This window comes from Phodopus roborovskii, unplaced genomic scaffold (genome assembly GCF_943737965.1).
Source record: "Phodopus roborovskii unplaced genomic scaffold, PHOROB, whole genome shotgun sequence".
NCBI classification, from domain to species: Eukaryota; Metazoa; Chordata; class Mammalia; order Rodentia; family Cricetidae; genus Phodopus; species Phodopus roborovskii.
This window is the reverse complement of record NW_026126082.1, coordinates 1546-145724: the sequence shown is the minus strand read 5'-3', so window position 1 is coordinate 145724 and position 144179 is coordinate 1546. Positions and strand designations below refer to the sequence as shown.

Here is a 144179-nt window from a genome sequence, read left to right as displayed (position 1 = left end):
TCTTTATATTACTTTTCCTCCTTCCCTTTTTTCCAGAGACAAGTTCTTACACAAAGAACCCAACTGTTTGGGAATTATATAGCTCAGGCTGGCTCTAAACTTGTGGTAAGTCTCCTGCCTCAATCTCCTGATCTCTGGAATTACAGGCATGTTCCTTACACATGGCTCATCAGTCAGTCTTATTTCATAAAATGGAACCTTACTTCCTATTATTTAAACCTATAAATTTGTATTTTGCAATAATTATAGACTTATCAGAAATTGTAAAAATAGTTCAAAATCCCATGTACCCTTTACCCAGTTTGTCTTAGTTGTAAGATCTTTTACAACTTTAGAATTTCAAAACCAACATTATTGTAATGGTATAATACTGCTAAGTAGGCTACAGACTTTATTTGCTTCTATTAGATTTTCTATTAGATTTTACATACATTGATTTTTATGTATATAAATCTATAAAATACTAACACAGAAATACATTTATGTACTAAACACTAAATTTAAGATACAAAACTGTTTCATAAGCCTAAATGAACTCTTATGTCACACTGTAATAACATTACATATGCTATACAAAGCCTAGTCCCTGACTCATTAACCTGTTCTTCCTTTCCATTAATTCTGACATTTCAGCAATGCTCTAGAAATGCAACCACATAGTTAGTGACTTTTTTCCTTTACTATATGCCTCAAAGCTCATCTAAATTATATAGGTATTAGCAACATGATCCTTTGCACTACAGAGTAGTAGTCCACAGTAAGAATGGTTTATTTAGCCATTTATCCACTGCAGAACATTTAGGTTGTTTCTAATTTGCAGCTATCACAGATAAAGCTGCCAAGAAAAATTTTGTAGAAGTTTTTGTGCCAAGATAGTGTGATTGTAGGTCATGTTAACTGTATGCTTAATTTTATAAGAATATCCAAACTCTTCTACCCAGAAGCTATACTTTACATTCCTATCATTGTATGAGAAATCTATCTTGCATCCTCAACATACTCTCTCTTCAGCAATTCTGATAAGTATATACCATGCTACATTGTAGGTTTAATTTGCATTCCCCAATGACATAATTACTTCTATTTGCCTTCTTTAGTGACAATGTTTACATATATTTTCATTTTCTACTAGGATTGTTTATTTTTGAGTTTTGAGCATTATTATCTTTTCTATTGATCAGATATTATGACATAGTTTACAAGTTATTTCTTGCCTTTCCTATTCTTAATATTTTGCAGAACAAAAAGTTTTAATTTCGATGAAATCTAAATATCTACTCTTTTTTCTTTTAGATTGTTGTGGGTTTGAGTTTAAAATTAAATACCTGACTCCTGAAAACTTTTCTTGAATATTTTTTTTTCTAAGTTTTCTACCTTACGTTTAAATCCATGACACATTTTGAGGTACTTTTAGAATATATTTTGTTGGCTTATGGAAATTCAACTTGTTGAAATGACTGTCCTTTCTTCTTGATCAATTTGTACTTTTTCAAAATTAGTTAAGCATATTGTGTTGTTATTTCTGAATTTTCTTTCCTGATCCATTGATTTACAGATCTATTCTGCAAATATCATAGTATCTTGGTTACTGCAGCTTTATAGTAAGTCTTGAAGTTATATTATGTGGGCTCTCCAACTTCATATTTTTCAAAGTTGATTTAGTATTTTCATCTGCCCTAAAAAAAAATTAATGAAGAATAATTATAGTAGAAGAAAATTAGAGGAAATATAGCATTTATATTCCATTTGCCCTAAGAATATTTGTTTTTAACTATAAGTATGTTTCAGAATCAGGTAAGTAGATCATGTAGATTTCTTGGTTTTAGCTTGTACGATTTTAAAAAACAACAATCTAGGAGAAAATAAGGAGAAAAACCAAAACCCCCAGTTATCACTGTAGTGATATTATCTGTTTTCCTTCTTTTTACTCTTTTTCCAATTCCCACTTTAGTTTCCAGTATTCAACAGGCTCAGGCTCAACTTTTTTCTGAGGACACATATATAATTAGTAGCTACATATGAATGAATAATAAAATACAATCATCAAATTTTTTAAGTATGATTCTATTATAACATAAATCCTAAAAAAAGTAATGGTTATATTATAATTGAATTCTTATACAGGATCAGTAAGAATTTGCTTAGGCTCAAATAAACTAGAGCGCAGTTGTTTGTTTAAAAGAGCATCCCCACAGATACAAATTAGTTATCTCATAATATGTATTCAGAAACCAAGAAGGAAGTCCTGATACATGATTCTAAGTGAAAATAATCAACAGATATAGGTGCCAACGAGCCACCTGCATGTATTTCCATTAACCCTACAGTACTTAGGATTTACTTGCCTAGCAAAATCATCAAAGTATAAAATAGAAGGTGTTCTTCCTTTATATTATTATATAAGATGTATATATCTGAAAATAAAAACAAGACTTCAAATTCTAAAATGTTTATGCTGCTGGTGCACATCTTTAATCATACCATATAGGAAGAAGAGGTAAGTGGATTTCTGTGAGTTTTCAGACCAGCCACTGCTATATAATAAGACATTGTTTCAAAAAAATTATGCCAGGTATTTTCATTGAGAATAAATATTTAATGTCAAGCATGGTAGGTGACACATTCCCTTAATCCAAGAACTACAGAGGCAGAGGTCGGTGGATCTCAGGGTTTGAGGACAGCTTAGTAAGTATGCATAGGGAGTTCCCAGGGCAGCTAGGGAAACACATTAACACTTTGGCTCAACAAAACAGAATACCTTTAAAATTTAAAATAAACTCATCAGACATTTTATTCCTAGATATTCCTTGTTAATTTGCCTCCTATACTTCTTACAAAATAACTTTCACATTCTGCTTAAATCATCCTGAATGTTTTCTTTTACTGTAACTACAAGAAAGAGAATTCTATAAGCTCTGGGGAAATTTTAGGAAGACATCTTGTGCTTTTATATACATAAAACTGTTCATTGGGATATAAAAAGTGCTCCTGAATTATCTGCCTACATAGGAGTTGTATATAGTTTTGGGCCATATTCAGCACACAAACTAAAAAAAAATTACCACATTTTTTTCCTCTTGCTTTATTCTAGGGAAGACAGCTCCTCCATAAGCTCTTCCTTTTCTTGTTGCAACTCCTGCAAATGCTGCTGGTTTTGCTCCAATCTGTCCTCCAACCACTGTAGTAGAGGCCCACTGACTGCTGACATCTGACTGCATAAATTCTTGGTAAACACTTCAATATGAAGAGAAAAAAACAAACAACTATGAAAAGTTCACTGGCATGTTCCTACTATATTACCAACAGTATCTAAGTTCTGGGCACAGGAAAAAGTGCATGGAGGAAAAATTTCTAAAGTACAATAAGTAGGACTGGTAAGTGATTTTCAGTAGTGAACTAGGGGGAAAAGAACTGAGCAAAGCAGATACATTTTCTGAAGTCCTAGCCAAATAAAAATCTAACTATGCAAAAAATAAATACAAAGGAGAAAGAGGATTAGCTCTTCATTTCTTCAAGTGAAAGGACTAAGAACGCACATAAGGGTTCTTTTCTCCAGTAGGACTCTATTGTCTACTGTTTATTGTGGTACATGCCTATAAGTCTAGTACTTGAGAGGCAGAGGCAGGCAGATCTTTGTGAATTTGAGAACAGGGTGGTCTATTATATTGAGTATTTTTGCTCCTTAAATTTAACCCAGGAATTCTTCCAACTATTACTACAATAGGTTGGTGGTAATGCAATAAAACCAGGTCATGATGGCATAATGCTAAAATTTCTGGAAGTTATTGAGCATCCATGCTAAATAATACTAGGGAAACTGGGATTCCCCAAAAGGTAGTGTTTAAAGATATATCAGCAAGCCAGTGAGCTAGTTTATGAAAAAGCTTTTCCAGTTTTCCTTCTGTCTTATCAAAGCCACATTTATAGTATTTAAGGCTCTGTAGGGTTCCAAGGAAATGTAAGGAGCAAGATTAGTTAAATTTCTTGAGAAGGTAACTTCAAGATAAACTAAAATTGTTTCTAATAAAATGAGTATGTCAGAGATCACTTCATATATTCCAGAGGGTGAAAAATATCTTACCTGAGCCATTATGGATCTTGGTTACTGAGTCCAGATGTGTAAGGCTAATGGGGAAAGGTACTTTAGGTTAGCAAAAAAGCAGAAACAAAATGGTCAGTTGTTTAACAAAATCATAAGCTGCATCAAACCTTTGCCAACTGGATTAGATTTGAATTCCCACCATTGTTCATTTTAAATTTATTTGGAGTTTATGGTTTTATTTAATAATTCAAAGATGTAATTATGAAACTACTATCTTTTATTGAATGAAGCTCTTGATATACTAGTAGACAAGGCCCAGCACTACACAATGGGACCACTAGGATATTGTGGTTTATTTTCACAACCAGAAAAGGAAACATGTTTTGTTTTAAAGGATATTTAAAAATATATGAGGCAAGATAGTAATGTAAAGAGATCATTATAATATGGTGTGAGAAACATGATTTGAGGCTGGTCTGACATTCACTCCCACACTGGTAGAAAAAAAGGGAACTCAGGAGCTGAGCTGCTAAAAAGAGAAAAGGTCTTCACTGAAGTTAACAAGAAAAACACTATGAGTTGTTACCTGTGAATCCTTCTATATGCATCCTGTTCTTCCTGACACAGGATCTTTGGCAGCTCTACTGCTGACTCAAGGCATACTTTCCCTATAGTAATATGAGGTACAATATGGATTGGGATTTCAATTCTCTCATACCTGAAAAACAACCAATTTAGGTCACATTTTGTCCCTTAGTTAAAGTAAGTTCTTTACACTTTAACTGAGACTTTGGGATATGGAGCTTCAAAGATTACATATTACTATAATTTCTTAAGTCACTCAATTTGAAAGTAGACAGAGTTCAAATTAGGCTTTTCTGGAGAGCAAATTAGAAGTCTATTTGTACATTCATTATTCTCTAATACCTTGGAGAAATCAAATCCATTTTTGAAAATTTCACAGAAACCTTTAGGAATTCAAAATCAACATGGCCAGCTGCCCAAATAAAAGAAACAACTAATAATGCTGTTAGTCAATAAGTTGCCATGAAGCTGATAAACTGACTCCAATGCAGATACTCCAGTGACACTATCAGATTCATTTTGTAGATGGAATTATCACACAAATAACTAGCATCCCTCAATTTTTATTCTCTTCTATGAATAAAACTAGGTTAGATGTTTACACATACTTCCATTCCAGAATAGAACGGATGGTACAGACAGGCTTGCTCTAAATTCAGTCAAGCTACCTGTATTTATTTCTCACTCCCAATATGTATGACTAAATTCTACGTTAACAGTGGAGTCACCTGGTCTTCTCTTCTCCATCTGCATCTGGGTTCTACTTGGACTCAGTGTTTATGTATGGGTGTTTGCTCCTGCTTCCAACAGGTATTAGATGAGGGCTCCAAGGAAAAGTTAGTTGTTGATGTTACTATCCAGGATGGGCATTTATGGTAGCCTTTCCACAGAAGCTCAAATTGTTAGTTGGCGGCAGTCTTGTAGGTCTCTAGAGGTTTCTTTGGTTTCAATTTTATATTCAAACCAATATTGGCTCCCACTTTTATGTTCTCTCTCTCTCTCTCTCTCTCTCTCTCTCTCTCTCTCTCTCTCTCTCTCTCTCTCCTGTCTTCTATTCCTAACCAGGTTCAATCTTCCTGGTCGCATGGGTTTTCCTTTCCTTCCCCTCGTGTTCTCCTACTTCTCTCTCCATTCGCTGCCCCACACCCACTTCCCCTGTGCACTGGGGGACTTGTCCCTTCCCGGTTCTGTGAGGGACTTTATATGAATCTCTTAGAATACACCTTGTATCCTAGTTCCTCTGGTGGTGTGAATTATAGGCTGGTGATCCTTTGATCTAAGTCTAAAATCCATATATGAGTGAGTACATACTATGCTCCTCTTTTTGTGACTGGGTTACCTCCTTCAGGATGGTTTCTTCAAGTGCCATCCATCAGGCCCCCCTGAATATGGGTCTTAGCCAGAAGGACTGAGCAGACTAAGGGACCTCAGACAGTGAAACCAGGATGTATCCCTGGTGCACAAAAGGACCTTGTGAACACATCCCCCATGGAGGGATAACTGCCTTAACCTAGAGACAGGAGAAAAGCCCTAGTCCTTACTTCACATGACCTGTCAGATCTACATGACCCCAACTGGATGGCAGTCCCCTACATATGGAATTGGGGTGGGGGGATGGGAGGGGAGAGTCATTAGGGTGCATGTGAGAGGGCAGAGAGGGTAAAAGGGAGGGAGGGAGAGGAAACTGGGATTGACATGTAAAATAATAAATTAAATTAAAAAAATGCTTTGACTCCAAAATTTAAGTTCAAGGACAAGTTACTGGGGAAAAGGATTTCTATTTTTGTTTCCACAGAAAATGAAAAACGGTAGATTCCTTCCAGACTAATGTGGTTTGATCAAGCCAGACCGCCTGAAACAGAGTACCAGGTGATCCTACATTCAAAACAGCTGGACAAAGCAGCCTGACAGACTACAGCCAGGATTTCTGCATCTTCTTAGAATCCCCCAAGACAGCGCCCCTTACCAGCAGGAAGTAGTTTGGAAAGAACGACGCCCAAATTCCCAAATATTGTCTATAAATGTTTGTTTTCATTTAAATGGACTTGGTTATATAAACTAAAAAAAAAAAAAAAAAACAGTGGAGTCAGTGTAGGATCTAGTCTTGGAGCCCTCTACATTATGAAATCCATAGGTACATGATAGTAAAATAGAATAATATCTAGTTCTGTTTTTTCTTCATACCCACCAAAGTGACTTTGGATCCTATATCATCACTTAGATGAAATATACCTGACAGGAAATTATAACTATCCTTCATTTATCCATATTCACATAATCAGGGGAGAGCTAATGAAACAATATACAATAGTAGCGTTTGAGAAAATGCCACTTTTGGGAGTAAAACACAGTGGTTATTATTAATGATGGATCCAGAAACACTGAAGAAGTCAAGTCTGCTACTCTTAGTTCTCTTAACAAGTTTGCCAACTCAGTTTTCTGGGTGCATAAGCAGAAATGGTCCCAACACTATACCATATTTGGACATACATTTCCATAAATTCACAGAAGAAACTTCAGAGTTTCTTTCAGCTGACAAAAACTCAAATCCTAGAACCAAGATAAAACCATGGATATCTAAACCTTAAGACAGAGATTCTGCCTCTGATAATGAACTAGCTATTATAACCAGCCTTCCTGCTAAAAACAATTAAAATTTACTTAAAGAAAAAATTGCCTAGTGCACAAATGGACTTTGGGAGACCATTCCACATTGAGTGATACTCCCTCAGCCTAGACACATGGGGGAGGGCCTAGGCCCTGCTCTAAATGATGTGACAGACTTTGAAGATCTCCATGGAAGACCTCACCCTCCCTGGGGAGCAGAAAGGTGATGAGATAGGGGGTGGGAGGTTAGTGGAAGAGGAGAGGGAACTGGGATTGACATGTAAAACAAGACTGTAAAAAAAAAAAAAAAAAAAAAAAAAAAAAGAAAGAAAGAACTCATTGGAGAGCTACCAAGACAATAAGTAATGGCAGGGCCAACAACTAAAGAGAGAGAAAATTTCAGAGATGAGCCTTACAGATCCACTTTTCCTAGAAATTATGGTTCTAAATGAGGAAAATTTAGGATAAGAAATTGCAAAGAGTTCAAAATACTGATGAGTTCTGGATGACAAAATTATAACTGAGGACATGAAAGGGTAGAGAATCCCTGTGAAGTATTCTCAGGTATATGATGGTAAACATACTAGTAACAAAAATAGAACCAAATTATTGTACTGGCTGGTTTTGTGTGTTAACTTCACACAAACCAAAGTTATCAGAGAAAAAGGAGCCTCAGTTGAAGAAATGCCTCCATGAGATCCATCTTTAAGACATTTTATCAATTAGTGATCAATGGGAGAAGGTCTAGCTCATGGTGGGTGGTACTATCCCCAGGCTGGTGGTCCTGGGTTCTATTGGAAAGCAGACTAAGCAAGCCATATGTTACAAGCCAGTAAGCAGCTTCCCATCATGGCCTCTGCATCAGTCAGCTCCTGGTTCCAGGTTCCAGCCCTGCTTGAGTTCCTGGCCTGATTTCCTTCAATGATAGACTAAAATGTAGAAGTGCAAGCCAAATAAACCCTTTTCTCCCCAACTTGCTTTTAGGTCATGGTGTTTCATCACAGCAATAGAAACCCTAACTAAGACAATTATATAGGAACTAGAAGCCTAAGTTTTAATACAAAGTGATCTGGTAGTTCTACTAGTTAGACTATAGAAAACCACCAAAACCCTTTCTGTCACTATAAGCAAGAAAATATCAGATAAAATATAAAGGAAAATATCTGTTAAATATGAATACAAAAGTAATTTCAAATAAATTATGTCCTAGAGAAAAACAATTTATTAATTGAGCAGAGATTAGTGACCATTCTTCTCATTTGAGACAGAGAAAAGTACATGATAGGGCTTTGCCTGAAGCTTAACTCTGCTAGTAGAAGTGAATAGGGCTTATAATAATAATTATGTGGGTATATGAGATAGGTTGAAACATGTAGAAGTCTTAAACAGAATTGATTCAACTCCACTATCAAATGTAAGCCACAAGTTTTGCTAAGAACATGGAGAATGAGATTTGAGCTGAAAAGCAAAGAGAGCTTCAGCATTTCATATTTCTTAAATCTAAAATTCATGATAACATGGGAAATGTGATGACCATTGGGCAGCCGTCACCTTGTGCTCATACCCCAACGAGAGAAAAAGAGTAAATAAAAAGGCAAAGAAGGAATTTTAAAAATAAAGTAGGAATATAGTTCTGACCCAGGTAACTTCTGAATGGATGGATATGTCAAGCCTTAAAATTTATATGAAATACTTCATTGAATAATGAACTAATTCTCTTTTTAAAAATTTTAGGCAGGGCTTCTTGATATAGCTCAAGCAGACTTGGAACTCACTCCATATCTCAGCCTGGTCTCACACTTGTGATTTTTCTACCTCAGTCTTCCTACTACTGGGATTACAGGCCTGGATTATCATATCTGACTCTTATCTATTCTCAAATGCACATGGAACTCTCTCCCCAAGATAGACCACATGTTAGGCCATACAACATCTTATCAAAATTTAAAAGTATTTTTTCTGATTACAGCATAAGGAAACAAGTAATGAATGGTATGAGGAAAAGTAGAAAATCCACAGATTAATAAATTAAACCAGATGCTCTAAAACAACAAATGGGTTAAAGAACTCATAAGAGAAATTGGAAGAACCCTGAGACAATGAAAACACATTTAATCTATTATGAGATGAAACAAAAATAATATGATGAAGAAAGTGAACACTGATTACTTTTTTTATAACCATGAACATGTACATTGAAAAAGAATTAATAGTAAAAGCTCAGTGGGCAAAGGTATTTGTTGCACAAGAATAATGACCTGAATCAGATTTCCACAACCCAAACAGTAGAAGAACTCCAGAAATTTGTTCTCTGACCTTGATAAGTGTACCATGGCATAGTACATCATGAGACATCATACACATGTGCATACAAAAACACATATGCATACACATGTAATAAATATTTTTTAAAGTTGGGTGTGATGGTGCATGCCTATAATCTCAGCACACAGGAAGCACAGGCAGGATGAGCTTTGAGTTCAAAGCCAGCCTAGCCTAAAGAGCAAGTTCTAAGACAGGGCTACTCGGAGAAATCCCATACCAAAAAAAAAAAAAACAAAATAAATACATTTAAAGAAATCTACTTTGCTACAGATAAAGAGTTCCAGAAAATTATCTATTTAAGACCCTGTCTGAAAATGAAACAAAAATCCAAGCACATTAAAATAGAGATTAGGGCTGTTAAGATGGTTTGGAGCATAAAAGACTTTGTCATGAAATTCTGACAACTTCAATTTAATGAAATGAAAATTACAGTAGAACAAGAGAACTGACCCCCAAAACTTGGTCTCTGACTTGCACGCCGTGTGTGCCATGCCATGTGTGTATGTACACACCATACATAAACACAGTAATAATAAATGAAAAATAAGCCAACAACCCAATTTCATACACCAAAGAGAAAAATTTGACTCAACCTAAACCAAGGAGAAAGAAATGGATAATAAATAATAGATAAAATAGAACAGAGAACACAAAATCAACAGAGGGAAACAAAAATTTGCTTTTAAAAAGATGAACCAACAAACTTTAACAAAATAAACTAAGGGGGAAAGGAAGGAAATGAAATGAAAATTAGGGTTGGAAAGGATAAGTAAAACCTATGACAATTATGGGGCTGGGGAGATGGTTCAGAAGTTAAGAGTTCTGATGCTCTTGTAGGGGACTATCTAATTTAGGATTTCTATTACTATAACAAAACACTATGACAAAAAGCAAGTTGGGGAGGAAAGGGTTTGTTTGGTTTATACTTCCATATCATGTTTATCATAAAAGGAAGTCAGGAGAGGAACTCACACAGGGCAGGAACCCAGAGGCAGTTGATGATGCGGAGGACATGGAGAGGTGCTGCTTACTGGCTTGCTCCCCATGGCTTGCTCTGCCTGCTTTCTTGTACAACTCAGCACCACCAACCCAGGCATGGCACCACCCACAATGGGCTGGACCCTTTCCCACTGATCGCTAATTAAAAGATCTTACAGGTCTGCCCTACAACTTGATTTTATGGAAACATTTTTTTTTAATTGAGGCCCCCTCCCCTAAAATGACTTTAGCTTGTGTCAAGTTGATATGTTTTAAAAATGGTAGATACCAGGTGCAGTACATCATTTCTGTAATCTTAATTACTTGAGAAGCAAAGACAGGAGGCTCTTAAATTCAAGTTCCTTCTGGGCAACTTAACAAAACCCTGTCTCAAAGTAAAATTTCAAAAGAGGAATGGAGATGTGGCTCAGTTGACAGAGTGCTTGCTTAACTGTATGAAGCCCCAGATTTCATTCCCAGCACTACATAAACTATCAGTGGGAGCAGATGCCTGTTACCCTAGCACTTTGGAAAGTTTATGTGAAAGGATGAATGAAAGAATGAATTATCTGTTAATCCTATAAAAAATGATATTCACACCTCACACCTCTGTAATGTAAAGACAGACATATTTAACTTCCATATTATCTAATTCATTTATATGCTTTCTCATGTAGTTCTCAATGCCTTAAATTTGACAAACAGGTGGCTATGTCACACATCACCTGAGTATACATACAAACATCTAATTACTTAACCAATGAGTACCACAAGTGGCTATTTCTCTGAACATGAACTTTAATGGTAACTCAGTTGCACTAGCATTAAAAATCTAAATTGCATGCATTACTGAAACTGAATTTTAATATAGTAGGAGAAAAATGACTACACAATTGTCAGCTCACCAGTGCCAACTAAGAAGGGGGTATCAGAGTTCTCTAGAGCAGTGGTTGTCAACCTTCTTATTGCTGGAACCCTATAAAACAGTTCCACGTGTGGTGATCTCTAACCATAAACTTATTTTTGTTACTACTTCATAACTTTAATTTTGCTACTGTTATGAATAATAATGTAAATATTTTGGGAAATAGAGGTTTGCAGAGGGGTTTGCCACATAGGTTGAGGACCACCACACTAGAGGAATAGAACTGATAATATATAATACCATAAAGGGACTGTATTAGATTGGCTTACACAATATAGGCTGGTTAGTCCAACAATGGCTGTCTTCATACCAGAGAGACTAAGAACCTGGTGGCTGTTTGAATCATGGAGCTAGATGCCTCAGCATTCCCAATCTGATGCTGAAGACCTAAAGGATTTCTGAAGAGTTTCTGGTCTTCAGTCCATGACAAAAGTCCGAAAAAACTGGATTCCAATGGCAGCAAAGAATGGTAACATAGAAGCAGTAGGAGCAACAGAGTAGGTATACTCCTGGGCTGGAAGTAAAGGTAGGCAGACAGAAGCAGCACCAGTTCTCCCTCAGGTCTTTTTACACCTAGGCTGTAGTCAGAAGGTATTACCTACTTCCTTTGGAGGACATTCCCTATTTACAAAAGATCATGAAGTATGTCTCACAGTTGATTCCAGATTCAAGCAAAATTAACCATGGCAGAGAGCAATTAAAACATTTAAGAAAAGTGGTGTGGGACCTGACTTTGGGATAATCTTACTTTACACTTATCCCTGCTTTATAAAGTTTTTAATTTCACCCAAGGTCTCTGTACTTAGAAAGGGCTTTTAGTTAGTAGCAGTTCTAGATGATGCCTCCAAAAGTCTTTGCACTGTGTGGAAACATTTGATGTACTATTTCTTTCAAAAAAGTCTTTACTTGCTTTCTTACAGTGTAGCATTCACATATGGAAAAATATAAGCTATCTCTAAATGTTCAAATCATTCCCTGTTATTGAGCATGCTGCACTGTATTAATTAAGTTGGGGACTATAAAACAAGGCAGATTCTGGTTACTTAACATAATTTTGAAACCACATCACCAACTCTCTGAGTATGCATAGTGTGAAGGAGACTTCTCTTGCAATAGAAATTTTTGTGGGTGACTATTTCCTTACCTTTGAGGAAATTATTAATGACACTACCCCAACTTCCAAAACCCAACAGGCAAGCATCAACTCCTTCATTGTGCTGCCTAGTTTTTATGTCAAGTTAGGGTCATCTGAGAAGAGGGTAGCTCAATTGAGAAAATGTATCCTTAAGATTGGCTTGTGGGCAAACCTGTGGGGCATTTTACTGCTTGATAATTGATGCAGAAGGGCCTAACCCACTGCAGGAGGTGCCATCTTGGGCGGGCAGTCCTGAGTTGTATAAGAAAGCAGGCTGAGCAACTGTCTTAATTAGGGTTTACTATTGCTATGAAGAGACACCATAACCATGGCAACTCTTATAAATGAAAACACTTAAATGAGGTGGCTCACTTAACAGTTTCAGAGGTTCAGTCCACTATGATCAAGAAGGGGAGCATGGCAGTGCGCATGCAGATATGGTGCTGGAGCTGAGGGTGCTACATCTTGATTCACAGGCAACAGAAATCCACTGTCACACTGTTGGAAACTTGAGGAAGAGACCTCAAAGCCCATCTCCACAATAACACTTCCTCCAACAAGGCCACACGTCCTAATAGTGCCACTCCCTTTGGGGGAGGCATTTTCTTTCAAACTACCTCATTCCACTCCCTGGCCCTCAAAGGCTTATAGCTATATCATAATGCAAAATAAATAAATAAATACAATGCATTCAGTCCCACTTCAAAAGTACCCAGTCTCAGAGCCTATCACAGTCTCAACACTGTTTAGAAGTTCAAAGTCTCTTCTGAGACATGGAAATCTCTTAGCTGTAATCCCCCTGTAAAAATCAAAATCAAAAAGCATAGCACACACTTCCAACATATAATGGCACAGGATATACACTACCATTCCAAAACACAGGGAAGGGAGCATAATGAGGAAATGCTAGACCAAAGGAAGAATGAAACCAGCTGGGCAAACTCCAAACTCTGCATCTCCACATCTGATGTCAAAGTGTTCAGATATCCAACTCCTTCCAGTTTTGTTGACAGAAACACACTTTTTTCTCTTGGGCTAGTTCCACTTCCTGCTAGCAACTCTCTTCAGCAGGTATCCCATGACTCAGGCATCTCTAACATCTTGGGTTCTCCAAGGCAATCCAGGCTGCAACTTCATAGCTTCACACAATGGCCTCTCTACTAGGCCTTCCTTCAGGGACACCCCTGACACATGCCTGGCCTCAGTGGCTGTCCTTAAACAAGGAGGCAACTTCTATACCCTGTTTCTTCTAAAGCCATAACTACGTGGCCAAAGCTGCCAAGTTCTGCTGCTTACTGGAGCTAGAACATAGCCCCTTTATTTAATTACATCTTTACCAGCTTTCTATTTTCCTTTACTGCCTAAGCTTGGTTGTCCTTGAACTTGATCTTTAGACCAGACTAACCTCAAATTCAGAGATCCACCAGCCTCTCTGCCTTCCCAGTGCTGGGATTAAAGGCATGTACCACCACACCTGGCTCTAAGCTTTTCTTTAATTCTTTTCCACAAATTGGAAATTTAGCTGGGTGGGATCCTGTCCTGAGGTCACTGCTCCCTTTATTCAATTACTTAGTCTGTTTATCTCCTTGAACACAGGATTTAGGTTCATTCCACTCCCTAGTGCTCTTTTTTTCTGCAACCTTACTTTTTTTGTAATTTACCATGTTCAGCTTGCTAGTTTCATTATAAGTCTTCATTAGCATTAACACTAATGTCTACACAACAGTCCATACTAGGCTGTTTTGAGATTTCTTCTGCCAATGAAAGTAATCCAATTTCTTCATTTTAGCCTCAAGCAAACTCTTTGGACAAGGGCAAAAGGCCGCCACTTTCCTCACTAAAATATCACAACAGAAATCTCTAGGCAGCACACTAAATTTTTTCTCTGAAATCTGAGTGAGTCCTGACAGTTCAAATAACTCTTAGTACCTCTGTTTTCCATGATTAAAACATCCCACTGCTTTTACAACCCAAAGTACCAAAGTCCAAATTTCTCCAAACAAAAACACATGGTCCAGCCTATCACACCAACATTCCATCCAGTCCCTGGTACTAACTTCTTGTAGCAATACCACACTGAGTTCAGCATGGTTAATTTCTAATTACAAAAGTATCAATAACAAAAATAAATAAGACAACAAAAAAGCGCTCACTTTTGGCTGCACACTAATGTTTTGGCTGCATACTAAAAGATGTAGAGAAGATCAGCTGGCCCTGCACAAGAGTGTTCCATATTTACAAATAAAAAAGTAAATAAATTACCCATAGTAAATAATTATCCATATGCTCATAATTATGGGGTATTGGAGTTACTACCATATATGGAACACTGCTATGTGCCAAATACAAATATGATAAATATTTGATCTGCATTACCTCCATTAATTCTGACAATAGGCATGCAATACCACCTCTGTTTTATTTACTTATCTCTTATTTTTTTACTATGAAAGATTTTTTTTATGTTACTGAGTGTTCTGCCTCCATGTATGTCTATTCACCACAGTGTACTTGTTACCCAAGGAGGTAATAAGAGGCATCAGATACCCTGGGACTTGGGTAGCAGATGATTGTGAATCATTGCATAAGTTTTGGGAATATACACGAGTAGCAAGTGATCTTAACCACTGATCCACTTCTCCAGCACATTACCTCTCTCTTTTACAAATACAAAAATCAGACATTTAGCTGTGCATGACAGCACATGCCTTTTATCCCAGCACTTGGGAGGCAGATGCAGATGGAGCCAGCGTAGTCTACATTTTGAGTTCTTAGACAGCTAAGGATCACATAGTGAGATACTGCCTCAAGAAAAAAAATCATATGTTTAGAAAACTGCACTAACTTTGCTAGACCATGACCACAGGGCTAAGTAGACAGTATATTTGGCCTTCAAAGTCGGGTTGTTGAACTCCAAAGTGTGAGTTATAACTGCCACAATACATTCATAAATTGTTGTTTCCATTCTGTCTTGTATCCAACACAAATAAAACTGTTACAATCTTAGGTCAGGCTTGTATATGTAATTTCAACATTCAGGAGGCAGGATCAGGAGGATTGCTACAAGTTCGAGGCCAGCCTGGTCTATACAGTGAGACCTGGTTTTATATAACAATAAAATACATTGCTCTTCAGAAAGACTGGAGCAGCTGGGAGTCCCATTTACCACCACCAATACAGAACAACAGCCACATCCAAATTGAGCATTACTTAAAGCAAAACTAAAACAAATTTGATAATCTGACAGGGAAAGCAACATGTTATCACTAATTTACAGCTTATCTACTGTCATCCATGTTTTCATTGTTTGTAGAGTTTTGAATTTTTATATGGTCAAGCCTGTCAATCTTCCACCATGCCCCATTCCCTTAATGTTATATACTTAGAAAACCTACCAGTAATTCAAATGTTCTTCAGTTCTTCACTCACAGCCATCTAAACTTCTTGTTGGAACACAGCCAGTTAAAATTGAAACTCATCACAGATCACTTTCAAAAGACTATGAACAGATGAACACTTCTACCTTATTTCTTTCTAATATTTTATAAAAAGAACACAATGGGAAAAAACAAATTTTCTATGAAATGTTTGAAGAGTTTGTCTGTGGTGATACACTATTTATGATTCATTAAAGCTTGTCTGAGGTTTCAGCATGCAAAGCTAGCTAGCCACAAGCCATAGAGGTCTGGCAGTGTTGATACAGACCTTTAATCCCAGCAGCCACAGTAGCTAGCCATAAAGCTAGGCAGTGGTGGCATACACCTTTAATCCCAGAACTCAGGAGACAGGCAGATGGATCTCTGCTAGTTCAAGGCCACAGTGAGCTGTATGAAAGTGATCCAGTACTAAAGAGAAACAGCTCACACAAAGGTGATCTCAGCACTTGGGACCACACGCCTTTAATCCCATCACTAGGAACGTATAAAAGGAAGAAGCAAAGGGTTTGATATGAATATTTCGTTTCCAGAGAGGGAGTGTTATTTTCTCTAAGGATTTGTGGAGAGAGCATTGCATTCTGAGGATTCACGGAGCCAGTCTGAGGTAGAGGTAAGAGCTAGTGGATGGTTGCTTTGCTTGTCTGACCATCAGCTAGAACCCCCGTATCCATCTCTGGGTTTTTATCTTTTGTGTTACATTTTTCTATTGACCTAAAATAGAAATAGTCATCAGATTGAATGAATAGAATAAAATTCCAGTAGTTCTTGATCTTATGTCAATGCCTTCTTGATTGGGTCAATTTCCTACAATATATTGTTACCTATCTGAAATATGTCAAAGATGTGTTTAAGATTCCCTGTAGCATTCTCTGACTGGAAGAGTCTCCAGGTATCTTTCATCAAACTCCCGTGTTCTAAATCAACTGCATTTACCTCCTCTGTCTTTACAACTAGAGTCAGACTAGGGGCACAGGAAAAACTGAGAAAGCCTGTCCACTGGAAACATTAAAGTAGTAATTGGTATGCTCTCCACTAGAAAAGACATTTTTAGTTCCATCATGTTCAGGATATTTACCAAACAGCATATGTTCAAATAAGTGACTTGAGCCAGGACTATTTGGAGAGTCTGACAATGAATCTATGTTCACAAGTACTGCTGCTGACTTGTCTAGAGTGGGATCACTGATCAGAAGCACTATGATACCACTGATCAGTTCTAGTCCATAATATTCTTAGTAATCTTGGTCTTCTATGCTCTGTATAAGAATACTACCCATTTTGCTATAAAGGCATCTCCCCAGTCCATTAGTATATATTATATTATATTAGTATATTAGTAATTTATGTCTCTCTTTTCCAAGACAGAATCCTATTGTTTAGCCCTGTCTGGCCTAGAACTCAATATGTAGTCCACGTGGCCTTGAATTCACAGAGATCCACCTAACTCTGCCTTCTCAGTGCTGGGATTAAAGGTGTATACTACCATGCATGTCTTTATTGATTTTGACTTTTTGAGACAGGATCCCATGTAGCACAGGTTGGCATTGAACTTGCTTTGTAACCAGGGTAATCTTGAAGTTCTGATTCTCCTGCCTCCACCTGCCAAATACTAGATTATAGTCATTTACCACCTAATCCAATATTAAGACTTGTTTGAGACAGGGTTTTGCAATGATCTCAAGATTTGTCCTAGGCTGGACGGTAACTCATTATGTAACTGAGATTTTCTTTGAACTCATGGCAATCCTCCATACTCAGCCTCCTAAGTGTTTGGATTACAGCAATGAACTATCATGTCTAATCCTAAAAATTTTTCATAATATCTCAGACAGTTATAAAATTCAATCATATAGGCTATCCTTTCACACACACAAGTTTTATGTTTTACAAACGTTATCTACTGTTATTCATGTTTTGTTGTCACATCTATGAAAACTCAATGTCATGAAGATTTAACCTACGTTTTCTTCTAAGTGCTCATGGCTTTAGCTTGCACATTTAGTTCACAGTTTATCTGTAGCTAATTTCTATATATGCTGTCAAAGCACCACTCATAGAAGAAAATGTTCACTTCTCATTCAATGACATTGGCACATGTGCTGAAAGATAATTTGGTTTTTATTTTGAGTCTCTGAATTCATTCCATTGGTCTATATCTATATTGATTCTAGTTTCACACCATGCAAGCCAAAACTTATTTCTCTGATTTCATCTTCTTTTTATCAATATTGGTTATTCCATGCCTCTTAGATTTTATAATTATCTTTTCCATGTCTGCAACAAAAAGGACCTTTGGAATTACATAAGTATTTCATTGACTTGATATCTTTGGGTAGTATTATCATTTAACAATATTAAGTCTTTTAGTATATCATTGTATTGGTTAGTTTTTTGTTAACTTGACACAAACTAGAATAACCTGAGACAAGGGAATTTTAATCAAGAATTGCATTCATCAGATTGGCCTGTGGGACTATTCAAAACATGCAAAGCAAAGCAAAAAAGAAAACAAAACAAAATCTATGCAAAAAGCAGAATCATTATAGCACTCTAGTTCACATTAGTTAGTTAAAGAGGGAATAACATTTACCTAGTCATAATAATAAAATGTATTTTCTATTTTTTTTTTTTTTTTTTTTTTTTTTTTTGGTTTTTTGAGACAGTGTTTCTCTGTATTGCTTTGGAGCCTGTCTTAGAACTCACTCTGTAGACCAGGCTGGCTTCAGACTCACAGAGATCTGCTTGCCTCTGCCTCCCGAGTGCTGGAATTAAAGGTGTGTGCCACCAATGCCACACTGAAATTTAGTTTCTATTATAATCAATAAATACACAAAATATACACAATGAAATTATGGTCCCAATCTTGAGCAAAGACGTTTGTAACTATGAAAATTTAGTAATCATGAAGAGCCAAATCAATATTGTCTAATGTCAATTGTTAATACAATACAAAGGCAATCTTTAGGTGGGTGTGGTAGCCCATGTCAGAAAGATCAACACAGAGGAAGCACAAGCAGGATGATTGTGAGTTCAGACTGGAATACATAAGACCATGTCTCAAAACACAAAAATAAAAATAAGTAAACTTTATTAAAGATTAGAAAAGTAACCCTCCAAAATGAAAAAATAGTTAACTACATTGTAGAAAATGGAAATGGAATGGTATTAGTGACCATCACCTTTATTTGTGACAGAAAAATAAAACAAAAACAGTAACAGAGTTTGGGTTGCTTGTTTTGTTTGTTTTTTTAAGATAGGATCTTGCTATGTAGCCCTAGTTGGCCTGAGATCCACCAACCTCTTCTTCCTCTGTACTAGGTGGGAGGGTGAGATTAAAAGTGCCCACCATCATGCCCAGCAATAGATTACAATGTTTTGGATTTGTTTGTTTAGCACACTGGTGTTTTGCCTGCATGTATGCCTGTGTGAGGGTGTCAGATCCACTGGAACTGGTGAAACAGACAGCTGTGAGCTGCAATGTAGGTGCTAGGAATTGAACCCGGATCCTCTGGAAGAGTAGTCAGTGCTCTTAACCACTGAGCCATCTCCTCAACCCCTGATTACTATGTTTTAAAGAGAAAATTAATCTATACAAACATTTTAATGAAATATTACAATTCTGAAAAGACTTTTATGACAAGAAGGCAAGAGTTTCATCTCTATGGTAAACGTTTGCCTAGTATTAATTGAACACTGAGAGTTTATATAGTAATAGAGAAGTATCTATAAAAAAATAAAACTCTAAATTTCTTCTCATCTGCTCTTTGTTTTAGAACACCCCAGTGAAAGGGAACTAGCAGCACAATACAATTTGGGAAATGTGGAACAAGAATATGGTGATATAGCTATAACAAAGAGACTATTTATTTGATTCCAGCTTCCTAGACTTTCACAACTGATAAAGAAATTCTAATTTTTCTTAGAACTGTTAGTAAGAGTAGAAATATAGTACTATTAGTGTCTTACTTGAGAAAAATTAAATAAAACAGAACAATCACTTCCATGACTAGGCATTAGTCCATCAAAAATAACATCTCTGTCTGTCATACTTACTCTGAGCTTTTTTGGGCTTGTATGGATTGGAAGCAAGTGTAGAGTACCCGACCAGTCTGTTTAAAAAACAAACAAACAAACAAACAAACAGAAAGGCAATGTCAAATGCAAAAGGATTCATTTTTGTTATTTTTTTCTTGAGATATACTAACTGGGTATCTTTACTCTGTATGTCTCAAGAAAAGATACCCAGTTAGTATTATACATTGTATATGTATTAAATATACAATGTATAATAATTGACTCAGTATAACAAGCATTTCTATCTTCAATAATTAATCATTTTTTGTTTATTTTTTGACACAAAAAGTTATCGCCTCGGCTGTCCTGGAGCTCAATCTTTAGAACAGGCTGGCCTGGAATTAGAAGACATCCACCCTCCCCCCTCTGGCTCCCAAGTGCTGGAAGTAAAGGCATGAGCCACCACGCCCAGCGGACCATTGTTCCTTTTTGTATTGGAAATTTCATAGCAATTCAGTGGATTCTAACTTAAAACTTAAAGGCTTTTATGGACATATTAGGCTAAAAGAGGTTCTAAAGGCTATAGAATATGCCATAAATCACTTTCTGTGAGAAGGATCATATACATAATTAGTATGAGTTACAGGCAAACATCTTCTCATGAGATAGAATTATTAACAAATATGAGAACCAGGAAAGTGATTAATCTCATTTATTTATGATGACAATAAGCAAATTAAATGGTGACAAATCCAAAAGTATTCCAAAAAATTATAAAGTTCCAGATATGGAACTGTAGTGTTTCTGGAAGACAATGAATTTATGGAAAATATCCATTATTAGAACACTTATCTTCTCCACACCAAGGTCAAGGCTTAATTATCTTTTGCCTAGATTACTGACAATATCTTCCTAACTACTTTCTCTGATGCCATTAATTTCAACCTTCCCACTCCAAACCTAGAGTGATTCTATTAATACATAATACATAATAAAGTCACCCTATAATGGCTTCCCATCTCAGAGGCTAAGTAAAGGCTTTATAAGAACTAGTTCCCATTACATTTTGGGCATCTTTAAGGATGACCAAACCAGAATACTTCCAAGAGATAAAAAGGCTGGTTAAATGGGACATTGCAACATAACTATAAAAATTAAGACTGAGGCAAACTGGAATACATTGTCATGGTCTTCCTCTCTTTACTACAGCCACACGAACTTCCTCAAAGTTCCCTCAAAATGCTACACTCACCATAGAGTACTTGCACTTGCTATTTCCTCTGCCAGGCATAATCTTCTGCCAAGAAATACTCCCTTACCTTCTTCCAATCTAGACTCAAAAACCCTTCCCCCTGAAAACTGTCCTGGCCTAACCCTAACCCTGAAAACTGCCCTGGCCATCCTATTGAAATTGCAAAGAAATTTTTCTCTATTCTGTATCTACTCTGTGTACAAACACACACACACACACACAAACACACACACACACACACAAATGTGTATGTACACATACACACTTACACATACAATACCTTTGTGTTTTTGTCTTCTATGAAACAGGAAAAAATAAGACCTACAAAGCCTTGATCCATCATTTGGTACATTGCTTGTGTACGAACATCTGAAATAGTAATAAAAATATTCTGTTAATAACCTGTAGTTAACAGATTTTATTTAGAGATAACAGTAATGATTATTAGTTAGTTATCTTGTTAACATTCACATTCTACAGGCAAAATAGGGATATATTGTAATGATAATATAAATGTCTGATGGGACATGTCCTTCTGTATATATGTTTCTCTTACTGGTTGATGAATAAAACACTGATTGGCTGATTGGCCAGACAGAAGTGTAGGCAGGGCTAGGAGATGAGAATTCTGGGAAATGTAGGCAGATGGAGTCGTCATGTAGAGCCCAGGAAGAGAGGAGGCGCCAGGCATTCTCTGGTAAGCCAAGACCACGTGGATATACTTACATTAAAGGAAATGGGTTAATAATTAAGACAGAGCTAGCCAATAAGAAGCCCAAAACACCAGCCAATAATTTTATAATTAATATAATTATTTGTTCATTTGGGGCTGAGGGTGACTGCAGGACTCAGGCTAGATAGGAGAACCACCCGCAACAAATGTCAGAACATATTTTGCCAAGTTAAATAAATATTATGGAAAGTTTGCTATTAACTAGTAACTCTAGGCTACTTAGCCCAAGAATGGCCCTACTACAAAATGTAGCATAGATTAAACAAACAAACAAAAAAAATCTGAAAGCTTCAGCTATCCCCAAAACTTGATAATTTCCTGTGAACTACAAGACAGGCTTTGGTAGTAACAAAAATATTGCTTAGAAGGAAAAGCCTTTTGATAACCATGCTATGAAACTGGGGAAATAAGCCAACACTGCAACCTTATATATAACACTTACCAACATGGGAAGGCCAAACAGTTATATGAGGGTGGGAATGATACCAGCCAACAACTCTCATGGGACGGCCTGTTAGTTCAGCCAACCTGTATGTTTGTCAAGGCATTTTTGAAAGAAGAAAATCCCTGCTTATAATAAAGGCTCAAAATACATAACTAAGGGTGAAATAAGGTTGATGCTCAGAACTTCAAATGTTATACACTTAAAGTCAGTTTTTTCTTTACATATATCTCATATTTATATTACATTGTCTTACTGCAATTATTCAAATATTTGGTCATTCAAATCTTAATATTCTTTGCAAAAACAGCTTGTTTAAATCTTCATAATTTATTTATATTTTCAATTTGAGAATTCTGTCTTCTTTGTCTACTCCTACTTTCAGTAAGGAAATATAAAAAATAAATGTGTGTGTGCAAGTGCACATGCACATACATGTCCAGTGGTTCACAACCTTCCTAATGCTGCAACCTTTTAATACAGTTTCTCATGTTATGGTGACCCCCAAACATAAAATTATTTTCATTGCTACATTATAACTATAATTTTGTTGCTGATATAAATCATAATGTAAATATTTGTAGAGACAGAGGTTTGCCAAAAAGGGTCAAGACCCACATATATGTATATATATATATATATATATGTATATATATATATATATATGTAGTGTGTATATATACATAATTTTTTAATTTATTTGATTTCTCTAAAGTAAACTGTCAAATGTTAAAAACAGCAAAGTAAAGTGGTTGCAGGCCATACAAAGTCCATAGTTCATTTTCCCATGTCCTATAAAATACTTCTTATTTTTCGTACAAATTACCCATATTAAAACACAACCAATGATTGCCATTTTGGCTGAAGTGAAATGGGATCACAACATAATTTTGATTTACATATCTTTGATGACTGGATGTTAAACACTTTTAAAATATTTATTGGATGGTCATGCTTCTTCTTCTAAAAAGATCTATTTATTTTTATTTCATTTGTGTGTTTTACTTGCATGTACGTATGTGTACCATGTGCATGCCAGGTACCCAGAGGTTTATTCTTTTGAGAACATGAATCTATGAAAGAGAATGTAATGCTATTTTTTCCTAGTTTCAACTCTGTTAAAGTTTCTTCTTTTTGTATAGATAAGTGAATAAAAATGCAATTGAGGAACTGAAGAGGTTCACTGGCTGCTCTTCCAGAAGACCTGGGTTCAATTCCCAGCACCCACATGGCAGCTCACAACTCGTGTTTCTCTGTGCCCAGTGAATTACTCAAGACATGTCCAGTGGATCCCACTTGAGTAATCCACTGGGTACAGAGAAACACAAGTGTGTGAGGGAAGAACTTGAGGTGTAAGAAAAAGTAACTGCCCCTAACAAGGGTGATGGTAAGTAATTACTGAGCCCTGGGAAGCAGAATGGATACCAGCAGCTATTTCCCCTTACATCTACCCTGCCAAGGTAGAGAGACAATCTTTTAGTAGATAGGGAGCAAAGTGCTTAGAAGGGCCCTATCTTAGTAGTGAAGAAAACCTCCTGTACTCAAGTAGCTCTGCTCTACACAGTTATTCCTGAAAAGTCTCAGATGCTCTCCAAGTTGCTCAACAACATCCTAGAAGCCAGTTCATGGTTCTGTATAGCGATACAGAAATATTCAGGAGATAAGAAAAGGTAGACTGTGACATCAAACCCCATGTGGCCAGGAATACAAAGCAGCAGGAAATGTAAGGTAAGGAGGAGAAGAACACATTTGTCATTATAAGGGGTTAGGTGTAACAGGGAAACATTGGGTGTGAATATGAAAAGGTAGCATGAGAAAATTGTTTTATATCTTTAAAACTTTTACTATTATTGTGTGTATGGTTTCTACAGATGCATGTGCCACACTGAACATGTGGAAACCAAAGAACAACTTTTTGTAGCCAATACTCTACCATTAAGTGGATTTCAGGGATAGAACTTAGGTCACTAGGCTTTTGTGAAAAGCACCATTACCCATGAAACTATCTCACTGGCCCCCAGTTTTGAAAGTTGGCTATTTTGGTGCCTATACATATCATATGCCAAAGTAGCATAAAACTATAAATATTCTAACATTGTTAATATCTTAGTTTCTTTTTATGCTATAGTTTTGTAATATATAGCCTATAGGCAAACTGGGTCTAGGTTTCCATATTAATTTTTAAATTCTAATGGATTTATAAATTTTTCAGAAACAGAATTTTTAAAAATTTAAATGGTAAACAGGTTTAATAATTAAATATGAAAATATAAAAATAACTATAATTATATTAAGGAGCACATAACAGTAAACATTTACATTCCCATGTAAACAGGAATAATATCACTACCCTTCTTACAAAGATAATTTTCATAATTTATAAAAAATCTATTGAAAAATTATAAAATCTATAGAAAAACAAAGGAAATAACCAGATAATTTTGTAAACATATCAACTACTAAAAATGAAAACCTAATTTTAAGCTGCATGTAATTGAACACATCTTTTATCACAGCACTCAAGAGGCAGATGGATCTCTGTAAGTTTGAGGCCAGCCTGGTCTACATAGTGAGTTTCAGGCCAACTGAGTTACATAATGAGACCTTTTCTCAAAAAAAAAAAAAAAAAAAAAAAAAAAAAAAAAGAAGAAGAAGAAAGAAACAAACAAAACATAATCAAAAAAACATCTATCAGTGTGGCAGTTCCTCAGGAAAATGGGAATTGGTTTACCACAGGACCCGGCAATCCCCCTCTTAGGCATACACCCAAAGGATTCACATCCATGCAACAAGGACATCTGTTCAACTATGTTCATAGCAGCATTATTTGTAATAGCAAGAACCTGGAAGCAACCTAGATGCCCCTCAATTGAAGAATGGTTAATGAAGATGTGGCACATCTACACAATGGAATACTACTCTGCAGAAAAAAATAATGGTTATCTTGAAATTCCCAGGCAAGTGGATGGCACTTGAAGAAACCATCCTGAATGAGGTAACCCAGTCACAAAAAGAGGAACACAGTATGTACTCACTCATATATGGATTTTAGACCTAGATCAAAGGATCACCAGCCCAAAATTCACACCACCAGAGGAACTAGGATACAAGGTGTATTCTAAGAGATTCATATAAAGTCCCTCACAGAACTGGGAAGGGACAAGTCCCCCAGAGCTCAGGTGAAGTGGGAGGGGCAGCGAATGGAGAGAGAAGTAGGAGAAAATGAGGGGGAGGAAAGGAAAACATGTGCGACCAGGAAGATTGAGCCTGGTTAGGAATAGAAGATAGGAAAGAGAGAGACAGAGACAGAGATCATAAAAGAGGGAGCCAATATTGGTTTGAAGATAAAATTGAACACAAAGAAAGGTCTAGAGAACTACAAGACTGCTGCCAAATAACAATTTGAGCTTCCGTGGAAAGGCTATCATAAATGCCCTTCCCGGAGAGTGAGATCAACAACTAACTTATCCATGGAGCCCTCAACTAATGCCTGTTGAAAACAGGATCAAACACCCATACATAAACACTGAATCGAACTAGAACCCAGATGCAGATGGAGAGGACAAGACCATGCGGCAGAAACACTTACAGACAGCTTACCTGAACAAGGAGGAGCTAACAGCCACTAGACTGATAGCTGGGAAGCCAGCATGGGACTGACTCAGGCCCCCCTGAATATGGGTCTCAGTTAGAAGGACTGAGCAGTCTAACGGACCTCAGATAGTGGAACCAGGATGTATCCCTGGTGCACAAAAGGACCTTGCGAACACATCCCCCATGGAGAGATAACTGCCTTAACCTAGAGACAGGAGAGAAGCCCTAATCCCTACTTCACATGACCTGTCTGACCTATATGACCCCAACTGGATGGCATTTCCCTACATATGGAATTGGGATGGGGGGATGGGAGGGGAGGGTGGCTAGAGTGCATGTGAGAGGACAGAGAGGGTAAAAGGCAGGGAGGGAGGGAGGGAGGGAGAGGGAACTGGGATCGACATGTAAAATAATAAATTAAATTAAAAAAATGCTTTGACTCCAAAATTTAAGTTCAAGGACAAGTTACTGGGGAAAAGGATTTCTATTTTTGTTTCCACAGAAAATGAAAAGATGTGGATTCCTTCCAGACTAATGTGGTTTGATCACGCCAGACCGCCTGAAACAGAGTAAAAGGTGATCCTACATTCAAAACAGCTGGACAAAGCAGGCCTACAGACTACAGCCAGGATTTCTGAATCTTCTTCAAATCCCCCATGACAGCGCCCCTTACCAGCAGGAAGTAGTTTGGAAAGAACGACGCCCAAATTCCCAAATATTGTGTATAAATGTTTGTTTTCATTTAATTGGACTTTGTTATATAAAATAAAATAAAATAAATTTCCTAAATTTACTCATAAGTAAAACATAAGTGAGTTCCAGGACAGCTAGAGCTACATAGTAAGACCCTGTCTCCAAAAAAAAAAAAAAAAAAAAAAAAAAAAAAAAAAAGGAAAACAGTAGTTGAAAAAATAAAACTATTTTATTTTTGAATCAGAGTCTCATTACATACCCTAGGCTGGCTTCCATCTTGTAAGTACTGGGATAACAAACATGTACCATCATACCCTAGCTGACAATTTTTTTCCTGGGCAGATTAGATAGTGAAACACAGAAGAAACATTAGATGAGACATCACATTTGGGGGCCTGTTGTGTCACTAACATTCCAGTTTCACATAGAGATGGAATGCTGTAGTAGTTCTACAAGCTGACAACCAGCTTGCTCTGTAATCCTTCATGAAGTAATTAATAGCATTTGTGTTCAGGCTTATATTCTCTATAGAGATTATTACACTGGGACTCAACAGAATGAGTGCACATGTGCATATTCTAGAAAATGCTAGAAAAATTTCCAAAGCTTTGGTTGGAAAAATGTACCTGATAAAGTATGTCAACAATTTAAATTCTTAAATTTGTTCAATAAATAACCATGCAAAGGTTGAAAGGTAGGAAAGATGAAATCAAGTAGGTCATGTTAGGAGAATCTGTTGATAATTCTTCCATACCAATATAGGATTTTGATTGGAAGTTAAGGCTTGCACTTTTTTGTGACAAGGTTGGTACATTAGGAGCTGGAGAGATGGCTTAGTGGTTAAGAATCTATACTGTACTTGAAGAAGATATGCGTTTAGTTCCCAGAATCCATTATCAGGCAATTCACAACTGCCTGTAACTCCAGCTCCAAGGGATCCAATGTCCTCTTCTGGACTTTTCAGGTAACTGCATTCACATGTGGTATACATATAAAATAATAAAACATATATTTAAGATTGCTGAATTACAAATGTTGTCATGATATACAATGAAGTAAACTATCCTTTGTTGACATAAGTAAAGGTGTTTTAGACTCTAACAAATTCTTCAGAAGTGGCAAATAAGATAGCCTGTAGTTTAAATATTCTGAAATTATGAATACTAATGCTATCAGATTTCAGTTCTCCAACTGATACAGCAGAGTGACTACTCTGTGTTCAGAAACTCTGTAATGATTGTGACACCAGGCTAAAAAAGCAGCACTGATGATATTGCCAAGATTAAAAAAAAAAAAAAAAAAAAAAAACAAAAAAAAAAAAACCTATCAATGTCCAACAGGAACAAAAGATTTCATTATGGACAGAAAATGCATAAAACGTAAGAAAAAAAGCTATAGGAGGGACTGAAGAGATATTTAAGTGGTTAAGAGCTCTTGCTGCTTTTCCAAAGGACCCACATTCATAAACTCCAGTTCCAGGGGATCTGACACCCTGACACCCTCTTCTGACCTTAGGTACCAGGCACACATAGGCAAAATGTATATATTTGTTGTAAATAACAAATACAACTTTTCTAAGAAACTATAGTGGCAATTTTCATTTCTGTTTTATCTAATTTCTCAAATACTTAAGAAATTTGTACAGATAGTTCTACAAGCTACAAATTGGTTCAAAAGTAATGTAAATGCACAAAGCATAAATATACTTGAATATGAAATATTATGTGACTAGTAAGAGAATTTATTTTTATATACAATCAATCCATGATCTCTGAAAAGAGTATTTTAGAAGGTTGTATATAAACTAGAATATTCTGTATCTTACTTACATTTCAAAGTATTATAAAATATAAAATTTAATAGAGAAAAACTTGATGAGATGTCAACAAAATACTCTAAATGCATAAAAAAAAAACCCTTCAAATCCTAAAACCTAGACACAGGAAAAAGGAAGTAACATTATTGCTTTTGTATTTCCTGCCTGACTGGAACACTATACTCCAAGTAATAAGAACATATTGATGGACCAGCCAGTGGTGGCACACATTTTTTTAAACCCAGCACTTGGAAGGCAGAGGCAGGTAGATCTCTGAGTTCAAGGCCAGCCTGGTCTACAGAGTAAGTTCCAAAGACAGCAGGGCTATACAGAGAAACTATTGTATTGAAAAACCAAAAACAAAGAATTGTTAACATAGAAATATGTTAAATTCAAATTAACAATTTATTAGAAAATGGACCTATAAACTGGGAGGTGGTGGTACACATCTTTAATCCCAGAACTCAGGAGGAAGAGGTAGGCTGATCTTTGTGAGTTCAAGGCTAGCCTGGTCTACAAAGTGAGTTCTAGGACTGCCAGAATTATTATAGAGGGCCTGTCTCAAAAAACAAAAAACAATCAAACAAAAACACCCAAAACCAAAATGGACCTATAGATAACAAAAATTGTAAAATTTAAATATAAGTAGTATACATGCATAGTGTATGTATGTATACTACTCTGAAAAGTATACAAAGGACCCAGATATGATGGCAGTTGATATCTGCAATCCCAGCACTCAGGAAGCAGAGGCCAGACCAGCCTAGGCTACAGAATAAGTCCTTGTTTTAAAAACGCCAAAATAAAAAAGTACAAGAAGTATTTTAAAATTAATTTTCTCCAGTCTATGCACAGATAGAACCAGGACAAGGTTAACTTAGTCCAGGAAAACAATAAACCACTAGAAGCACTGATAAAGTTAACATGCCATAGATAAGGCATGGAATTCAAACTACAGAAAACAAATCATTCTTTGGTTATCTTTAACAAGGAATAATGTGTTCAACTCTCTTCATTGCATTTTCTGAGGGAAAGTTTCACAAACTAATCTTTTCAGGGATAGTGAACAACCTAGAAATTAGAAAAACTGGAAGGGCAGGAAGGAATAGAGTCAATGTGTAGAAGGTAGGGGAAAGGGACTACCTATACATCTCACCATTGTGGTATTTTACCCTGGGTCCTGTGGACATTTACAAGCATGACTGTCCAAAATTTTTATCTCTTCTGATAAAAGAAATAAGAAAGGAAATTCCGATTAACCTGGGATGAGGAGATGACTCAGTTCACAAAGGTACTTGTTTTTTAAGTGCATGGCCTTTTATTTCATCCTCAGGACTCATAACCTAGTCAAAATGGCTATTATCAAGTAAACAAGTAACAGGCCTGGATAGATGGCTCAGTGGTTAAGATTACTTGTTGCTCTTGCAGAGCATAGAAGTTCTGTTCCTAGCACCTAAATGGTGGCTTACAGCCATTTATCTACAACTCTCATTCCAATGGATCTAATGCCTTTTGACTTGTGCCGGCACCAGGCACACACATGGTACACATGCATATATGCAAACAAAACATTCATATACATAAAATAAAACTTAATTTAAATGAGAAAAAATTACAACAAATGCTGGCAAGGTTGTAGGAGAAAAGGAATTATTGGTGGGAGTGTCAACTTGTACCATGACGATGGAAATCAGTATGAAGGCTCTTCAAATATATTATTCAAATATAACTACCATGTGACACAGCTATACCACTCCCAGGCATATATTCCTAAAACTATATAGCCTACTACTTAGATACTTGCACACTCATGCTCATTGTTGCACTATTTACAACAGCAAGGAAATGGAAGCAGCCTAGATGTCATCAACTAATGAATGGATAAATAAAATTTAGTTAGAGGTAACCAAGACCCAGAAAGACAAATGATATGCATTCTTTTTCATATGTGGATCCTAGCTTTTAAATTTACATATGCATATTTTGTGGGACTAAATGTGTGTAGATGTGAGGAAACCAGAAAGAGGCCCTAAGGTGCAGGAATAGGGCTTTAAGCAAGCATAACAGGCTGGGTAATAGAATACATGTGTAAGCAGAAAGAAAATATTGAAGACAGATTTAAGTAGGGGTGGGGAGCAGGGAGATGGTAGAACAGAGGGAGTGGAGGGAGGATCAACTGAACATGAGCATGTAGGAAAATATCATATGGAAACTAATTTGTAAAGTAAAAATTTTAAAGGTAGCAAGTATTTAAGAAACAATATCTGAATACAGAGAGGGGGGAGAGAGTAGGAGAGAGATATAGATAGATAGATAGATAGATAGATAGATAGATAGATAGATAGATAGATAGACAGACAGACAGATAGATAGTTAGATAGATAGATAGAGTTAACCAAATAATTAGATCTAAAGGGTCAATATGAAAACTAGGGAACATTCACCAAGAAGAAAATTTATAAAAGTACCTAATTTAAGATGACTAAAGCAAAGCATCTAATGTATTAGTAAGGATATTTCTGCCTCTGTTGAGGCTGCAGACAGCTGCTCTGGAGAAATTTCTACACGGTCCTTTCTCTTGTCAGAACGTCGCAAGATGATGACAGAATGGATGTGAACAATTCTGACTGTATCCACCTAAAGGAAAATCCAAAGAAATAGTTATTTCTCTCTCTAGCCAATACTTCTCTCTCCAATTTCCTGTAAATATAGGATTATATTTTATTAAAGTGGCAGTAGAGAATTTCAGATTCAAAACTAATACTTTTCTTATTGAGATGCACACACACACACACACACACACACACACACACACACACACACAGTTTCATGTAGTCCAAGTTGGCCTCCAAATTACTGTGTACCTGGGTAGCTGGGCTGGGCTTGAACTCCTTCCTGATCCTCATACCTGTACCTCCCAAGTGCTGGAGTTACAAGCATACATCACTATTCCTAGGTAATAAATGTTTTCAATGCCCCATATTCCAATCAAGATATATATATCAGAGTATTTAGGTTAATCATCTAATATGTGAATAATCATCTAATATGTGCAAAATGCATTTTCATATGAAAATATAAAACAGTGTTCTAATAATATGGTTAAGGAGAAAGTATAATACATCAAAACTACATTAAAATTGTGGAGAAAATCAATGTTTAGAGCAAATCAGAAAAGTAACTAATATTAGCAAAAGTGTTCATATAGAAGGCAGGCAAATATATGTATTTGTTGATGGCTGCCTGTGGGCATATAGAATTTCTACAGTTGCCAAGTGGATATATGAGTGACAGAAGAGGTAAAGTGTGAGGAAAATGTTTGGGAGACAGGTTGTTTAAGTGATGTAATTGTAGAGCTAGACATAGAATAGAAGAAAGTAAGTCTAAGAAAAGACAGAATGAAAGGATCTACAAAGTTTCTTATATCGTGTAGGTGATTTCAGGATGAACTGGAAGGAAATTAAATATGGCAATGTTTTTCTGGTAGTACTTAAGCTTAGGCTCAAACAGAATCATTTTGGAAATCATCAACAAAATTTTCATGAGGCAACAAAAAAATGTATGGAGAGTGAAGCAAGAGGTCTGGGCCTATATCAAGAGGGGTGCCGACATTTAGAATAGTGTAGAGTAAAAGAGAGAAGAAAGACAAAGAAGACATAAGGAGCAGTAAAACAGTTTGAGTTTGGGATCGGGTAGGGCAGTTGGCTTTCAATGAAAGAAGTAGCAAGACAAAGATGAAATCTGAAAAACAAGATGAAATCTGAAAGGAAGTTTTTGTCATAAGCTATGATCTCTCTACTATACAATATAAAATCCATTAGGCACAGCTCTTAAAATATGTCAATTCTGATTTTAAATAAGCCATAAATATACCCACTGTAATTAAAAGGCTTAATAAAAAAAGTGAGGGGAAGAATGTGAAATATCTCAACATTTCATAAATATTGACTATGTATTGAAATACTTTAGATATTAGAGCTAAATAAAATGTACCCTTATATTAACATTATTTTTACCCTTTTGCTTTAGTTATTTATTTTAAAAATGTGAATATAGTTAAAAGAATAGTCAGCACTTCAATATGAAAAACTATCCTGAATAAACAAAAATCAAGACAAGGTATCATTTGCATAGTAAATACTCACTATTCTTTCAATAAATAAAATGTTCTTTATGTTCTTGTTGTTTGACAAGGTCTTACTCTATAGACCAAGATGACCTGCAACTCACTATGTAGCTTAGGTTAGCCTGAAATTCACAATAATCCTTGCATGGTCTCATCAGTGCTGAGATTACAGGTGTGAGCCACCTGGCTTTATAATTTGTTGAAAACACAACACAGCTCTAAAGAGTTTTTATCTCAGAAGGTTGTTATACTTTTGTATGATTCAGTTACTAAGAGTTTCCATAAATTATGTGTTCCTATTTTTGGGGTCAGTGGTTTTTTACAGTCTCCCTTCTGTATAAATATCTTTACTTGGTAAGTTCTTTCATTTTAAGTTCCTGATCATATTATAAATATCTAATCATTTTCCCCTCACAAGTATTCTTTCATGATAGATATGCACTTATTTCCACTAGAACACACATTGTGTTCTATTTATTTTTACGCTTTTCTCCTGTACTAGATTACAAGGTTCTCAAAAGCAGGGACCATATTTCATTTATGATTTTCTTCCCAGCAACTAGTACAATGTGTGGCAGGCATAGAGTAAAAGAAAAATAAAATTAATAGCAGAGACAGATGCAACCCCTCTCAGAAAATAATGAGACAAACAACTGAATTTCCAACAGAAACTATGAAATCCCAAAGATTACATCTTAGAGAACTAAAATAAAATACATGCAAATTAAGAATTCTATATTCAAAGAATGTATCCTTTAAACTGCAATCAAAATAAAGATATCTTCAGATGCCTAATGGAGGGAATATAGTATCAGGCAGAAATGTTACAGTTCTTCAAACAGAAAGATAATTCCAAAAAATGAAAGAATGATTAAGTGTCATAAATATACTTATAACACAACTTGTAAACACAATGAATACAGGGCATATGAAAATGTAATACCAATGTTAAACCTTAAAATACTATAGAATTAAAATACATGACAATAATCCAAAAGGTGGTAGGTTATGAATTAAAATTAAAAAATGTTCTAAAATTTTAGTACAAATACTTCCCAACTTATGATTGTTCAACCAAGGATTTTTCAACTTTACATTGATAGGGATATGGTATACATACAGCAGAAACTGTACTTTAAACTTAGATTTTTCTCCTGGGCTATTGGAAAACACATAACATAAGAGACTTTTGTAATGCTGAACTGCAGTTTTCAATAAGCTATACAATCATGAAGATGTATGGATACTGCACAGTGAGCTAGGGTGTTTGGTACTCTAGGTGTATTATACTTGGGGTCTAGGATATTTTCAACTTTTAGTGAGTTTATTAAGATATAACAAAATTGCATTATTGGAGAGATGGTAGAAGTAGTTGCATTAAATTATAACAAATGAAGACTACATATTGTAATATGTAGGAGAACCACTAAAACAAAAAAATTATAATAGGTGGAGGGTCAAATAGAGTAACAAAATATAGTTTATTAACAGAAAAGAAGGAAAAAGAAATTTAAAATAAAAAGTGGATTACGTAGGAAGCAAAAGAATAGTAACTGTAATTCATATACATTAGTAACTACTAAAAATAAGAAACCTCAAAAAGATCATCAGACTGGATTTTTATATGCTGCTAATAAGAGCTATAAATATGGTTATACAGATATGTTAAACTCAAGAAAAAACTTCACAAAAGAGTAGTGATAAAAGAAGATATAGAATAGGTAGGTTTTCTTTCCTTTTTGAAAATAAGAGTGACTTAAGTATAGCATTTGTAGTCTAATGTGATTTTTTCTAAAATATTTATTTATTTATGTACTTTATGTATATGGGTGTTTTGTCTGTATGTACATTTACACACCAGAAAAAGCATGAGATCCCATGGGACTACAGTTATAGATGGTTATGAGCCACCATGTGGTTGCTGGGAATTGAACTCAGGACCTCTGGAAGAACAGCCAGTGCTCTGAACCTATGAGTCATCTCTCCAGCCCCTGCAACATTTTTTAAATAGAAGTGTAATAGTTAATCTGGGTTGTCAACTTGGCTGGATTGACAGATGCCTAGTGTAAGATTAGGGAAGTTCACGTCTGGTGTGCCTGTCCCAGCATCATTTTCAGAGAGGATTCTCCATGTAGTAGTCTGGGAGCCCAGACAAAATTAAAGAAAAAGAGAAAGCCTGCCAGAGTAGTCTAGTTCCATCCTTCATGAGGTAATGCATGTAGCACTGTCACAATCACCCATGACCACTAGAATCCAGAGCCTTCAGCAGTCCAGTGAGGATGCACAGCAGCTACACTCCAGGGAGCATCCAGGCCTGGATTGGGGCTGCATCATGTGTCCTCCTTGACCAGAGGCTTCCAGCTTGTCAGTTTAGCTAATATGAATTATCCCACTCTCTAGCATGCAGAAAGCCAATTTTGGGCCACCAGCCCCCAATTGGGTAAGGCATCCTATAAATTGCCTTTTATAACAAATATAGAGAAGGAAAGAAAGAGATCAATTCTATTGCTTCTGATCCTCTAGAAAATTTTAACAGAGGAAGAAAGGTGGCTTAAGTGGTTATGGTGAAGAAGTTTGTATATAAAGATAATAAGTAGATGTTTTGCCTAATAGCTTGGAGAAAGGATAAGAAACAATTATTTTTATTGTATTTTACAGAATCACTAGGCTCTGATACATTGAAAAAAAAACCTAACTGTTTTTTGTATAATTAGCTTAGAGAATGGCAGGAAAAGTGGGGTGGAGTGCACACTCAGAAGAAAAGACATTGGACTAAAAATCATGACACCAACAATAGACTGCATATGAGAAGTATGAATAGACCATTTGGGACTGGGTAAAAAGAATATGAACTAATCCTCAAAGTCTTAAGGAAAGTGGGAGAAAGGCTATAAAAACAGGCAGAGAGCAAGGAGAGGAACAGGGTAATGTTGATCACATTATTCCTGTTGATCAAGTGAAGTTCCTACAAAGAACAGAAACTAACTAAGTCCCATTCTAGTGAGATTTTTCACCTGATTTTAGCAGGAAATAAATAAATAAATAAATAAATAAATAAATAAATAAATAAATAAACCATGCTGCACAATTACAAAGTAGATTAAAATCCTGGCTGAAGCCATCAAACAGATTGCAGAAATTCCTCCCCAACTGCAAATTTCCATCATGCAAAATTTTATCATACATACCTTTTCTGCAACTGTGCGCATTTCAGTCCCAGTGTATGTAAATTTGGAGTCACTCCTATTGGAGATAGATTAGAAAAGGGGGAACTGGGATTTGGAATAGAAAAGGGAGTTAAGGAAAAATAAGATGAACAGTTTTTGAAATGCAACCATAGCTGAAATAAAAGAGGGGGGAAAGGGAACAGAGCAGACTCCAGGTATTAAGGAGGAGGCTGGATAAACAATTAGCTATGCTTTTCAGTTTAAAGAAAGGGGACCCAAAGGTTTTATCATCTCTCAATCTTTCAAGTTACTAGGAACCTCTAGTATCACTATAGGATTCACAGGGGATGGGTGGGTGGGGACAGAAATCCACTAACGAATTAGATGGAAGAATGGATCGACAAGGGAAAAGCCTCTCAATGTATGGACATTATCTGCCACAATGAAAGTTACTGGCATATCCCTGACATTTCAGGGAAGAGAGAATGTAAAACGCAAAGAAAGAAAATGGAAAGCAATATAATGATAGTCATTTTTAATAAGGTGTGTTTATTTCAGTCAACAAAGTTTTACTCCTGTGCCTATCATTCAGTAACCAATTGGGCTCCTGGAGCCCCAACAAAATTCTATTTATAAGACCTTTTACAGGTTCATATATGATGTTGGTTCCTTCAGCCACATTTTTCCACATGGGAGCTTAAATATCTCAAATAAAAATCATGCTATGATATAAGGTTAAAATGAAACTTTAGGATTGTGGTGGAACTCAGATTGTATTGTTGAGGGAGCTCTGTTCTGTTAATGTTAACATACAAAGAGTACACGTTGTTACCAAAGTTGTTACAATTGCTCACTAAAAATCAGTTTAGAGATTCTAATATGATGTAAGTAAACAAATATAGTCTTACCTTATGTCATCATTCAACTGGAGTAGGAGAGAGCAGAAAACATTACTGACACATTGTTATAGGGATGCAAATTTACATGAAAATTAGGTCATATGTTCACACACATGCATGAAAGACTGGAGAATTCAACCTAAGCACTGTACTACACTCAGTGTATTTCCTTATCTTTCACACCTCTGTAACATTTAGCCACAACAGAGACTTTGAAGTCCACAAAACCCTTCTGACCTGAGTACTTTAAAATGCTTTAGTGATGGCCCTGCTTCCCACAGGGAAAACTGGTGGCGGTGAGGAGACGAAAAGCTGTAACCGTGGGTTGCTTGTTGTCGCTACCCTCCTTTTACCAGAAAGTGTTTCTCGCTTGATTTGCTGCTTTGGTCATTGGTGTCATAACCCCCACCCCAGTGGACCGCTGAGGGTTTGCAGGATCAGAGGACCAGAGGCAAAGGAACCCGAGACAGTATTAGAGAACGCAAAGGACCTAAATCGCATTCTTGTGACCTCCCAGCCTCTTCAGGGACCACTGGGTACTGTTTCATCCTGGTTGGCGGACCTACTCACCTCCCCTATACATAGACCCATCACCTCCTCCTTTTCAGTGCTCAGAGCGTGGTTGAGACAAACTAGGAAAGCGTCAGACTCAAGATGAACCGCTTGCACAGCTTGCACCACCTGCACCGCCATCTTTGTCGGTTCCAGTCACGTCCGCCTAGGGCCCACAGCAGCCTGGCCAACCCGGTGCTCAGACGCAGCCTTCCCAGCCCCTGTGCACTATGCTCCGCCCAGGCCTGGCCTAGTCGCGCGGGTTCCACGGGGGCGGAGCCGGGGGTACGGAGGCGGTGCCCATTTAGGTGTACCTGGGAGACTCTGGGCTGGCGAAAGAGTGGGACACTGGGTGTTGGCTAGCAAAGGTCTTTTGCGCAGCAGTCGGGCCGCTTGGCGGCCAGGGAGGCGGTGTTAATTCCGCCGAGGCGGACGTGGGCTGTGAGCAGCTCCCGGGATTAAGGGAAGACACCTCCCTAGTGCTGGCGCCCATTTTGCCCGCCCGCTGAGAACCCTGCGCGGCCTACACGCATCAGGGACAGCTCTTTGGGGCGACATCACCGCGAACAACGGCCTCTTTTGAAAGTCGGTCCTAAAACAGTTAAGGTTTTATTTTATTTTATTTCCAAGTCACAACCCTTGAATCTCTCTGGACCACTTCCGGCTGTTGGCCTGACTTCCTAACTTCGGTTCTAGTGACCTCGGCCCGGGATGCCCCTTGATTCGCCCTGGGCTCAAGTCGCGATCTCTGCTTGAGTGTTCCGGGGTGGGGGACCTGGAAGTTTTAGCCTAGCTGTTCTGGAGGAGGAGTAATTAGTCCAAGAAACATTATATTCATGTGAGTAACCTTTTACAGAAACAGTGTTTTACTGTGTCTGAAAAAGTAACTCCAGTTTGCTTGTTGTTTTTACAAAAGCTTTTAGATGTATATTTGTACAGGAAAAGAAAGATTGAGGGAGGGACTCACTTTATATTCAAGTTTGAATGTATCACATCAAGTAACCTCTTTTCTCTTTCCTGGTATCAGACATGATTAACTTATATCCAAAATTAATTTTATTTTACAATATGCCAACGAACTAAGGGATAAATGTACAAATCTTCCTTCCATTTCATAAGTTTATCAATTACACGAGGGATTTAGTATTGATTATAAATGAGAACAAAATATATTCCATGCAGCCTACACAGATCATACGCTTTTGTTTGCATTTGTCTTTTAAAATTCCTTTTGTAGTTCTGAAGTCAGACAGATATGGCAGTACTGAAAAAGGAACTTATTCGAGGCACTACTTGAAGAGATGCTGATGCTTTGCTCTTCTCTCCCAAGTCATTTCCAACCCAAATCTTCCCACAAATACTGTCCCAAATCCAGGGCACTCTGGTGAAATATATATGCAAACAACCTCTCTTTTTACCTTATGCTTTTGCCACATCTTTCTATGATTAAGTTTCATAATTATAAAGATTGGAGAAACAGCAGGGGTGTAATTGGACCTATCTGCATTTTCTCTTTAAGTTTCAATTTTATGTCATATGTTATTTTCAGTTATTGTTCATAATTAACATGTTCTGCCTTGGTGGGGTAGCAAGGACTGCTCATCTTATTACATTTGCTTAATGGATATTTTTGAATTTATCAATTTGTTTAGCCGCCTTCAAGAAAAAAGATTCTTTTACTTGTTTTTAGTCAGTCATATTCTAGAATGTTCATGCTACCTTTTATAGCTCGAAACGTTTGACCAGAAAGGGAAATAATTAACATTTATAGCAAGCTTATTATGTGCTAAAGACTCTACTAAGAATTTACATATATAGTGTGTATAAACTACCTCTACTGGAATTAGGCTCTGCAACCTCTAGCTATGTGAACTAGTGTATGGGTTATCTAATTTCTGTGTCTTACTTTCATTACATATACTTGGGAATAATACCAATACCCATCTCATAGCATCCCATGAAGATCAAATGAGTCAATGTACATAAACATATGTTTTGTTTCTGTTTTTTGTTTGTTTTGTCATGTGTTTTTCAAGACAGGGTTTCTCTGTGTATTCCTGACTGTCCTAGAACTCTCTCTGTGAACCAAGTTGGCCTTGAACTCAGAGGTCAGCCTGCCACTTCGTCCAAATGCTGGGATTAAAGATGTGCACCACCACCACCACCCAGGACCTAAATATATGTTAAACATATGAGAAGTGTTTAGTAAGTACCATTACAGTCAATATGCTCATAATTTTACACCTCAGGGAAACTGAAGTAAAGAAAGATTAGGTTGCCTGAGGGTCAAAAAAGCTTCTAAATGGCACAAGCAGGATTCATTTATCAGGCAAGCTGATACCTGGGCCTGTGTTCTTTGGCAACTGAAATTATAATTGGATATTGTAATTCCATGTATAATACAAGGATATTAAATTTCTTCAAATAATTAACATATTCAACTTATTGCTCCTATTTAAAAGCTCAAATACCTCAAACTAAAGCAAATTATACTCTTGTAAAGAAAAAAATACAAGCTACATGGTGGTGGTGCACACCTATAATCCCAGCATTCAGGAGGCAGAGGTAGGCGGATCTTTGAGTTTGAGGCCAGCATGGTCTACAAAGCTACACAGAGAAACCCTGTCTCAGAAAAAGAAAGAAAAACCATACAAAACCATTCTTTCTGTAAATGACAAAAAAGATGGTTTATTTAAATTATAACCAAAGAAAGCTCTTCTGTATTCTGTCGTTCATTTAGAACCTCATTTACAAAGTGTCTAAAAATAATGTATCTAGGTCAATATGGCTTTTAGAATCAAGGCAACTTCTATGGAGGCCATCTCTTTTAGTACATATTATAGCTATAAAGTTATACAAACATATTTTGAGATGCATTTGTGTCTAAAACTGGTAGTATTTTAACTTAAATTACATAGGTTTGTATTTCATGTATTGTATTGTACCTTGTAACTAAATTCATCTTGCATTTTTAAGATATTCCTTAGTTTCGAGAATCCTCAATTTTGTGAACAAATACCATATGCTAAAAATGTTCCTCTAGTCAAATAAATTTGGGAAATGTTAAACTATACAAAATCTTTGTTAAGTATAACTTAGTTGGAGTTTTTACTATACTAATATGATTTTATGATCTCCAATATTCCCAAACTTATCTGACCAAGGAAAAATATTGGGATCAAGTGTTCTAAAGAATCACATTTATGGAAATGATGTTCCATTCATCCAACATGTTATTTTTATAGACTTTGATCTAAATGCCTTTTGCTTAACCTTTGCATCTATATACTGAAGGTGTTGATGTTTTCATAGTTATGTGGTAGCTTATCAGTTCCTTGATCACTGCAGCTGGCTTTCTCTGGGCAATTATGCTCTGAATGATAGGACACAGAAATCCAGGCTAATGTGCTGAGTGTTGTCCCAAGGCTCATCTTGTCAATGCCTAGCCTGTTCACCTTTGGAGGTCACAGCAGCACATTATATGGCCTTTCTTCTGAGAATATTTTGTAGTACCTTAGTAATTCAGAATATCACATGCTATCTGCCTTCTCTTCCACTGGAATTATTTCCTTCCAATGTCAGTATAACCAATAAAGTTTTGTTTTTATTCAAAAGAAATTTAAATGTCAACATGTTGGTTGTTGCTAGGACCTATCTATGAAGTTGAGATTGTCTTGAAACTCTTAACAGTTGGTTCCTGATTTTTTAAGAAAGTGTGTGTGTGTGTGTGTGTGTGTGTGTGTGTGTGTTTGCTCATTTTTATTTTTATATTGGAATTTACTGGGGGGTGTTATATATTTCTAAAGCTCTACAATAGAGGCAGAATACTTGTATTTGCTAAATGAAAAAAGTGGCTTTCAAAATGTATAGCTGGAGACTCATGTGTTTTAGGCAGATAGAAAGGTTGAGCAAGGGTATGCAGCTTGAAACAACCCTAGTATTTGAAAGAAATTTTGGTTTGAATACAGTGGTAATGGTGATATTTGCTGGAATTGATGACATTGGGTGTAGCAAATGAGAAGAAGAAATTCAAGATAACTCATAATTTTTGAGTCTACACAAGAGGTGATATTGCCATACAGAAAGTAGGATTTGGCTGAGGAGGTAGGATGCTATCATAAATAAATTGGAAATGACATAGTACATCCAGGTGAAAAGGGGAACATGAATGAGGAAATAAATGGATAATTGTCATACCTATTTATTTGTCACAAAAATGTGACCATTCTCTCTTTGTTTTTGTTTTTGCTTTGAGAGAGGGTCTCCTTATGTAGTTAACCTAAAGCTTAGCTATGTATACTAGTTGGCCTCAAACTTACTACATGTATATAGCCCAGACTGGCCTGAACCTTGCTCAGCCTCTGGGATGCTCAGATTTCAGGCATGCACCAACATACCTGTTTTGAAGCAATAGTTTTTATTTCTACTTTCCTTTTTGGGAGTAGGCAGAAAAACATCATTAAGGGGGAAGAATCAAAATCAGAATGGTATCCTTGAAAAAAAAAACTAGATTTAGCTTCATTCCTTTATTTCTGGCTTCTTCTCATTCCACATCATGATTGACATCTGGTTTGCTCTGGACAGTATCACTTTGAAGACTGTAACAATCTTCCAAGCTATGCTTCATTTCCTTTCCCACTAATAGCTACTTATTGGGAATGGGGGGGCTCTCTTTTGTGGAAAGATACCCACTGATTTATTTGTGCTCTATAAAAGATAGAAATACGGTGAATCTGCATTATGATGGTATGAGTGGTTTCTACAAGATTCTAAAATGCATGTGAAGTTTTGAGACCCAAAGCTGGGCATAGGACTATTATGGAGAGTTTCCTTGCCACCCGAAACTCTAAGAACTGTAATTTATTTACATATTTTAAATAGCAGAGAGATATTTTTGACCTCCTAGTTTCTAGAATAAAATGTACAACTATGCCTCTGGAAAACCAAGCTTTTGTGACATCCTGCTTAAGTGAAACAGGGAGCCTTGATAGATAGATGGCTATTATTTGCTTTCAGAAAATAATAAAACTACACTAAATATTTTTCCTAAAATGAAAATCTCTCTTTAGATAAGCCTTGCTAGTATAAATAACTTTTTAAATAAAATGACGGGTATTTCCTTTGCCCTTATAACAAACTTAGTCTCATTTTAGAAACTTTTAAAAAATGTGAACTGCTCGGGAGTGACTTTTATCTGAAGAATATGGCATGCATGTGTCTGTTTCACTACTTTTCTGCCAAAGTCATGTGTCCTTAGGTACACTTTTGTACCCAGCCTCCCGCAGTTCTCATCTCCCCACAGAATGATCTTAGAATTCTTGAGTGTTTTGCCATAGAAAGTTAACATTACCTAGGATTTGCCTTAGTGTCGCTTCAGTTTCATTTTCAGAAAGCTTAAGATGCCATTTGATATGTTTAGGTTGTACAAATAGGTATATATGAGGCTTGGTTTTGGTTGGTGGTTGCTAGTCCCTGGTCACCTTGCTCACTAGTGAGTTCATCCAAACCTCAAAAGTCACACCTGTGTCCTGTGCGCGGATGCTGCAGGCTTAGGTGGAGAAAAGCAGGGCTAGAATTGGAACCCAAAGCCCAGAATGGCAAGAGAGGATGTGGGGGCTCCACCCGATCATCTCTGGGTTCACCAAGAAGGTGTCTACCGCGACGAATATCAGCGCACATGGGTAGCTGTGGTGGAAGAGGTAACTGCTTTCATTTAATTTTTTTTGTCTTTGCTTTTGCATTCAAGTAACTTGGTTTCTATCTGGTCTCAATATTCTGATATTCTTGGTTTTTGTTTTGATCATTCCTATTAGGAGACAAGTTTCCTAAAGGCTCGAGTCCAGCAAGTTCAGGTTCCCTTAGGTGATGCAACTAAGCCAAGTCACCTTCTTACTTCCCAACTACCTCTCATGTGGCAACTCTACCCAGAGGAGCGCTACATGGATAACAACTCTCGCTTGTGGCAGATTCAGCATCACTTAATGGTACACATTTTGCTCAATCATTTTCCCTTATACTTGTGATCTTACAACAGTACTTTATAAACTTTGCTTTTTTCTGACAGGTCAGGGGAGTACAGGAACTACTGCTTAAACTTTTGCCTGATGATTAACCTGGTATGTGATTCTATTTATTTTCTACTTCCTCTTCTTTGTTTTCACTCTATTCAGTTGTAGTAATTTGAATGATTTTTTTTTTCAGGTGCTGGAATTCTAGGAAGTTATGCTCTTCTGTTCTATTCATTATGTGACAATCTCATCATTCAACACTGCAGTGCTGCCACCCTTGGCACAGGGTGGGAAGGGAATAGTTTGAAAAACTACAGATGTTTAGGAAGAGTCATGAAGAACACTGCCAGTGACAGTACAGAAACAGGGTTAAACAGGACAGAAATCAAGCCAACAAAAGCATTTAGTCAGGAAATGTAACTTGAAATTGACTCCTTTGGAAATTGCCATAGAACCTTTAATGGACTTCATCGTATGAACATGGGATCTGGTGAATCTCACAAAAAAATCAGCACATGCTACAGAACAGATGCCCTCATCACCAAGGACTTGGTACTGATTCAGAAAGAAGAGAGCAGCTCCTATGAGCATCATCATGTGTTTGTCGCTTATTTCCCCTGCAGCAAATTCACGTGCATTTCCTTCTTCCATCCTGTAAATATCTGAGGTTTTGTTCTCATGTTTCCCATCTCAATACTGACCTAATTTGAATCTACTGAGAACCTAAAGTGTTCTGGTAGAAAAGGGTTATTTGTACTGATGAAATTAGCTTCAAAGGCTCCTATGCCTTTCTTCTTTCTGAAACTGTGTCTTTGAATTATTTTTGCAAGTTTCTCATCAAAAGCTTGTGAATCTAAAATCTTTGATTACAAATATTTCACATATTTGGCTTCCATTTCAGCTCAAAGGATGGTATTAACTTTAATTGGCACTTTTTTCAAGAGGTAGTAGCAGCTAACATTGCCAATTCCTGGGAAAGTGTTTATATTACTTGTAAAGAATTTCCTGAATTAAAGCAGTCATAACAATTTATGTATATTAAAATAAGGTTTTTCTTTTAAAAATAAGTCTTGGGCCCAGAGCAATTGTGCATGCCTATAACCCCAGCTATTTGGAAGACTGAGGCAGGATGATCACTTGACCTCAGGAGTTTGATAATAGCCTAAGAAACATAATGAGACCCTGTCTTAAAACAGACAAAAAAAAAAAAACACTTCGGTATAATAGCTACTGTGTATTGAGCTCTTATTGCTTCCCAGTTACTGTTCTGTGCATTTTATATATTTTATGTTTAGCCTTCCATCAGTTCTTAGAGGTATGTATAATTCCTATTGAAATGAATAGTGAAAGAAAAAAAATTGTTTAAGAAAGAAGTTAATCATTTAGCAAGGGTTTCTTTTGTGAATCATTGAACCAAGTATTGGGCCAAGCCTTTAAAACTGTGGTGTGATTTCAACATTTGTTTACAATATTCAAGATAACTACACTTAATTTTTCATACTATATCTTCCATCATACTTAAAGAGATGGAGATATAAAACATAATTGATTCATCCTATTAATTAAGAAAGAGTATTTTTTTAGAACAATTATTTTTCCAGCAATTACAAGGTCATTCTAGTTTCCCTGGAAGAAAATTCCAAGTAAATAGTCATCAAAGTCTTTATAACTAAAAAAGCAAAATTGTAATAATGTTTTTTTGTTTTAGTTTTCTGGATATGCCACAAAAGGATCCATGCCAGAAACAAGCCTGTGAAATACAGAAATGTTTACAAGGTAGTATATAGATTTTTTAAAATGATATTTTGAAATTTTACCTGTAAACTAACTATAAGAAATTAATTATGTTATCAGCAACTTTCATTGTAACATTTCTATAATTAACTGATCATGAATATTTTCTTCATTGTATCATGAAATGTTTAGAATATTGAAAGTGTTGTTATGTAGGGAATGGGAAGCTGCAGTGGTAGAGCACTTCCCTAACATGCTCAAAGCCCAAGGGTTCTATCCACTACACATACAGAAGAAAAGTGATTTCATTTAAGCTATGGGTTCTTGATTCCCATTGTACATTAGAATTACCTAACTTTTTGTTGTTTTCTTATTTTTTTTTTTTTTTTTTTGAGACAGGGTTTCTGTGTGTGGCTGCCCTGGAACATATTTTGTAGACTGGGCCAGCCACAAACTCAGAGTTCCACACCTGCATCTGCCTCCCAACTGTACCTAAAGAATGTTAAAAATTTGTCTAGCTCACTTAAAGCAGACATCCTGAGGGTAGGATGGGGCAGAAATCATTTTACAAAGCTAATCATGTGATTTTAATGCACAATCACAGTTAAGAATTACAGAGCTAAGCAAAGTCCTTCCATAAAAAAACTGGTTTGGAGTTGAGGTTATAGCTCAGGGATAGAGCATTTACCCAGAATGTACTAGGCCCTGGTTTTCATCATGGAACACTGTTTGTATACACAAACAGAAAGAACAAAGCATGACAGTGCAAAATTATAACCGCAATACCTTGGAAACAGAAGCAAAAGGAAAACAAGTTCAAGGCTAGCCTGGGCGACAAAGTGATAACCTATCTCAAAAACTCAAAATTACATAAATACACACCACAGATAAGTTTTAATACTAGACCTCAGGGACTAGGAATTAGCTCAGTGGAAGAAGACTAATTACCTTGTATTCATGTAGTTCTCAGTGTGATCCCCAGCCATACCTATTCCAACAAATTGAGGCATATGTGTCAAAACTCATGTGGCTGTAGCTGTGTGGTTTACTAATGCGTGAACTCAAAATGGTATGAAAATGGATTTATTAAGAATTGTACTGAAAAGGACAAACTCACAAAATACATTGAAGGGCTGAAGCTGCGGCTGATCCCACACCGCCTCTCTGACATTTGGGTCTTCCTCATGCCAAAAGCCTAAGGCCCCTCAGCTTTTAAGTTGTAGGCTTGCTGCCCCAAAAGTCATTGGCTAAATGGATCAAAATCCCACAACAGTTTACTTCTGGGCCCTCTGTTGTATTCCATGAATTTTTCTCAAGACTGATTTGGCTACTTGAGGTCTTTTTCACCTCCATATGAGTTTTAATATTTTTTCTAGTTTTCTGAAGAACATTATTGACATTTTAGTGCGGATTACATTGAGTTGGTAGATCACCTTCAGCAGTATTGCCATTCTATCAGTATTCTACAGATCTATGAACATGGGCACTCTTTCTATTTCCCAATATCTTAAATTTCTTCAGTATGTCATAATTTTCATTGAAAAGTCTTTTTTTTTTCACTTTAGTTAGGAATATTCATAGGCATTCTATTTTCTCTTGCCTGATTTCTCTGCTTTAAACTTCAAGTACTATATCAAGTTAACATAGAGAGAATGGAAACCCTTTTCTAGAAGAAAAGGTTGCTTTGAGTTTTCCCCTGTTTAGTATGATATTTGCTATAGATTATATTTACCATTTGTTATGTGAGGATATAACCTTATTATACCTAGTTTCTTCAGAGTTATTTTACATGAATGATGTTGAATTTTATTGAATCCTTTTTTTCTACATCTACTAAGGTTTAGTGTGTTTATTTTGACTATTTATATATTGTATTTATTGATTTCTGTATGTTGAACCATATTTGCATCCTTCAAATGAAACCAACTCTTTTCGTTGGTGTCACTGAATTAAGTTTTAAAATACTTAACTTAGGCTTCTTACATGTATGCTCATTAAAGGATATTGGTTTTGCAGAAAAAATTTGGAAGAATTCTTTCCCTTTATTTTATTGTATATGATATTTTGCCTGCACATATGTCTGTGTGTCATATGTATGTCTGGTCCCTACAGAGGCCAATGAGGTTTTTTAGATCTCCTAGAACTGGAGCTACAGATAATTGTGAGCCATCATATGGATGCTATGAATCAAACCTAAGTCCTCTAGAATAGCAGCCAGTGCTCTTAACTGCTGAGCTACCTCTCCAGCTCCATTCTTTCCCTTTCTATTTTATTGTCTAGTCTGAGGACCATTGGTGTTAATTTTTTGGTTTTATTTTTAAATTAATAGTTGTAAAGCATATGTATGTCATGTGCAAAACCCTAAATTCAATCCACACTACCAAATATGTCATGGTCTATGCTTTTCTTTGATGGGAGATTTTTTTTCTATTATTATACTTTCAGTCTCATTTTTTGTAGACTTTCAAATTTATTGATATATCAATTTTCAAAATATTCATTATTTCAGTTGTTTCTAGTGTAATAGTCATTGTCTCCTATTATTATTATTATTAATTATTACTGCTGCTGCTATTGTACTGGAAATTGAACCTGAGGCCTTTTATAAACATTCTAACAATGAGTTATACTTGCATGTTTCATGTTACTTTTTAAACTTTGAAATTATCCTGTCTAGCCTTGAACTCACTCCACAGCCCAGGTAGATCTTGAACTTGATCTCAGCCTCCTTAGTAGTTTAGGACTATAGCTCCATTCGACTGGGATTGGATTTCAATTTTATTAATTTGAGACTGAGTCTTCTTTCTTTTGATAAGTTTAGCTTGTCAATTTTGTTTATCTTTTTTAAAAGTCAACTGTTTCATTGTTTTTTGTTTTGTTTTGTTTTGTATTTTTTTGTGCTCTCCATTAATTTTCTACTTAGTTTTTATTTTTTTTCAATATATTATTCAGTTATTCAATATATTACTTTTGGCTTGCTTTTGTTTTTTCTAAAATCTTGAGATTCATTCATAGATATTTATATGAGATCTTATTTTTTAATATGGGCAGTTACTTATAAAGTATGAATTAATATGCACTATAGAACAAATAGACTTAATAGGCTTGTACAGAATATACTGTCCAACAGTAGAAGAATATATATTATCTTCATCAGCCTATGGAACTTTCCCTAAGCTAGATCAGGCTGACTGGCTAAAGGGTATGTTGTTCCCCATTCCAATAGCTTTTGGTATATACAGCAAACCTGAGCCACCAGTAGCCCATGTACATTTGTAGCCACATGAGAACTCATTCGAGGCCCTCAGTCTGCATAGCTGGAAAACTGGCAAATGCCCTATCCACATACTATATCCCTAGTGACTCAAGAATGAGCATTAGGTAGGGGTGGAGGAATGCAGGAACTAAGCAATCCACAGGTGTTGGTCTTAGCACTCTCAGCCTTAGAACCCATAGTACAACATACATCATGGTCACCTTACCTTTGTTTTATAACCCCTTCAAAACTGAAAACAAACACAAAAACATTGTTAGCTCCCAGTTTTATTTTATAAGAGGGGCATTAAATTTGATATTCAAGCTGCAGTTTGCTATGAAACTGAAAATGTGGGTTGTGTGCATTTTTCTAATGTATCAAATTACAAAATGGGACTAGTGGATACTAATCATATCAAAAACTACTGCCAAAGGTACTGGACTGAAACATAACTTATATATTAAAATAACTTTCAGCCACTTCTAAATTGTGATTTTTCTTCTTATTACACTTTTAGATAGATTTTAATAAATCCTCCTTTTACTTCTTGGCCTGTTGACAGATTTCTAAATCAGAAAGAATTCAATAGAGTTGGGTATATTCCTTCTATGTGCTAAGTGAAAAGGGTTGGAAATGCTTAATTACCTTGTACCTTCTTCATTCTATGAGATCATTACTAAGAGTTGCCTGTTTTTCAGCCAACAACTATATGGAATCAAAGTGTCAGGCTGTCATCCATGAACTTCGTAAGTGTTGTGCTCGATATCCCAAGGGAAGATCTCTTGTCTGCTCAGGATTTGAGAAAGAAGAAGAAGAAAACCTGACACTGAAGTCTGGATCTAAGTAAAGTTGTGTTGAGAAGTTAAATTCTGCTTCATGTTTCCTTCAAGTATATTTTATTTATTACCCCTTCTTCAAGCCAGGCAACAGCAAACAACAAATGAAAAAGTTAATTGTAAGAGTTAGGAAATATGTCATCTATGTAAAATATGCCCAAATAATCTATGTTAGAAAATAAATATGTATAATGTAAAAGGGAGCTGCTAAAATAAACCCGCTTTACATGAAAATTTTGATTTGTTACTGAATGTATTTTAAGAGACTATTACATACAGATATTAGTGAATTATCCTTTAATCCTCTAATTCAGACTTGTTATCTGTATCTTGACCTTGCTTGCCAAATTTTGGATTTCTGTTGAATATAGATGAGATACACAGAGCATTGGATAGAAAACAGAGTTTATTACAGAATAACATGAAATGAAAAGTGAACAATGGCCAGAGACCATTATGCCAACATACTATACTACTTTCTTCTTTTATGTTTTTTAAACTTTATTTTTATTTTATGTGAATAGGTATTCTGCCTACATATGTGTTTGTATAGCATGTGTGTCTTGACCTCCTGGGAGTGGAGTTACAAACAGTTGACATGTAGGTGCTTGGAAATGAACTCAGGTTCTCTGAACAGCATCCAGTACTTTGACCTCTGAGCAGTCTCTCCAGCCCTGAATGTATACTATTTTCTAAGTTTCTAGAACATGTAGCTTTCCTAGGGGTATTTTCCTGTCCTGGTGATTGGTAGGCTCATTTGGATTAACTTGCAAGAATGAGGGAACAAGGTTATTATGACTTTGTTCTTTACCAGAAAGCCCCTGACTAGATAGTAATCTTATGATCTTCCCAATGTTTCAGAATATAATCTACCCACAGCCAAAGGTACACAGATCCCATTATTTGGATCAGTAAAGTCCCATAGTTTCAGTTCCTGGTTTTACAAACTGCTGATTAGGGAAGAAGCTAACCTCATAATAACCTTCAAGCTTGATAATATATGATCAGCTATATAAGACCAGTAGTGTCAGTGATAAAACCTAACTCACATGAGGCCCACCAGCATTAAAATCGTAATACCCTTCCTAGATTGCATGCTACATTAAAGTTTCTTTTAACCTAACTCAATACCAATAATTCAGTTTTCTTCCAAATGCCAGTAGGGACATTGGGGCAGGGTGAATTTCTACCGGTCTGTTACTGTAAGTGTTATACCTCTGAGGGGAAACTTTGCCCAATACAAGTGTTGCAGCTCTGAGGGAAAATGTTTCTCCAATTCAAGTATTACAGCTCTGAAAGAAAAGGTATCTTGGTTGGGAATCAAGGAATACCACAAAGTCAGTCCATACCACAAACTTCACATGAGATTTATTGGGAAATACAAAAGGCTGGCACCCTCTGCTTAGGAGGGAAGCAATGAGGAACTAAAAAGAAGGCAGGATTTATATAGGGTTTCTTGTGGGGCAGAGTTTTAGGTTTCCAAGAAGGGACTTAAAGTCCTGAGCTTGGAGCAAGCCCAAGGATTGTTGGGATTTTGAGTTTAGGGATTGGCAGGTCTTCAAAACTCAGATGTGGGCTCAGAATTTTTACCCTACAGTTACCCTACACATACAGCCTTCTAATGTGCAGTGATCCCTAATTCATCATGAAGGAATGGAAAAAATACTTTTATTGCAAGTTAGTGTGAGGCCTATACTCAGCTGCACTGAGGCTGAAAGGTTTTTATTCAAGGCATGAACTGCCAAGTTGTCTCCAAGTGGAGGGAGAGAGAGCAATCTCCTGAAATGGCCTTAGCAGGGAGAGAGAGCATCATGTGAATAGAAACTGCTGTAAGCAAAACAAAACTCATAGGGGAACTTCTGGTCATTAGGATAGCAGGATATGGACAAGGGGACTTTTGTTAGGAAAATCAAATGTTGTAGTTAAGCTGCTCTTCTGAGATAAGGGTCAGATGACTTCGAGATGTACAGGACATTCTGTTTCCATTTCTCCTGAAGAGGACAGGATCCACCAGGTCATCCATTTTGATGTGTTCAACAAGCCCATCTTGGACCAGCCTTATAGTCAGCATTGTGACAAAACTTTTCCTGGTGAGATGCAACAAACATATCTACTCAACCCAGAGAGGGTCTGCATGACAGACCAAAGTACAGATACCACCAAAGTTCAACTTGGAGAACCAATGAGTTTTATTGGAGTTACTTATAAGTAAGGAGTCAAAATGACTCAGGCAGCTGCATTTCCAAATCCCAACCCAGCACAGGTTACAGCTCACAAAAGCTGGAAATCTGGAAAAGCATGCTGAACAGCCTGTAGCAATTCAACAGGTTTGTACCTCAAGTGATTCATTTGGTCTAAACCTCCATATAGTTCAGGTGGTTTCTGATTCTTCCAGGCAGGTGGTCTGGCCTTAGGATCTTCTTTGTAGCCTGGCTGCTCTGAGCAAGTCTTCTTGAGAGCTGTTTATTGCTTACTCTGGGAGGGAGAAGCCTAGTGAATCTAGTCAATTTCAGGGACTTCCCAATTTTAAGTTATTTACCTTCCTGTTTAAGGAGCTTCCCTGAAGGATAGACTGTTTCAATCCAGTCAGGCAGGCAGCAACAGAATTAAAAATTTAAGGTGGTTTATCTATTCATTATTTCCTTATAGCCAAAACTTATAGTAGTAGATCCAGATTCTATTAAAACAAAACTGCTAAAGGGAACCTGTTGATATCTGAGAACTATATTATACCCATTTGCTTTCCTCAACAGCCCCCCACCAATGAAAATGTCTTTGGGGGCTGGGGATGTAGCTCAATTGGTAGAGTACAAGGCTCTGCGTTTTACCCCCAGCACTACATAAACCAAAGGTAATGATACAAACCTGTAATCCCAGCAGTCTGGTGAAGTCAGGAGGGTTAGAAGTTCAAGGCCATCCTCAGCTACATAGGTAGTAGCCTAGATTCTGTGTGACCTATCTCAAAATAAATAAATAAATGAAAAAAATGTCTTTATAAGAATATGAGTGAGACCAGACCTGCCTATCCACGTGGGACCACCTGTAATTTCACCTGCCTGGTCTCTGACCCCCCACCTCTGGTCCTCTACTAGAGTTCAGGGACCCTCCCAGAGATCCACCTATCTTGCAGGGCAACTCCGAGTTCCTGCAGGATGGATCCTTGACCCCCATCACCAGGCCTCTGCTAAAGAGGCCTCGGCTGGAAAAAGCCAGGACCCAGCTAGCTCCGCCTATCGGTGCAGAAACATCCTGAGTATCAGCCCAGTCTGTGACCCCCATCGTCTTTGACCCCCATTGCCAGGCCTAGGCTAGAGGTGAGTCTGGGACCAATTCGGATGGAATCCCCTCCACACAACCTTCCCTGGGAACTGCCTGGGTTGGATCTTGTTGTCCTTGTGTCCTGTCCCCATAGAGAGCACTCCTAGTACTCTGATACACACTCACCCACCCCAACCAAGAGCCTGCTCTCCCCCTACCCTGTGCCCTTCCCTGCCTACTGCCCCACCACTCTATTTGAGCACTGGGACAGAGGGTGGTGCCAACAATCCTGCCACCTTCGGGGAACTTCCTGGAGCTGCTCTGAGCACACTAAACTGACTATCCACACAGGACCACCCGTAATTTCCACCTGCCTGGTCTCTGTCCCCCACCACCAGTCCTCTACTGGAGTTCTGGGCTCCTCCCAGAGATCCTCCTATCCCTGCGGGGCCACTCTGAGTTCCTGCAGCCTGGATCCTTCAACCCTAATGCTGGGCCTCTGCCAAAGAGGCTTCAGCTGGAGAGTGCCAGGCCCAGGTTAGATCTGCCTATAGGTAAAAGGAACATCCTGAATCCCAGCCTTTGGGATCTTTGACCCCCATCGCCAGTCTTTTGCTGGAGCCTGATCACTGACCCCCATCGCCAGGCCCCTACATGTGGAGAGACCTCATAGAGAGCTTGGAACACTCAGAGCTACAGACATCGAACCTCTGACCCACATAATCCCACCAGGGAAGTACAATAGAGAGAGGGAAAGACCCCATTAACACCTACTGGAAGAAGATATGGGAAGACAAGAACAACAGAAAGACAAGCATAATACCACCAGAATCTAAGGACTCTACACCAACTAGACCTGAACACCCCAAAGCAGATGAAGCAGAGGGAACGACTTAAAAATTATTGTCATAAAAATGACAGAGGCCCTCAAAGACGATGTGAGAAAATTCCATAAAGAAATGAAAGAAAAAACAAACAAAAAATTGGTAAAATGAACAAATTTCTTAAAGGAAGTAAAGAAAGCCAAGAAAAAACAATTAAGCAGGTGAAGGAAACTATTCAAGACTTGAAAACTGAAATAGAGACAATAAAACACAAACCAAAGGAATGCTAGAAACAGAAAAACTGGGCAAACGATCGGGAACTACAGACACAAGCATAACCAACAGAATACAAGAGATGGAAGAGAATCTCAGGCACGGAAGGTAAATTAGAAGAAATAGATTCATCAATCAAAGAAAATCGTAAATCCAACAATTCTTTAACACAAAACATCCAGGAAATGTAGACCACTGTGAAAAGGCCAAACTGAGGAATAATTGGCATAAAAGAAGGCGAAGAAGCCCAGCTCAAAAGGTGCAGAAAACATATTCAACAAAATCATTGAGGAAAACTTTCCTAATCTGAAGAAGGACATGCCCATGAAAGTACAATAAGTGTACCGAACACCAAATAGACTGGACCAAAGAAAAAAGACACCTCGACACTTAATAATCAAAACACCTAACATACAGAATAAAGAAAGAATATTAAGAGCAACAAAGGAAGAAGGCCAGGTAACATATAAAGGCAGACTTATCAAAATTACACCTGACTTCTCCATGGAAACTCTCAAAGCCAGAAGGTCCTGGATAGATGTTCTACAGGTACTAAGAATCAACGGATGCCAGCCCAGGCTACTATACCCAGCAAAACTCTCAATCACTATAGATGGAGAAAACAAGGTATTTAATGACAATGCCAGATTTTCACAATACGTATCTACAAATCCAGCCCTACAAAAGTTCTGGAAGGAAAACTCTAACTGAAAGAAGTTAACTATGCTCACAAAGACATAGGCAACAGATAATACCACTTCACCAGAACCCAAGGGTAAAGCAGGACAAATATATTCACAATACCACTGCCAACAACAAATCTAAAACAAACAAGCATTAACAATCAATGGTCCTTAAGCTCCCTCAGTATTAATGGTCTTAACTCGCCTATAAAAAGACACAGGATAACAGAATGAATATGAAGACAGAATTCATCCTTCTGCTGCATAAAAAAAAAAAAAAACACATCTAAGCTTCAAAGATAGACATTACCTCAGGGTAAAGGGCTGGGAAAAGATCTTCCACTCAAATGGACCCAAGAAGCAAGCAGGTGTGGCTATCCTAATATTAACAAGTTAGAATTCAAACCATAATTAATCAAAAGAGATGAAGATGGTCATTTCATATTCATCGCAGGAGAAATCCATCAACACAAAGTCTCAATTCTGAACATCTATGCCCCAAATACAAAGGCAACCACATTTGTAAGAGAAATGCTACTAAAACTCACACACTTATACTGGAAGACTTCAACACGCCACTTTCACCACTAGACAGGACCACCAGTCAGAAACTTATCAAAGAAACAAAAGAACTAACAAAAGTTATGTCTCAATTGGTTTTAACAGACATCTATAGAACATTCCATCCAAACACAAAAAAATATACCTTCTTTTCTGCTGTACATGGAACCTTCTCTAAAATCAACCACATACTAGGAGGCATAACAAACCTCAACAGTTATAAAAAAAATTGGAATAGTCCCCTGTATCTTATCAGACCACCATGCTTTAAAATTGGAATTCAACAACAACATAAATTGCAGAAAAACTAAAAACTCACAGGAACTGAACAATGTGCAATCGCACTACCACATCTGAGTCAAAAAAGAAATAAGAAAGAAATTAAGGACTTTCTAAAATTCACTGAGAATGAGGTCACAACATACCTGAACTTATGGGACACCCTGAAAGCAGTGCTATGAGGGAAGTTCATTGCACTAAGTGCCCACATGAAGAAAACAGAGGATAGTTGATGGGATATGTCATTCTGTAAATAATTTTCTCTTATTGGTTAATGAATAAAACACTGTTGGTCAATAGGAAAGCAAGATAAGCAGGACTAGGAGACAAGGAAGAAAGAGGAAGTAGTAAGGAGGGGTCAGCATGGGGAGACTGGATAGGGCAGAACCACCAGCCTGCGCTCAGGTAAGATAAGACCTCATGGAAACACTTAGATGAATAGAAATGGGTTAATAATTAAGACAGAGCTAGCGGATAAGAAACTAGTACCTGGCCAACAGCGTTATATCAAATACAGAGTTTCTGTGCGTTATTTGGTGCTGGCGCGGCAGCAGGACAAGACCAGCTGTGGGCGGAAAAACCTACTCCTTACAGATAGTCACACTAGAGAATTAACAGCACAACTGAAAGGCTTAGAACAAAACTAAGCAAACTCACCCTGGAGGAGTAGACGCCAGGAAATAATCAATTCGAGGGCTGAAATCAATAAAATAGAAACCAGGAAAATAATACAAAAAAATCAATGCAGCAACGAGTTGGTTTTTCGAGAAAATCAACAAGATAGACAAACCTTTATCCAAACTAACGAAAACGAAGAGAGACAACATGCAAATTAACAAAGTCAGAAACAAAAAGGGGGACATACCAATGGACACAGGAAATCCAGACAATTTTCAGGTCATACTTTGAAAACCTGTACTCCACAAAATTTGAAAATTCAAAGGAAATGGACAAATTTCTGGATAACTATCACTTACAAAAATTAAATCAAGAACAGACAAGCAACTTAAATAAACCTATAAACCCCAACTAAATAGAAGCAGTCATTGAAAGCCTTCCAACCAAAAAAAGCCCAGGGCCAGATGGCTTCAGTGCAGAATTCTACTAGAAATTTAAGGAAGAGCTAATAGCAATACTCCTCAAACTGTTCCACACAATAGAAACAGAAGGTTCATTACCAAACTCTTTTTACGAGGCCAAAATCACCTTGGTACCCAACCCTCACAAAGATACAACTAAGAAAGAAAACTACAGATCAGTATCCCTGATGAACATCGATGCAAAAATACTCAATAAAATACAGGCAAACCAAATCCAAGAATACATCAGAGAAATCATCCACCGTGATTAAGTAGGCTTCATCCCTAGGTTGCAGGGATGGTTTAACATACGAAAATCTATTAACGTGATCCACCATATAAACAAATTGAAAAAGAAAAAAACATATGATCATCTCCCTAGATGCTGAAAAAGCCTTTGACAAAACTGAACACCCTTTCATGATAAAGGTCTTGGAGAGATCAGGGATAACAGGAACAACCTAAACATAATAACAGCAATATACAGCAAACCAACAGCCAACATCAAACTGAATGGAGAGAAGCTAAGGCAATTCCTCTAAAATCAGGAACAAGACAAGGCTTTCCTCTCTCTCCATATCTCTTCAATATCGTACTAGAAGTTCTAGCTAATGCTATAAGACAACAAAAGGAGATCAAGGAGATCCAAATTGGAAAGGAAGAAGTCAAACTGTTTCACTTTGCAGATGATATGATAGTTTACATAAGCGACCCAGTAAACTCTACCAGGGAACTCCTACAGCTGATAAACACCTTCAGCAAACTAGCAGGATACAAGATAAACTCAAAAAACATCAGTAGCCCTACTTTATTCAGACGACTGTGAGGCTGAGAAAGAAATCAGAGAAGCATCACCCTTTACAATAGCCACAAACAACATAAAGTATCTTGGGTTAACACTTAGCAAACAAGTGAAAGACCTATGTAATAAGAACTTTGTGACTTTAAAGAAAGAAATTAAAGAAGATACCAGAAAATGGAAAGATCTCCCATGCTCTTGGATAGGTAGGATAAACATAGTAAAAATGGCAAATGCCAAAATCTATCTACAAGATTCAATGCAATCCCCATTAAAATTCCAGCACAATTCTTCAGTGACCTGAAAGGATAATAATCAACTTTATATGGGAAAAAAAGACCCAGGATAGCCAAAACCACCCTATACAATAAAAGAACTTCAGGAGATATCACCATCCCTGACTTTAAGTTCTACTAGAGTGCTATAGTCCTGAAAACAGCCTGGTATTGGCACAAAAATAGACAAGTAGACCTATGGAATCGAATTGAAAATCCTGACATTAACCCACACACCTACAAACACCTCATTTTTTTTTTTTTACAAAACTGCTAAAAGTATACAATGAGAAGGGGAAGGCAATGGTGCTGGCACAATTGGATGATGGTGTGTAGAAGACTGCAGATAGACCCACGTCTATCGCCATGTACAAAACTCAAATCCAAATGGATCAAAGACCTCAACATCAATCCAGCCACACTGAACCTCCTAGAAGAGAAAGCAGGAGGTACCCTTGAACAAATTGGTATAGGAGACCACTTCCTGAACATAACTCCAGGGGCACAGACACTGAGCTCGACAATTAATAAATGAGGTCTCCTCAAACAGAGAATCTTCTGTAAGGCAAAGGACACACTTGACAATACCAAACGGCAGCCTACAGACTGGGGAAAGATTTTCACCAATCCTACACGTGACAAAGGGCTGATCTCCAAAATATACAAAGAACTCAAGAAAGTAGTCAACAAAACATAAAATAACCTTATTTTAAAAATGGGGTACAGAACGGAAGAAAGAATTCTCAATAGAGGGAATCAAAGAGGCTGAAAGACACTTAAGGAAGTACTCAGCATCCTTAGCCATCAGGGAAATGCAAATCAAAACGTCTCTGAGATACCATCTTACCCCTGCCAGAATGGCTAAAATTAGAAACACCAATGACAGCTTATGCTGGAGAGGATGTGGAGAAAGGGGAATACTCCTCCACTGCTGGTGTGTTGCGCCCGTCCTGCCAGCGGGAAGAACGACAACAACAGGATTCTTCTCAAGCACACTTTATTGGGAGCTCCAAGCTGAAAGACAGAAAGACTGAAAAAGAGAAGAAGGACCCCGACCCTACGGAGCGCCAAGCTTATATACTCGTGATGATGTGGACGTGCAGCGTCGTCTGATTGGGTTAGGTCTCATTGGACGTTTGTGCATCACCCAATCGGGATAGGTGAGCAGCCATCTTAGGATAACGTCATATGTTCATGCGCAGACGATTAGGCATGCACAGACGATTAGGATACAAGAGCAATAAACAAGCTGACGTGGCAAAGCCTGACGAAGCCAACATGGCCAGCGTGGCTTCCCACACTGGTGGGAGTGCAAACTCGTACAGCCATGTTGGAGATCAGTATGGCGGTTCCTCTGGAAAATGGGAATTAGTTTACCACAGGACCTGGCAATCCCCCTCTTAGGCATATACCCAAATGATCCACATCCATGCAACAAAGGCATGTGCTCAACTATGTTTATAGCAGCATTATTTGTAATAGCAAGAACGTGGAAGCAACCTAGATACTCCTGAACTGAAGAATGGATAAAGAAGATTGGCACATCTACACAATGGAATACTACTCTGCGGGGGAAAAAAACAAAAAACAAACAAACAAAAAATACAATGGAATCTTTTAATTTGCAGGCAAGTGGCTGGAACTTGAAGAAACCATCCTGAATGAGGTAACCCATTCACAAAAAGAGGAATATTGTATGTGTGTGCTCATATTTGGATTTTAGTCCTAAAGCAAAAGATCACCAGAATATAATTCACACCACCAGAGGAACTAGGATACAAGGTGGATTCTAAGAGATTCATATAAGGTCCCTCACAGAAGGGGAAAGGAACAAGTCCCCCAGAGCACAGGGGAAGTGGGGGGCAGTGAGGGCAGAGGAAAGAGAAAGGGAGGACAGGAAAGCACATGGGACTAGGAAGATTGAGTCAGGGGAGGAATAGAAGAGAGACAGAGAGAGAGAGAGAGAGAGAGAGAGAGAGAGAGAGAGAGAGAGAGAGAATATAAAAGAGGGAGCCATTATTGGTTTGAAGAGAAAACTGAACCTAAAGAAATGTCTAGAGACCTACAAGACTGACTCCAACTAACAATTTCAGTAACAGTGTAAAGGCTACCATAAATGCCCTTCCCTTATAATGACACTAATGACTAACATATCCACCACCATAGAGCCCTCATCTAGTAGCTGTTGGAAACAGAAGCAGACACCCACAACTAAACACTGAGTCTAGAACTAAACACTGGAATCCAGGTGCAGAGAGAGGGAGGACAAGACCAGGCTACAGAAACACGTAGAGACAGCAGACCTGAACAAGGAGGAGCTAACTGGCCCCCCAAACTGATAGCTGGGAAACCAGCATGGGACTGACTCAGGCCCCCTGAACATGGGTCTCAGTTAGAAGGCCTGGGCAGTCTAAGGGACCTCAGACAGTGGAGCCAGGATGTATACTTGGTGCACAAAAGGACCTTGAGGGCACATCCCCATGGAGGGATACTTCCTTGGCCTAGAGACAGGAGGGAGGGCCTATTCCCTACTTCAAATGACTTGACAGATTTAGATGACCCCTCTTGGATGGCATCACCCTATATGTGGAGTCGGGGGATGGGAAGGGAGCGTGGGAGGGGTACATGTGAGAACCTGGAAGCAACCTAGATGGCCCTCAAGTGAAGAATGGATAATGATGATGTGGTAAATTTACACAATAGAATACTACTCAGTGGGGGGATAAAACAAAGTAAAACAATGGAATGTTGAAATTTGCAAATAGATGGAACTTGAAGAAACCATCCTGAGTGAGGTAGCCCAGTCATAAAAAGAGGAACATGAGCCCTCATCTAGTAGCTGAAGGAAACAGTAGCAGACACCCATAGCTTTTCTTTTAAGTGTGTGTGTGTGTGTGTGTGTGTGTTACATGTGAGTGCTGGCATATGTATACCATTGATACAATCTAGGAGTCCTGAATGAGTTCATTTTCTCTGCTATTTAAAGAACTAAAAGGCAGGAAAAGTCTGGAGGGCAACAGGTGGCACTGGGGAAATCTCAACCCACACAGACAGAATCAGCAGTTGAAGAAAGGCTTCTATTGTTGTTGAGGAGACATATACCTGCAGCAGACACACAGAGAAAAGGCCCTCTGCAAAGCAGAGTGAAGCCTTAGGAAGAACAAAAGTGGTCTCTTGGGGGGGGGGGTTGCTTGGGATGTTAAAATCTCTGAAGTTTTCCTACCCTAATTTAGGGTTGGTCACTTTGAAGAAATATGACTGATTGGTTCACAACTATTTGGAATACATCCTGATCAGGTCTTAAAGTTGTAAAGCCAGTCCATTAGCAGGGGAGGCTTGTATTAAGCTGCCAGACTTTTATCTCAAGTCAGGAGTGTGAGAAAGTAGTTGGCCCCTCTCCCAATCTGTATTCCCATCAGGGAGTCCAAATCCTAGTCTCCCATCATTTGGAAGTTAAATAATTTCTTGAGTCAGTTCTCATTCCACAATGGTGTAGCCTGGTGAATTATGCCTAACTCCCTGTCTTAATTAGGTTTTTTTTTTTTTTTTTTATTCCTGTCATGAGACACATCATGGGAACTTTTATAAAAGGAAATATTTAATTGGAGTGGCTCACTTCCAGGTTCAGAAGTTCAGTCCATTATCATCATAGTGGCAAGCATGGAGGCATGTAGGCTGAGGTGGTGCTAGAGCTAAGAGTGCTATATCTTGCAGGCAACAGGAAGAAGACTGACACACTGGGCAATATCCTGAGCATAAGAAGCCTCAAAGCCTGTCCCCACATGGACACACTTCCTCCAACAAAGCCACACCTTCTAATAGTGCCACTTTGTTTGGAGGCCATTTTTTTTTTTCAATCCACCACCTATCCTCCACACACCCCCTCCCCAATCCTACTCTTTGTCAAAGCAACATTTTTTTTTTCAAAAGCATTCTAGGAATCACTGTAACAATGAAATAAAAAGGCTTCTTCTATGCTTAAAAACTTGAATAATGCTAGCCTGGACACATGTACGTGATTACTCACAAGAGTTTAGTTTTTTTTTATATGTTAATATGAGGTACAATTCTCTGTAATATTATCCTGTTGCCAAATTGAACCTCTTTTGTAGACAAGTATTTCTTGGAGTGATTTTCCTCCAAAGAGACTGTCTGAGACTAGGCTGCCTGAGAGATATTTGGTCCACAAAGGAAGGTAACAATTCTAAATTCCCATGAAGTAATTTAGGTAAATTCTCAGTAACAGTAAAATCATTTTAATAATGTACTTTACAATTATAATATTTACATTACCTATGAATCTAAATTGATAATGATTGCTTAGACTCACAAAATCAAATAATTGTTTTTTCTGTTTTATTAGTTATGCATAATCAAACTTTAAAACATTTAAAATTTTTCTTTTCTAAATTATACTGCCTTATTTTGAATTTCAAAAGCTTTCCAAGTATTTGTTCATTTCTTTAAACTATCCTGTCTTAGTTAAAGTCATTAGATCTATTGAAACATATTGATTTAAACCTTATTCTCTTTAGCTATTATGACATACAGAAAAAATAAATAGCCACCAGAGAAGGCTTAACCATTACAGAGTACTTTTTATGTAACACTGACCAAGACTAACACTGAAACATAGCTTTCTGATAAAACTCTTGTGACAACTATTATCCCATGTCTCATTTTAGAAGTACAAACCCCTCCCTCCAAGTAGCTATTAGTAATGCTAAGTTTAATCACTTAGTTAGTGATTGATAGACCTTAACAAGGAAGTTACTTTTCAATAGCAATGGGAAAATCAATTGTAGGGTGACATTTAGAGAGCAAGTGAGCATTCTATTAATCTACAGCCTTTTATTCAGTAATTTCAGCATGTAATGATGGCAAAAATATCCCCCTTTCCATTTTGCTATAATACACTTTTCTTCCTTATAATGTAACTCAGTAAATTGTAGACAGTTTTGATGCAGCATAAAGTGAAAAGAGGCACTGGCAATAGAAAGGAGAGCTGAAGTGTACACAGACTTTTATTTTAAAGAACAATTCTGATAGAGATTACATTTGATGTAAATAATTTATTTCATATATGATATCATTGTCTTTCTAAATTCTGAATGCCTGCAACATCTCTTTAAAATTTGGGCTTATATGTTATATTTCATACTAAATGGATATAGAAACAGTATTTCCATAAATACTGCTACTCCTAATATTTTAACAAATGTGAAGAATACTTCAAATTTCAAAGCAGAGAAACCTTTCTAAATGCTAGTTTCTCCCTTCTCCCACCTAAATCACTTGAAAACAACCATGAGATGCATTGCTGTAACACAAAAATAAAAACCTTCAGATTGATACTGGGTTTCAAGCTTCAAGCTAAAGAACAGAGAAGCAAAGTAGCCAAGCCAGTAGATCCTACTTACCTCTACTAAGCTGAAATGTCAACCCTGTCTCCACAAATCCTCTGAGGCAAAAAGCTCTGTATTCCTGTCTCCTCTTCCTTATATTCCTTTCTCTACCCAGCCACATCCTTCTGTTCCCACCTCCCTAGGGCTAGGATTAAAGGTGTGTGATCCCAGGTGCTGGGATCAAAATCGTGAGCTCTGATACTCTTCACTTTTGTGTAGGCCATGGTGGCCTTGAACTCAGAGAGATCCATCTGCCTGTCTCGAGTCCTGGGATTAAAGTAGTGTGCCACCACTACCTAGCTTCTACAGATAACTTGTGTAGTTGCCTTTGCTTTCTGATATTTCAGGCAATGTTTATTAAATCATAAATAACACCACAGTATATAGTAATGGTGGAAAACATTTCCAGATTGGATTTTAATACCTACAAATGACTCATCCAACCATCCAACAATGAATTTCTAGCAGTTGGTTTCTATAAAGTCCCACCTACCAAATACAATACCTACATTACTTCATATTTCTTTATCAGAAGTTGATTTCACAGTCAATCATTTTTGTTATAGTTACTTATATTGTCATTTTGGCAGGATAATTATAGCAAGTATAAATATTCTCTTTCTTTTTAAATGAATTTTTATTTAAATTAATATATCTAATTTTACATACCAATCCAAGTTCCCTTTCCCTCCCATCCTCCCATTATCCCCACCAACCCCCATCCTATTCCCCATCCACTTCTCAGGAAGGATGAGCTCTCTTTCTATAATTTAAAATCAACTAAAAAAGAAAGCACACACCAAGAAACAAAATCTTTCATGCTTAACTGCAAGTGTATTCAGTTCCTTTTAATGTAACACATACTAAGGTAACTATGTGCTGCTTTCAAATGAAGTTTGGAAAAGGATCTTACATAGGGGAAAGGGAACATTCTTACCAAGCTACTCATTGACAAAGTAGTAAGGATTATACTGGGAGAGTTAACATCTATTGTCTTTTCCAACATCTGAAGCTCATAAAAGGCCTATGGAGGCCATTCAGTACAACAGGGAGGTAGGCACAGGAGAAGAGGAGGAAGAGGAGTATCAATTGTCTTATGTTTGTGTGTTGAAGCTGCTGGCAAAGAAAAAAGAAACAATTAAGTGAAGTTTTATTTCTTAGGATGCCATGCCGAGTAAAAAGCCTCCAAAAAATCCTCCAGTCACTAGAACATTCTTCTTTACAAATGACACAACCTAAAAAAAAAAAAAAAAACATAAGATTTTGATACAATGAGTAATTTTGCTAAGGATGTTGATCATTTATTACTGGTGACTGTAGATAAGCTCTTATTTCCTTATTTTCCAAAACTCTCACCTCCCCTATACCTTCCTGCAAAAGTTTCTACTCATCTGGAGTTTGACACATATATGGATAGGCATCCTATATGGTTCTTTCGCTAACTTATTATCTCTCCTTACAACGTAAATGTGAAATAATATATCTTACATTCTGGCCTAATCATTTCTTTTTGTTTTTGCATTATGTGATGGTGTGTGTGTGTGTGTGTGTGTGTGTGTGTGTGTGTGTGTGTGCATGTGTACATTTGTTGTACATGCATGTGTATGAACACATACATGTGAAGGGCCAAGATAAGATTGATAGACTTCTTCCTAGCTCACTTCCACCTTGTATAATGAGGCAGATACTCTAGATGGACCTAGAGATTACCATTTAGGCTAGTCTGGTGATTTTTGCAATTGCCCTGGGACTGAAGGCAGGCTACCATACCCATCTGGCATTTACATGAGTGCTGATGATCCAAAACTCTGGTCTTTAGACTTGCATGGCAATGACTTTACCAACTTAGTCATATCCATAGGCCTGAACAAATCATTTCTTGAACTTAAGCACAGTGTCTTCAGTTTTCCAACTGAGTTATCCATTTGTACCATTACATCCCTCTGTCTATCCTCCTTGCACCTTGCAAAGTCCACAGTGTCTCTTCACTACCTCTAGGTCCTGGTTAGCTTTAACTATCAACTTGACACAACCTACAATTATCTGAGAAGAGAATCTCAATTGAAAAATTGCCTAGATCAGTGTTTCTCAACCTGTGGGTCATGAATTGTTCAAGACCATGAGATATTTACATTAAGATTTATAACAGTAACAAAATTAGTTATGAAGTAGCAACAAAAATAATTATATGGTTAGGGATCACAACATGAGGACTCTATTAAAAGGGTGGCACCATTAGGAATGTTGAGAACCATTGGCCTAGATCATATTGATCTGGGCATGTGTAGGGGACTGTCTTCATTGTTAAGTAATGTAGGAGGGCCCACCATACTGTGGGCAGCATCATTCCCTAGGCAGGTGATCGTGAACTGTGTAAGGAAGCAGGCTGAGCATAAGCCTGTCTACCAGCAAACAGTATTCTTTGTGGTTCTTGTCACATGGTCTTTGGCTGTGAATTAAGTTTCTTAGTCAGAGGTAATGCTGTGTGGGACAGTAAGTAGACAAAAAAAGATCCATTTGTTTCTTTGTGCTCTCCATTTAGGATTAATGTGATTAGCTGCCCAAGTTCCTACCTTGACTTCTCAATAATGGCCTGAACCTGGAACTGTAAGCTGAATAAACACTTTCCTCCCTTAAATTGCTTTTGGTAAGAATATTTCATCCCAGAAACAAAAATGAAGCTAGGATATTATGTCTCCCTGCTTCTCTTCCACTGCAGTCCTTAACTTTCCAGAACTTCCACATTTATTTAAACAAAGTACTACCAGAGGGGGGAAAAATTCACTTACATTTTTTATATGTGTATCTGAGGAAATATGTATATATGAGTGTACATTTATATGTATAGAGGTCACATATCATCTATGGCTATTTTCACTCTATATGAGTAAGTCTCATTGTTGTGAGAGACCATAACTCAAAAACCAAAAATATTTACCATCTGGTTATCTTCAGAAAAAGTTAACCAACTTATCATCTAAGCATTTCTAAGCCCAGGACAAATAAAGTTCAGATATGTCAAAGATAAGCAGGCATAGAGATAAAACGCAACTCAAAATGTTCATAATGGCAGTATACCCCACCCACCATGGTACCCCTGTTCCTATAAAGATTAGTTAACATGCCAGGCTGTGGTGGTGCATGCCTTTAATCACAGCACTTGGAAGGCAGAGATAAGCAGATCTCTGTGAGTTCAAGGCAGCCTAGTCTACAAAGTAAGTTCCAGAACAGTTAGGGCTGTTAGACAGAGAAACCCTGTCTCAAAGAAAAAAAAAATGAAAACACAGAACTAGTTAACACAACTACCGTATTTACTTTGTATTCTACACCAAATATTTTGATTATTAAGATGTACAAGAGACTGGAGAGACAGTTCAGTAGTTAAGTGCTCTTCTAGAGGACTTTGGTTCAATTCCCAACACCCACATGGCAGCTTACAACCATCTTTAACTCCAGTTCCAGGGGAATTGATGCCCTCCTCTCACCCCTACATAATAGGGGATGTCCTTCTGTATATATGTTTCTTGGCTGTGGGACCTGGTGGGAAAGAAACTCTAACAACACATACAAGCACCAGGTATGAACATGGTATACAGATAAACATGTAGGCACAACACCCATACACATAAAAAAAAAGTTGTTTTTTTTTTTTAATAAAAACAAGTCTTCATGAGCTGAGTGAGGTATCACATGCTTGCTATCTTAGCACTCAAAAAGTTGAGACAGGAATTTAAGACTTTGTCCCCTGCAAATTGTTTCTACAGAAATGTTATTCTAAGACTGACATAGAGAATACAGTTTTTGTCTCACTGATCCCAGTTCTTTGTAATCATAAAGGTTTGTATACTGCTGAGACGGTTATGTATCCCACTTTGTACACAAAACTGCATGTACTTTTCATATACTAAACCTGAACGAGGCAAGTCTTACCTCCTCAGCTTTGCTCTTGACATCAGTTGGTATTTGGTTATGCTTACGAATCTTCAACTGCTCTTTGGCTTTTTTCATGTCTTTCTCTACTCGCTGCCAGTCAACTTTGATGTACCCAGTATGGTTTGCCAGCTACAATTTTAACAGTGATAAAAAGAAATGAGAAACATGGTTTTTGGTATTTCTTTTTGTCAAGATAGATCATGAAACAGGTAATCAAAATTATTCTTTCTATTTTCTGAGACATTTGCTATTTGGATTTTTTGATGAACTTCAGGCAAAATGTTCATACTATATTCAAGGTTTCGTGCTTGGTAATGGAAATAAACAACTGTCCTCAATTGCTGGCAATCCTTTAATGTATATGCTGAACTCTCTCTCTCTCTCTCTTTTTTTTTTTTACAAACTTTTAACTAAGATTTAAAAATAAGATGGTAAAATAAAAGGCAAAGTAGTTAAAATTTTCAAAAAATAAAAATTTTAAATTAAAAAGTTTTTCAAAGAATTGTGGATAAAATTGATTTAAGTATGTTGTTTATGATAAATTAGGGCTATCCAACTAATAAAGAGAATGACTACAGCCCATCAATCACTCCTCCATCAATATTGTTTTTTCTTTCCTATAAAATTTTTGATATCATATCTGAAACTGAAACAATCCATCTTTCTAACTAGAATCTTTTCTGGATATATATATATATAGAAACTGGAGAAATATGTATATATCATAAGTAAAACATTATCACTCATAATCAGTGAAATTCTTATAGAAATCAATGAGAAAAGGAAAAACACTTAAGCTGCAGAGATGTCTCTGTGGTTAAGTGCACTGACTGTTCTTCCAGAGAATCCAGGTTTAGTTCTCAGCACCAACATGGTGGCACTCACTCTTATATAGGTGAAATAAAATGAGACTAGTGATTAAGATCTCACTTAAGTGGTTAGTAGCATTCAAAATAGTACACAAAACAAAAGCATATACTATATTAGGGCATTATAGCCAAGGCTACAATTTCTCACAATATGTTAATGGGCAAGTAGACTTTCCAAACATCTAGGAAACCGAGTAGACAAACCTGAAGTAGAAAGAATCCACCTCCTACAGCTGTTGCAGCCAGTTTCCCAACCTTCTGGAATATGAAACCAGTGCACCTGTGAAACCAAATCAATATCAAAGTGGCAGGCTGGCAGATCCATATAAACCAGAACTTCTGAAATGTTCACATTATAACCTTGAGATGATCTAGCTTCTTTTTACCATCTTCAGAAAAGGAAGGCCATGCTAGCCTTCAGGCTCCTACAGTCCCTGTTCCTAAGTACACATTATACATTTCTAAGTCCATACTAGCTAGCATCCTGGCCCATCTCACCTCCCCTTCTACCCTAAACCACCAGGTTATATCAGTTAACAGGTTTCCCTCCTCCCTGTCATCCCTTTGTTTTGTATATAGGCCAGGATTTTCCCCCTGTTCTCACTATTTCCACTGTTCTATATTCTCTCCCTGCCATTTCCACTATTCTCTCTTGCTATTCCCTGTTATTCTCCCTTCTCCTGCATGTATGGCCATGTCTTATCTGCTTCTTTTTCTCTTGGCTCTAGACTTTTTCAGATAGCTTTAGGTGTTCTTTCTTTCTTATCCACAATAAAAAATCTCCCCCACCCACAACCATAGAGTGGCCATTTCAGTGGTTTCTTTACTGCACCCTCACATATACTAAGAATGCACACATGTACCACCATATGAAGCTTGACAATTAAAAATATATGCAAGCTGGGCATAGTGGGGAACATCTTTGATCCCAGCACTCAGAAGGCAGAGGCAGGTAGCTCTCTTGAGTTTGAGGCCAGCATGGTTTACATAGAAAGTTCCAGACAGCCAGGGATATGTAAACAGACCCTGCCTTAAAACATTATATCCAATAATCTAAGTACTCTATTCAAAAGGAAGAAATTTTGAACTGGATTTTTAAAAAATTCAGACTGAGAAGATAGTTTAGTGAGGAAAGTACTTGCTGTACACACGTGAGGACTTGAGTTCAAATCCACAGAAGCCATATAAAACTGGGTGCTTTAAAAGAATAAAATCTATCTATATGCTATGTATAAGAAACCTACTTTAAACAAAAGACTCCATAAAAGATAAGTGGTAAACCCATTCATGTTCTTCTTCTGCTGGCTGATGCTCTTGCTTCTTTTTTGCCTGATTTTGTTACAAAGTTCTATGAATCTTCCCAGACAATGGTTGTCAACCTTCCTGATGCTGTGATTCTTTAACACAGTTTGTCATGTTGTACTGACCCCAACCATAAAATTATTCATTGCTACTTCATACCTGTAATTTTGCTGTCATGAATTATAATGTAAATATTTATGTTTTCCAATGATCATAGGCAACCCCTATACAAGAGTAATTCTACCAGAGACAGAAGAGGAGTGGGGGGAATGGGAGGAGGGGAGGTAGGGGGAAAAACAAGAATGTCTTGAGGACTCCCATATTTGGCAACTCAATAAATGACTTTAGGAAATTGTATTTCTATATACACGTAATACATAATAGGAAAATGAAAAATTTAAGCTACAATAGCATCAAAATATGAAATATTTATAGGTATTTAAGAATCTATGTTGATCACATATTGTGATATATTTATCTCATGTCAAAGCTGAAAAAAACAAAATAAAGTGATAGTGATCAATATAATACCAGACTGGGGTATGTGTGTAGCTTGCTATGGCATACATGTAGAAGTTAGAGAACAACCTGTACAAGTCAGATCTTTTCTTCTACCATGGTCCCTGATGGTCCTCAGGCTTGATGGTAAGTGCCTTTACCCACTAAGCTATTTTGCTGTCCAAAATGCAGATAAATTTAATTCACAGATCGTAAACTGATTTTTAATACAAGAATAAAGGCACAGGATTGAAAAATGACCTATTCCATTCCCTTTTTGTGTATGTTTAGATTGTTTCTACTTTCGGGTGTTACAAATTAAACTAGGAATATTCGTGTCAAATTTTTTTTATATAAACATCTGCTTTCATTTACATTGTTTCACTGCCAATAAATACTATGGCTGACTATACTCCAAGCGTGGTGGTATACAACACCACTTGAGAGACAGGAAAGATCATAACATGCTCTGGACCATGCTGAGCCATAGACACCATTACAAAACAAAACCAAAACACACAAAAAATTCTCTTAAAACTCAATACTACAAAAAATGACCCCTTCACAGGGCGAAAATCATGGAATTTAATAAAAGACAAATCTAAGTGGTAAATAAATACATGTAAAACTTTTCAGTTTTTACTATTATGGAAAATGCAAAAAAAAGATCACAAGTTGAAAAATACAAGAATTTTATATTGCTAGGTTAATTCCAGTACTCAGGAGACAGAGGTAGGTGAATCTCTGAGTTCAAGGACAGTGTGGTCCACAGAGATAGTTCCAGGAGAGCAAGGACTATACAGAGAAACCCTGTCACAAAAAATTCATATTAGCATTGTTTATATTACTCAAAAATTGATGAAGGTCAATATCAGAATCAACTGAACAAAAATATACTATGGTATATTCATATAATGGAATTCTAAATAAAAATGACAATAAGAATACAAAAAAAAATGAAAAATCCAAGAATCAAAAGAATTAATGATTGTATTTATTCAAAGTTCAAAACTAGATTAACTACAATAAATTATTAAAAGTATTTAGAAAAACAAAGAAACAACTCCCAACAGCTTTCAGAGTTCTGGGGGATACTAGCTATAATTTTCAGCCTCAGTGGTTGTTAAATGGGAGTTTAAGTCTCCAACTATTCCTTATAGATAATTGTTCTGTATATTTGTATTAGAATAAGATTTTTCAAATGGAGTTTATAAGATTGATGGATTGTTTATTTATTCACCAAACTGGTTACTAGCATGATAAACATATCAACAAATGAAAACTTCTTCATTATGGTCTGAAGATTTGAAGCACTACTTGGCATCCCCTTCCTTCCTTGGAGGTTTCACCGTTTAAACAGATTTGATGATGTGTTGGTAAAGTGAGGTCTTGCTTGTCACCACTAGGTCATCTTCATATGAATCCAGTGGATATAGGGTTTTCTTTTAGGGGTATTCTTTAATTTTATTAATAATGTGTTTTTGCTGATGTTCATTGAGAGAATGAATCCTTAGAAGTGTTCCACTAGTGAAAGGAAATCCTATCTAAGAGTATGTTTCTTTACAGATCTGTGTCACACCATCTTTTGGGACCTCTACTGGAAAGTAGAATCAAGTCTCAAATTATGCCTTCTAATTGTATCCTCTAGTATCATAGATGTAGGACAGTGCTGCATCATACCTCTGTGAATGTAAAATAACTTGTACCAGCTTTATGATATATAGTAGTGACTGTGCTTTATCAGAGATGTTTTTAATGATGTTGCTTAGAATATTTTCTTTCCAGATGGTGATTGAGAAGCTAATTTAAAAATACAACAAAACAAATGGTGCCAAGTACCACAAGAGTAACAGAACTCTGCTGCTTTCTGGGATTTTGCTTTTTACTTTAAAAGAAAAGTGCTGGATGTCTCTACAATTTCGTTCAAATGACTGCAGAACCTGGAAAAGCTGTCGCTGCTATTGATGCATAACATACTGCATATATATATATATATATATATATATATATATATATATAAAATTTGAATTTTTGGAAACTTTAGCTGTGCTGTCAACTTTGGAAAAAAAGTATCCCAGTTTACCATGTTGAGTTGGCATTGCACAGAAATTAACAGCCATGTTGGTCTAGAAATGTTGAACTTAATTTTTTTTCCCATTTGTACAGGGGTAATGCACTATATTAAATATGTAAGGTCTTATCTATGTAGGTTTGACTGCAAAAATTAATAAAGTATTCTCTAAATAAAAAAAGAAAACTGATGGGAGATGTCATTCTGTATGTTTCTCATACTGGTTAATAATAAAGCACTGTTGGCCAATAGGAAAGGAAGATAGGAGGGACTAGGAGACAAGGAGGAAATAGGAAGTAGTAGGGAGGAGTCAAGATGGAGAGTCTGGAGAGAGCAGTATGCGGCTGCAGGCTCCCGGTAAGAAGAACGCGTGGACATACATAGATTAACACAAATGGGTTAATAACTAAGGCAGAGCTAGCCAATAAGAAACTAGTACCTGGCCAATAGCATTGTATCAAATACAGAGTCTCTGTGTGTTATTTGGGGCTGGCGCAGTGGCAGGACAAGACCGGGCGGCGGCAGGCAGAAAAACCATACTGTTACAGAAAACTTCCATATTAATATATGATACAGCTAATATCTTCTTAATCCATCACTTGCTGTGTTGCCTTGATCTAGAATCTAGATTCTAGATATACGTTCTGAGCCTCAGTTTCTACAAAAAATATAGATATTAAAAGTACCAAGTTCAGAGTCATTTTAAGAAGGAAATTAGATTATCTATATATAAACTAAAAATAGTGCCTGACTTCTAACAAGTACCTGACTTGTGGCAAGGGTTTTGGCATCAGACATGACCATTCCATGGTATAGTTAAGGGTACAGTATTTATTGTAGATATGAGAGAATGTACAGCCAGAGGTATCTGCAAGAGTCTAGAACAGAAAGAGGAGTATATTAAACATGTCCAGCATACTGGACATGGCTATGGCTATCTGGAGAGAGGAGAATAGCAGGGGATAGAAAATAGAGAGAGCATTGTAAGAACAGCAAGAGGAGAGAATAGTTAGAATAGCCACATTATAAAAAGGGTGAGTAGCTGGGGGTGAGAGGGGGCAGGAGATTGAGGTCAGGGCTTTGAAAAGTATACTATGTACTTTTGAGTAAAGGACTGAGGGAGCCTGGAGGCTAGCATGGACCTTAATATGTTGATAGGTGCCACTGAGATATGTTAATTAGAGAGTCATATGTCTCTTTTGCTAGAAGTAAGGGAAATGAGCTCTTTTGGCAGAAGAGAAACCTACTTCATGAGTTCTTGAGGAATGCTGGCCTTTATTTAACCACTAGAAATCCTTCTACAGTTCAGGTGAGTTCATTTCTGGATATTTGGACTACCTTTTGGAATTTGGGGGACTGACGTGTCCTTTGGTCCTGACATAAATATCAAATATTGCTTTAATTTGATGGTTCACTACATGTGCTGACCAATTTCAGTGAAGTCAATATGTTTTAATTAATTATTAAACCAGGCACAAAAGAACTGAAAATCTTTAATACCACTTACCATCCAGTAACACCTCCAATTAACAGCTGGGTTGCTACACTATACTTTTCAGCTGATGGCCCAGATTCCTGCCCAAACAGTTTACGCCACCATGGTTGCTTTTTAGTCAATTCTGCAAGATCCAGTGCCTCAAATTTTCCATCAAAGTTTCCTATAAGAGGATTAAGACATGAAGTTAATTGTTTCCTGGGGAATGAAGAGACATTGTCTTCAGTGGTACAGCCAATGGTAAGGTGCCTATGCTCTAGTAAATAAACTGTCAGCCATATTCCTGTAAACAACCCTAATGAAACTCATTGGGTCATCAAAAACAAAGTATAGTAAAGACAAGACATAACAATTGAAGGGGGACTACTTTGGAAAAGGGTGGGGATCACAAGGAATAGGGAAAGACAAAAAGGGGTTGTGGTGTGTAAATATAATCAAAACATTATATAGATATATGAAAAGTCATAATAAAATGTATCATTATTTATGATTAATATATACCAATAAAAACTAAAGACTAAGATAAGAAAATATTTACATTTATAGTATATTACTGCCATTCTTAACTAGATTAATAGATTTTTAAGCAAACAATTATAATACAGAATACACAAATATTCTACTTTAAATAGTAAATTATCATTGGAATTTTGGGAAATCTGACTAAAATAAAGAAACTTGAATATCTATATTGATCTTCTATTGTTCTTCCTCTCAAACTTAAAATAATTAAACTGACCTAGGTAAAACAAGTACTATTGGATAAAAGCATTCTAAATATGTATTTTTAAATTTACCTCTTTAGGAGCCACCTACAAACCAATTTTATGTATTATGTGGATGTCCAGAAAATAAAGCAAACAATGATTAACTGCATGCTTACTAATTTACTAGACAATATGCTCAATAACAAACTAATTAAATGCACAGAAAAAGGTAGGTACCACTTATTAATCCCATTTTGTAATCAGGAAACAAGCTTTAGAATGTAATGCTTAAACCAGGAAAGAAAAACAAGCCAACAAAATATCTAATCCACTTTTTTTTAGTGGGGGGGGGGATGTTTTGTTTTGTTTTTTGTGGTTTTTCAAGACAGGGTTTCTCTGTATTGTTTTGGAGCCTGTCCTGGAACTTGCTCTGTAGACCACACTGGCCTCAAACTCACAAAGATCCCCCTATCATTGCCTCCCGGCAATCCCCTTGTTTGTACAGAGATCATTTTGGATTTACCTACTATGTCCAGCCCTTCTTTCCTGGAAACATACTACATTGAGACAACAAATGTCAAAAGCTTACTATCCAAAACTGTACAAACAAAAGAAAAAGCCAAGAATTGTCATTTGAAAAATACTGGAATAGGAGAGAAGTAACATTCAAGAAGCATGCTGATGTGACTCAAGCAAGAAATTCCAAGTGGACCAGGTGATAGTGGCACACACCTTTAACCCAGAACTAGGGAGGCAGAGGGCAGGTGGATCTCTGTGAGTTCAAGGCCAGCCTGGTTTACAGAATGAGTGCCAGAACAGCCCCGGCTGTTACACAGAGAGACCCTGTCTCGAAAACAACAAGAACAAAATGCCAAGTGGGACTCTAAAAATGAACAAGGGAATGAAGGGTACTTGAATGAGAATCCAGATTGATATATAAATGAATGTAATTGTATAAAAAATAACTAAATTAGCTTGTAAAACTTAAAATATTCATAAAATTAAACAAGTGATTTCTAAATTATCAGCAGGCAAAAGAAAAATGGTAAACTATGGAACACCCCCTCCCAAATTTATGGAGATTAAGAAAGCCAAGCCTATGAGATATACTTTGGCCTAAGTTTCAATATTAAGGTGTTCATTGTCTTTATAATATAATTCTTAACAAAAAATGGTCATTATAGATTAAGGCAAAGGTTCTCAACCTGTGGGTGGCAACCCCTTTGGGAAGGGTCACACATCAGATGTCCTGCATATTAGACATCTACATTGCAATTCATAACAGTAGAAAAATTACAGTTATGAAATAGTAATAAAAATAATTTTATGGTTGGGGTCACTACAACATGAGGAACTGTATAAAGGGTCACAGAAGGTTGAGAACCACTGCGTTAAGGGACCCTAAAATTTATATAGACAGGCAAAGGAACAACAATAATGTTCTAGTTACAACAGCTATACAACAAACTGCCCATCCAGACATCATGAAACAAAGCTATTTTGTCTATAGTCTCCAGTTCTTTGCATATGAAACTCAGTCACAGCATTAAGGCTTCTGTGTTATTCTGTGATATCTGAGGATTTAGCTAGAAAACTTATAGGGCAGGGTCTGGAATAATCTGAGAAGTCTACAGTCACATGTATAGACTACTTCTCTCAGAGACTAGAGGGGGCTTCCTTAATACCATAATAGTTAGGTTCCTCTCAAGTGGAGGAAAGATCAAGGACCTAGAAATAAACAAAACAAAACAAACAAACAAACACAAAAGTGTATCATCATTTTAAGTCCTGGTCTCAGAAGCCATACAGTTTTACTATCATCAGATTGGGATACAGTAGTTCCCATCCAGATTCAGGAAGAAAGATAGAATATTAAATTCCCACTTAAAACAGTCCATGTGGGAAAATACAATCTTCTATATGATACGTGGTCACAATAATCTTAGGGAGAAAGTTTAAGGACATTCAACACTTAGAAAACTACAGCATAATATAGAGCCACTTAGTTTAAAGATTTGTAAAGTTTCATTATTCAATAAGGTGTTACACTGACCCAAGTATACACAGAAATACTAGTTGAAGACAAAGTCTGGAAATCGATTTAGTCATACTATTATATCATTTTCCTAACAAGGTACAGCAAAGCAATTCTATAGTAGAAAGCAAGTGTTATCAGTTGTGTTAGAAGCAGTAAATATTCATTTTTTGTTTGTTTAAAGAAAAGGTCTACCTTACACCATACACAATAAAACAATCTATGTAAACAGTAAAATATCACCACTATGTTGAAGAAAATAAAAGATTATTTTTATGTAATTTTAGCAACCCCATTCACTCAACAGATGGCTCCAGTCAAAAGTGAGATTAAATTATGTGTACTACCACGGACCTGTAATGCTAACACTGAGGCTGAGGCAGGAAGATTGCTAAATTTGAGACCAGACTGGTCTACAGATTATGGGTGGGGTGTGGTGAATAAAAATCAGAGTGCCCTCTAGCCCACACAATTTCATCAGTCGCTCATTAAACACTGCTAAACAAAATTTACAAGGCTTGTCTATGGGCCCAGGAAAACATAATTACTATAAGCACGACAATTTATGTAAGACTCAAGATTTCTCAGAAATTCGTAAGTACTCTCTTCGCAAGTGTATCGCATGTGCTGGTTACGACCTAAATTTAATGAACTGACTAACTTAACGTTAACCAAATTAGAGTAAGAAGCATATATTAAGCGCTCCACTGGAGTTTTCTTTTTGAGTCGGCTTACTAAAAGTACTATCATATACCTGCTACTATTAAAATAAAAAAAAACCCAACAAACAAAACACACACACACACACACACACACACACACACACACACACACACACACACACACACACACACACACACACACACATCGGTAAAACATTTAGGAAAGAAGAAAGAATCAACAAAAATGAGAACTGTCAGGCATGCCAGAATCACGTCTGGGAGTTAAATAGCTTGAAAACAGGAACTGAATTTCCATAGGACATCTCGGTAGGGGCGGTGCTAGAAAGAACTAAGGTAACATCCCAGGACAGCTTTGCATGCCAGAGCATGACCTTGGCTAGCCCCCAGAGCACCCACCAGAAAAATCTTCGAGTCGCCCTGTCTGGGCGCTACTGAGGCTCTCCAGGGCAGGAATAATGCAGCAGGCCCTCGCCCATCCCTCATCCTAAGCCAGGAAGGTGGTGTTACCCTTATCCTTCTACGGGCGCGCTCCTGTGTTTACCTTGACTGGTCGCGGCCATTTCGGGGCAACTAGTATCGCGAGGACACAGCTGCAGATCACGGGAGGAAGGATTAGGCGTCAGTCTTCCGCAGCTGGCTTCCGGTAGGTGGGGCAGATATTTCCAGTCCCTTGGCAGAAAAAGAGGACGGGCCTGGCACGATGATACAGCTTTCCTGTCCCAGAGCAGCTTCTTAACCAACCGCAGCACTCGCGCACAAGAATGCTAGCTGTTCCTGTTGAAAACCTCTTTGCCTTAGGGATGGGTTTATTTCAGCTTGCTTTCTTTCTTCCTTCCTTTCTTTCTTTCTTTCTTTCTTTCTTTCTTTCTTCCTTCCTTCCTTCCTTCCTTCCTTCCTTCCTTCCTTCCTTCCTTCCTTCTTTCTTTCTTTCTTTCTTTCTTTCTTTCTTTCTTTCTTTCTTTACGTAATCAGTGACCTTATGTTAATTCCAGTGCTCATTCCAATGCTGTTTCACTGCTGGAAAACGTATCTTACACATTTTTAAAGCATTACAACCACATTAATAATGTACATTGGTATAACAGCTCTTAATGACCCTCTTTTTAAAGTTTATATATTATTAAGAGATTTATTTTTGCTTTATGTATATGGATGTTTTGTCTGCATATATATCTGTGAAGCATGTATGTGGTGAACCCACAGAAGCCAAAAGTGGGCATAGGATCTCCTGGAACTGTAGAGGGGATGTGCTACAGATATCTCAGAGCTGAGTACTTCATTGTCTCTTATTTCTGTGCATTTACTAGTGAGTCTATTGCAAAAAGAAGCTTCTCGGATGAGGGTTGAAAGATGTCCTATTTTGTGGGTAAAATGGTAAGAAATTAAGGGGGCAGTTTATTTCTGTGTCCATTTTGGAAAGCAGTAGTATTAGGTTCTTCCCACTGACTTAAGCACCCATGGGGTTTTGGCCCCATAACAGGTATGAGTTCTAGCCTGTGAAGTGGGCTTTAAACACAAGCATAAAGTGATTGGGAGTACCTTACCATCCATGCCAACCATTATCATAGCTCACAGGGTTCACAGCTGCTGCATAAGACTGTTAGCTTGTCTCTCCCAATAGCATGCATATAACCTTACAGTACTGTGAAATCTTGTCAATGGGGGTAAAACAGTTTTTTTTTTCTTTCTTCCCCACCTCTATTTTTATTAGCCAGGTCAGTGTCAGCTTGATCTCCCTATGTTTTATGACTCAAGATACTTCAGTAATAGGGTCTTACCATCAACTTATGTAGAATAACTGCCAACAACATTGGCAATAGCCTATAATGTTTGGAGGTCTATGGAGCCAACAGCTCCAAAAGAGGTAACTCATTCCTGGCACTGGACTTTATTAGCCTGGAGTGTTTGGTAGCGGCAATGTCACTCTATTGCAGAGGGAACTCCATTTGAACTCATGTATTTTTGTATGTATGTATGTATGTATGTATGTATGTATATTTTTGAAATCTTCTATAGTAACAAGTTTCCATATGGCTTTTTCAGATACATTTAGTGTTAGTAATTACTTCCCATATTCCCTTCTCTATTTGACCCTTCCATCCTTACCCTTACTTAACCCTTCTTACTCAATTAGTCCTGTTTTCTTTTCACCTACAATCTATCCTACTTCCCTTAAAATCTGCCTTCCCTTGCTGGCCCTTGCCTAGTTTCCTGATCTATATGGATACTACAATTTAAAAATAGAAATCTAAAGATTCAAAGTTATATTCACATGTGAGAGAGAACTAGAAATATTTGTATTTATGGGTCTAGGTCACCTGAGTAAGAATGAATATTTCCAGCTCTTTCCATTTACCTGTAAATTTGACAATTTCATTTTTCTTTACAGGTGAATAATACTCCATTGTGTGAATGTACCACATTTTCATTATCCATTCTTCAGCTGATGGATATCCAGGCTCTTTCCATTTCCTGACTATTGTTAATTGAATAGCAATGAACATGGATATACAAGTATCCCTAGAGTATGATGTAGTCTTTTGGGATGTATGCCCAATATAGCTGGGTCATATGGTAAATTTGTTTCTAGCTTTTTGGGAAGAGAGGGTGTCTTATTTAAGGTTTTTATTGCTGTGATAAAACACCATAATCAAAAGCAACTTGGGGGTGACAGGGTTCATTTCAATTTACATTTCCAGATAACAACCCTTCACTGATGGAAGTTGGAGCAGAAACTCAAACAGATGCAAGAACTGAAGTAGAAATCATGGAAGAATATTGTTGAATGACTTGCTCCTTGAAGCTTGATCAGCCTGATTTCTTATACAACTCAGGACCACCTCTCCAGGGGTGGCTCTGTCTCTGGTGACCTGAGGCCTCCCATTTTAATCATTAAATAAGAAAATGCCAAGCAGACTTGCCACTGGCCACCTTATGGAGAAATTTTTCCACCTGAGGATCATATTCACAAATAACTCCAGTTTATGTTAAGTTTACAAAGCAACAACAACAACAAACAGGACAGAGGGCACGGGTATCTTACCTGGGTCTCTAGGTCATGTGGGAAGCTAGAGAATTTCTGTGGGGTTAGCAGGCTGAAATCTGGTGAGTCTCAAAGGCAGCTGCTATTGAGAAGCTTTTGCATTTTGTAACATGAATAAATAAAAGACCCAGAGACTGATATTGGGGTTCAAACTTCAAGATGAAGATTAGGGAAGCAAAGCAGCTGGCCACTAGCTTTTACTTCTACCTGAGGCTGAAAGGGCTGATCCACCCAGGAGCTCTTCACCAAGTCTCAGACTGCTGCCTCTCCTCAGTGTGGCTGAGAACGAATGCCTCCTACTCTTCGGTGTGGCTGGAGAATAAGCACCTATCTGAGACCTTGCTTCTGTCTTACATACTTCCATAATGTTAAGATCAAAGTTTTGAGCTATAATTCTCTTTTAAACGGATTCATTCTTGTGTAGATCTGGGTGGCCTTGGACTCACAGAGATCCATCTCCCTCTTAATCACGAGTCCTAGGATTACAGGTGTGTACCACCACCTCTTAGCTTCTGGCTGCTGGGAGTAAAGGTGTGTGTCACCACTGCCTGATCTCTATAGCTTGAGGCTGACTTTGCTTTCTGAATCCTCAGTCAAGATTTAATGAATCATAAATAATATATTACTCAACATTTCATTCAGATTCCCAAATCTTCACTATGTACAGATTCTTTGCTGCTGGCACTGAGGGAGAGATTTTTAGAACAGTCTAGGAATCTTGGTACAATTGAAACCTCTTCTTTAGCATTCTGTTCCCTTTCTCAAGGATTCAAACTTGGTTGGAGGCTCTCAGAGGGGAATGGGTTAAGCCTTAGCTCAGCCACCCTTTTCCTATTCCAGTTTTTCCTGTGCCTGCTTCCAACGGCTGAAAAGTAAGCAATCCTTTTAGTTCTGCTTAGTGCTAATGCTACTGTCACTCTCATACGATATGCTTCCATAAAATTCTTAACTAAATATTTAGGACTTTTCACTAAATCATAAAAATTTTACATTTTTCTTCTTGAGAACTAAAGATATTTTAGAGAAGAGTTAATTTTCTTCTCTACTTGAATATTTTCTAGTAATAAAAGCCATGCAAATAGCATTTTTCGCTTGCTTCTTTCTGAGCCTTTTTTATTTCTGCTCTAGTGCCACTAGAAGATATTACCTGGGTGCAGTGGAACTGTACTGGAACTACAGACAGAGTGACCTGCTCAATGTGCTGTACATGGACAGAAGGTAAAAATGCTCTGTTGAAAGTAACATTGTAAGGATATGATTGACTAGAAGAAAGTGCAGACACTATTCAAGGGTGAATAAATTAATACTTAGTTAAGTCCTTCAAACATTTGCAGGTAAGGTGTGCATGCAGTCTGATTATTTGTACCATGCTGCTTGCCATTTCTTCTCAAGAACCTAAGCTATTTGTTGATTTTTGTTGATTTCTCATTGATTCATTGTTGCATGCTGCCACTGTGATTTAGAGAGAAGGATGGGATGAGGGACAGTGAAGAGGCAAGGAGCATGGGAAAGAAAAAGTAGAATTTCCCTTGGTCTACCCCAACCTTCCATAGAAAGAACTATAACAGTTAAATTCTCAGAAGTATGCATATAAGATTTGCCATGGCATCAGAAGCTTTTCACCTTCATAAAGGGATTCTGGTTTATCTGATGAGATTAGACCATTAAGTGAGCTCCTCAGTACTATAATAGTCATTGACTTATTTCAATTTTTCTATTTCTTCAGAAATCTATTATACTTTAATTTTATAAGGCATTGAAACTTAATTATAAACTAGTCTATGATTTTATTAAAGTAATGTCTGTACTTATATATCTCCTTTGTCATTCTTGACCTTTCTCTCCCTCTACATCCTTTCTTCTTTTTCTCTCCCTCCTTTTAAAAATAATTCAGGACATTTCCTAATTTTATTGCTTTTTTGGCAACAACTATCTTTTGAGATTATTTGTCAATTCTTTTTTTCTTCCTATTCAGTTTCTGCTTTATAAATTTCATTAATCAATTTTTTCTAACTTTATTTGGATCACTCTGTTATTCTACTTTTGATTATCAAGTTGAATGCTGAAATTATATTTTATACTTCACTGTGCTGTTTTGTTTTGTTTTTTGAGATAGGATTTCTCTGTGTAGCAACTCTAGCAGTTCTGGAACTCACTATGTAGACCAGGGTGGCCACAAACTCACAGAAATCCACCTGCCTCCCAAATTCTGGGATTAAAGGTGTGCACACTACCTTTATAGTTAAATAGAATTCCATTGTGTGTACTACATTTTCATTATCCATTCATCAGTTCATGGATATCTAGGCTAATTCCATTTGAGATTCAAATGTAATTACATTTCTCCCTTCCCCTTCCTCCCTCCAAATCCTCCACCATATTTCTCACTTTCAAATTCATAGTCTCTTTTTTCATTAATTATTATTGATTGGATATATGTATGTGTATGTGCATATATATTCTTTAATATAATTTTCTTACTCTGTATAATGTACTTATATTACTTTTTTAGGGCTGACTATTGATATTGGATAGCAATTGGTGTGCTCTTTCTCAGGGAAGACTATTTTTACATCTCTCATCATTTCTTAGTTGCCTGTAGTTATTTGTGTAGTATTAGGGCATCTTGGGACTTTTCCAGTCCACTTTGGCATGTCTATTGCTGTCTTACTTATTTAGTTCACATTTGGACAGTTATGTTGGTGAGACCTTTTGGGTGAAGGTTCTGATGTTACTAGGTGACAAGATCTCACAGCAAATTCCCTCATCCTCTGGCTCTTATAACTTCTCCCAAAATGTTCTCTAAGCCATAGGTATGGAAGTGTTTTATAGATATTCACTGGGACTCTGTTAAGGTCTCCATTTATTATGAAGAGATATTATTTCCTTGATGACAGGTAAAGACTACTGTCATCTATGGGTATAAGAAAAAATGTTTAGATTATCATTAGGGATTATACTGATTGATTTAGTAAAGTAGTTGATGCAAATTCTCTTCCAATATCCATAACTGCACTAGCACTGAGTAGTTAGCTAGGTTTCCAGTACCAGGCATGGTTTCCCTCTTGTTAAGTGGGTCTTAAGTCCAATCAGAGAACTGTTGGTTACCACCAAGGTAAGCATGCCACTACTGCACCTTTAGGGTTATATCAACCATTCTGGTCACTAATGTGGTTCATAGGTGTCATAGCTGGGTAGGACTTGGTTGGATTATCTCCTTTGGAATGTTTGTTTCTTGTTTTTGTTTGTTTTACTTCTTTGTATATTCTAAAATGATCTGTCCAGTGTATAGCTGGCAAATATTTTCTTCTGTTGGCTAGCCTGTCTCTTCACTGGATAGATGGTTTTCTTTGATGTACAGGTCCCATTTGTTGACTATTGGCCTTATTATTTTCTAAGCAATCAGAAATGTTTATACAGAAAACCCTTATCTATTGTTATATCTTGAAGTGTGCTCCCTACTTTTCCCTCTAGCAATTTCAGTTTTGTATCTAATATTGAGGTCTTTGAGCTACTTAGAGTTTATTTTGTATACAGTGAGATATAGGATTTTGTTTCTTCTACTTGTAGATATCCAGCTTGTCCAGCACCATTTGTTAAAGATGTTATCTTTGCTCCTGTGCATGTCTTTTGACCTATTTGTCAAAAATCAGGTGGCTATAGGATCATGGACTTATATCATGGTCTTCAATTCCATTTATCTGTCTTTCTTTGTCTCTTTTGTGCCAGTACTATGCTTTTTTCTTACCATGTCTTTGTAGTATAACTTGTAATCAGCTATGGTAGTACCTCTTGCAGTAAGTATTCTTTTTGCTCAATATTTCTCTGGTTATGGGGATACTTTTGTTTCCATATGAATTTTAATATAATTATTTTTATATTTATATGAAGAATAAAGCTACAATGCTGATGGGGAATTGCATTGAATCTGTGGATTGTTTTTGATAGGATGGTCATTTTCATAATACAAATTCTTCCAATCCTTGAGCATGGAAGGTCTTTCTATCTTTCAATGTCTTCTTCAATTTCTTTTTCAGTGTTTTAAATTTTTGCTATAAAGGTCTTTCACTTCCTTTGTTAGATTAATACCGAGGTAATTTTTAAAACAAATTTATGGCTTTATTTATTTTATGTATATGAGTATTTTGCTTGTGTGCATGTCAGTTCACCACTTGAGTGCCTACTACCCACCACAGAGGTCAGAAGAGGGATCTCCTAGGACTGGAATTCCCAGTCAGTTTTGAACTACCACATGGGTTTTGGGAACCAAACCTGGGTCCTCTTTAAGAGGTGCCAATTCTTTTAACTTCTGAGACATCTCTTCAGTGCCTATCCAAGGTAATTTTTGAGAATATTGTTAATTGGATTGCTCCCCTGATTATTTTCTGTTACATTAATTTCTGACCTTGTGCTGGCTAGTATTATAATCAACTTGACACAAGCTATAGTCACCTGACAGGAGGAAACCTCAACTGAGAAAATGTCTCCATAAGATTTGGCTGTGGGCAAGCATGTGAAGCATTTTCTTAATTAGTTATTGATGGGGGAGTGTCTAAACCATTGTGGGTAGTGCTGTCTGATGTCCCCTGGTTCTATAAAAAATAAGACTGCTGAGCAAGCCATAAAGGGCAAGCCAGTAAGCATAAGTCCTCCATGGCTTCTCCAGGTTCCTCCCTTAAGTTCCTGCACTGACTTCCTTCAATGCAGAACAATGATGCGGAAGTGTACGCCAAATAAATTATTTCCCCCCCAAGTTGATTTTGGTCATGGTGTTTCATCATAGCAATAGTAACCTTAAGACAATATGATATCAGGATTGTGGGGTATGGCTGTGACAAACTTGACCATGTTATTTTGGTGAGTATTGTGGAAGGACTTTGAAAATTTGGCCTGGAAAATCTGCTGAGTTTTCAGACCTTGGTGAGCTATTCTGTGGGAATATGGAAGATAAGAATGTTAAGAGAAATGCAGAGGATGGAGTCTTGGCTTTTGAAGTTCAAGAGGGAAGTTCAAGAGTTACATAAAGACTCTGTCAGGGCCATTGCATATCTTGAATTAAGACTCTGTGGTTCTGGTCAGCTAGGACTGAATCATCAGTCATGAATAACAAGAGACCAGCACCATTAAAGTGAAACCTTTGTGTTACTGAGGAATTGATGTTAGTTATGTGGATCTAAGAAATTAGTAGGGGTTAGGAAAAGACCAACATCATTGAGATACAATCTTCTGGGAAGTGTTTCCTCAGAGTCAACACACAGAATCTATGCTCTTCAAGGAACCAAGCTATGCCTCATGCTGACAGCTGAACTTGGTAGAGTAAAAGTCATACAGGTGGTACCGGTCTTGAAGGGATAAAGGAGCCATGGAGAGACGCTGAGGCTTGGTGTTATGAGTTCCAGAAGAGACCATTAGTGAAGATGTAGCCTAGTTGGTGTTCTAGGATTAAAGGGGTCATGCAGAGAAATTAATGCTTGATACCATGAAGAGAGACTGACAGAGGCTATTGGTAAAAGCATATGTATATCTGTGCACTATGTGTGTTGCTGGTGCCTGAAGAAGGCAGAAAGGACATCAGATCCCCTACAGCTGTACTTACAGATGATCGTAAGCCGCCATGTGGTGCTGGGAATCAAACCTGGGACTTCTGGATGAATAACTAGTACTCCTAACAGCTGAGTCATCTTCTTAGCCCTCATATTGTCTTTTTAATACTGAGATTTAAAATTCTTTATATAGTGTTGATATTACAACTTTATAAGATTTATATTATCCATGCAGTGAGTAATCTTTTTATACTACTAATAGTATTCTTTCAAGCTCAAAGTCTTTCATTTGGATGATGTCCAAATTATCTGTAATTTTTTTGTGCCATAGTTAACATATACTTTTGACATCATATGTAAGAAGTAGTTGTCAGATCTTAAGCTTCATTTTATTCTAAGCAGTTTATATTTTTAATTCCTACATTAAGGTCTTTGATTGACTTGAGGTTTGTTTTTGTGTATGGTGTGAGAGAAGGATACAGGTTCATTCTATAGTTTGTATAGCCTACAATTGAGTACCCTGAGTAGCATCCTAGAAAATCAGGTTCTGTTATTGAAAACTTGGCCACTTATCTGTTTGCTTTTGTTAACAATTAATATTGAGATGATTATACATCATAAAGTGCTTTGCATTATAGTGTCAACCTTGTGGCCTGGCACAATGAATAATACTTTTGGTATGAAATTTTATTTGGAAAGGTTGGAAAATGACTCAAGCAGTAAAGTGCTTTACAAGCATGAAGAACTGAGGCAAGATTACCAGTACCCACATAAAGATTATTCTTCTTCTTCTTCTTCTTCTTCTTCTTCTTCTTCTTCTTCTTCTTCTGCTTCTGCTTCTGCTTCTGCTTCTGCTTCTGCTTCTGCTTCTTCTGCTTCTTCTTTTTCTTCTCCTTCTTCTCCTCCTCCTTCTCCTCCTCCTTCTCCTCCTCCTTCTCCTCCTTCTCCTCCTTCTTCCTTTCTTCTTTCTTCTTTCTTCTGTTTTGAGACAGGGTTTCTCTGTATTGTTTTGGAGCCTGTCCTGGAACTAGCTCTTATAGACCAGGCTGGTCTTGAATTCACAGAGATCCACCTGCCTCTGCCTGGGACTAAAGGTGTGTGGCACCACCTTCTGGCTCCACATAAAGATTCTAACAATGGGGAAGCAGAGATAGACAGATCTCTGGACTTTACTATATAATCAGCTTATCTGAATCAGTGAATCAGTGACCTCTGGGTTAAGTTTCAAAAAAAAAAAATAAAATAAAAACAAGCAAACAAATAAAAACCCTTAAAATGGAATCCTGAGAGATGGCCTAGTGGCTGTGTTTTTTTCTGCTCTTGCTCAGGACCCAAATTCAGTTCCCAGCACTCACATGATGGCTCATAACCACCTGTGGCTCCAGGCCTACAGGATCCAAAACAATCTTGTGGCTACTTCAGGCACCTGCACTCATGTATCGTACACTCACACAGATACATAAAGATAAAAATAAGGTGGACAGAGATAGAAGACATCCAACATCAACATCTGTCCTCTATATTCACACACACAAACTATACCACATACATGAATAATTTATTTAATGAAGTAAATAATTCATTAGCAGGAAGTCACATGTATTTACCAGAAAAAAAAACAATTGAATTTTTGTCTTTATGTTCTTTATGTTAATATTTTATAATCTAGATAATTTTGACACCAGGATAAGAAGACTCTAAACACATCCTGACAGACTCTACCAAGGTTAAAAATAAATAGCTAAGGAAATTCAAATTTACATTATCTGTTCCTGCAGATGCTTGGCTTCTTCTAAGCAAGGGTCAGAAAATATAATGGTTTTTCCAATGGGTTTTAGATAAAATTTGAAAGAACAATTCATGTCAGGGATAATTATTGCCAAGAACATTTGGCAGAATTTATATATCAAATTCCAAGGGAAACAAAAACAATGCCTTCAAACATTAAGAGGAAACAAAATTAGCATGGATTGTAAGATATTTTATTTATACTGTTTTGTGCTTCTTCAACAGTGGAAATTTTCTCATAAAATTAACATGTGGTATCAAGAACTTTCTTTACACTCATTAGCATATTCTTATCCCAGAAATCTTTGTCACTGTACTTCTAGCTTTTTACTATGCTCTGACAAGAAAACAAAGACATTTTTGCCAAACACAATCTTATATAAGAGGCAGTCAGTATATAACTGAACCTTGTGCAATTTCTTTTTTAATATATTGAGCAATTAGTAGCACTGATTAAATGTTGGCCCATTGGAGGCAGTTTTCCTTTACCATTATATATCAGTGCCACCAACAAATGGGTTGTGGTATGCCAATAGTCAGTTTTTATCTTATAGTAGTACTAGTGTATAATGTTGACCCATCTGTAAGCCCAAGGGAGTGGGTATCCCCAAAAACTGGTCATCATCAGCTATCTCCTGCAAGACCATAAGTGTAATAGGGCAAAAGATTAGAGGATCCGTTGGCCCCCTGTTTATACAGTTGTCTTAGCCCTCTGACTCATGCAGTTCCCCCATGCATTTCTCCGCAAAGAAATTTTATTTACTGGAAGAGTTTCCTTATCAATCCCTGGCCCTTGGCCCACAGCCAGTATGGAATGTCCTTTGTCAAGGCCTTCCTTTGACAGAGCTAGTCAACTGGCTCTCAAGGATCTTGGAAACCCTGGAATGGAGTGAAATTCAGGGCTAAGTGGAAGAGTGGGCCCGCGAATATGGTAGGGTTTAGGTTAGCCCCACCTTGTCCTGCTTTGCCAGCGTCCTTGACCGAGGTGTCTGAAATATAAAGTATCAGTTCAGACATTTGACTGCTAGATCATATAGAGGACTGGATTGTTCTTCTATTATGTTTTTCTTTGTGTGAATGGAACCAAAGCTGGTCACCACTTGAGAGATTCCCTCAAGATGTTACCTTTCTTAGGAAGTAATCTGTTTCATTCTTTCAGCTTCTACTTCCCACCTTTACTTTTGCATTTACACACACTCTAGGAGCCAGAGTTTGCCTCTGAGAGGGTACAGCTTTCTTTCTGATGTGCCTCTGTATTAGGCTCTCTCCTTTCTACTGTTCATCCCTGTGGTTCCTCTAGTGGCAGGGCAGAGCAGTGTTTTGTTTTTTTTTTTAAATAGGCAGATGGACACAGTTTTATGGTTTGCTAAAAGAGTTCAGACATCACATCTTTCATCCACACTGCTTGTTACAACTTTGAGGTACAAAAATAGGGACCTTCTGGGTAGTTCTGCCATGGTATGTGCCCAGATGAATTTTCCCATGGTCTCCATCGTTTAGGTGTCTGTATGTCTCATGAAGGAGGACTTTTAAAAAATGTTTTATTTGTATTTTCTGTATGAGTGTTTTGCCTGAATGTGTGTATATGTACCATATATGTGCAGAAGCTAGAAGAGGGTATTGGATCTCCTGCAACCTGAGTTATAGACAGTTGAGAGTGGCCATGTGGATGCTGGAAACAGAACCTGGGTTGTCTGCCAAAGGAACAAGTGCTCTTAACTGCTAAACCATCTCTCCTGTTGTTTTATGAAGATCTTATGACCTTTCTCCCAAGCTTTATGTGCAATGCGGTTGCTGCATTTAAGTTTTCAGCTTAGGGATTAGTGTTTCTATGCATTTATAGCTTGTAGTCAATTGTGTAAATCAAATTAGAAAAAAATACTTCCACCAGTCATGGTTAAAATACTAATAGTTTTTGTTTATCTTTATATGATTTTTTATAGCTTTGGATGGATAAATGTCCTGCTTAATGAAGTAAATGCTTGAACAAAAGCTGACCTTGATTTTACAGCTTTTGAAAGGAAAACAAAAAAATTACTGTCTGCATTTTCCTCATTTTTTCTTTCTTTTACATGCAGGAAATTATTGAGGAAAGGAAGGGCAGCATCTGTATAAACAACTACAGGGAAGTGAAAGAAGAAAGTTCAGGATGCATGTGGAAGTTCTAATTTGCTTACAGAGGAGAATGAGATGAAGGAAAATATTTCCAGTTGGTTTTAGAAGTGGGATCAAATAAAGTTCTTTTAAATGAATGACTTTTTCTATTCTTCATCCAGATTGCTTCCTAGAATCCCAACATCTTTTCCATTCAACACCTCCATCATGTACAAAAAGACTGTGTTTGTAGAATACATGGACCACCTCTTCAACATCGCTAAGCCCAGGCCACCCTGGATGGGTAATGAAAACAATATTGAATGTTAATTATGAGAATAGGTACCCAACTTCTTAGCAAAGAAGCCTAACCTCGGGACTGTACTTACAGAGAGTAGTTACCAAAGGTTATATTTTTTTAACCAGGTATCCTTAACTGCTACTTTAATGAAAATAAACTGGCTGGATTTTCTATCTTCCCTGTTTGGCTTCTACAAGCTCGGTCTTAGATTATTTCCTTTTCTTTCTCTTTTCAGTCCAGTTTTATCTTCTATAGCTTTAAAGATTTAAATTTTCATCTATATTCTAATAACTCCACTTCTGTATTTAATTTTGACCCCATCTCTAAATATCAACTCTTTATCTCCACTTAGTTGTAAAATAAGCATGTAACAAGATCTTAAGATATTTATTGCATTAAATATATATGCCAGACAGCCAGACATCCAATCTAGGGTCTTGAACATGTTAAGCAAGTGCTCTGCTACTGAACAATACCACTATTACCTGTCTTAGAAATGTTGCTGAGAATTGTGAGAAACAAATACTCTCATGTTTAAAGAGAGACCTGAACCTTGATTAAGATTTTTTTTCATGTAGTAGCAATAAACTAGTACTTCAAACCCTGGGCCATAACCCCTCTGCAGTCTATATGAAAGAAGGCGAGGAACATATAAGATTTTATTTTGAGGATTTCTTTAGAAAATACTCTTGGTCTGCTCTTTGCTCAAAAAATGGCAGGAAGGCCACTTGAGAAGGAGAATTAGGAAAAGAAATCAGGAAACATGAAGCTGCCAACAAAAGTAATTTTACTTGCTGAAGTTTTTGTTTTGTTTGTTTTGTTTTGTTTTTCTATTTAAAACTTAGCAGAAGGATAAAGGGAGTTTTAAGATTCAGGGGACATCAGGCTGGAGAAATAGCTCAGATGGCAGGAGAGATTGCTCAGAGGTTAACAGCACCTGAGGGCCTGGGTTCAATTCCCAGTACTTACATGGTGGTTCACAACCATCAGGAACTCCACTTCTAGATCCAACACCCTCTTCTGAATTCCTTGGGCACCAAACACACATGTGGTGCACATAGACATGCAAGCAAAACACTCATAGACACAAAATAAAATAAATAATAAATAAGATTCAGAGGACATCATTAAAAGGGACTGAAATTGTTAACACCTAAAAATACTAGTGTCTGTTAATATTTGAAGATTACTAGAAAAAAATTAGGCTTGATCAAAGTGCAAGAAAGAGAAATTCTACAGAATGCAGCAAACATACAAACAAACAAACCCTGTGGTCATCTTGGAAAAACAAAGCTATTTCATATTTTCACACCACTGACTCCAGTTAATTCAATAAACCACTTATAGGAATCTTATAAAATACTCACAGACTATAACCCTTAATTTCCTCTTGATTTCTGTGTTATAAACTCAGTCATAGGAATCAGCTATGATGTCTCTTTGTTTTTTCCCTCCCTCCTTCCCTCTCTCCCTCCCTCCTTCCTCCTCCCTCCATTTCTCCTTTCTTCCCTCTTTCCCTCCAATAAGGTCCTATATACTGTGTTCCCTGTAGATATCTATAATCTTATTTTTTATAATTCACATTAATTCACATTAATTTCGCCATATTATCCAACTATACCAAGCTTATTTATGCCTCAAGACTTTTGGCACGTGTTTTATTTGCTTTTAATGTTGTTCTCCTAGATAGTTGAATTAATGAAACATTGAATGACTTAGCAGAAATATTTCCTCAGAACAACCCAGAGGCTGAACTAGGGTTAGTGGAAAGTATAATTGCTATTCACCAATTTCAAAGTGGCATGCTTTTCTACTGTGACTTTAACCCTCACTTTTGAGAGATATCTCATTTTAACAGGTCTGCTGGGTCCTACCATTTGGACAGAGGTTCATGACACTGTGGTCATTACACTTAAAAACATGGCTTCTCATCCTGTTAGTCTTCATGCTGTTGGTGTTTCCTACTGGAAAGCTTCTGAGGGTAAGTCAAATTCTCTCCTATTGCCTTGTCATTCTAGTTATAGAAAGATGAGAAGCATGTTCTTGGTAATAAGGGTCATGTTACTCCATTTTGGATTACTATAAAATTAAACACTTACCTGTACACTTTACAAAGTAAGAGTATTATATTAGTAATAGTTCTGAGTTCTAAGAGCAACAGCTATTGTGACAGCTCCATGTTCAGGCTGAACCAAAAAGGTCAACCTGAGCTATAAAGTAAGAGTGCATTTTTTAAATGCCCCTTCTAAATATATTTCAAACAGAATGTGTCACTTTTTAAAAGCCCAAATCTCCATGGTCACAGTTATTGATCTAGAAATAAGCAGTTGATTCATATATCCCATCTTCTTTGCTGCAGTTAATTGGTTTAAAGAGGGGTATCTTACCTAACTAAGCTAGGACAAAGAAAGAAATTCCCTCCTTTGGGACTTCAAATTTTTTTCAGAAAGGACATATTATTGCCAGGTAATCCTGTAACTTTTTAAGGACAAAGTTCTTACTTCTTCATGGATTTTTTGTGACCTCAAAATGGCCATCATAATGGTTTGAATGAGAAATGTCCCCCATAGTCTCACTTATTTGAACACTTGATCCCCCTTGGTGATGATGTTTGGGGAGGTGATGGAGCTGTTAGGGCACAGAGCTTTTCTAGAGAAAATATGTCACTGGGAATACGCTTTGAGAGTTTATACACACATCCCTACCTCTCGTTAGCTCTCTCTACTTCCTTTATGCAACTGAGATATGATCTCTCAACTACATTCTCCAGATGCATGTGTCAATGTTTTCCCTTCCCTTATTGATTTATAGCCCACTAGAACCATAAACCCAAATAAACTCGTCCTAAAATTGCCTTTGTTGATACTATTTTATCACAACAAAAGTTGACTCTGGTTGTGTCAAATTGATAATAAAACTAACCAGGATAGATGGTGTGGGCTAAACATCCAGCATTACTCTAATGTTGCTGTAGTTGGCTTTTTTACTCTTTTGGAACCCGTCACCTAGCTCCCAAAAAACACATAGAGACTTATTTTTAGTTATGAATACCTGGCCTTAGCTTGGCTTGTTTCTAGACAGCTTTTCTAACTTAAATTATTTTCTGGGCTTTTAAGCTTTCTTTATTCTTTATTTCTTCATGTTTTCCTTCTTACTCAGTGGCTGACTATGTGGTTGTGTGGCTGTGTGGCTGGACCCTAGTGTCCTCTCCCCTTTTCACAATACTCCCTTCCCTATGTGTAAGGAGTAGGTTTTTCCTAGTAGGGTTTTCCTCCCGCCATTGGTCTTGTCCCACCGCCGCGCCAGCCCCAATTATCACACTGAGACTCTGTATTTGATATAATGCTGTTGGCCACTTACTTGTTTCTTATTGGCTAGCCCTGTCTTAATTATTAACCTATTTCTGTTAATATAATATTTCCACATGCTCTTACCAGAGAGCCCTCTGGCGTCCTGCTCTCTCCAGACTCTCCATCTTGGCTCCTCCTTACTACTTCCTCTTTCCTCCTCATCTCCTAGTCCCTCCTATCTTCCTTTCCTATTGTCCAACAGTGCTTTATTTATTAACCAGTAGGAGAAACATATACAGAATGACATCTCCCATCATCTCCTCTTTTCTGTCTAAATAAAAAGAAGGGTTTTAACCTTAACATAGCAAAATATGTAACACAATACTTATCAAGTAAGAATCACTGTTAACAATATTTACTCCATTAACATTTAGCAAGATTTGAAGAAAATATTACATCATCTATCCTATCTTTGTGTGTCTAAAGTCCTATATGTAACTTATCTTTAACCCTAACTAAGGAAAACTATAACCATACCTATCTGTCTTCAATTCCTTCGAAGACCACAGAAGGATAATATATAAACTCTAGAAATGACAGAAACACTGGCTGCCTGGTCACCCAAAGTTCTTTTGTAATCTTCCATCTTCAGCCCATAGGCCCTAGTGTGTCTAGCAGACTCTTCAGTAAAGCAGAAAACTTTAAACTGTCTTCTTGTATTGGCAGTTTGTCAGTCACTTTTTTCTGTGTCCTGCAGACTGTCTGGCAGACTCTTCCATGCAGCATGAACTCTGTAGCAATGTCCCTCTTGTATCCACAGTCACTTTTCTGTGGGTCCTGCATGTCTAGTTTATACCTCATAAAGTCAAATAGTCCTGACAAGAGCAGTATCTTGTCCAAATGGCTAGTCTTGCCATATTGAAAGCAAACTCCATGTTTCTTTAATGTCCATCTTCCTTTTTGATGCAGGTGGTGTTGCCAGGAGCAATTGTGCCTCACTGTTAAGAAAAACCCTAAACCATTTTAAATCCCATGTTCTGTAGGTTTTTGAAAGGTTTGAAGAATGCCTATCTATCTCAAATACATCTCTGTGTATCTTGAAAACCTAACTAACTTAACTATAAGCTTTGATTATCATAGATAATAATCTATAATCTGTACTACACTATACATTACATTTCTAAATGAGCTATATAAACACAATACCTAAACAAAAGGAGAAATATACATATCACAAAATTGTCCTTAAATTGTATCAATAAATGAAAATCCATTCCAAAACAAAGTATTCATATCTATACCATAATCCCCTTTTTACCTTTAAAAAGATATTGGTTGTGATCATTAACCATTTATAACCAACCCCATTTAAATGAAAACAAACATTTATAAACAATATTTGGGAATTTGGGCGTCGTTCATTCCAAACTACTTCCTGCTGTTAGGGGGCGCTGTCATGGGTGAATCCTAAGAAGATGTAGAAATCCTGGCTGTAGTCTGTAAGGCTGCTTTGTCCAGCTGTTTTGAATGTTGGATCACCTGGGACATTGTTTCAGGGGGTCTGGCTTGATCAAACCACATTAGTCTGGAAGGAATCCACAGCTTTTCATTTTCTGTGGAAACACAAATAGAAATTCCCCCAGTAACCTGTCCTTGAACTTAAATTTTGGAGTCAAAGCATTTTTAAAATATATAAATTGAATTAATCCAGCAGCATTTCTTTTATCAGTTGTTATTTCCTCAGCAGTCAAACAATTTAAAGACAACAGAATATCACATAGCATCCATAATTTTTCTGTGCTTTTCATCTTTACGTGGCTTTTTTATTACTCTGTTTCTTTTACTTCTATTTTTTCATTTTTTTGAGACAGGGTTTCTCTGTGTAACTCTTATCTGTCCTGGAATTTACTATGCATACCAGGTTTACTTTGAAATCACACAGATCCCGCCTGCCTCTGTCTCCCAAGTGCTGGGATTAAAGGCTTATGCCACCACACCCAGCTCCTTGCTGTATTTTTAAAACCATTTTATTTCTTTTCTCTCCCAAGCTTGCATATATTTTAGAACATACTGTAAACCGTTCGTGCTTTTTCTTAATGTTAATGTGAATCTGTCATTACTGTATGTAAATCTTTATCTTTTTTTTTTTTTGCATGAGTCTTTTATCTTGGGAACAACAACATTGCTAAAATGAAAGTCATAGTTGTTTCTGCTGCGGTTTATCAAAGATGGTGGTGGGTACTTTTACCACCAACACTGAAAGCTGTGCTCACTGCCTTGGTATACACTGCCATCCAATAGCATGTTGCCAGCTTGGAGATGTGGTCACTGCCATTGCCAGCTCTCATACAGACCAATAAATTGTTAGCAGTGCTTCTTAAAAGCCATGCCGCTTATGCTGAGTCAGGAAATTTCCCTTAAAGGAGCCTCGCAATTATCTGCTTGTCTCTCACAAAGCAGAGTCCAACCTACAAAAATGCTGCTACCAAGAAACCTTGCTTGTCTCTGTTCTTTTGTTTCTAAAACCCTTTTTTAAAGCTTTTATTAAATTTTAAGTGGAAGTTCTTATTAGCCACGTGGGCACCATATGTAAGGAGTGTTTTTCCGTCCTCCGTTGGTCTTGTCCCGCCGCTGTGCCAGCCCCAATTAATACACCGAGACCTGTATTTGATATAATGCTGTTGGCCAGGTACTAGTTTCTTATCGGCTTGCTTTGTCTTAAGTATTAACCCATTTCTATGTATTTCCACGTGGTTTCACCTTACCGGGGAGTGGGGCAGGCGTCTGGTCTCCCTGGTCTCTCCATGTTGACTCCTCCTTACTACTTCCTCTTTCCTCCTCATCTCCTAGTCCCACCTATCTGGCTTTCCTATTGGCCAACAGTGCTTTATTCATTAACCAGTATGAGAAACATATTTACAGAATGACATCTCCCATCCTTTTAATTCTCTCTGCCTGGCATCCTCACTTATTTCTCTCTCCTGCCTAACTATTGGCATTTCAGTTCTTTATTAGACCAATCAGATGTTTTAGGCAAGCTGCTTCACAGAGTTAAGCAAATGTAGCATAAAAGAATGCAACACATCTTTGCATCACTAAACAAATATTTCACAACATAAATAAATGCAACATATCTTAAACTAATATTCCACAAAATTGCATATGCTTTGGAGTATAATGGTTTAATACACTATGTTTTAAAAGTTAAATGATATTTTGTCATATGCTATAATGGTAATATATATGTTTAATAAAGGTACATATTGTGCATTATTTAAAACAACTTGAACATTTCTCTCTCCTTAAAGATTTTACCATTTCTTATGGTGAGAGGTTTCAAAATCCTGAAAGTATATTTATTATGTAGAATCCATTAGCAACTATGAGCTTTATTATGTTTCTGAGTTGACGGTAAACACACACACAAAAAAAGACAACTTTGTACCTTCTTCCTTTAGGAGCTGAATATGAAGATCAAACAAGCCAAAGGGAGAAGGAAGATAATAAAGTTTTTCCTGGTGAAAGTCATACCTATGTTTGGCATGTCCTGAAAGAGAATGGTCCAATGACCTCTGACCCTCCATGTCTCACCTATTCATATCTATCTCATGTGGATCTGGTGAAAGATTTAAATTCAGGCCTCATTGGAGCTTTGATAGTATGTAAAGAAGGTAACTATACAAAAATGGAATGGATATGAAACAGAGAAGGACAAACAGAATTGTTGATTACTGTGAGCCTTTGAATTCTTTTCTCTGAGAAGGACTTCTTTTATATTCTTAGGAAAAGAATCCAGTTTTTTTAAAGCAATGATATCTATTCTATGTATTTCAGTGAACACTAGCTCAAGAACATCTAAGATCTACAATTAAGTCTGTTTCCCAATAATTGCTATATTCCACCTGAAACCTGTGGGATGTCTCAGCAGTGTTTCTTCTCTCCTTTGCTTTTGGAAACTGAATTTTCTTAAAAGTTTCATAGTGGCAAACACATTTTTTGTGGTGATCAATGACATACTGGTTGATTCAGGTGCTTATTTTGTCAACCAAAGATACATACAATATAAGAAAATATGCATTTTCTTATAACTTGTTATTCTAAAGATTATTTTAATGCTGTTCATGTGTTATTTAATTTATAATTTAATAGCATAAACTTACAAAAAGTAAATTTATAATTTTATTTTAATTATTTTGTGTGGAAAATCAGCTTTATTGGAACTTTTTTTGTTCGAGTTATCCAATGCTCAATAACTCAGTAATTTGGTGGAGCAATAATATGTTATTTATAATAATTTTCTTTAGTGTCATGGAGTTTGGAATTGTCTTGTGTATGAATATGTAAGTTATAGTCAAAAAAGTGGTCAGAGCTGAGATTACCTCAAAAGTATTTCATATGTCTTATATCTATGATTGAAAGACTTGACTGAGGTAATCTCCACATGATATCTTTAGCATACGCAATACAAGGGAACCAAATGTTTTATATGGTCTCAAAAAGAGAGCGCATTGGAAGATGCATTACATTTCTAATCATTTCTGTTTCATTCTGTTATGTCATACCAAGCTTGTCCATGACTCCATATTTTATGGAGGATAAACAAAGAATCTAGGAACATGCCATTTCTCAATAATAATGAATATGATTCAGAAGAGGGGGAGAAGACTAAAGTTTATAATTATTTCATTTACAAACTTTGTATCTCTTATATTTAGTTCAGTTTCATAGCCACAATTAATAACAAAACAAACCCTCACAATGTGTTATTTGTGTGATGTAAGGAATGGTGACACCTATAACATACAAGTAAGTTTATAAGTAAATAGATTTTTGGGTTTTTTGTTTTTGTTTTGTTTTTTTGAGACAGGGTTTCCCTGTATAGCTTTGGAGACTGTTCTGGAACTCACTCTTGTAGACCAGGCTGGTCTCAAACTCACAGAGATCTGCCTACTTCTACCTCCCAAGTGCAGACTGTGATTTGTGGGGCCGCAAGTCTGTTCCTGAGTCAGGGTGTGTGGGTGAGGGGAAGGCTAACTATCGAAGATGAAAGAAAGACAGAAACATAAGAAAATATCAGGAGGGCAGGTTTAGTCCATACTGAATTGCCACAAGTTTTATTTTTCACCTCTCTTACATATCTTAACCAAAAAGGGGAACATGGTATCATGTATATGGAACAAACAGACTTCTCATCCTCCTTTCTCTAAGGGTTCAGTAACCACACCTCAAATTCAAGTTCTCATTCCCTAGCCTCGAGGATCAGGAGTAGCCATACCTGAGACAGAATAAGACAGACAAACATCCTTCTGTAGCCACACCTTTGATCTTTAGGTCTCATGACTTGCCAAGGACAGGTTTGAAGTCTCTTCCCTTGTGCCAAGATGGAGTGCAGCCATCTTTATGGGTACAGACACGGGGATTAAAGATGTATGCCACAACTGCCCAGCTTGCAAATAGTTTTTGACATAATTAATTTATCACTAGAGGTCTAGTTCTGAATAAGATGGAGTAAACACATTTTACTCTTTATCTTTGACTAAATTCAGTGATTTGACAAAAATTACAACCTAGCTCTTTGAAATTTCTAAAAGTAACTGAAACAGGCTGTAGATAAGGGAAAGCACCAGATTTCAAGGGGCCAGCAAATTGATAGAAAGGCTAAATTTTCCCCTAACCTGTGTTAAAAACATAGCTTGAAACTTGGAAATGAATGCTGTGCCTCTGGGAACTGGAAAGGTAACTGTTTGTACTCAGAGGGTAGGGAGAAACAACAGTTTTTCACTCCTTTTCCCCGTTCTTTCATGTCCCAGCTCCAGCTATGTCCATGGCACAGACAATGGCTAGCAACAAAAGCCAACAGAAATCAAAACCAAAGGAAAAGGATCTGGTTAAGATGTAATAGTTGACATTCATATTCTGGTTAAGGAATCAAAAAGAGATATCTCTGAGCTTTCTACCTCAAAAAAAAAAAAACTAGAAAATAAAAAGATAAGAAAAAAAGATCCCCATTATATTCTCCCTTCACCATGTCCTCCTGTTAGTTCCCTTCCTTCCCATAGATAGCTTTCACATTTCAAAAACAATAGCATGGATTACAAGCATAAAGATGGAAAAAAACCATACAAGAAAACAAATATAAAGAAAAATGGAATATTATGAACACCTAATCAGGAAAGATTGGAACTAACATAAGTACAGATATAAAGATCTATGCAATAGAAATTAGAGTTCAAAAATAAACCATAAATGTATGGTCATTTGATTTGGTAGACACTTTCTTCTTCATAATTTTGGAAGACCTGGCTGTAGCCAGGCACAACAAGCAATGAATGACATTGGGCTTTTCCTCATATGACATATAAAATTTAACTCAAAATCAATCAAAGACATAAATATAACACACAAAATTAGAAAACAGTTAAAATTTCATAACTATAGGTTTAGCAATAGATTTTTTTAGATAATCCACCAAGCTTTTGAGCTTTAAAATGTATCAAGAAAATAGCCAGGCAGTGGTTGCACATGCCTTTAATCTCAGCACTTGGGAAGCAGAAGCAAGTGAATCTCTGTGAGTTCCGGGACAGCCTGGTCTACAGAGTGAGTTCCAGGACAGGCTTCAAAGCAATACAGAGAAATCCTGTCTCAAAAAAATATCAAGAAATTAATAAGATAATGTTGAGAATAGCAGAAAATATTTTCAAATTACATTTGATAAGTGAGTTATAACTGGATTATGCAACTAAACCTTAAAGTCAACAATAAAAGACAACTCAGTTTCAAAATGGGTTAAAGATATGTAAGGATATGTACCCAAAGAAGATGTGCAAATAGTTCCTGGATATTTCGCTCATTAGTAGAACCCTTACCTAGCTTGTGAAAGACCCTAGTTTCCATCCCTATACAATAAAAATTTAAAAATCAGAAAAATACAGAAATACTCAACAATCACACAAAAGACACAAATACCATTAGCCACTAAGGAAAAGCAAATCAAAATAAAAATGATATAGTACTTCATATCCACCAATATGGACCTATCATTTTTATAATAAGAAAAATAAAGTGATGACTCAGGGTTTGCTGTTTTTACAAAGGACCTGAGTTTTGTTCCCAGCACATATGTTAAGCAGTTCAAAAAACCCTGCAATCTTCAGCTCTGGAGGGATCCAGTGCTCTCTTTTGGACTCTGAGTACCTGCATTACACATAGACACACAAATACACATAAATAAAAAGTGAAATCTTTAAAAAATAAGAAAAGTAGTAAATATTGAGGATGTGAGAAATTTTCAACATTATATTGCTTTAGAAGATGGTTTAGTGGTTCCTCAAATTTTTATAAACATAATTACCATATAATCTATTGATTTCTAGATATAAGCACAAAAGAATAGAAAAACAGACATTCAAACAGAACCATGCATATGAATGGTCATGGCAGAACTAATCACAAAAGTTAACTAGAACAGGCAATAAGTTATGGTTTAATAAAAAGAAGGAAGGAAGGGAGGGAGGGAGGGAGGGAGGGAGAGAAATGGAGGAAAGGAAAGAAAGTACTTCAAGTAGCAATAGAAAGATACTGCTAAATCTGATGTCTTAATACAATACAAAACAAAACCCTCCAGGTTAAGCCAGGAGTGGTGGTATATGTCTATAAGCCCAGTATTCAGGAGTTGGAGGCAGACACATCAGGAATTGATGGCATCCTGTTACATAGCAAATCCAAGGCCAGCCTGAGATGCATGAGCCTTGTCTCAAAAAATAAAATTCTCTTTTTTTTCCAAATATAAAATTCTAAAAGATCAACAGCACCCTACAGTTAATCTCTCAGTGATGAAAAACTAAATGCTTTTACACTTATAAGACTTAGAACAAGACTCTCTAACTACTTTTATTTGATATTTTGATATAGCATTAATGGTCTTACCTATGATAAGATTAAAAAACATAGATTGCAGTACTATTGTCCCTATTTACATAAAACATAATTGGTTATCTATAAAATCCCAGAGAACTTTTAAATAAAACTCCTATAAATAACTAAGTTTATGAGGTTTGCAGGACTCAAAGTCAACATATAAAAATCAGTTGTATTCAACATACTATCAAAGAAAAATTAGAAATATTTTTTTCATGTTCATCATTTTTTATTTTACATGCCACCTACAGTTTCTCCTCCCTCTTTTCCTCCTATTTTCTATACCCACCTCCCTTCTTACCCCTCCCCATCCACTCTTCCTCTATCTCCATCAGATGGTGTAAGGACTCCCTTGGAAATCAACAAAGCATGGCATATCAAGTTGAAGCAGGACCAAGATCCTCTCCCTCCATCAAAGTTAGGCATCCCACCATAGGGAATAGGTTCCAAAGAGCCAGCTTATGCATCAGGGATAGGTTCTTGTCCCATTGCTAGGAGCCCCACAAAAGATGAAGCTACACATCTGTCACCCACAGGCAGAGGGCCTAGGTCAGTGCCATGTCAGCTCTCTAGCTGTCTGTCAAGAGTCTTTGAACTCCCACAAGCTCAGCTCATATAATCCCTCCGCCCTCTCTTCAAATAGACTTCCAGAGCTCATCCCAGTGCTTGGCTGTGGGTCACTGCATCTGCTTTCATCAGATATTGGATGAAGGCTCTATGATGACAATTAGGGTATTCACCAATATGATTATAGGGGAAGACCAGTTCGGGCACCTTCTGCACTATTGCTAGGAGTCTTATCTTGAATCCTTGTGGGTTCCTGGGAATTTCCCTAGCACTGGGTTTTTCCCATAATGGCCCTCTCTGTCAAGATATCTCTTTCATTACTCTCAACTCCTTCCTGCCTCCAACTCAACCATCCTGATCATTCTTTTTTTCATCTCCCCATACCCTTGCCTATACTTTTCCCCTTCCCCCCAATTTACCCAGGAGATCTCATCTAATTCCTTTTCCCAGGGAGACCCATGTGTCCCTCTTAGGGTTCTCCTTGTAGGCTGGTTATCCTTTGCTTTACATCTAATGAGTGGGTACATACTGTGTTTGTCTTTCTGGGTGTGGGAAATGTTTTTAAATGGAATACAATTGAACACAAAAATTTAAAACTTAAAGAAAAAAACATGTACCATTGCCTGCAAAGTTAAAACTAGAATGTAAGTGAAAGAAATCAAAGACTTAAGTGGAGAAACACACTATGCTCATGGATGTGCTGATTAGTTTTTTGCCAGCTTGACATGAACATGTGGAGGTTCTTGTCCTGCCATGTTCCACTACCGCTTTAGCCCCAAATAAGCACACGTATGCTATGTTAGTTAAAAAAACTGTTAGCCAATGGCTAGGGCTTCTTATTGGCTAGCTCTGTCTTAATTATTAACCAGTTTCTATCAATCTATGTATTGCCATGAGGCTGTGATTTATCTGGTAATGCCCCAGGGTGTTGTTACTTCTTCAGCAGCATGGTGACTCTGTGGTGGGCTCACTCTTCTTACCTTTCCCAGAATTCTCCTTTTCTCCTAGTCCCTAGCGTTTTATTCATCAGTCAATAAGAGAAATACATATATACAGAAGGACATCCCCCATCACACTATAGTTGTGAGAGGGAATCTCGGTTGAGATTCATAACTTCATAACTTTGGCATGTAAGGCATTTTCTTAATGATTGATATGAGATGACACAGACCTTTGTGGGATGTGGCAGATGGTCCTGTATGTTATGGAAAAGCAGGCTGGACAAAGTAGTGGGAGCAAGCCAGTAAGCAGTGTTCTTCCATGTTTCCTCCTTCAGTTTCTGCCCTGACTTTTCTTCATTGATGGACTACAACTGTAAGCAGAATACCCTAACTTACTTCTGGTCATGGTATTTATCACAGCAATAGAAAGCAAACTTGAACACCGGGCTACAAGATTCAACATAGTAAAGATACCTGTTCTCAGCAATATACACATTTAATGTAATACCAGTCAGATTTGAAGTATAACTTTTGTTGATCTACACAAATTTAACCCACAATTTCTATAGAATGTCAGTTGTCAAATTAGTTAAACGTATTTTTACAAAATAATAAGTTTATTAATTATTCTACCATAATTTTCACTTACCATACAGCTGAACTATTAGTACACATTCCTCAAAAATTAATGAAACAGGATAGACAGGAGAGTAGATCCAGAAAAAGCTGATTTGGTATAAAATACAGTCGATGGAGAAAGGGTAATTCCTTTTTTAAATGGTATTAGAATAACAGGATATTCATATGTAAAAATGAATCACTAAATCATACTATTTGTACAAATATTAAAATAAAATAGATTAATATCTTAAAATATAAAGTATAATAACTTAAAACTTTTAGGAAACTTAGCAGAAAGTCTTCATTATTGGGAAAAGAGAGGGATCTAAAATTTATTCAAAATGCCATTAAAAGTCACACCAAAAAGAAAACATGAAAATGAGAGGGGGACTTATTGGAAAGAAAGGTATCAGTAGTAGAGGATGAGATGAGGGAGTGGTAGGTAAGATGACTAATATTCATTATATACATGTATGAAGCTGCCAACAAATTAAAAATGTGATTATATAAACTGGACTGTGTCAAAATAAATAACTTTTGCTTCGTGAAATATACTTTTAGGATAATGGGGGAGAAAGCCAGGCATCAAAACACATCTTTACCAACATAAAAATGTACACACTCACACACACACACACACCACGAATGCATATGCACAATTAAAAACCTTTATTTTTTTTCTGGAATCCCAGGTGTCCCTGCCTCCGGCTATATTCTCCCACATATCTATAGTAAAGTTTCTCGTCCAACATATGTAGGAACGTTCATATCTTTAACTTTTATTTTCTTTTTTCACTCAATAGCCATATTTTTCATTTTAGAAACATCAATTTAAAGGACTTTAGATCAAAGAACGTTACAGCAAAATAAACTTTAGTCAAAGGACTCCAATTTTTTATTTCATTTTACATTCCAACCACAGTTCTCCTTCCCACCCCTCCTCCTACCCCTTCACTTTCTCCCACCACCCTCACCTCCTCCCACCACCCTTACCTCCATCCTAGCCCACCTTTAGTCCACTCCTCCTTACAGGTAAGGGCTCCGGTGAGGAGTAAACATAGTCTGGCACAATAGGTTAGAGCAGGACCAGGCCCTTCTCCCATACATTAAGACTGAGCATGTATCTCATCATGGGGAGTAGGCTTCAACAAGCTAGCTCATGTACCAGGAAAATATTGTGGTCCTACTGCCACTAAGCATGACAATCTACCCTAAGGAATGGGCTGCAACAAACCAGTTTTGTATCATGGTTTTGCTACCAGGGGGCCCTCTGATAGTCCAAGCTTCACTATTGTCTCCCACATAAGGAGGGTCTACTTCAGTCCCATGGATTCTCCACAGTTGTAGGTCAAGAGTTCATGAGTTTCCACAAGCTTGATTCAGCTATCTCTGTATCTCTGTAGATTTCTCCATCATGATCTTGACCTCCCTTCCTCAACTACTCTAATTTGAGCTTTTTTTTTAATGCTCAAATGGTTTGTGAAGACATGGCTCCTCCTTGTGCAATTTTCTACAATTTTATTTTAAATGCTCTCACTTCTTTTTCAGGAAGTCTGTCCAAAGAAAGAACACAGATGTTGCACCAATTTGTACTACTTTTTGCTGTGTTTGATGAAGGTACATGAGATTGAGTCATAAAAGTTCCTAAAATAACTCAAATATATAACAAGTACATTTATACCATGTTGGAGAATGTGAGCTCTGTATGTAAAAAAGAAATGATGTTGATTGTAGGAAGACCACAAACTGTATTACTCTTCAGGAGTGATGGAAATGGGAAGGGGGGTTAAGAATGACTCTAAGTCAAAAATACAACCTACGTTCCAATTCCATCTATGAAGTAAAAAAAAAAAAAAAATAGAGCAAATTGGTTTTAGGTAATAAATACTTCTGGCTCTACTTCTTAAATATATTTTAAAATCTTCTGTTACATTTTCATTATTTATTTGTATGACTCTGGGGAGATGGGGGGTGTCCATGTCATGTTGCTTATGTGGAGGTCAAAGGACAACTTGTGGAAATCAGTTTTTTCCTTCCACCATGTGGGTTTCAGTCAGGTCACCAGGGTTGGTGGCAGGGACCTTTATCCACTGAGAATTCTTGCTGTCCCCTAAATATCTTCTTTTAATAATTATCTATTGCTAAGTATACAACAATGAACTAATTACTTAACGCTCTGCCTTATTTTCCTCACATGTAAAATTAAAACATTATTTTTTCATAGGATTGTTGTAGGGATTAATTGATTTCATTTAAGTAATTCAGAACACCATGTGGCAGAATAGGTATATAAACCCTTCTCCCCTTTTATACACTTGCACTGTTATCATCTTATTTGAGGCCATATCAACTTTGTCCTGACTAGTCTTTGTTTGTTTTTCACACTCTATTTTTATAATTTATTTCTTTAAGTTTAATTATAGGGCTAGAGAGATGGCTTAGCCATTATTTAAGTTTCATATTACATTCCAACCCCAGTTCTCCCTTCCACCTCTCCTCCTGCCCTCCCTCACCTCTCACTCAAGCCCACCCCCCTGTCCAGTCCTCTGAAAAGGTAAAGGCTCCCATGAGGAGTCAACATAGCCTGGCAAATTAAGTTGGGGGCAGGATCAAACCTCTCTCCCACACATTAAGTATGAGCATGGCATTCCATCATGGGCTCCAACAAGCTAGCTCATGTATCAGGGATGGATCCTGTTCCTACTTCCAGGGGCACCTCAGATAGTCCAAGCTTCACAACTGTCTCCCACATATATAGGGCCTACTACAGTCCCCTGGAGTCTCTACGAGCTTGGTTCAGCTGTCTCTGCAGATTTCTCTATCATAATCTTGGCCTCCCTGGCTCATATATACCCTCCTCCCTCTCTTTGGCTGTATTCCTGGAGCTCAGCCTCATGCTTGGCTGTGGACCTCTGCATCTGGTTCCATCTATTTTTTAATGAAGCAGGCCAAGTCATTTTCAGTACTGCAGATTTTGTTAGTTTTGGAGAGGAGGTTGAGAAACCTTCAAGTTCCTGGGATTTCCTTCCTACAAAATGGAATGAAGCAATTTATGATAGGGCAAGGACTGACAAACCTTTTAAATGTAAAATCTAACTTGAAAAATGAAATTCTTGCAGGTCAAACTAATCAGTATTCTTACTTCTCTTCATGTCATGTTCCATTATTCTTCCCCCACTTTTTTTTTGAGACAGGGTTTCTCTGTGTAGCTTTGGAAGTTGTCCTGGAATTAGATCTATAGACCAGGCTGGGCTCAGATTCACAGAGATTGGTCTGCCTCTGCCTTCCAAGTGCTGGGATTAAAGGCATGTACCACCAATGCCTGGCTCTTCCTCACTTTCATTATGAACAAATATAAGGAAAGAGAATTGGTTTGAAAGAAATGTAATTTTCTTCTCAGTGACTCTGAGTTTGTGCCTACTCTGCTGACAAAAATTCAGTGTCACAAAGGAGGAAAAGAAAGGGGGAGCAGATTCATGAAACGGAGTTCAGTTGACTTTATTCCTCTACCCGCCCCTTCACCAGGGAAGAGCTGGCATTCGGAAACAAAGGACTCTTTCACACAGGCTATGGATTCTACATCTACTGGAGCTTGGCCTAAAATGCACACAGTCAATGGATATGTAAACAGGTCTCTGCCAGGTATGTACATGACTGCTTAACAGTCCTCAGCATTTTGGGAATTCAAAACCACAACTCTTTTCTCTAGTTCTCAGAAAGTTCTTCATCCAAGTAAAAAGTAAAAAGTCCACTATATTCTAGCCGCTGGTTTTTTGTTCTTTATTTGTTTGTTTGTTCTTTTGTTTAAATATAGCAGCTGATTCCTCTTTAAGTCACCTGAAAATTAATGCCCTTTCCTTTACTTAAATGAATAGACTTTTAGGATGAACAGATATTTAAGAAGAACTGGAAGCATGAGAGGAATATACAAAGAAAATAAAAAATAATCCCAAGGGAGAAAAATTGAGAATAGATTTCATAAAATTACAAATATTATTGTCAGAATACAAACAATGACAAGTAGATACAGAAAATCTCCAGTAAAGTAAAATCAAGAGTCTAAAAGGTTAAGAATACATTTTATTTTTAGATTTTTTATGTATTTTTAAATTTCATTTCACAATACAATGACAGTTCTTCCTTCCATCCCTCTTCCATCTCCCCCTCACCTCTTTCCCAGAACAATACATCCATCCACTCCTCCCATAGAGTAAGGATTCCCATGGGGAGTAAACAAAGCCTAGCACATTGACTTAAGGAAGGACCAAGCTTCTTCCCACTGCATTATAACTGAGCATGGCTTCCCACCATAGGGAATGGGCTCTGAAAAGTTAACTCTTGCAACAAGGAAACATCCTGGTCCAACTGCCAGAGACCACTAAGATAGTCCAAGCTTCACAACTGTCTCCCACATACAGAGGGACTAGTTCAGTCCCATGGGGACTCCATAGCTCTCAGTCTCAATTCATGAGTTCCCACAACCTTGGTGCAGTTGTCTCTGTAGATTTCCCTGCCATGATCTTGACCTCCCTTGCAAATAGATTGCATCCAGCTTCATTTCCAATGGATTCCTGGAGCACAGCCTCTTTTGGTTTGTGGATCTCTACATCTGGTTCTACAAGATGATGAGAGCTTTATGATGATAGTTGGGGTATTCACCAGTCAGATTACAGGAAAAGGCAAGTTTAAGCACCCTCTCCACTTTTTCTAGATTTAGCTGGGGTCATTCCTGTGGATTGCTGGGAGTTTCCCTAACACGAGGTTTCTCCCTAACCACATAATGGCTCTCTATTAAGATATCTCTTTCATTGCTCTCCCACTCCATCCCTCTCTGAACTTGACTCATGCACTCATTCCCCCATTCCCTCCCTTTTATCACCCCAGCTCCTAGTTTACCCAGGAGATTTTATCTAATTCCCCTTCCTAGGGTGATCAATGCATCACTCTTAGGATCCTCCTTGTTACCTAGGTCTCTGGAGCTATGGATTGTAGTCTGGCTATCCTTTGATTTATATCTACTACTCACTTAGGAGTGCATATATACCATGTTTGTCATTCTACCTCACTCAGGGTTACTTTTTCTAGTTCCTTCCATGAATTTGCAGGCAAATTCATGGTATCATTTTTTTGTTTGTTTGTTTGTTTGTTTTAGCCTATTAAGACTCCATTGTGTAAATGTACCCCATTTTCTTTATCCATTCTTTGGGTTATTTATGGGTATCTAGGTTGTTTCCCAGATTCTGGCTATTAGGAACAATGCTGTTATGAATATAGCTGAGCAAGCATCCTTTGGGTATATGCCCAAGAGTGGTATCACTGGGTGTTGAAGTAGATTGACTCCCATTTATGTTATTTATTTATTTATTTATTTATTTATTTATTTTTGAGAAAGTGGTTCCCAAAGTGGCTATACAAGTTTGTAGAAGTGTTCCACTGACTCCACATCCTCTCCAACATAAGCTGTCCTCAATATTTTTTATCTTAGCCATTCTGATAGCTGTAAGATGTCTCAGAGATATTTTGAATTGCATTTCCCTGACGGCTAAGGATGTTGAGAATTTCCTTAAATGTATTTTGGTCACTTCAGTTTCTTATGTTGAGTAATCTGTTTAGCTCTGTACCACAATTTTTTAATTGAATTATGTGGTGTTTTGATGTCTAGTTTCCTGAGTTCTTTATATATTTTGGAGATCAGCCCTCTGTCACATGTGGGGTTGGTGAAGATCTTTGCCCATTCTGTAGGCTCTCGTTTTGTCTTATTGACAGTGTCCTTTGCTTTACAGAAGCTTCTCAGTTTCAGGAGGTCCCATTAATTGATTGTTGTTCTCAGTATCTGTGCTACCGGTGTTATATTTAGGAAGTGGTCTCCTGTGTCCATGTGTTCAAAGCTACTTCCCACTTTCTCTTCTATCAGGCTTGGGGTAACTGGATTTCTGTTGAGTTATTTGATCCACTTGGACTTGAGTTTTGTGCATGTCGATAGATATGGATCTATTTGTAATCTTCTACATGTTGCCACCCAGTTATGCTAGCACCATTTGTTGAAGATGCTTTCCTTTTTACTTTGTACCATTTTTTTCCTTCTTTGTCAAAAATCAGGTGTTCATAGGTGTGTGGATTAATGTCAGGGTCTTCAACTCAATTTCATTGATCCCTGTGTCTGTTTTTATGCCAATACCAAGCTGTTTTCATTACTGTAGCTCTATAATAGATTTGAAGTCAGCGATGGTGATGCCTCTAGAAGTTCCTTTATTGTACAGAACTGTTTAGCTCTTCTGGATTGTTTTGTTTTTCCATATGAAATTCAGTATTGTTCTTTAAAGTTCTGTGAAGAATTTTGCTGGGGATTGCGCTGAACCTGTAGATTGCTTTTGATAAGATTGCCTTTGTATGTTGATCCTACCTATCCAAGAGCATGGGAGAGCTTTCCATTTTCTTATATCCTCTTCAATTTTTTCTTCAGAGACTTAAAGTTCTTGTTGTACAGGTCTTTCTTTTGTTTGGTTAGAGTTACCCCAAGATACTTTGTATTATTTGTGGCTGTTGGGAAGGGTGATGCTTCTCTGATTTCTTTCCCTGTCCTTTCCTATCATTTGAATATAGGAGGGCTACTGATGTTTTCCTTAGTTAATCTTGTATCCTGTCACATTACTGAATTGTTTATGAATTGTAGGAGTTCCCTGGTAGAACTTTTGGGGTTACATACATACCTTATCATAACATCTGCAAATAGTGATAATTTGAATTCTTCCTTTCCAAATTGTATCCCCTTGATCTCTTTTGTTGTCTTATTGCACCAGCTAGAACTTTGAGTATTGTATTGAATAGATATGGAGAGAATAGATAGCCTGTCTTGTTCTTGATTTTAGTGGAATCACTTTGAGTTTCTCTCCATTTTACTTGATGCTGGCTTGCTGTAATTTGCCTTTAGTGGGTTTAGGTATATTCCTTGTATTCCTGATATGTCCTTATCATGAAGGGGGTATTTGATGCATCTTATGAGATGATCATGTGGTTTTTTTTTTAAATTCAGTTTGCTTATATGGTAGATTACATTGACAGATTTCTATATGTTGAACCATCTTGTATCTCTAGGATGAAGCCTACTTGACCATGGTGCATGAATTTTTGATGTGCTCTTGGATTTGATTTGCCTGTATTTTATTGAGTATTTATGCGTCAATGTTCATGAGGGAAATTGGTCAGTAGTACTCTTTCTTCGTTGCATCTTTGTGTGGTTTGGGTATCAGAGTAACTGTAGCCTCATAAAAGGAGTTTGGCAATGTTCTTTCTGTTTCTATTGTGTGGAACAAGTTGAGGAGTATTGGTATTAGCTCTCTTCTGGGAGAATTCTGTGCTGAAGCCATCTGGTCCTGAACTTTTTTGGTTGGGAGCCTTTTGATGACTGCTCCTATTTCCTTAGGGGTTATGGGTCTATTTAAATTGTTTGTGTGTTTTTTTATTTAATTTTGGTATTTGGTACCTATCGAGAAAATTGTCCATTTCTTTTAAATTTTCCAATTTTGTGGAGTACAGGGTTTTGAAGTATGACCTGATGATTCTCTGGATTTCTTCACTGTCTGTAGTCATGTCCCCCTATTTCTTCTGAGTTTGTTAATTTCGATATTCTCCCTCTGCCTTTTAGTTAGGTTGGATAAGAGTTTGTCTATCTTGTTCATTTTCTTGAAGAACCAACTCTTTGTCTCATTGATTCCTTTGTTTTTATTTTATTGATTTCATCCCTAAATTTGATTATTTGCTGGTGTCTACTTCTCCTGCATGAGTTTGCTTCTTTTTGTTCTAGAGCTTTCAGTGTGCTGTTAAGTCACTAGTGTAAGATTTCTCCAACTTCTACATGTAGGCACTCAGTGTTTGAACTTTCCCCTCAGCACTGCTTTCATTGTATATCGCAAGCCGTGTTATGTTGTGTGGTCATTTTCCTTGAATTTTAGGAAATCTTTAATTTCTTTCTTATTTCTTCCTTGACCCAGGGGTGATTCATTTGAGTATTATTCACTTTCCATGAGTTCGTAGGCTTTCTGTAATTTGCATTGTTTTTGAGTTCTAACTTTAAGCCATGGTGATCTGATAAGATACAGGGGTTTTATTCCAATTGTTTGTATCAGTTGATGTTTGCTTTGTGACAATGTATGTGGTCATTTTAGACAAGGTTCCATGAGGTGCTGAGAAGAAGGTATATTCTTTTTCTGTTTGTGTGGAATGTTCTATAGATGTCTTTTAAGTACATTAGAGTCATAACATCTGTTCCTTTATTTCTCTGTTAATTTTCTGTCTGGCTGACTTGTCCATTGGTGAGAGTGGGGTGTTGAAGCCTTCCACTATTAGTGTGTGAGATTTGATGTGGGATTCAAGTTTTAGTAGTATTTCTTTTACAAATGTAGTTACCTTTGTATTTGGGGTAAAATGTTCATGATTAAAACTTTATCTTGATGTATTTTTCCTGTGATGAATATGAAATGTCCTTCTTCATTTCATTTGATTAATTTTAAGTTGAACTCCATTTCCTTAGATATTAGACCAAGTACACCACCTTGCTTCTGGTGCCATTTAATTGGAAAATGTTTTCCGAAAACTTTACTCCTAGGGAGTATCTGTCTTTGAAGTTGAGTTTTGTTTCTTGTTTGTTCCATACAGCAGTAGAATGGTCCTGTTTTTCTGTTCAATTTTTAGACTGTCTTTTTATAGGTTAGTTGAACTCATTGACATTAAGGGATATTAATGACCAATGAATTTGAATTCCTTTTATGTTTTGGTGGTGGTAGTGTGTGTTTCCCTTCTTTAGGTTTTTCTCAAATGGGATTATCTATTGCCTGGTTTTTGGTGAGTGCAGCTAACTTTCTTGGGTTGGAGTTTTCCTTCTAGTGCTTTCTGTAAGTCTGGATTTGTGGTAGGTATTTTTTAAAATTGATTTTGTCATTGAATATTTTGTTTTCTCCATCAATGGTAACTTCAAGTTTTGCTAGATATGGTATTCTGGGTTGGCATCCATGATCTCTCAGAGTCTGCATAATGTCTTTCCAGTACCTTCTGGCTTTGAGAGTCTCTGGTCTGCTTTTATATGATACTTGTCCTTTTTCCTTTGCAGATATTAGTCTTCTTTCTTTTGTATATTTAGTGTTTTGATTATTATTTGGTCAGGGGACTTTTTTAAGATCTTGTCTCTTCTAGTTAAGCTTCTTGTATCTTCTTAGGCATTTTCTTATTTAGGTTGGGAAAATTCTCTTCTATGATTTTCTTGAATATATTTTCTGTGCCTGTTATTCTCTTTTTTTCTTTTTTAGTCACTCTTTTTTAATGAGTTATTTTATTTAAATAGAAACAATCTTATTTTACATATCAATCCCAGTTCTCTCTTCCTCCTATCCTCCCATTCCCCACCAACCCTCCAAATTCTACTTCCCATGCACTCCCCAGAGAGGATGAAGCCTTCCATTGGGGATCATCAAAGTCTGTCACATTATTTGGGGCAGGGCCTAGGCCCTCCCTGTGTATCTAGGCTGACAGTGTATCCCTCCATGGGGGAATGGGCTCCCAAAGTCCATTTGTGCACTACTGTCCCTATTATTCTTAGGTTTGATCTTTTCATGGTGTCCCAGATTTCTTGAATGTTTTGGTTTATTTCTTTGCTGGTTTTAATGTTTTCTGTGACTGATGAATCTATTTCCTCTGTTGTATTTTCCTTGCCTAAGATTCTCCCATCTTGTTTCATTTTAAAATATCTTTTTTTGAGACTAAATTACATTATTTCTCCCTTTTCTCTCCTCCTTCCAAACCTTACCATGTCCATTCCCCCACTCTTTCAAATACCTTCTTTTTCTTCTTTTATAATTTTTTATTTAGAAGTGATCTTATTTTACATATTAATAACCCCTCTTGTTCCCTCTCCCTCTTATCCTCCCATGCCCCGCACTGACCACCCCAACCCACCCTCACCTACTCCTCAAGGATGGTGTGGCCTTCCATGGGGGATTATCAAAGTCTGTCATTTGGAGGATGGCCTAGGCCTTGCTCCATTTATTTGAATTGAAATAGTATCCCTTCTTAGGGAATGGGCTCCCAAAATCCATTTGTACACTAGGAATAAATACTATTTCCACTGTTAGAGATCCCATGGACAGCCCAGGCATACCGAGAGGCACCCACAATCAGAGGGCATGTTTCAGTCCAAAGCTTGTTTCTCAACTTTACAATTAGGGTTCTTGTGCTCTTATTAGGTAGGTCAGCTGTTTCTGTAGGTTTATCCAGCTTGGTCTTTGCTCATCCCCACTTCCTCTCAACAACTCAATTCCAGGAATATGGTTCAGTGCTTAGCTATGTGTTTCTGATTCTGCTTCAATCAGCTACTGGATGAAGGCTCTAGTATGGCATTTATGGTCGTCTCAGTCTCATTATAGGGGAAGGGTGTTAAGGTAGCCTCTCCACTATTATTTAGATTCTTAGTTGGGGTCATATTTGTGTATCTCTGAACATTTCCCTAGTGCCAGATTTCTCTTTAAACCTATACTGCCTTCCTCATTTAACGTATCTCTTTTCTTGCTCTCCTCTATTCCTCCCATGACTCAGTCTTCCTGATTGCTCTTGTTCTCCTCCCCTCCTCTTCTCCCCTTCCCTTTTTCCTACCTTCTCACCCCTCCCTTCATACTCCCAATTTGTTCAATAGTTCTTCTTTCCTGTTCATTGGTGGTTCATGTAATTCTCTTTTAGGGTCTTCCTTGTTTCCTAGTTTATCTGGAGGTGTGAATTGTAGGCTGACAGTCCTTTGCTCTATGTCTAATATCCATATATAAGTGAGTGATTACCATGCTTGTCTTTCTGTGACTGGGTTACCTCACTCAAGAAGGTTTCTTCCAGTTACATCCATTTGCCTGCATATTTCAAGATTCTATTGTTTTTTTACTGCTGAGTAGTACTCTGTTGTATAAATGTACCACATTTTTTTGTATCCATTCTTCAGTTGAAGGGCATCTAGGTTGCTTCCAGGTTCTGACTATTACAAATAATGCTGCTATGAACATAGTTGAACAAATGTCCTTGTGGTATAAATATGCATTTTGGGGTATATTCCCAAGAGTGGAGTTGCTGCACCCTGAGGTAGACTGATTACCATTTTCCAGAGAAACTGCCATACATATTTCTAAAGTAGCAGCACAAGTTTTTGCTCCCACTAGCAATAAGAAATTGTTCCAATTTCTCCACATCCTCTCCATTATAGACTCTCATGGGTGATTTTTATTTAAACCCTTCTGACAGGAGTAAGATGGTATTTTAGAGTTGTTTTGATTTGCATTTCCCTGATGACTAAGGATGTTGAGCACTTTCTTAAGTATCTTTCAGCCATTTTTGATTCCTTTAATGAGAATTCTATATTTAGTTCTATACCTCACTTTTTAATTGGATTATTTGGTGTTTTAGTGACTAGCTTCCTGAATTATTTGTATATGTTGGAAATCAGCCTTCTGTCAGATGTGGGGTTGGTAAAGATCTTTTCCCGTTCTGTGGGCTGCCATTTTGTCCAGTTGACTGTGTCCTTTGCCTTACAGAAGCTTCTCAGTTTGAGGAGGTCCCATTTATTAATTGTCGATTTCAATGTCTGTGCTACTGGAGTTATGTTCAGGAAGCGGTCTCCTGTATCAATTTGTTCAAGGGTACCTCCCACATTCTCTTCTAAGAGGTTCAGTGTTGCTGGATTGATGTTGAGGTCTTTGATCCATTTGGACTTGAGTTTTGTGCATGGCTACAGATATGGGTCTATCTGCAGTCTTCTACACACCCTCATCCAATTGTGCCAGCACCATTTGTTGAAGATGCTGTCCTTGCCCCATTGTAAAATTTTAGCTGTTTTGTCGAAAATCAGGTGTTCATTGATGTGTCGGTTAATATTAGGGTTTTCAATTTGATTCCATTGGTCTGCCTGTCTATTTTTGTGCCAATACCAAGCTGTTTTCAGGACGATAGCTCTATAATAGAGCTTGAAGTTAGGGATAGTGATGTGTCTAGAAGTTCTTCTATTGTACAGGGTTATTTTGACTATCCTGGGTTGTTTTTGTTTTTCCATATAAAATTGAATATTTTTCTTTCAAAATCTGTGTATTTTGATGGGGATTACATTGAATCTCTATATTCCTTTAGGAAAGATTGCCTTTTTAAAAACAGATTAGTTTCTTAGTCATTAAAAAGTGTAGCAATTTTCAGAAGTGTGTTTGTTTGTTTTAAATCAGATTTGTTGGTGACAAAGTTCACTGGTAAAGGCTGTAACATGCCATGGCAGTATTCTGGAAGCAGAGGCCCTAGGTTCTTACAGGTCTGTTAAAAAAATTCCTTCATCTCTATGTACAGAACTAAGGCAGCTCAGATATTTGAAAAAAGAATTTGGAAATTTTTAAATAACAAACTATTTCTTTCAATTTAAAATAATTTTTGCTCAATATTTTTCTATGGTGTCCTTCCTAAAAACTAAAATTGGAACTTCTAAGATATGGTTCTCCCATAATATGCATATATATATTTCTCAATAAACTTGCTGATATAAACACACACACAAACACACAAAAGGTTGCCATTTTTACTATGTTTATCCTACCTATCCAAGAGTATGGGAGATCTGTCCATTTTCTGGTATCTTTTTTAATTTCTTTCTTTAAAGATTCAAAGTTCTTATTATACAGGTCTTTCACTTGTTTGGTTAGCATTACCCCAAGATACTTTTTGTTGTTTGTGGATATTGTAAAGGTGATGTTTCTCTTATTGTTTTTTCTCAGCTCATTTATTATCTGTATGTAATAGGGCTATTGATTTTTTTCTTTGAATAAATCTTGTATCCTGCCACTTTGCTGAAGGTGTTTATCAGCTGTAGGAGTTCCCTGATAGAATTTTTGGGTCATTCATGTAAACTATCATATCATCTGCAAATAATGAAAGTTTGACTTCTTCCTTTCCAAATTGTGTCCCCTTGATCTTTTGTTGTCTTATTGATCTAGCTAGAACTTCAAAAACAATATTGAAGAGATATAGAGAGAATGGACAACCTTGTCTTGTCCCTAATTTTAGAGGAATTTTGTTGAGATTCTCTCCATTTAGTTTTATGTTGGCTGTTGGTTTGCTGTATGTTGCTTTAATTATGTTTAGGTAATTACCTGTTATCCCTATTCTGTCTAAGACCTTTATCATAAAGTGGTGCTGTATTTTCTCAAAGGATTTTTCAGCATCTAGTAAAATGATCATGTGGTTTTTCTTTTCAAGTTTCTTTATATGGTGAATTACACTGATGAATTTTCATATATTGAACCATCCCTGTATTCCTGGGATGAAGCCCCCTTGATCATGGAGGATGATTTTTCTGATGCGTTATTGGATTCAATTTGCCAGTATTTTATTGAGTAGTTTTGCATCAATGTTCATGAGGGATATTGGTCTGTAGTTCTCTTTCTTAGGTGTGTCTTTGTGTGACTTGGATACCAAGGTAATTGTCGCCTCGTAAAAAGAGTTTGGCAATAAACCTGCTTCTATTGTGTAGAACACTTTGAGGAGTATTAGTATTAGCTCTTCTTTGAATTTCTGTTAGAATTCTACAGTGAAACTATCAGGCCCTGGGTTTCTTTTTCTTTTTTTGGTTTGTTTGGATACTTTTTATGACTTCTTCTATTTAATTAAGGGTTATAGGTCTATTTAAATTGTTTAATTGTTCTTGATTTAATTTTGATAAATGATATCTATCCATAAAATTGTTCACTTCCTTTAATTTTCGATTTTTGTGGAGTACAGGTTCAAATATGACCTGATGATTCTCTGGATTTCCTCAGTGTCCATTGTTATGTCCCCCTTTTTATTTCTGATTTTGTTAATCTGCATGATCTCTCTCTCTGTCTTTTGGTTGGTTAGTTTATTTCATTGATTCTTTGTATTGTTTTCTTTGTTTCTACTTTATTGATTTCAGCCTTCAATTTGATTATTTCCTGGCATCTACTCCTCCTGGATGAGTTTGCTTCTTTTTGTTCTAAGGCTTTCAGTGGTGCTGCTAATTCTCTAGTGTGACTATTCTCCCGTTTCTTAATGTGGGCACTTAGTGCTATGAACTTTCCTCTTAGTTCTGCTTTTAATGTGTTCTATAAGTTTGGGTATGTTGTGTCTTCATTCTCATTGCATTCTAGGAAGTATTTATTTTTTATTTCTTCTGTAACCCAGGGTTGGTGCAATTACACATTGTTCAATTTCCAAGAGTTTTTAGGGTTTCTGCAATTTGTGTTGAATTCTAGCTTTAAACCATGGTGATCTAGTAAGATACAGGGGGTTATTCCAATTTTTTTGTATCTGTTGAGGTTTACTATGTTGCCAAGTATGTGGTCAGTTTTAGAGAAGGTTCCATGTGGCACTGAGAAGAAGGTATGTTCTATAGACGTCTGTTAAACTAAATTGGGTTATAACTTCTGTTAGTTACTTTGTTTCTTTGTTAAGTTTCTGTCTGGTGGTCTTGTCTAACAGTAAGAATAGGGTGTTGAAGTCTTTCACTATAAGAAGTTTTATGTGGGATTTGAGCTTTAGTAATATTTCTTTTACAAATGCGGATGCCTTTGTATTTGGGGCATAGATGTTCAGAATTGAGACTTCATCTTGATGGGCTTTTTCTGTGATGAATGTGAAATTACCTTCTTCATCTCTTTTGATTGATTTTGCTTTGAAGCCTAGTTTGTAAGCTATTAGGATTGCTACAGCAGCTTGTTTCTTGGGTCCATTTTATTGGAAAATCTTTTACCAGCCCTTAACTTTGAGGTAATGTCTATCTTTGAAGTTGAGATGTGTTTCTTATCTGCAGTAAATGGATAGATTGTGTCTTTGTATCCATTCTGTTAGCCTGTGTCTTTTTATAGTCAAGTTAAGACCATTGAAATTAAGGGATATTAATGACCATTGCTTGTTAATTCTTGCTTGTTTTGGTTTTGGTGGTGGTGATGGTATTGTGTGTGGGTTTCCCCGTTTTTCTTTTTTCTTTTGGTTATTTATTGCCTATGTTTTTGTGAGTGTAGTTAACTTTGTTGGGTTGGAGTTTTCCTTCCAGAACTTTCTGTAGGGCTGAATTTGTGGATACGTTATCATTTACATCTGGTTTTGTTCTGGAAAATCTTGTTTTCTCCATCTATAGTGATTGTAAGCTTTACTGGATATAGTAGTATGGGCTAGTACCCATGGTCTCTTAGTGTTTCTAGAACATCTATTCAGGACCTTCTGCATTTCAGAGTTTCCATGGAGAAGTCAGGTATAATTGTGATCCATCTGCCATTATATGTTACTTGGCATTTTTCCTTTGCTGCTCTTAATATTATTTTCTTTATTCTTTAAGTTTTTAAGTTTGGCAATTTGATTATTATGTGACAAGGGGATTTTTTTTTTTTTGGTGATCATGTCTTTTTGGTGAGCATGTCTTTTTGGTGTTCTGTAAGCTTCTTCAACTTTCATGTCCTTCTTTAGGTTAGGAAAGTTTTCTTCTATGATTTTGTTGAATATTTTATTTCTGTATCCCTGAGCTGTACTTCTTTACCTTCTTCTATTCATATTACTCTTAGGTTTGGCCTTTTCACATGGTCCATATTTTGTGGATATTTTGTGTTAGAGATTTGTTGGACTTAAGACTTTCTATGGTCAATGACTCTATTTCCCCTAGTGAGTCTTCAACACCTGAGATTCTCTCTTCCATCTCTTGTATTCTATTGGCTATATTTACATCTGTAGTTCCTGATCATTTACCAAGCTTTTCTATTTCCAGCATTCCCTCTTTCTGTATTGTTTCTGATTCAGCTTTCAAGTCTTGTACTGTCTGAATTGTTTTCTTCATTTTTAAAAATATTTATAATTTTTCCCATGTACCCAAAACACTCCTCCCATCCCATTCCCCACCCACTCCAAAGGGAAGGTGATGCCTTCCAGGAGGAATCATCAAAATCTGTCAAGTCATCTGGAGTAGGGTTTAGGCCCTCCTTCCTGTCTCTGGGCTAAGAGAGTGTCCCTTCATGGGGAATGTGCTCCCAAAGTCCTTTTGTGCACCAGGGATACATCCTGGTTCGACTGTCAGAGGTCCATTAGGCTGCCCAGGCCTTCTAACTGAGACCCATGTTCAGGGAGTCTGAGTCGGTCCAATGCTGGTTTCCCATGAGCCCATGTCCCTTGTTCAGGACAGCTGTCTCTGTGGGTGTCTGTAGCCTGGTCTTGACCCCTTTTCTTATCACTCCTCCCTCTCTGCAACTGGATTCCAGGAGATCAGCTCAGTGTTTAGCTGTGGGTGTCTGCTTTTGTGTCTATCAGCTACTAGATGAGGGCTCCATGATGGTGGATAAGTTAGTCATCAGTCTCATTATCATGGAAGGGCATTTAAGGTAGCCTTTCCACTGTTGCTCAAATTGTTAGTTGGGGTCATCCTTGTAGGTCTCTGGACATTTCTCTACAGTCAGTTTTCTCTTCAAACCTATAATGGCTCCCTCTATTATGTATTTTCTTCATTTGTTTTGTTTGTTTTTTCTTGGCTTTCTTTGATTTCTTTAAGAGATTTATTTATTTCTTGAAATTTCTTTGGTTTGCCCTTTCTTCCACTAACTGTATTTTTTGTTTTTTCTTCCATTTCTTTAAGGGATTTTCTCATATCCTCTTGGAGGGTCTCATCATCTTCATAAATTTGTTTTTAAGGTCCTTCTTCTCTGTTTCATCTGCTTTGGGATGTTCAGGTCTTGTTGGTATAGAGTCCCTAGATTCTGATGGTGTTATATTGGTCTTTCTGTTGCTGAATATATTTTTGTTCTGTCATCTTCCCATCCCATTTTACAGTGTGTACAGGTGGGGTCTCTCTCTTTCCTCTCATATCCTGGTGGGTGCAGGTGGGTATAGACTTAGATGTCAGTAACTCTGGATGGTCCAAGCTCTCTAGGAGTTCTCAATCAGAGGGCATAGTCGGGGGGGGGGGGCAAGACTGTGATGAGAGCAGACTCCAGATGGTTCAGCGTATTGGGGCTGGTCCATTCAAGCAGAGGTGGGGGGCAAGACTCAAGCAGAGAGAATAGGGGGGCCAATACTGCAATGAGGGCAGGTTCTGGATGTTCCAGCTTGCCAGGGCTGGTTTACTACACTCGGAGCAGACCCAGGAAGTTCCAAGGAGGGGAGAGGGGGAGTGTGAGCTGGCCCCACACTCACCTCTAGCAGAGAACAGGGATGGGGGGGCAAGACTGCGATGATTGCAGGCTTCATATGGTCCTGCATGCCAGGGCAGGTCTACTATATGTGGAGCCAACCCAGGAAGTTCCAAGGAGAGGATGGGGGAAGTTGGGTCTGAGTTTTCCCCAACTCACCTCCAGATTCTCCCATCTTTTGATTGTGTTGGTTATGCTTGCATCTGTAGTTCTTGATCATTTAATCAGATTTTCCATTTCCAGAATTTCATCAGCTTAGTTTTTTTTTATTACCTCTATTTAAATTTTCAGTTCTTGAACTGTTTCCTTGTTTGATTGCTTTTCTTTGTTTTCTTGGCTTTCTTTAAGAGATTTATTCATTTCTTCTAAGTTTTTGTTTGATTTTTGATTTCTTTAAGGGAATTTTTCATTTCTTCTTTAAATGTCTTTGTCATCTTCATAAAGTTAGTTTACAGTCATTATTTTTAAGGCAATTTTCTTCTGTTTCTTCTTCATTGGGATGTTCAGGCCTTGCTGTTATATAACAACTAGGTTCTGGTGGTTTCAGATTGCTCTTTAGGTTGTTGAAAGTATTGTTGCACTGGTGTCTACCCATCTCTTCCTCCAGTCGGTGAAGACAGTGTCTGTTCCTCTTGGTCCAATTAGTGCAATTGATATCTGTGTCTTGGGGAGGTACTCTTGGTCAAGATCAGTGCAATTAGTATCTGTGCCTCAGGGAGGCACTCTAGGTCCTATTGATGAAGTTGCTGTCTGTGACTAAGGGAGCCACTGACATCTTGAGGGATAGGTGGGTTTGGGGATGGAGTGGAATTTATAGATTACAGATGGAGTGGGGATGGAACAGCCTGCCCAAAGAAGCCTGCCTGGTGACCCACTAGTATACCTGAGATGCGTTGGGGAGAGGCTCAGGGTTTTGCCCTGGGGCCTAGCGCCTAGAGACTAGTCTGTCTAGCTTGGAGGCTAGTCACTTCTTGGTCTGCTTTGTGCAGTCACTGTCTGTTGACAATACGTTTTAAATTGACTTTAAGAAAATGATAAAAACAGAGATCCTAAGAAATAAATGATCTGAATATTCAGAAATACAATTACTCTTAGTATAAACAAAAAACAGAACCCCACACAAAATGATAATTATAACAATTTGGAGTATCAAGATACTTGAAGATTTTCCTGGAAGAAATTGTTTATATACAAAAGAAGTGGAATTAGACTGACAAAATAGTAGAGCAGTATTTTTAAAAGACACCTAAGTGAAAGATTATTTTCGAGCTGAAATTTAGAGTCAAATGATGAATCAGGTTTGGAGAATAATAGAAAATGTAATCTTCCATGGAAGGCCTTAGCAACTGCTGAATAGGTACTTCAGAAAAAGTAAAGAGTAAATTAAAGAAACATGTTCATATTATTTAGCAGCATGATAGTCATTTGTGGCTTTAGCAAGAGCTGTTGATTTGATAGTGACATAATTAACTTCCTTGGTAACCTTACTTATAAGTTAGGGTAGCAGTAAAATTTATAGTGTCCTTTTATACATCCTATTCTAGCAAGTACTTTCAGTTTCAAGTTCCTTATTTCTTTGCCATAACTGCCTTATTCCCATTTTACAGGTCTAATTGGATGTCATAGGAAATCAGTCTACTGGCATGTGATTGGAATGGGCACAACCCCTGAAGTACACTCAATATTTCTTGAAGGACACACATTTCTTGTGAGAAACCACCGTCAGGCTTCCTTGGAAATATCACCAATAACTTTCCTTACTGCTCAGACACTCTTGATAGATCTTGGACAGTTCCTGATATTTTGTCATATCTCTTCCCATAAACATGGTACTATTATTTTGGATCTTAAAAATGAGTATTATAAAAGATTATGTTCTAATTTTAATGACATTTCCTGGGCAGTGTTACAATATAATGCATTGCAGAAAAGCCATTATAGAGTTAGGATTGTTAGACTTTGAGTGAAATCTTCTAATGTGAAAATTTTTTTCATCTTGAATATATAAGAACTTTATTGTCAGTACAAGATTATTGTGGGTTTTTAGTTAAATATCTGTGGAAGAAGAAGACATAGGTTAGAGATGAATGAGATAGGAAAAATGAAGGACAGTATGTTATTAGTTTTTTAGCCTGACACCATTAACTAGGCTTCAGTACTATCAGAACAGATGAGAAATCTAGGGAAATGAGGTATCACATAAAAATTTAAAGGACTATTGATAGAGGTTTTGCAATGACCAAAGATACTGTGTAAACAAGTGTGCCTATAGTATCATTTCCTGGTTACATGATGTTGTAGGTAGTAGTTGTGCAGATTGTTATCAAATAATCCTTTCACTTCCATTTTCTTCTTGTATGTTAACTTTGTTCATTTTTTTTGTCTTGGATCAACCTAATAACTCTTTCTTAGGTATGTCCATTTAAGGCTTAGTCTCTTATATTGCCAGAGAAGAATATCAGAAATAGGATAATTTATTGTAAACAAAGTTATTGTCTCACACAGTTCAAGAGGCCAGGAAGTACAATATCAAGATATTGTCATTTAATAGAGGTTTTCTTTCTGTGTTATAGTACAGGAAAATGATACACATGGTAGAGAGGCTAAAGAGAAAGGGGAACAAAGGGAGGAAGGAGAGAAATAATCTCTTAATATTGTTTGGGTTATCTGACTACAGATGGCATGGAAGCTTATGTCAAAGTAGATAGCTGTCCCGAGGAACCCCAATTGCAAAAGAAAAAAAATGAGGAAATGGAAGATTATGATGATGATGATCTTGATTCAGAAATGGACATGTTCGTGTTGGACGATGACAACTCTCCTTTTATCCAAATTCGCTCGGTTGCCAAGAAGTACCCTAAAACTTGGATACATTATATTTCTGCTGAGGAGGAAGACTGGGACTATGCTCCTTCAGTTCTCACATCAGATGATGGGTAAACATCTTTGGGCTCTTGGTACTATCCTCTCCTATATCCAAATTCTTCTTAATTATTCAAACCAATGAATCCTTAAGCCATATTTAAGAGTTAGTATGTTATAGGATCAAATGGTAAGGATGTTTTGCCAGCCACCATTCCATCACTGTGGTAAAATGCTGAAATTAACTTATAAGTAGGAAAGGTTTGTTTGTTTTTTGGATTTTGTTTGGTTGGTTTTTTTTTTTTTTTGACATAGGGTTTCTCTTTATTGCTTTGGAGCCTGTCCTGGCACTCACTCTGTAACCAGGATGGCTTCAAACTCACAGCAATCCTCCTGCCTCTGCCTCCCGAGTGAGGGGATTAAAGCCATGTGCCACCAATGCATGGCTAGACTTTTTTCTTTTTTTTAATTTATTTTTTATGTCATTTTGCATTTTTACCAGTTATCCCCTCCCACCATTTCTCCCATCCCATCCCACCACCTAACCTCTCCTATCACAGGGTAAGGTCTCCCATGGCAGGGAGAAACAAAGCCAGGGACATTAAGGTGAGGCAGGACCAAGCCCCTCCACCCTACATTAAGGCTGAGCAAGGCATCCCATCATAAGGAATGGTCTCCAACAAGCTAGCTCATACACCAGGGATAGATACTGCTCCTGCGGTCAGGGGCACCTCAGACAGACCCAGCTACACAATTGTCTGCTGCATGCAGAAGACCTAATTCTGTCCCATGGAGGCTCCATGGTTGTAAGTCTAGAATTTGTAAGTTCTCACAAGTTTGGTTAAGCATTTCCCTGAAATGCTATTGACCTTCATTGCTCATGTATTCCCTCCACCCTCTCTTAAACTACATTCATGGAGATTGGCCTAGTATTGGGTTGTGGATCTCTATATCTGCTTCTGTCAAATGCAGGATGAAAGCTTTATGATGATAGTTGGGGTATTCACCAGTCAGATTACAGGAAAAGGCAAGTTTAAGCACCCTCTCCACTTTTTCTAGATTTAGCTGGGGTCATTCCTGTGGATTGCTGGGAGTTTCCCTAACACGAGGTTTCTCCCTAACCACATAATGGCTCTCTATTAAGATATCTCTTTCATTGCTCTCCCACTCCATCCCTCTCTGAACTTGACTCATGCACTCATTCCCCCATTCCCTCCCTTTTATCACCCCAGCTCCTAGTTTACCCAGGAGATTTTATCTAATTCCCCTTCCTAGGGTGATCAATGCATCACTCTTAGGATCCTCCTTGTTACCTAGGTCTCTGGAGCTATGGATTGTAGTCTGGCTATCCTTTGATTTATATCTACTACTCACTTAGGAGTGCATATATACCATGTTTGTCATTCTACCTCACTCAGGGTTACTTTTTCTAGTTCCTTCCATGAATTTGCAGGCAAATTCATGGTATCATTTTTTTGTTTGTTTGTTTGTTTGTTTTAGCCTATTAAGACTCCATTGTGTAAATGTACCCCATTTTCTTTATCCATTCTTTGGGTTATTTATGGGTATCTAGGTTGTTTCCAGATTCTGGCTATTAGGAACAATGCTGTTATGAATATAGCTGAGCAAGCATCCTTTGGGTATATGCCCAAGAGTGGTATCACTGGGTGTTGAAGTAGATTGACTCCCATTTATGTTATTTATTTATTTATTTATTTATTTATTTATTTATTTTTGAGAAAGTGGTTCCCAAAGTGGCTATACAAGTTTGTAGAAGTGTTCCACTGACTCCACATCCTCTCCAACATAAGCTGTCCTCAATATTTTTTATCTTAGCCATTCTGATAGCTGTAAGATGTCTCAGAGATATTTTGAATTGCATTTCCCTGACGGCTAAGGATGTTGAGAATTTCCTTAAATGTATTTTGGTCACTTCAGTTTCTTATGTTGAGTAATCTGTTTAGCTCTGTACCACAATTTTTTAATTGAATTATGTGGTGTTTTGATGTCTAGTTTCCTGAGTTCTTTATATATTTTGGAGATCAGCCCTCTGTCACATGTGGGGTTGGTGAAGATCTTTGCCCATTCTGTAGGCTCTCGTTTTGTCTTATTGACAGTGTCCTTTGCTTTACAGAAGCTTCTCAGTTTCAGGAGGTCCCATTAATTGATTGTTGTTCTCAGTATCTGTGCTACCGGTGTTATATTTAGGAAGTGGTCTCCTGTGTCCATGTGTTCAAAGCTACTTCCCACTTTCTCTTCTATCAGGCTTGGGGTAACTGGATTTCTGTTGAGTTATTTGATCCACTTGGACTTGAGTTTTGTGCATGTCGATAGATATGGATCTATTTGTAATCTTCTACATGTTGCCACCCAGTTATGCTAGCACCATTTGTTGAAGATGCTTTCCTTTTTACTTTGTACCATTTTTTTCCTTCTTTGTCAAAAATCAGGTGTTCATAGGTGTGTGGATTAATGTCAGGGTCTTCAACTCAATTTCATTGATCCCTGTGTCTGTTTTTATGCCAATACCAAGCTGTTTTCATTACTGTAGCTCTATAATAGATTTGAAGTCAGCGATGGTGATGCCTCTAGAAGTTCCTTTATTGTACAGAACTGTTTAGCTCTTCTGGATTGTTTTGTTTTTCCATATGAAATTCAGTATTGTTCTTTAAAGTTCTGTGAAGAATTTTGCTGGGGATTGCGCTGAACCTGTAGATTGCTTTTGATAAGATTGCCTTTGTATGTTGATCCTACCTATCCAAGAGCATGGGAGAGCTTTCCATTTTCTTATATCCTCTTCAATTTTTTCTTCAGAGACTTAAAGTTCTTGTTGTACAGGTCTTTCTTTTGTTTGGTTAGAGTTACCCCAAGATACTTTGTATTATTTGTGGCTGTTGGGAAGGGTGATGCTTCTCTGATTTCTTTCCTGTCCTTTCCTATCATTTGAATATAGGAGGGCTACTGATGTTTTCCTTAGTTAATCTTGTATCCTGTCACATTACTGAATTGTTTATGAATTGTAGGAGTTCCCTGGTAGAACTTTTGGGGTTACATACATACCTTATCATAACATCTGCAAATAGTGATAATTTGAATTCTTCCTTTCCAAATTGTATCCCCTTGATCTCTTTTGTTGTCTTATTGCACCAGCTAGAACTTTGAGTATTGTATTGAATAGATATGGAGAGAATAGATAGCCTGTCTTGTTCTTGATTTTAGTGGAATCACTTTGAGTTTCTCTCCATTTTACTTGATGCTGGCTTGCTGTAATTTGCCTTTAGTGGGTTTAGGTATATTCCTTGTATTCCTGATATGTCCTTATCATGAAGGGGTATTTGATGCATCTTATGAGATGATCATGTGGTTTTTTTTTTTAAATTCAGTTTGCTTATATGGTAGATTACATTGACAGATTTCTATATGTTGAACCATCTTGTATCTCTAGGATGAAGCCTACTTGACCATGGTGCATGAATTTTTGATGTGCTCTTGGATTTGATTTGCCTGTATTTTATTGAGTATTTATGCGTCAATGTTCATGAGGGAAATTGGTCAGTAGTACTCTTTCTTCGTTGCATCTTTGTGTGGTTTGGGTATCAGAGTAACTGTAGCCTCATAAAAGGAGTTTGGCAATGTTCTTTCTGTTTCTATTGTGTGGAACAAGTTGAGGAGTATTGGTATTAGCTCTCTTCTGGGAGAATTCTGTGCTGAAGCCATCTGGTCCTGAACTTTTTTGGTTGGGAGCCTTTTGATGACTGCTCCTATTTCCTTAGGGGTTATGGGTCTATTTAAATTGTTTGTGTGTTTTTTTATTTAATTTTGGTATTTGGTACCTATCGAGAAAATTGTCCATTTCTTTTAAATTTTCCAATTTTGTGGAGTACAGGGTTTTGAAGTATGACCTGATGATTCTCTGGATTTCTTCACTGTCTGTAGTCATGTCCCCCTATTTCTTCTGAGTTTGTTAATTTCGATATTCTCCCTCTGCCTTTTAGTTAGGTTGGATAAGAGTTTGTCTATCTTGTTCATTTTCTTGAAGAACCAACTCTTTGTCTCATTGATTCCTTTGTTTTTATTTTATTGATTTCATCCCTAAATTTGATTATTTGCTGGTGTCTACTTCTCCTGCATGAGTTTGCTTCTTTTTGTTCTAGAGCTTTCAGTGTGCTGTTAAGTCACTAGTGTAAGATTTCTCCAACTTCTACATGTAGGCACTCAGTGTTTGAACTTTCCCCTCAGCACTGCTTTCATTGTATATCGCAAGCCGTGTTATGTTGTGTGGTCATTTTCCTTGAATTTTAGGAAATCTTTAATTTCTTTCTTATTTCTTCCTTGACCCAGGGGTGATTCATTTGAGTATTATTCACTTTCCATGAGTTCGTAGGCTTTCTGTAATTTGCATTGTTTTTGAGTTCTAACTTTAAGCCATGGTGATCTGATAAGATACAGGGGTTTTATTCCAATTGTTTGTATCAGTTGATGTTTGCTTTGTGACAATGTATGTGGTCATTTTAGACAAGGTTCCATGAGGTGCTGAGAAGAAGGTATATTCTTTTTCTGTTTGTGTGGAATGTTCTATAGATGTCTTTTAAGTACATTAGAGTCATAACATCTGTTCCTTTATTTCTCTGTTAATTTTCTGTCTGGCTGACTTGTCCATTGGTGAGAGTGGGGTGTTGAAGCCTTCCACTATTAGTGTGTGAGATTTGATGTGGGATTCAAGTTTTAGTAATATTTCTTTTACAAATGTGGGTGCCCTTGTATTTGGGTTATAATGTTTTATTCTTTATGTTTTTCCATTTCTAAAATTATCTTGGCTTTTTTTTCCATTTTCTCTATTGCAATTTTCAATCTTGTACTGTTTTTTTTTTTCTTCACCTATTTGATTGTTTTTGTTTTTTTGTTTTTTGATTTTTTGTTTGTTTTTTGATTGTTCTTCTTGACACCTTTAAGGGATTTATTCATTATTTCTTCCTATGTTTTTGTTCATTTGTCTTTTTTTTATTTCTTTAAGAGAATTTCTTATTTCCACGTGAAGGGCCTGTAATATCTTCACAAAGCCATCTTACGTCATCAGTTTTGTGATATTCAGGTCTTGCTGCTGTAGATCCATTGGTTTCTGGTGGTGCTATATTTATCTGTATGTTGTTGAGTGTATTATTACATTGCTATTCTATCCACATCTTTTAATTGGTACAGGTGGTGCTTGTGTGTCTAGTGGCTGTTGTTACTTCTTCTAATTGTTTCAAGTGATGCTTATGCCTCTAGGGACTCCTCTTTTTCCAATTGATTCAGTCAGGGCTTGCATCTCTAGGGGCTTCTGTTCTTGTGGGGTATATTTGCCCTGAATTCATTGGGAGTGGATCTTGTAGTTTCCAGGGGTCACAGGGTTACAGTGTTCAATGGAGCAGCCTACTAGCAGAATTCTTTTTTTTTTTTTGGTTTTTCAAAACAGGGTTTCTCTGTGTAGCTTTGGAGCCTTTCTTGGAAGTAGTTCTGTAGACCAGTCTGGCCTTGAACTCACAGAGATCCACCTGCCTCTGCCTCCTGAATGCTGGGATTAAAGGCATGTCCCACCAAGCCCAGGCTTGGTTAGCCGGCTCCTGGGGGGTGAGCTATGAGGGGGAAGTATAGGGAATGTGCCCTGGGGCTTAGGGCCTAAGGATTGAGGTAATTTAGCTGGGAGACCAATCACTCACCTCTTTTTCAGATTGGTTCAGGCAGTGCTTGTGTCTCTAGGGACTACTGCTCTTACAGGAGGTGTTTAGCCAGGAGGTGTGCAATAGTTTCAGTGGATTTTGGAGTCAGAAAGGGTCTTACAGTTACAGTGTTCAGTGGGTAGGGACAATGGTGGATCAGCTCCAACTGGACTCACCAGCTAACTGGCTGCTGGGGGTTGGAAGTCATTTGTTTTGACTCATGGGTTTGACTCAGAATTTTCAGTCTGTGGTTTCTTGACTACTACTTTGGGCTTGTGACAGCACAGAAATTCACAATGAAGTGCACAGTGGAAGGGGACGACTGTTCCATACACAGATGTGAGAAAACAAGGAGTAGATAAAAGTGGCTTGGGGTTCCAATATCATCCATTCAAGGGCATACCCCCAATGACCTAAGTTTTTCCCAGTAGGCTCCAGCTCCTGAAGTTCCATCACCTCCTGCTAGCTCCATATCCTGATGACTAAGCCTTTAATAAATGTGCATTCTATGACATTCATAGAATATTAGCATAGGTAAGCCTAAGACTACTTATATTTCTCTCACGCTTTGCTTGGAGTAAATCATATTAGAATTGGATTTTTGACTATCTGAATTTTCTAACCTTATCCCTCCCCTTTTTGCCTCTCATACAGAAGTTATGAAAGCCTGTATCTGAGAAATGGTCCTCACCGGATTGGTAAGAAATACAAAAAAGTCAGATTTATAGCATACACAGATGAAACCTTTAAGACCCGTGAAACTACCCAGAATGAATCAGGAATCTTGGGACCTTTACTTTATGGGGAAGTTGGAGACACATTGTTGGTAAGTCAAGGGAAAATATGAGATTGCTTCAGATAAAATGGGAAGTCTCAATGTTGGTTAGACGTCTCAGTGGTTAAGAACACTTGTTATTCTTGCAGGGGTACTGGGTTCAGCTCCCAGCACTCACATGGCAGCTCACAACCATGTGCAATTCTACTTACAGGGAATCCAAAACCCTCTGCTGACCCCCATGGGTACACGGCATACATGTTGTACACATACATACATACATACATACATACATACATACATACATACATACATACATGCACACACATACATACAGGCAAAAAATTCATATGCATAAATAAAATAAATCTTTTTAACGTCTGGAAATTTTTGAGTTTCTGTAATCTTTCAAAATTCAGTCTTATCTCCAATGGATATAATCTTTTAAAAATTATTAATGTTTTCTAAATAAAATATACTCATTTATAATGAGTATATGGAATAAAAATATGTGACCAATCACACTCTCAATTTCTTTTAACTATTCACTACTTAGACTGATATATAACTTTCCAGAAGTTTCTTCATCAATTGTTATTCCCCTTCATTTAACTTTTAAAATAGAAATCATACCCTCAGATCTACAGGTAATCTTCAAGCATCTTCAATACTATTTACATATCATAGTTTTTTTTTCTTTTTTATTATTTTGTAAATCTAATTTAATCAGACAGTGTCACCTGCCACCCTTGCTTGAGGCTGTTTAATGTCTTCCTTGTGCCTGTTTATTAAGTGATAAATCCTATAATGTGAATCACTGTCTCCTCCAGTGCTGAGGAATTTAGTGCCAAGAATACAGAAAGGCTGAGGGAAAGTAATGTCCTTAGCAGACACCCAAATTATACTAAATGAGGGAGACACAGACAAGCCTTACTGAAGTAATTGAAATTGAAAAGAGTTGTGACAAAACTAAGCAGCTACCTAAGCTTCCTTTTCATGGAAAGAATGAATATATTAAGTTTTATTAAGGGCTTAGACTCCTGTAATGTGGATAAGAAGATTTTGATTTCTAGAGCTAGGCCGGTTTTCTTGTTGATCCTAGTAGTCATAGGACTTGATCTCATACCTCACCTGTACTTTCAGATTATATTTAAGAACCAAGCAAGCCGACCATATAATATTTACCCTCATGGAATCACTGATGTCAGCCCACTACACTCAAGGAGATTCCCAAGAGGTAAGTAGTATCTCAGTTTATAAGTCTTTCTTTCTTTCTCTCTTTCTTTCTTTCCTTATTTATTTTATATGACCAAGTCAATTTAACTGAAAACAAACAGGTATAGACAATATTTGGGAATTTGGGCATCATTACTTCCAAACTACTTCCTGCTGGAAACAAACATGTATAGAAAATATTTTGGAATTTGGGCATCATTCCTTCCAAACTACTTCCTGCTGGTAAGGGGCGCTGTCTTGGGGGATTCTAAGAAGATGCAGAAATCCTGGCTGTAGTCTGTCAGGCTGCTTTGTCCAGCTGTTTTGAATGTAGGATCACCTGGTACTCTGTTTCAGGCGGTCTGGCTTGATCAAACCACATTAGTCTGGAAGGAATCCACTGCTTTTCATTTTCTGTGGAAACAAAAATAGAAATCCCAGTAACTTGTCCTTGAACTTAAATTTTGGAGTTAAAGCATTTTTTTTATTTAATTTATTATTTTACATGTCGATCCCACTTCCCTCTCCCTCCCTCCCTCCCTCCCCCCATTCCTCCCTCCCTCATTCCCTCCCTTTTACCCTCTCTGCCCTCTCACATGCACTCTAAACACCCTCCCCTCCCATCCCCCCATCCCAATTCCATATGTAGGGAAATGCCATCCAGTTGGGGTCATGTAGATCTGACAGGTCATGTGAAGCAGGGACTAGGGCTTCTCTCCTGTCTCTAGGTTAAGGCAGTTATCCCTCCATGGGGGATGTGTTCGCAAGGTCCTTTTGTGTACCAGGAATACATCCTGGTTCCACTATCTGAGGTCCCTTAGACTCCTCAGTCCTTCTGGCTGAGACCCATATTCAGGGGGCCTGAGTCAGTCCCATGCTGGCTTCCCAGCTACCAGTCTGGGGGCCTGTTAGCTCCTCCTTGTTCAAGTCAGCTGTCTCTATGTGTTTCTGCAGCCTGGTCTTGTCCTCTCCATCTGCATCTGCATCGACTCAGTATTTATGTATGGGTGTTTGCTCCATTTTCCAACAGGTATTAGATGAGGGCTCCAAGGATAAGTTAGTTGTTGATCTCACTATCTGGGAAGGGCATTTATGATAGCCTTTCCAAGGAAGCTCAAATTGTTAGTTGGCGGCAGTCTTGTAGTTCTCTAGACCTTTCTTTGTGTTCAATTTTATCTTCAAACCAATGTTGGCTCCCTCTTTTATGTTCTCTCTCTTGCCCCATTGTATAATTTTAGCTGTTTTGTCGAAAATCAGGTGTTCATAGGTGTGTGGTTTATTATCAGGATTTTCAATTCGATTCCATTGGTCTACCTGTCTATTTTTATGCCAATACAAGGCTGTTTTTAGAACTATAGCTCTGTAGTAGAGCTTAAAGTCAGGAATGGTGATGCCTCCTGAAGTTCTTTCATTTTATAGGGTTGTTTTGGCTATCCTGGGTCTTTTGTTTTTCTATATAAAGTTGATTATTATCCTTTCAAATCCATGAAGAATTGTGGTGGGATTTTTAATGGGGATTGCATTGAATCTGTAGATTGCTCATGGCATGATTGCCATTTTTACTATGTTTATCCTACCTATCGAAGAGCATGGGAGATCTTTCCATTTTCTGGTATCTTCTTTAATTTCTTTCTTTAGAGCCACAAAGTTCTTATTATATAGGTCTTTTACTTGTTTGGTAAGCGTTACACCAAGATCTTTTATGTTGCTTGTGGCTATTGTAAAGGGTGATGTTTCTCTGATTTCTTTCTCTGTCTCTTTGTCGTCTGAAAAAATAGGGCTACTCATTTTTTTGAGTTTATCTTGTATCCTGCTAGTTTGCTGAAGGTGTTTATTAGCTGTAGGAGTTCCCTGGTAGAGTTTATTGGGTCGCTTATGTAAACTATGATATCATCTGCAAATAGAGACAGTTTGACTTCTTCCTTTCCAATTTGGATCCCCTTGATCTCCTTTTGTTGTCTTATAGCATTAGCTAGAACTTCTAGTACGATATTGAAGAGATATGTAGAGAGAGGGCAGCCTTGACTTGTTCCTGATTTTAGAGGAATTGGCTTAAGTTTCTCTCCATTCAGTTTGATGTTGGCAGTTGGTTTGCTGTATATTGCTCTTTTTATGTTTAGGTATGTTCCTGTTATCCCTGACCTCTCCAAGACCTTTATCATGAAAGGGTGTTGAATTTTGTTGAAGGCTTTTTTCGCATCTAGGGAGATAATCATATGGTTTTTCTTTTTCAGTTTGTTTACATGGTGGATCATGTTGATAGATTTTCGTACGTTAAACCATCCCTGCGTTCCAGGGATGAAGCCTTCTTGGTCATGGTAGATGATTTCTCTGATGTATTCTTGAATTAGGTTTGCCAGTATTTTATTGAGTATTTTTGCATCGATGTTCATCAGGGATATTGGTCTGTAGTTTTCTTTCTTAGTTGTGCCTTTGTGAGGCTTGGGTACCAAGGTTATTGTGGCCTCATAAAAAGAGTTTGGCAATGAACCTTCTGTTTCTATTTTGTGGAACAGTTTGAGGAATAGTGGTGTTAGTTCTTCCTTGAATTTCTGGTAGAATTCTGCACTGAATCCATCTGTCCATGGATTTTTTTTTTGGTTGGAAGGCTTTCGATGACTGCTTCTATTTCATTGTGGGTTATATGTCTATTTAAGTTGTTTGTCTGTTCTTGATTTAATTTTGATAAGTGATAGTTATCTAGAAATTTTTCCATTTCCTTTGAATTTTCAATTTTTGTGGAATACAAATTTTCAAAGTATGACCTGAAAATTGTCTGGATTTCCTCTATGACTGTTGTTATGTTCCCCTTTTCGTTTCTGATTTTATTAATTTGCATGTTCTCTCTCTGCTTTTTCATTAATTTGGATAAAGGTTTGTATATCTTGTTGATTTTCTCAAGAAACCAACTCTTCGTTGGATTGATTTTTTGTATTGTTTTCCTTGTTTTTATTTTGTTGATTTCAGCCTTCAAGTTGATTATTTCCTGGCATCTACTCCTACGGGGTGAGTTCGCTTCTCTCTGTTCTAAGGCTTTCAGTTGTGCTGTTAATTCTCTTATGTGACTACCCTCGGTTTTCTTCATATGGGCACTTAGTGTAATGAACTTCCCTCGTAGCACTGCTTTCAAGGTGTCCCATAAGTTCAGGTATGTTGTGTCCTCATTCTCGTTGGATATTAGAAAGTCCTTAATTTCTTTCTTTATTTCTTCTTTGATCCAGGTGTGGTGCAACTGCACATAGTTCAGTTTCCATGAGTTTGCAGGTTTTCTGCTATTTGTGTTGTTGTTGAATTCCAATTTTAAAGCATGGAGGTCTGATAAGATACAGGGGACTATTCCTATTCTCTTGTATCTGTTGAGGTTTGTTTTGTCACCTAGTATGTGGTCGATTTTAGAGGGGGTTCTATGTGGAGCATAGAAGAAGGCATATTCTTTTGTGTTTGGATGGAATGTTCTGTAGATGTCTGTTAACCCCCGTTGAAACATAACTTCTATTAGTTCTTTTGTTTCTTTGTTGAGTTTCTGTGTAGTGGGATATTCACTTTGGAAGGAGGTCGGAGGGGGCCAGGAAAGTCTCTCTCTTTCTGGCGTGCCACGGACAGGAGAGGATCGGGTTGAATTTCCTGGTGTTCATCTGTCTAGGTTGTAAGTTATTTCTCCCTGAATAAACATCTATTCGGCCTATTTGTTTTTCCTGATCCTTATTTACCGCAATGGTCCTGTCTAGTGTTGAGAGTGGTGTATTGAAGTCTCCCACTATAAGTGTGTGAGGTTTTATATGAGTTTTGAGTTTTAGTAGCATTTCTTTTACGAATGTGGGTGACTTTGAATTAGGGGCATAGATGTTCAGAACTGAGACTTTGTGTTAATGGATTTCTCCTGTGATGAACATGGAATGACTGTCTTCATCTCTTTTGATTAATTTTGTTTTGATGACTAACTTGCAACAAGCAGCCACGCCTGCTTGCTTCTTGGTTCCATTTGATTGGAAAATCTTTTCCCAACCCTTTACTCTGAGGTAATGTCTAGCTTTGAAGCTTAGATGTGTTTCTTGTATGGAGCAGAAGGATGGATTCTGTCTTCATATCCATTCTGTTAGCCTGTGTCTTTTTATAGGTGAGTTAAGACCATTAATGTTGAGGGTGAGTAAGGTACATTGATTGTTGATGATTGTTTGATTTAGGTTTGTTGTTGGCAGTGGTATTGCGAATATATTAGTTCTGCTTTACCCTTGGTTTCTGGTGTAGTTGGATTATCTGTTGTCTACATCTTTGTGTGCCTCATTAACTTCCTTGGGTTGGCATTTTCCTTCCAATACTTTCTGTAGGGCTGGATATGTAGATACATATTGGGAAAATCTGGTTTTGTCATTAAATATCTTGTTCTCTCCATCTATAGTGATTGAGAGTTTTGCTGGATGTAGTAGCCTAGGCTGGCATCCGTGTTCTCTTAATACTTGTAGAACATATATCCAGGACCTTCTGGCCTTGAGGGTTTCCATGGAGAAGTCAGGTGTAATTTTGATAGGTCTGCCTTTATATGTTACCTGTCCTTTTTCCTTTGCTGCTCTTAATATTCTTTTTTAATTCCGTATGCTAGGTGTTTTGATTATTATATGTCGAGTGGTCTTTTTTCTTTAGTCCAGCCTGTTTGGGATTTGGTATGCTTCTTGTACTTTCATGGGCATGTTCTTCTTCAGATTTGGAAAGTTTTCCTCGATGATTTTGTTGAATATGTTTTCAGTGCCTTTGAGCTGGGCTTCCTCACCTTCCTCTATGCCTATTATTCTTAGGTTTGGCCTTTACATGGTGTCCCACGTTTCTTGGATGTTTTGTGTTAAGGTTTTGTTGGATTTATGATTTTCTTTGGTTGATGAATCTTTTTCTTCTAGTTTATCTTCCGCGCCTGAGATTCTTCAATCTCTTGAATTCTGTTGGTTATGCTTGCGTCTATAGTTCCCGATTTTTTGCCTAGTTTTTCTATTTCCAGAATTTCTTCGGTTTGTGTTGCCTTTATTTTCTCTATTTCAGTTTTCAATCTTGACCCGTTCCCTTCACCTGCTTAATTGTTTTTTTCTTGGCTTTCTGTACTTTCTTTGCTTTCCTTAGGAAATTTCTTCATTTCTTCCACTTTTTTGTTTGCTTTTTCCTCCATTTCTTTAAGAGATTTTCTCACATCTTCTTTGAGGGCCTCTATCATTTTTATGATGGTAACTTTTAAGTCATTCCCTTCTGCTTCCTCTGCTTTGTTGTTGTGTTCTGTTCTAGTTGGTGTAGATTCCCTAGATTCTGGTCGTGTCATGCTTGTCTTTCTGTTGTTAGGTGTTTTCTTGTATTGTCGTCTTCCCATAGCTTCTTTCAGTAGGTGTTGGTGGGGCCTCCCCCTCTCTCTATGGTACTTCCCCCGTGGGCTATTGTGGGTCAGAGATTCAATATCTGTAGCTCTGTGTGGTCCAAGCTGTATGCTGAGGGAACTCAGAGTGGACCAGCAGAGATAGGTGGATCTCTGGGAGGGACCCGGGACTCCAGCAGAAGCCTGGAGGTGTGGTTAGAGACCAAGCAGGTGGAAATTACAGGTGGCCCTGCGTGGATAGGCAGGTCTCCTTTGTTCAGAGTTGCTTCGAGAAGTCTCCGAAGTAGGGTGGACTGTTGGCTCCTATAAGTCTTTCTTGATGTAGATACATTTGAGGTACTTCTCTACCTGTTGACACAAAGTTTTTACAATAATTTTGCATAAATCTTCTTTGCTTTTTCTAAGCATTTATTCTAAAGATAATAAATCCAAAAATAGTATTTCTATCATGTTAGTAATGCAAGGTCTTTTATCGATATAATTACCATAGAAATAAGTAATATGCTGTGGTTATTTTCCTGTCCACAGTCCTAATCATTTTCTTATTAAAATAAAATAGATTCTTCTATATGCAACAATATGCAAATATTCTTATTATTTCTATTATGTGTAATAAAAGGTAAACTTGTTCAAACTAACATGTTAAGAAAACATGGCATAGGTGAGAGAGAAATGCCTGCCCCCCCCCAAAAATATTGCCTGGCCCCATCCTCCACCCCTTTCTCCCTGTGGCAGGTAGGAAAGCAGACCCTAAGGTCATGAGAGCAGGAGAGCTGGCCCTGCCCCTGCCACTCACCAGCTGCAGCATTTGGGAGGGTGACCTCTGCACCTCAACACAATAAAGCTGGCCCTGGTGATATAGGTGTGGGTGTCAGAGCAGGAGAACCTGCCCTGCCCCTTGCTGCTTGTAGAATATGGTGAACTAGCCAGGGTAGTGCTGGAGAGCTCACCCTGGTGGTGAGAATAGGGAAAAGCTGGCAAGATGACCAACTCTGCAACCACCCTTGTCCAGAACCAGGGTTATGAGTTGGCCCACCCTGAAATCCACCCCATGTATGATCTGCTGAAGCATGTGAAGGAGCCAGTCCTGCAGATCCAAAGCTGTAGGATATCCTCAACACAGAGCAACAACAGGATATCCAAGAGGAGTCCCAGTGAGTGTCCAGTATCAATAGTGTAGTAGAAACCAGAGAATTTGAACCATACCAATGACTCATTGCAATAAACATTTGCAAGTATAATATATGGACAAAAGAGTCTAATGTATGACTCACTATGTCACAGTACAGCTTCCACGATGAGGTTTTTCTTTTCTCCTAAATTTTATTTTATTGGGGTGGGGGTGCTAGGGCATTTGACAGGTACAAAGGAATAGGGAGATGAATAGCATCAAAATGCATGGTGTAAATCCCACAAAGAACCAAGAAAAAGTTTTTTTTTTATGTCTCCTGGGTCCGTTTTTCTTGTATTAAATAATTTTGTGAATCTTCAATTTGTAACAGATGCCATTTTACTTTCTGTTTACTGAATAATTTCACCTATACATATGGGTTAGTAGTTCCCTTGAAATAAAAACAGAGTTATTGTTAAGGGGGGGAAACTTCAGATACACTGAACTTTGCAAAATTTACTTGAGAAAAGTATTAATTCTTGAATTAATTTTGTACTACAAATGATTCAAAATGTCCCACCTCACCACACATACAGAGACTATATTTACAGACAGAGAACAGAAAATGACATAGACATTACCCAATTAAATGCAGCTAGAAGTTATCTTTCATGGTGTTTTCACAGCTTCAGCCTTAAATTGGATTGAAGTTCAGTTATTATGATTTGCTAAGACTCAGCTACTTGTTACAAGAGTATAGTTCCAAGTGACGTTAATATACCAAGTTAGGTTGCAGTTTCTATGCACAGAGGCCTTTAACACAAACATGAAATACATATAGAATCAGGTTTAGGCCAAAATTAATTCAACATTACTAAATATGTAGCTCACTATACTCTAAGTTGATCTATTTCTGTTTTGGGTGTGGGTAGGTATAAAGCATGTGAAGGATTTGCCAATTCGTCCAGGAGAAATATTCAAGTATAAATGGACAGTGACTGTAGAAGATGGACCAACTAAATCAGATCCACGGTGCTTGACCCGCTATTATTCAAGTTTCATTAACCCTGAGAGAGATCTAGCTTCAGGACTCATTGGCCCTCTTCTCATATGCTACAAAGAATCTGTAGATCAAAGAGGAAACCAGGTGAGGTCTTCCCTTACAAAGTATTAAGTTTGAAAATAAAAGTGGAATAAAATGCCTATGAACTTCTAGATATTTTATGTACTCTCTTAATATATGTACCTCTATAACCTGTAGAAAATATAACCCAATAAAAGTGATTTAGCTGAGTTTCACTTAGCTTTGTTGTTGTAGATTTAAAAAGTGGAACACTTGAGAAAGACCATGCAACAGAGCTCACATGGAAGGGATTTTTATTGGGGGAAAGTGAATAAGAAAAGGGGGAAGGGAAGAGGGGAGAGCAGCCTCTGGGGAGCGGAGCAGCAGAAGAAAAGAGAGAGGGAAAGGAGGGAGATGAGAGTAGAGAGAGATAGGTAGAAAGGAGCAGGGGGTGTCCAGGGCCCCTTTAAAAGGGAGCATATTGACTGTGCACAAGTGGTGCTCTTAGTGGCTGCAGCTGAGGTTGTATCCTGTCAGAACCCCAAGGGCAGACAAGTATGCACACCTGAATACTAACATTTATTAAATTTGAGTTTTCTAAGAAACTTGACTTCTGGGTAAACAGAAAAGCCAGGACCCTACATTCTTCCTAAAATACTCAGTCCCAATCTGGGATTTTGATTTTCCCCAAGGATCTTGCCCATTTTTACCTCTCCAATTGCCACCTACTTTTAGATGAGATAGTGTTTCAGGTGTCCCAGGCTAGCCTCAAACTATTTATGTAGCTGAAGATGGTCTTTGATTTCTGGTCCTCCTGCCTATACCTTCTGAATACTGGAATAATAGATGTGTGTCACCATGCCCAGTTTAGGCAGTACTGGGGCTCAGACCCATGGCTTTGTGCATTCTAGGCAAACTGAAATACATCTACCAACTGAAATACTTTCCGGGCCTCTATAATTTTTTAAACCTGCAAAATTATGTCTACAGTCTATGTTTCTCACCTGGACATTTCATTATGAATAAATCAAAATCATTTTAAAATTAGTCATAGAGGTGACACATGCCTCCAATCTCAGTAAAGGGAGACTAAGGTAGGTGAAATTTGAGTTCAAGGCCAACCTGGAATACATAGAAAGTTCTAAGCCAGCTTCTCCTATGAGCAAAACCCTGTCAGAAAATAAAAGTAATCCATATGTAGCATCTACAATACTATGTGACACTAGTAAGGGGACAATATTTGTTGAATAACATAGAAGGAAATATAAAATTATTTTGATTATAGGTTATAATTTAAACTATTTCTGCTGCTTTAGAAAATTACCTGAGCCGGGCAGTGGTAGCACACACCTTTACTCCCAACACTCATGAGATGGATCTCTGTGAGTTTGAGGCCAGCCTGGTCTACAGAGCTAGTTTCAGGACAGCCAGAAGTATTACACAGAGAAACTCAGTCTCGAAAAACCAAACCAAACAAGAAAATTGTCTAAGTAAGGAAAATTTAGGGCTTTTTATTTTTTTGTCTTTTTTTTCCTTCAAAAATCTCAGTGAAACCAGGATGCATACCTGGTGCACAAAAGGACTTTGGGAGCACATTCTCCATGGAGGGATACTCCCTTAACCTAGAGACAGGAGGGAGGGCCTAGACCCTACCCCAAATGACTTGATAGATTTTGTTGATCCCTCCTGGAAGGCATCACCCTCCCTGTGGAGTGGAGGGGGGATGGGATGGGAGGGTGGTCAGGAGGCATGGGAGGGAGGGAGAGGAAACAGATCAATATGTAAGTTAAGAAAAAATAATATATATACATACATATATGTATGTGTATATACATATAATATATATATACATATATATATATATATATATATATAATATCTCATTTCTTGACTACAGAAGAACACATTGCTATATTTCCAGGCTTGATCATGCATTCATTTTGGCTATTTAGGATACATAAATTCCTACTAGTTAGAATTCATTTAGTAGGTTTAATGACCAAAGGACTTGAGTGCAAGTATAATATATGGTATACAAATCCAGAGTAGTGAAACTTGAAATTTAATATTTGGATTCAGGACCAAATATCTGTCCTGAAAATGTTTCCTAATTATACTTTTCCCATCAGCTTTTGGAAGATGACTGAAATATATATTCTCTAATTTCCTCTTCAGAATTTTGGCTTTTTGTAGCTATAGATTATAGAAAATGAAATTTACACATATGAAGTTTACATATTAAATTTTATACTCAATTAACAGGTAACTAGCTCATGAATTTGGCTCACCATATAAAGTGCTATTCTAAAATACTGGATTTTTTAAACAAAAATTTTAACGTATTAATACTATTCAGTGTTCATCTTATCATATCTAAGTTCCTTTTCACATTTTTAGTTTAGTATAAGTTGGTAGCCTTATGTAAAGATAGTTGCAAGATAAGAACTTAGGAATGGTATTGATTTTATTTGACTTGTATAACTTATCTTTAAGATCTATATTTCTCTACATCAAACATGGAGACAATGAGACTATAAACTACCAGTATATGATCCAAGAAGAATGTAATTTACTAGATTCAGCTACCTTCATGCCTTGAGGTTGCATTAGTTCTAAATATATACTCATCACTCAAAGTGCTCATCCCTTTTCCAAGAGATGCCATAATAATGACAGTTCAGAGGAAATTAATCGAGCTAAAGGATTAGTATATACTCTCCTTCCATCCTGCACTGCTAGCTCCTACCTACAATATGAGTGGTATTTCTTTCTCCCTTTTAATAAATGTTATTAACAGATGATGTCAGACAAGAGAAATGTCATCCTGTTTTCTCTATTTGATGAGAATCAAAGCTGGTACATCACAGAGAACATGCAACGCTTCCTCCCCAATGCACCTGATACACAGCCCCAGGACCCTGAGTTCCATACTTCCAACATCATGCACAGTGAGTAAAGAATCATTTGTACCTGGGTAGTGTACAACTTTAATCCCAGTACTCAGAAGGCAGATGAAGGCAAATCTCTGAGTTCAAGGCCAGCCTGGTCTACAGAGTGAGTTCCAGGATAGCCAGGACTACACAGAGAAACCCTGTCTCAAAAAAAAAGTTCATTTGTATTTAATTCACATCTGGTAAAGGGAAATTGATGGCCCCAACTGATAATATGTATATACTATAAATAAATATGTAATTGTACCCATGTAATGCATATTTAAAAAATTTACTAACCAGTTTTCCTTTCAATATTTGTTTAGCTACTCTGTACTTTGAACTTGTATTTTATCTCCTATATTACTATTTTTTTGCAAACCATTCCCTAACAAGATAACTCATTTCAAAATACTTTCCTATTATTATATAATCATGTACTACATGCATGGCATAAGCTTTTCTTTCATATTGTATGAATTTTTAAATAAATTAGAAACAATCTTATTTTACATACCAATCCCAGTTCCCTCTCCCTACTCTCCTCTCATCGACAACACCCATTCCACCCCATCCACTCCCCAGGATGGGTGAGGCTTTCCTTGGGGATCATCAAAGTCTGTCACAACATTTGGGGCAGGGTCTAGGCCCTCCCCTGTGTATCTAGGCTGAAAGAGTATCCCCTCCCATGGGGAATGGACTCACAAAGTGCATTTGTGCACTAACAATAGATACTTGTACCATGGTCAGAGGCCCAATAGATTGTCCTGTCCTCCTAACTAACACCCACATTCAGAGTGTCTGGGTCAGTCCTATACTTCTTTCCCAGCTATCAGTCTGGAGTCCATGAGCTCCCCTTGTTCAAGTCAGCAGTTTCTGTGGGTTTCTCCAGCCTGACCTTGCCCAATTTGCTCATCACTCCTCCATGTCTGCAACAGGATTCCAGGAGTCCAGCTAAGTGTTTAGCTGTGGGGCTCTGCTTCTGTTTCCATCAACTACTGCATAAAATCTCTAGGATGGCATATATGGTAGTTATCAATCTAATTATAGGGTAAGGGCATTTAAGACAGCCTCGCCACTATTGCTTAAATTCTTAGATAGGGTATCCTTGTAGATGTCTGGACATTTCTTTAGTGCCAGATTTCTCTGCAAACCTATAATGGCTCCCTCTATTATGGTAACTTTCCTCGACCTGTGAGACTTCAACCTAGAACACAAAAGCTCAATAAGAGGATGGGGACAAGAGACTCAGGGGAATTGACCACAAGACAGGATTCTGGTCAAGTGGCAAAATTTATTTTTCTACCCGGAACTTATATTGTCAGCAGAGCAAGGATGTAGGAAAAGGGCCAGTGGTGGTAAGAAGAATGGTTAAGGACCAGGTGTTCTTGCAAGCAGAATATAGAAAATCACAAAGAATGGATGTTGACATGGGTGGAAAGATCAGGACTTATGAGAACAAGAAAGGTTACTATGGTGATGGGGCTAGTGGTTATATGCTAGGCTGATCTTGCTACATAGGGCTAGTTACTAAATCATCAGACCTTTGTGGAATAACTGAAGGCTCTAAATGTACAGCCAAGAGAAAGCAGAGTTCAGCCAAGGTTCGTTCCATAATTGAGCATAGATCCAGCCTCAGTTTCCAACATATTTCCCCTTTCTTATTAGTATGCAGCCAAAATTTTTCATCAAAGAGGCACAGTGGCCTGGCTCCCTTATTGGCCTAGATAGGCAATAGGGACTTTTACCTGAACCCCTTTTAGCAACCTCTGGGGGCTGACTCAAGAGTGAGACTGTCCGATGTTCTTTTTGTGGGGGACGAGAGTATGGAACATCAACCTCAATGCACACAGGCATGCTCCCCAGAAGGCGAGGCCTTCCTGCAGTACCATCCAGGTCTGCACCTCTGAATCTGGCTGAAGGGGTATAGGGCTAGTTCCGTTTGAGGGAACATCCCAAGCCCATTGGCTATCCTGGGATTTAGGTCATTCTCCTCTGAGGCCAGTTTATGGTAGTGAACCTGTATAGGCCATGTGGCAGACTACTTGCTATTTGATAAAGGCTACTAATTTATGAAAGGCCCAAGGGCCAAAGGAGACCAAAAGCAGGAGTCCTATAAGAGGCCCAAGCAGGGAAGGGAGTAAAGTACTCAACCAAGGAGATGTAGAGAACCAATTTTGACACCAGAATTTCTGTTATTCTCAAGTCTTTTGGGTTTTTCTTATGACTCCTGAGCAGTTAACATAAAAGCAACATCTTTCCTTGAGTGCAACACAAAGGCCTCCCCGCTGCAGAAAAAGTGAGTTGAGTCCTCGTCTATTTTGGAGGACTACTTCAGTCAGGGACTAAAGACGTTCCTGTAGGTAGTTGATCTGATTCTGAAGTTCTTCAACATCTCTGTCTATGGTAGCACTTATCTCTGAATAGCTAAATTGACCTATAATAAGGGAGGCTATCCCGGTGCCTGTGCCTACCACTCCTACTCCTAAGAGGACAGCTATAGTAACTCTAGTAATGGGTTCCCTGAGGAAGAATATAAGGGGGTGTTTCCTTGGGTCTGTTGCCAGAAGTGAAAGAACTCATCAGGGTGATAGAAAGTTAGGCAAGGGACAATCTGTACAAGGGTGCAGAAGCCAACATCAGAGAAATAATGACTAGACAGACAAGGGGTGAGTCCATCAAGACAAACCCACCAGGTATCATTGGGAGGAATAACATAATGATCATAGGTATTAAAAATTATCATGGTATTACATAGCTGGGTATATGAAGATGGGGGAGAGGGGTGAGTGAGTTAGGTAAGGCAGAGAGAGTCCTGAGCCAAAAACTTGCTATAGGGTGAGACTGGCTACTAAAGCAGGTTTCCAGCGACAGTAAATAGAGTGCTTGGTGGTGTAAAGGGGTGAAGAAATAGCAATTTCTTCATAGAAAGGGTGGGGAGGAATGATAGCAAAGCCAACAATCTTCAGCTAGTTTGGTAGTAGTGGAATTTAGCACGAGGAAAGTCTGGTTGATGAGGGTCAAGAAAGCGTCCTGGGTTTTGTCCATGTGGAAAGCTGGGTTGTAGTCCTGTGGGGGAGTAAGATTAGGTGGTCTGGTGCTATCTGGTTTTGGATGTGAGCCTTTTAAGGGAGGAAGTATAGGTGATGGTGGCAGCTTTTCCCCCACCCCAAATAACACTGGAACTAATAACAACAGTGGGGGTGAAAATGGGGGTTTCTTTGAGGAGTTTAATTGAGAAGGTGATTCCCTCATCGTATCCCTACTTACAAAGGTGAAGGCCCCAGGTATATATATCCTCAATACCAATTAGGGGCATGATAGCCGGGAGTGGTAAAGGTAATTTTGAGAGGATTACACCAGCCTTTTGTGGGAGAGGATGTATGGCATTCCTCAGGGGCCTGGATAGTGTAAATTGATTAATATTATTTACTAATGTAGGAATAGGTGATATGAGTCCAGCAGTGACTGTGATGTAGTCCCAATTGGAGGAGGGTTTCCAATAGGTGTCACCTGTGGTTTCACAGCCCCAGTTTTTGCAGTAATAATCAGAGCTGTCTCCACATTTCTGTAGGAGACTGCGGTCCCTATGGGGGACTGGCATACACAAAAGGTGTATGTTTGCATGATTGACAATTGGCTTGGATGGGAGCAGCCAACATAAAGGAAGCCCTCTACGTTGATGGATGGTG

At 37.5% G+C, this 144179-nt stretch overlaps 5 protein-coding genes across 8 annotated transcripts; 3 read left to right on the top strand and 2 right to left on the bottom strand.

The window, feature by feature from the left end:
- Nucleotides 1–1405: 1405 nt before the first annotated feature.
- On the bottom strand, nucleotides 1406–37556 carry Brcc3 (BRCA1/BRCA2-containing complex subunit 3). 4 transcript variants are annotated; one of them, XM_051179408.1, is made up of 10 exons: nucleotides 37341–37556; nucleotides 36780–36796; nucleotides 35893–35947; nucleotides 31096–31215; nucleotides 22476–22563; nucleotides 21581–21669; nucleotides 20088–20143; nucleotides 4629–4760; nucleotides 4082–4125; nucleotides 1406–1676 (listed from the first exon to the last, which is right to left on the bottom strand). In XM_051179408.1, exons 1-10 carry the CDS (start codon nucleotides 37461–37463, stop codon nucleotides 1648–1650), a joined length of 753 nt encoding a protein of 250 aa, XP_051035365.1. In that variant the 5' UTR covers nucleotides 37464–37556; the 3' UTR covers nucleotides 1406–1647. The 4 variants fall into 4 exon arrangements, with proteins under 4 accessions (XP_051035365.1, XP_051035364.1, XP_051035367.1 ...); XM_051179407.1 differs by lacking the exon at nucleotides 1406–1676 and adding an exon at nucleotides 3043–3234 and having other exon boundaries at nucleotides 37341–37555; XM_051179410.1 differs by lacking the exon at nucleotides 1406–1676 and adding an exon at nucleotides 3043–3234 and having other exon boundaries at nucleotides 35893–35976; nucleotides 37341–37471.
- A 133-nt stretch (nucleotides 37557–37689) lies between these two features.
- Mtcp1 (mature T cell proliferation 1) lies at nucleotides 37690–43672 on the top strand. The gene is made up of 5 exons (XM_051179405.1): nucleotides 37690–38160; nucleotides 42870–43021; nucleotides 43136–43306; nucleotides 43387–43438; nucleotides 43524–43672. The coding sequence occupies exons 2-4, from the start codon at nucleotides 42917–42919 to the stop codon at nucleotides 43432–43434; spliced, it is 324 nt and encodes a 107-aa protein (XP_051035362.1). The 5' UTR covers nucleotides 37690–38160; nucleotides 42870–42916; the 3' UTR covers nucleotides 43435–43438; nucleotides 43524–43672.
- On the top strand, nucleotides 43593–49390 carry Cmc4 (C-X9-C motif containing 4). The gene is made up of 3 exons (XM_051179406.1): nucleotides 43593–43984; nucleotides 45039–45106; nucleotides 49019–49390. Exons 1-3 carry the CDS (start codon nucleotides 43914–43916, stop codon nucleotides 49165–49167), a joined length of 288 nt encoding a protein of 95 aa, XP_051035363.1. The 5' UTR covers nucleotides 43593–43913; the 3' UTR covers nucleotides 49168–49390.
- Nucleotides 49391–63406: 14016 nt separating this feature from the next.
- On the bottom strand, nucleotides 63407–76849 carry Fundc2 (FUN14 domain containing 2). The gene is made up of 5 exons (XM_051179404.1): nucleotides 76727–76849; nucleotides 72773–72923; nucleotides 67599–67674; nucleotides 66523–66654; nucleotides 63407–63827 (listed from the first exon to the last, which is right to left on the bottom strand). Exons 1-5 carry the CDS (start codon nucleotides 76743–76745, stop codon nucleotides 63750–63752), a joined length of 456 nt encoding a protein of 151 aa, XP_051035361.1. The 5' UTR covers nucleotides 76746–76849; the 3' UTR covers nucleotides 63407–63749.
- A 10638-nt stretch (nucleotides 76850–87487) lies between these two features.
- On the top strand, nucleotides 87488–140505 carry F8 (coagulation factor VIII; the record flags this gene model as incomplete). Its single annotated transcript, XM_051179414.1, has 11 exons — nucleotides 87488–87501; nucleotides 88836–88957; nucleotides 90813–90935; nucleotides 95703–95915; nucleotides 103839–103907; nucleotides 121087–121308; nucleotides 122157–122415; nucleotides 128695–128866; nucleotides 129959–130052; nucleotides 137427–137641; nucleotides 140355–140505. Coding segments are annotated over exons 1-11 (1654 nt in total), but the record flags the coding sequence as incomplete, so codon positions are not given.
- Nucleotides 140506–144179: the final 3674 nt, after the last annotated feature.

Excerpts from the sequence above, each read along its gene's own strand:
- Brcc3 (XM_051179407.1), bottom strand. The coding sequence starts at position 37,463 with ATGGCGGTGCAGGTGGTGCAAGCTGTGCAAGCGGTTCATCTTGAGTCT. Across the intron at positions 21,670-22,475 it reads TGTTTGGCCTTCCCATGTTG|ATGTTCGTACACAAGCAATG; the intron begins GTAAGTGTTATA and ends TTACTATTTCAG. Across the intron at positions 20,144-21,580 it reads TAGAAGACAAAAACACAAAG|ACTGGTCGGGTACTCTACAC; the intron begins GTATTGTATGTG and ends TTTTTTAAACAG.
- Mtcp1 (XM_051179405.1), top strand. The coding sequence starts at position 42,917 with ATGGCAAGAGAGGATGTGGGGGCTCCACCCGATCATCTCTGGGTTCAC. Across the intron at positions 43,022-43,135 it reads GGGTAGCTGTGGTGGAAGAG|GAGACAAGTTTCCTAAAGGC; the intron begins GTAACTGCTTTC and ends CATTCCTATTAG. Across the intron at positions 43,307-43,386 it reads AGATTCAGCATCACTTAATG|GTCAGGGGAGTACAGGAACT; the intron begins GTACACATTTTG and ends TTTTTCTGACAG.
- Cmc4 (XM_051179406.1), top strand. The coding sequence starts at position 43,914 with ATGAGCATCATCATGTGTTTGTCGCTTATTTCCCCTGCAGCAAATTCA. Across the intron at positions 43,985-45,038 it reads GCATTTCCTTCTTCCATCCT|TTTTCTGGATATGCCACAAA; the intron begins GTAAATATCTGA and ends TTTTTGTTTTAG. Across the intron at positions 45,107-49,018 it reads AATACAGAAATGTTTACAAG|CCAACAACTATATGGAATCA; the intron begins GTAGTATATAGA and ends CCTGTTTTTCAG.
- Fundc2 (XM_051179404.1), bottom strand. Across the intron at positions 66,655-67,598 it reads GTGGATTCTTTCTACTTCAG|CTGGCAAACCATACTGGGTA; the intron begins GTTTGTCTACTC and ends TTAAAATTGTAG. Across the intron at positions 63,828-66,522 it reads TCAAGAGCAAAGCTGAGGAG|GTTGTGTCATTTGTAAAGAA; the intron begins GTAAGACTTGCC and ends TTTTTTTTTTAG.